General features: G+C 44.5%; 4 protein-coding genes across 17 annotated transcripts in view; 2 read left to right on the top strand and 2 right to left on the bottom strand.

Moving 5' to 3' along the window:
* The window catches only part of CPO (carboxypeptidase O), a 19,665-nt gene extending 814 nt beyond the window's left edge, over positions 1-18,851 (bottom strand). The window contains exons 1-10 of the mRNA XM_005306090.4: positions 18,721-18,851; positions 12,658-12,733; positions 12,106-12,230; positions 9,039-9,141; positions 7,734-7,835; positions 6,744-6,848; positions 5,960-6,070; positions 3,204-3,294; positions 2,371-2,573; positions 941-1,025 (exon numbers count right to left, since the gene is read on the bottom strand). Coding sequence (XP_005306147.3) covers positions 941-1,025; positions 2,371-2,573; positions 3,204-3,294; positions 5,960-6,070; positions 6,744-6,848; positions 7,734-7,835; positions 9,039-9,141; positions 12,106-12,230; positions 12,658-12,733; positions 18,721-18,800 — 1,081 coding nt within the window. The 5' untranslated portion in view covers positions 18,801-18,851. The remainder of the gene's footprint in view (positions 1-940; positions 1,026-2,370; positions 2,574-3,203; positions 3,295-5,959; positions 6,071-6,743; positions 6,849-7,733; positions 7,836-9,038; positions 9,142-12,105; positions 12,231-12,657; positions 12,734-18,720) is intronic.
* A 23,579-nt stretch (positions 18,852-42,430) lies between these two features.
* Positions 42,431-65,321, bottom strand: FASTKD2 (FAST kinase domains 2). 7 transcript variants are annotated; one of them, XM_065562110.1, is made up of 12 exons: positions 65,192-65,321; positions 62,371-63,180; positions 61,217-61,320; positions 59,090-59,198; positions 57,691-57,814; positions 55,027-55,166; positions 53,952-54,124; positions 53,311-53,474; positions 50,570-50,791; positions 46,914-47,001; positions 43,650-43,764; positions 42,431-43,196 (listed from the first exon to the last, which is right to left on the bottom strand). In XM_065562110.1, exons 2-12 carry the CDS (start codon positions 63,070-63,072, stop codon positions 43,077-43,079), a joined length of 2,061 nt encoding a protein of 686 aa, XP_065418182.1. In that variant the 5' UTR covers positions 63,073-63,180; positions 65,192-65,321; the 3' UTR covers positions 42,431-43,076. The 7 variants fall into 7 exon arrangements, with proteins under 7 accessions (XP_065418182.1, XP_008170739.2, XP_065418185.1 ...); XM_008172517.4 differs by having other exon boundaries at positions 65,176-65,293; XM_065562113.1 differs by having other exon boundaries at positions 65,237-65,271.
* On the top strand, positions 65,274-88,361 carry MDH1B (malate dehydrogenase 1B). Of its 4 annotated transcripts, none has more exons than XM_005306066.4 (13): positions 65,274-65,428; positions 69,686-69,798; positions 71,481-71,615; positions 73,492-73,634; positions 74,765-75,267; positions 76,122-76,263; positions 79,095-79,258; positions 79,936-80,075; positions 80,663-80,711; positions 81,275-81,343; positions 83,208-83,288; positions 86,488-86,562; positions 87,174-88,361. In XM_005306066.4, the coding sequence occupies exons 1-13, from the start codon at positions 65,407-65,409 to the stop codon at positions 87,248-87,250; spliced, it is 1,713 nt and encodes a 570-aa protein (XP_005306123.2). In that variant the 5' UTR covers positions 65,274-65,406; the 3' UTR covers positions 87,251-88,361. The 4 variants fall into 4 exon arrangements, with proteins under 4 accessions (XP_005306123.2, XP_005306124.2, XP_065418193.1 ...); XM_065562121.1 differs by lacking the exon at positions 65,274-65,428 and adding an exon at positions 65,826-65,881; XM_005306067.4 differs by lacking the exon at positions 71,481-71,615.
* Positions 88,362-90,640: 2,279 nt separating this feature from the next.
* On the top strand, positions 90,641-141,499 carry DYTN (dystrotelin). 5 transcript variants are annotated; one of them, XM_065562118.1, is made up of 16 exons: positions 90,641-90,940; positions 92,828-92,930; positions 93,664-93,721; positions 97,150-97,224; positions 102,370-102,571; positions 105,101-105,186; positions 105,557-105,645; positions 108,063-108,134; positions 108,480-108,643; positions 111,144-111,255; positions 112,650-112,795; positions 115,309-115,477; positions 119,094-119,164; positions 129,678-129,837; positions 131,260-131,764; positions 139,927-141,499. In XM_065562118.1, exons 3-16 carry the CDS (start codon positions 93,703-93,705, stop codon positions 140,031-140,033), a joined length of 1,977 nt encoding a protein of 658 aa, XP_065418190.1. In that variant the 5' UTR covers positions 90,641-90,940; positions 92,828-92,930; positions 93,664-93,702; the 3' UTR covers positions 140,034-141,499. The 5 variants fall into 5 exon arrangements, with proteins under 5 accessions (XP_065418190.1, XP_065418188.1, XP_065418189.1 ...); XM_065562116.1 differs by having other exon boundaries at positions 90,677-90,923; positions 112,647-112,795; XM_065562117.1 differs by lacking the exons at positions 90,641-90,940; positions 92,828-92,930 and having other exon boundaries at positions 93,568-93,721; positions 112,647-112,795.
* The last annotated feature ends 1,952 nt before the right edge of the window (positions 141,500-143,451 follow it).

The raw sequence follows: 143,451 nt of genomic DNA, 5'->3' as shown, positions 1-143,451 counted from the left end.
TGTGGCCAGACCTCATTGTTCCTCTGCCTTGTGGAGCTCTCTCTCCTGCCGCTTTCCATGTAACAACAAACACTGGCCCAAGAGCACACTAATTTCTAAACATGCCAGCGTTGCACAAGCAAAACATCTTGTGTGTACACTCAAGACAGTGCAAAGCATGCACTAAAGCACATGCAACGCAAGCTCTAATTAATGCAGGCATTGTGCCTGTGTAATTTACAAACACAAGTGTGTGTGTGTGTGTGTGTGTGTGTGTGTGTGTGTGTGTTCGTGTTCGCTAGAGCCAGTCAATTTACTCATTGTGAATATTATCTGTACACCACCCCACCAATGTGACTCAACCCTTCTTTGGAGGGAATACCTCTCTGGGTCAAGGGTAACTTGAGTCTCCATGATCTCTATTGAAACTGTCAATCACAGTGCCAGCCATCATCATCTAGTGCTCGCCGTGGTATGGACACCTGTCCACTGGGAACTAGATTGAGACCAACTTATATCACACAGAACCTCAAACCACCACCAGATGATAATGGCTGATCGTTACTATAGACCTGATCTGGATTTGAACTGCTGACTGATAGGTATGGTGAAATCACTTCAGTGAAGTCAACAGGAGTTTTGCCATTGATTCCAAAGGCACCAGGATTTCACCATATATCACATACCAATCCCCTTGTGTGCCCTGTGATACTCTCATGATGAGTTCTATATAAGAATTAGCATCCAATTGAGCCTCCATAGCTGTCAGCTGTTTAATGTATGACAAGGCTCCACAAAGTATCCCACATACAAATGGCTACAACTTAGATACTCATCTAAACCAGCTCCTCCATTATTACTCAAAGTGGAAACGCAATGAAACAGCAATATCGAGGAACAAGGCACATGGACTACCTTGCTCGCCCCATGAAAACAGAGAAATCTCAAAACACAAACTTACACAAAACCAAAGAAGTTGGTCCCACTGTAAAATTGGTCCCATGCTTTTCCTTCAGTGCGACTGCTGCTTTCTCTGCAGCTTCCACCTGTACGTTTGAAAGGGAAAGAAAGTCTTAACTGGTTCTGGTAACCACATGAACTATTCGGAGTTTCAGGCTTGATTCTGTAGCTCACTGGGGTCAGGTTTGGGCATCAATTATTAGTTCAATATCAGAGCTGGTGGAAAATGTGTCCAGCTAAAAAACACTCCTTTTTTATTGCAATGGTAGGAACCTGTACTACTGGAGAAAGAGGATCTCAGTAATATACTTCCACTGTCAACAGAGGTCTGAGTGGTTGTGGCATGGATAGAGAGATCACTATCTACCACTCTATGGTACATATAGGGCCCCCATTCCCACTGTATTTGACCTCCGCACAGTCTAATGTATTTATCCTCACCACACCCTGGGATGGTAGGGCAGTGCTATTATCCCCATGCTAGAAGGGAAACTGAGGCACGGAGCAGCTAGGTGACTTGCCCAAGGTCACTGAGAAAGCCTGTGGCAGAAGAGGGACTTGAACCCGGCTCTCCCAAGTCCAAGGTTAGTGCCATAAATGCTGGACTGTTTTATAAACATGGATTTTAACTGAGTATATAGGGCCTGATGTTAAAACACTGAGGGTATGTCTGCACTGCAATTAAAAACCCATGGTTGGCCCGTGCCAGCTGGCTCGGGCTAAAGGGCTGTTTGATGGCAGTGTAGATGTTCTGGCTCAGGCTGCAGCCTGAGCTCTGGGATCCTCCCACCTTGCAAAGTCCTAGAACCCAGGCTCCAGACTGAGCCTGAACCTCTATCACGAGGCACTAGGCATTTGTGGGCACAGGCGTGGCAATCATGCAGACAAATGCATTTGCACATAAAACGGCAGGCACATTTTTTGCACGTGGCACTGGATTTTGATGTTTTGAAAAACAGTCACATCCTGGCGACCCTCAGTAATCAGATCCTAATAATCAATTGCTAATTAGTTATGATGAAGGATCAGGATTAGGTCAGCCAAAAAAGACTTGCAGTCACCACACCGCAATGTATAAGACTGTGAGCTGAGAAGAGAACGCAAACCTAAATTAATAAATTGAAGATTTCAATGTTTCGCAAACTTCCCATCCCCCTGGAAGCTGCAGGTGTTCATTAAAGAACAGTTATTACTGATTTTTTTCCTCTTGATACCTCATCTGTCCCTTCAGACAAATGCCAAGTCAATACCAATAAATACTCTAATTTCTATGGTAAATAAAACAGTACCAAAGAGAGGCAAAGGGGGACTGAGTACAATATTACATAGACATGAGATCAATCTTAAGCACAAAGATGACGATCAAGATGTACAGAGTTCATGCAAGCGTAATCCTTCACACTGACATCGAGCGTGGTTCTGTTGCCTTACCAAATCCTGGTGGTTACTTGCCAAATCGGTTTTGTAACCGTAGGGAGTGAGAATGTACTGTCCATAAGAGTGAATAGTCAAGAAGCACAAAACATCACTTTTCCTTTTTTCTATAAATCTGGCCACAGCTTTAGTCTCAGGTTCTGATTCTGGCCCTGTTCCACAGAAAACGAGGCTGGTGCAGTTATGAGACACACCAATACCTGTACAGGGATTAAAAAACAAAGCTAAGCAGAGATGTTCACAAAACCCAATTTTGAGAGCATGGTGGCATTTCCATTATAGTCTTAAAATGGGGGACTAGATGGCTCAGAGGGGTCTGGTAACGTTGTGACTGAGTGCACCCGGTATTCACACCCTACACACTAGTGTAATAATCTTTGTACAAAATATGCCTTGTGAGGCCTCATTTGAAAAAAAAAAATCACGTCAGTAATATCCTGGTGAAACGTGTGTAGCAACATAAAGTTATGAAATCCCCTCGTATGATGTTAAAGGCACATGTTCAAACTCACCACAAGCACAAACATTAGCAGTTAGATAACGGACTACTATTCCTATCAGCAACTAATGTTTGTACCTTCATAGAATTGGAGGCATAGTTATTTAAGGAAGCAAAATTATTTTTGTGCTTGAAAAAACAAATGCCAGGCTGAAAATCAGGATCTTAATATTTTTGCAAATGAGATTTCTATTTATAAGCATTTCTTGAAGAAATCCCTTGCAACCTTTGGAATACAAGATAGACACAGCTCAGATGATGGTCTGTTGCTCTTGCTTCTCATGCCTCGCTATCTATTCATGTCTCAAAATCTGAAATACGTGGAACTTACTGCCCCAGGAGCCATTGAAGTTACGGTTAAGATCTGTTCCAAAGCAGGTGCCATTTATATGTGCAGAGCGGGATTTTCTCCACAGACGTTCCTGAGCAGAAATGGTTTCAGTTATGTAATAATACAGTGTACTGGGAGATTAGAGATTAAAGTACTATAGCTATAGCACAGGGGGTCCACGAGCCCTTTCAAGGGGGCCACAGGCCCTGCAGCTGAAACCCAGAGCCCGAGCTCTAGTGCCCTCTGCGGGGCTGAAGCCGGGTGGCGTGGGGCTGAAGCCCCAATCCCCAGCATCCCCCCGGCGTTCCCCGCAGGCCTGAAGCCGGGAGGTGCAGGGCTGAATCCTGGAGCCACAAACCCTGGTGCTCCCTGTGGGGCAGAAGCCCTGAGCCCATGGGCAGAGTTGAGGACATGGAGGGCATTCCCCAGCCCAAACTGCAGTGCAAGAGCATGGCAATCCCAGAGGCAGCTCCACACCTCCCCCCATCTCCTCTCCCTGCCCCCTGGCCAGGTCAGAGGCGGGAAGCCGGACAGTGCAGGGCAGCTGGTGGTCTGGCTGGTACCATGGAGCAGGCAGCAGCAGCGTTCCCTCCTCTCCTGCTGGTGCCCTGGGTTGAAGCTGCTCCTCAGCTCCCAGCCCCGTTTGCTGCCGCAGGGGCAGCTGATAAGAGCTGCCCGGATGGGGAGACCTGGCTCCGTGGTTGGCAGACCCCTCTGGGAACAGGGACCGCAGGGGAGCCCTCCCAGCACACAGCCCCTAATACCCCTCCCTACACCCTGATCTACCCCCCTGCCCACACACAGACCCAGCTACCCCCTCCCCGCACCCTGAGAATCCCCTCCCTGTACACAGCCCCTATCTACCCTCTCCCTGCACCCTAAGCTGTTTTCAAACATTTTGAGCTAAGCCCCCCACCTTTGACTTATAATTTTTGGTTGTGCACCCCCCACCCCCAACCCAGACAAGCTGGGTGGCCTGCTGAGGTGAGTTGGGGAGGGGGGAGGTGGCACTCCCTCCCTGGACCCCACCATGCAGAGGTGGCTCGAGCCCTGCTGGCCCCTGCCCCCCCCCAAAATAGTAGTCAAACTATTACAAGGCCCTTCCCCATTGGGCCCTGGAATTTTTATATCATGTTGAGGGGGGCCTCAGAGAGAAAAAGGTTGAGAACCCATGCGATAGCAGGTACACCTTTAGTTCACATCCCTGCATGCCTAGTAACACTTGGATTCAATGCCACTACTGTGTGTGGTACATTTCTAGATGTCGATCATGCCAGGTCATAGGACTTCTTCCCTGGCACTCCCCTACATTAGTGCAGGGGTCCAGCTTAAAAGACAGCCCCAGATTTAGGGGGTACCTCAGTGTCCAAGAATGATTATAATGGAATCCAGGTTGTGGCTCAGATTCAGTAAACTCAGCTGATTTTGTTGTTGTTGTCAGCCAATCTCCTCATTACACTTCAGTTCGGAGCCTCCCACCCCCATGTAGTGCCCTTGCCCAGTTTAGCAGCTGAGTTCAAACTCACACTGTGCACTGCCTGTGTGCACTTCTCCACTGACTAACCAGGCAAGGGAGTACAAGAATTGGAGCTCTCCAAATCCTGATGTTGCCCGATCTGGTGACGTTTGATTTGGAAGGCACGAGGCTTAATGCAGACTCAACTCAACGGGGAGACATACGGGTACCACATAGAGGCAGATGGGTCTACAGGGCCTCATTAGGGTCAGAACAGTATCTCCATGCTGATATAATGGGGAGATGGGAAAATGGGAAATGGCTGTGACTCAGATGCCAGTGATGGGGCTGTCCATTTCTCCGGCTGGTGTTACTGAAGCATGAATTGGGATACAAGGAAGAGAGGGGTGAAGATTGCAACATATTGTGTTCTTTTCCCCATGCAGTTAAGCTCAAGACCAAGGAAAAAACACTGTAGAAGAACTGAACATTTCTGGTGGAGGACAGGACACCTACCCTGCATACAGAGGTTAACCTTAGTTTTCTGAAAAAAATGCCTTCCCCATCTTCCCTTGTGTCTGAAAACCCACCCTAACCCAGAAGAGAAGATCCTGGTCTCTTGGTCAGCATCCCCTGGCAACTGTGCATATCAGTGCATATCTTCAGCCTGAAAGAGAATATTGACTGCAACTTCCAGGGAGTCACTGGGGCTGATCAGCAACAAACACCTTTACACTGCAAAGGTGCTTGATGCTGAAGTCTGCTCAAGAAGCTGGATAGGAGTTCTAGTCAACACCCTCCTGGGCAGCCAAGAAGCAGACAAATGTTGCATGAGGCCACACTGAGCTCTCAGGACATTTTTGTCGGGGGAAAATTGTGGGTGACAAGTAAAACCCATCATGTACGGCATGGCAGTAGATTCTCTTGAAAACTTTGAAATGTTAATTTAAGATCTGCTGAGGCCCCAGTAAAGATTACTTGGAAAAAATGCAGGATTAGAAGGAGCTTCCAGACGCAAAGTAGCATTAAAGATAGTGGTACACTGTGACACTGTCCAAGGTACTCCTGCAGAGAAGTGAAGGATTCTTAAAAGAACAACTGCAGTCCAGACTGCTGAAAACTAGCAGGCATCGTTTTGGTGCTAGAAAGATGCGGATTTTTTCCTCAGAAAAACTACCTTCCCTTCCTAGCAAAGGAAGCTGAAAAATTCACATTTGGATACCATTTTTGTACCAGAAATGAATATAAATACAGTGTACATCTATCTTTATAATCCAGTTACGGGATTTTCATAACTTACTGTTGTCCAGGAATAGATATAACCATCGATATTGAGAACTGGCAGAATATATATGTCCAAGTTCTGCAGGAAGCTTTTTATCTTTGGGTCAGTTTTGTAATTCTGTAAAATCTGAGAAGAAAAAGTGCAAAAGACTAGCACCAGATCATCTGGTACAAACCAATCACTGGACATGAATTCATTTAGAATTAGCTTAGAATGGTTGGTCATCCTAGAATACTTCCTTGGGAAGAGACTCTACCTGCCCACCAAATGTATCGAGGTATCTACCGCACCTTCAAAGGCATTTCAAAAAAGTGATAATATATCAGGTTACATTTATACTGCAGTCTACATTGGTACTATCTTGCATTGTTGTGAGGTGCATAGATACCACAGGGAGAAGCACAGTAGGAGAGACTGATCCTATACATATGGAACACCACTGTACAAAATCTTCTAGCTCTTTACTCTTGGGATCAGAAATGGAAAATGGTTTCAGATTTCATGGTGGCTTTCTGATGCATGATTCAAAGCACACTGACCTCATGGGCAGGCTTCTCACTGACTTCAATGGGCTTTGTATCAGGCCCAAGCTGAGGATGCCATGTGCCAAATACTTTCATTTGTTACTTCCCAAGCCCTGGTTTGAACTTGGGTCTCCAGATGTGATTGTGTAATGCACTAATTCAAAGTATAATCTGTCTCTAAAGAGATTACTTGTAAGAAATTGTTAAACTGAGGAAGAGAACTGAGGAACCCAAACTATCTGCAAATTTTATACTGAAATGGGAAAAGGACTCACTTCTTTCACAAACCACTGGCAAAAGGCAGGAGAGATCCATTCCCTGGCATGAATCCCACAGTCCATCCAAATAATCTTCTTGGCCTTATTTGATGGTTGACTTATCTGGGGAGTGTAAAAGTGATCAGTAGGAAAACTGTTATATTAAAATAAAAGAGCCTAGCATATTCTAGTATGTGAAGTATGATCCTTGATATATGCTTAGCCATGTGAGATGCTTACTATTACAGACTTCATTATGACCAGCTTTCCTTCCTAATAACCCAATCTCTGCATCATCCCAGGCCAAGAATCTTAAAGTGTGTGTTGAACAAAGAGTACCAATAAAGCAGTTTCTAATTCTTATATGGTTGCCTTCACTTATATTAATCATTCCCTGGGCTGATCTAATTTTGAGGTTCTTTTCTTTGGAAGGGGAAAAGCAGAAAGAAAGATAAACCAATTTTTCTCAGCAAAGGAGACGGATCTTATAAGGATTGTCATGAAATAATCAAGACAGAAAGGTCCCAGATTATAGAGAATAGTGAAAAACAAAAACCCTCCACCACACACAACTATAGCAAACATAGTTACACAGGTTGACTATGGTATATTATGAGGGCTGTCAATTAATTGCAATTAACTCAAGTGATTAACTCAAAACAAATAAACTTGATTAAAAAAATTAATCATGATTAATCGCAGTTTTAATCATGCTGCTAAACAATAATAGAATGCCAAATGAGATTTATTAAATATTATATTTCAAAACAGGATTTTAGCAAAATCTGGTGTCTTCACACTATAACAGTGGTATCAAAGACTGATGGCAATTGTCAGTACAAAAGATAGCAAACGTCTGTAGTGTTTTGTCTAGGAGCTAAAACCTCTCCTGTTATTTCAGCATACCTGTATAAGAATCTTTTTAGAGAAGGTTTGAACCTTGACATTTTTCCTCATCATTTTATGGAGATGCTTTTTATTTATCTTAACAACACTTTCCCCACTCACCTTCAGATAATACATTGGCCGGTTCTCATATGTCATTCCTAGATAATGCTGTGTCACCAGTTCACTGTTGCTCTCCTTTATCTGGTACATCCAGTGATAAATCTGAAATAGTCATGGGAAATTGTTGCTCTAAACAGGGAGTTCCCTTCTTCCCTCCCCCCATCCACCCCCACTTCCAAATAGCAAATGTTTTATGTTTCTTAGATACACCGTATATGCCTCTGAGCATATTTCAGGCTGTGATATTACTTAGCACTGTTCAAGACCAAATAATGGGGGATGACATTTCACTTACATCAAATTAAATACAAAGTAATACATTGCAGAGGTGGGCATCAAAAAGCACTGCCTAGGACTCCTTCAGGAGCCAATTCAATGCTCCAACCCCATCAGGAGCCTTTCTGTTGACTTCCCTAGGATTTGGATGATGAAGTCAAATCCTAAGACTATCATTGGGGTGATCCATCAGTCAGATGATTATTAGTTTTTCCACATTTCAGGTCAGTAGCAGTTCCCAAAGCAAAACTATACAAATGCTTACAGTAAACACATCATATGCCTAGAAGAGGAATTACCACAAAGCTCTCTCTTTGTGTGTGTCGTCTAAATCGACTGTGAAATATATAAATGAGAACAAAAGTCCAGCTGTCTTGGCTCTCCACTCTCACCACATTTAAGTCTCTTCTAAAGGCTCACTTCTTCCATAGAAGGGAACCCAACCAAAAGTGAAAAAAAAAATTAAAGTTATTCCTTCCTCTGGCCTTCCCAGGGCGTCCGATGTTCTCCATTTCTATTTGTTATGTTATAAGCTTACTGGGATGGTCATCGTTTCATGTCTTGGTCAGTGCTGAGCACAATGTCAATGCTTACATAAATAACTGTGAAGAGGCATAACAACTGGATATTCAAATACTCAAAATATGGACTAAAAACAGCAAACAATGGGTTGAAGCCTATAGATGCTACCTGTGAGGGAATAGATCATGTTCAACAAGGATAAAAAGAGTCCACAGAAGGACTATAGCTAAATGTATGAATTCTTCACACAAAGCATTTACGTTATGGAGATTAAGAAACAAAGGGTGAAATTCTGCCTCGACTGAAGTCAAGGACAAAACTCCCATTAAATTCAACAGGCTAGGATTTCATGCAGACTTGAAGAAAGCCGGACCTTGCAATGAGCTCCAAGCAGGCAGATGGCTAAGTCACACTGACTTCTGTGGAGCTCTCTGCAAACACAGGAGCATTCGCATAGAACTCATTGCAGGAGTAACACCTAAATGATAGACTTGGTTTCCTTCTTACCTCTTCCATTGGATGATATACAGTGTAGGAATAGCCCTCTGGAATCCTCCAGTGACTTGGCATGCTACTATCCAGCTGTTCTTGTACATCACGTATTATGACCCTGAAGAAAAAACGAGAGAAAGATTAAAGTTCCCTGAACAACAACTGAAGAATGATTTTTAGCAACATCCTTAAATCAAAAACATGGCCTTTACTCCATGGTCGACCTCAAACCTCTTGCTCACCAGGCCACTAGATGCGGCAATAATAATAATTGTAATAAAACAGGCCAATGTGTTCTGAATATTGAGATTTTTAAAATTTTAATTAAAAATTCACGTTTTGACCCCTCCCCCATCCTCAGCCCTGCCCCCCACCCTCAAAATAGCCCCGAAAATGTTCAGGTTTTTTCCTCACTAGCTATAAGCACTGGTTAAAATTTGTCAATGATCAAAAAAATCAAGTTAAAGGTTTGTCATTTTGGAAAAAGAAAAAAACAACAGTAAAAATTTTCAAAAAACTTCACACTTTAAAAAAAAAAATGGGGAAGATCTCCCAATGGTGCTTTATTTGTAGGTTTGCAAAAATTGTCTTTGTCCTGGAAAACAGATGCTCCAGCAGGATAGCCGCAAATTAATTCTGAATCTGCTTCATCATGGGCCTGCTTTAGTGATTGCTGAAGTCAATGAAAGACTCCCCCTGGCTCCATTGGGCATTGGATCAGGCCCTGTGCTTTTAGTAGAATTCTTTGAAAGACAACCCAGCCACTGTTTAAATCTGTGCTTGAAGTAAATGCTCAGAATAAGACAACTGCAAAAGCAGTGCAAGTTCACGTGTTAATGTCATGCATTGAGAGCACTAGTAGGCTACTCTGCTGTCTCAAGCACAGACCAGCATTTCTGAAAGGCTGCCCTTTGAACTTCTGAGAGTGCTCTCAGCTGAGTTTCAATTTGAGCTTTCTCACCTCTGTGTCTCAAGGTGAAATGTAAGCAGTGCAAACCCACATGAACTGACACAAAAAAAAAAAAAAAAAAAAAAAGAGAGCTCGTCACAGCCCCTGTGAACTGAAATCTCTGAGTTTAATGCAGCTTGAATATTTGATGACCGTAATAGAATATCCCATTTATGTCTCCAGTTGTCATATTGCCTTCCTTGTATGCGACCCACCTTCTTAGAGGGGCTTCTCCTCCAAATCTGTATACAGAAATTAACTATCATTCTGTTTTTCACCTCTAAAGGACAGAGAATCAAATTTTCAGTCCACCCTTCCACTCAGCCTCCTTTTTGTGCACCCCTCAGAATAGAGGCACAAATCATTATGAGTGCAAACATAGAGTCCAGTTTTAGAAAATCTGGGCCACGATATTATTTCAATTAGACTGCAAACACCTATCCCAGATGCTAGATAGTTTATATACTGGCATCCCTCTCCCATATTTCTCCACCTTTTGTTGCTAGGGCATCAACATTAATTACTTACTAAAGAGAATTCATTAGGGAAGATATCAGATATCAGCTTTAACGGTGAATTGTCTTGCTTGTCATAGCTTCAGAATGGACCTTAATCCTCTTTCAAGGTATCTTTTATTAGTGAATGTCACTACAGCTGGGCTGTATTCAATATGTCTAGTAGTCATTTACCATCCTAGCACTGGATGGCTGCTGAGTTGTAATTTTCATATGAAACATTATAGCTGGTGGGTTGGGTTTTTAAATTTTGTATGTGATGTGTGACAATTTGGGGACTATATCTTTGTCCAATTATGAATACCATTTGGTTTTATGAACACTAGTTGTACAGGTAACAGTCATTGTGCCTAGGGGTATGTCTACACTGCAATTAGACAACTGCGCCTGTGCCAGCAGACTTGGGCTCATGGGGCTTGGGCTGTGAGGCTCAGTGGTTTGAGCATTGGCCTGCTAAACCCAGGGTTGTGAGTTCAATCCTTGAGGCCATTTAGGGATCTGGGGCAAAAATCTGTCTGGGGATTGGTCCTGCTTTGAGCAGGGGGTTGGACTAGATGACCTCCTGAGGTCCCTTCCAACCCTGAGATTCTATTATTCAGGGCTTGGGGCTGAAGCCCAGGCTCTAGGACCATGGGAGGTGGGAGGGCTGCAGCTGGTACAGGCCACCTATGGGTTTTTAATTGCAGTGTAGATATACTTCAAATCATCCATTTGGTGGCAGGAACCTGGCACGTAGTGAGAAGCCATGTCTGGAAAGGTCTGACCAGGCAGTGAAGGCAACATCAGCACTGAATGGCTCTCACTTACTGGAACAATGGAGTTTTTCCCAGAAGGACCTTTGCTTTTGAATGGATCAGCTCTTCAGAGAAATCTGTTTGGGGAGAAGGGAGGGATCTGCACTGAGGGAGCTGCAGTTTCTTCCACTGACCACCTGGCCCAGAGCCAAAGGGAGCCAGTCCATCACAAACAGCAAAAGACATAGCTGGAGAAGTGGAGGCAGGAGGGACATTGTCTCCCTTCAAGGACAATAACCAACCCCAAGAACTGTCAGGAGTGGAGAGGTCCCCTGATGGGGGAAGATTGCATTCAGGGGTTTATGGTTTTGCATAGATCTGTAACTCTCCTGTGCTGTCTAAGAGTAAAGTGTGTGCATTTAAGAAGTTCCCTTGCAAAGCCCATGTTCCTCACGTTACCTACCACACTGTCGCCGGGGAGTTAAACTAGAAATTAGAGTGCCCATAGAAGTGAAGCTCTGGAGGAGTGCGCACAGGCCATTGGGGAGGCTTAGGAGGTCAGATCACTGGATTCAGGGCCTAGGTCAGCTGGACCACAGACTCCCTCATCCCAAGGAAAGGAGGGCAGACAGGGAATTTGCAACCCAGGAGTGTGCAAACGCAGAGGAAGAGACAGTATCTGGACTCTGCCTAGACCTAGCTGGCTTGGACACACATAGGATCCAAAGGCTGGATCCAAAGGCTGGATCCAATTAACACAGTCTGGTGACCCTGGGGTGGATTGGGGGAAATTAGCCATGTCCATGATAGGGAGGATGGTCCTTGAAGCCAATGGAGTCATTTAGTACGCAAGAGGATCCCTATCAGGCACTTAGTGGACATACTCATAAGATATCAAATGCTGATTTAAGCTGTCTTTCAGCTCCTGTAAACTGGAGGCTGGAACCCTGACATGCAGGTCTTCTCCAGCCTGGATGTCTTCAGGCAGCAGTGGCTTCCACAAATCCAGCTGGAGAGAAAGAATGGGAACACAAATAAAATTTCTGTTTCCATTGCTAAAAAAATCTAATTAAGATATGTTAGCTATGGATGAATAAGAGGAAGCAATCATTCCTAATGCTCTCCACCCATGCCTCCCCAATCATCAACTCTCTAACCAGTTGCTCCCAGAGCATACGTCTGGGATACAGCCTGTGATTTTCTGGACATGGGACATCAAGTATGGCCAGTTGTTTCACAGGCCACAGGATGGGAAATCTCAATTTCCTATGATCACGTAAGGGCAAGGCTCAATCCAGCCCTTTATTAGTAAAGATCTTAGGTATAAGCTTCTTCAGGCTTGCTTTTCCCTTAATTTCTATCCAAAGTTAAATATACGTGTTCCATAGAACTAACTTTGCATCAGCTTTCTTGTAAACATTGTTAGCGTCACTCACCAGCAAGGTGTCACAAAGCTGCTGAAGTTGCTTTACGTGCTCAGATGTTTGTGGCAAGACTCGCAAAACCTGGTCCCTGGAAATTAAGAGTAAAAAAAAAATCAGCCGAGCATCTGTTGAAAATTTCCACCTTTCCCCTAGGTCTAAAGAGTTGTTTTGTTATGCAGAAGGAAGTTAGCTCATCTAACTGAGTCCTATTTAATTGAGAACATGACTGACTGATGAATTAATGGAATACTTTAGATCAGTGGTTCCCAAACTTGTTCCGCCGCTTGTGCAGGGAAAGCCCCTGGCGGGCCGGGCTGGTTTGTTTACCTGCCGCGTCCACAGTTTCGGCCGATCGCGGCGCCTAGTGGCTGCGGTTTGCTGCTCCAGGCCAAGGGGGGCTGCGGGAAGCGGCGGCCAGTATGTCCCTCGGTCCGTGCCGCTTCCAGCAGCTCCCATTGGCCTGGAGCAGAGAACTGCGGCCACTGGGCGCTGCGATCGGCCGAACCTGTGTATGCGGCACAAACCGGCCCGGCCCGCCATGGGCTTTCCCTGCACAAGCGGCGGAACAAGTTTGGGAACCACTGCTTTAAATATATGTTGGATCAAGTTCTGTAAATTCTCTGGGTATCTCGGTAGGGCCCTACATTACCTTTACTTATTTGCCAGTGCCCTGATATTTCAAACACTTAAGCACATGAGCAATTTTATTTCATCGTATCAGCCTCTTTGAAGCCAATGACATTGCTCACATGATTAAACCCTTAAGTATGTGCAGGACTGGGGCCTAATAAAGTTGGTAATAATATACAGTGAGCTATTTCATCAACTTTGAGCTTTTTCTGTTCATGAATCATCCACAAATAGACTTATTGTTTTGCATATTTATTCATTATTCAAAATTGCTTGACGAAAATTTTATGCAAACCTTTTTTTAGCCAATAAGATTTTACAAACTACTTGCTATATGTTTGACTATTCATTATTTGTGGCCTATGACAGGTCACCTAAATTACATGGTAGTGCTCCTGCTCCCTGATTGGTAGACTGAAACTTATAAACAGGAATATCTAATTTAAAAAAAATCACAGTGATTTCAAGATGGCTGGATGAAAACTTCCTGTCTGGAGATGTATTTGCCGAGTATTCCTGAGACTTTCACCTTCTGTAAATGTTTATCTGAAAAAAAATATTGAAGGTTTACAGAGAACAAATAAAAAAGGCTACAAACACAGTTGAAGCAAATGTGTGGTTTCTATTAAAACAAATCTTCCTAAATACTTTTTTCTGGAGTATTAACGCAGCTCAGCCTTGTAGTCCTGTAGCATGCAGATGTGGAATTTCAAATTGCATAAGAGTTTTTAAAAGCAATAAATGAAAGGTTGTGACGCGAGAATGTGCCATCATCACTGGGAGTGGATTTTCCGATTACATTGCATTAGATATCCAAAGGTGAGTTAGTATCTTTAGAAGAGAGTTGTTGCCACTGTTATGAAATCAGAGCGGTACCAGAAATATTTCTATTTCTTAGCAACCACTGGCTTACAATCGTCTCCCCTGATTTCAATGGGCTTTGGATTAAGTTCTTATAGTACATGTATGGTCAGGAAAGAATTTAAATGCAAAGATTCTACTATAATGGAAACTTATCACAAGAGTTTTGTGTAGCAAATCATTTATGATCACCAATATAATGTACGCTCATTGCATGAGCAATAATTGCTAATTGGGCATTTGCACTCCCATCGCAAATGTACAATATCAGCTCAATATACATGCAAATAGAATTAGCTAACTCTGTCATTAGCCATTGGAAAAAATATAGGAAACGTTTAAAAATCCCTGATCTTTTAAAAATATGATGCTTGCTAATTAGCTGAAACACAAAACAGGTCCGTTTTCTCTGACAATTGGAATTAGCTGTTTATTACCCATACCAGGGAAAAGTGTCATGCTGTTGCACTTTTGTCCATTAGGCAAAATGATAACACTTGCATTGCTAACTATTTGATATAACCACAGTAAATGTCGATGCAACAGAGCCTCGTAGATATAGGATAAATGCCTCCCAGTCTGAAAATGAATCTCTCAGCTGCAGTTGGGAGTTTATTTTGCATAAATGCCTGGGCTTGCTTTGCTCTTTGTCTATCAGAAAAGAAACAATATCCTGTAATGCTTTTCTGTCCCCATTGACATTATGTCTTAATTACACCAAATGAAAGAAATGCCAGACAATCAGATTGCTGCCAGATGGCCGGCTCTTATTTACTGATAAAACCTTTTACAATGGCCAACGTGGAGGCAGATAATTTTTAACAGTATGCTAATATTACAAAGATTGTGCCCATTTATGATTATGGACTAGGTTTCTCAATTATAGAAGTGCAAAGTCGATCCACCCAGCCAATCAAGAACAGTTTTTCAATAATAAAAACACAATGAAGCATCCTCATTATGCTAAACTAATAGTGTCAGTGTAAGCTGTGTTCTGACTGGCTGGTCAGAATTTCTACTTTTTATATATAGTATGTGGCAAATTAAGATAAAGTAACATATCCTTGCTGGTCTTTTCCAGAGTCCTTTCAAATAATGTCCCTTTATTTAAGTAGCATCCTGCTCCCAACTCAAAACACAGGTTGGCTGGGCTAGGTTTAAAAACTCTATTCAAAGACTGGGGCCAGACCCAAACCCAGTTTAGCTGGGAGCTCAGTCCCAGTCAGCTATTAGACCCCACGGTGCTAGGTCCATTGCCAAAGAGCCAAGCACACTGAATGCTATGGGAGGTTTTCCATTGAATTCAATAGGCCCAAGGCTTGGAGATATATAGATACAAGTCTGTTGCATCTTAGGCGCATTTAACATGCGCGATTTCAGCTTTACGCGGTTGGCAAAAACAAAAAACAAAAAAAAAGAGAATAACAATTTAAATACTGTTTCTGTAGTGCGGGCGATTCCGCCCGCCATTACACTCAATGTAATTTTGACTATACGCGATTTTCGATTTAGGCGCTGACTGTGGAACGTAACCCCAGCGTAAAATGAGACAGACCTGTAATCTCTAAAAGAGGAAGAAGGATCTGTGCCTACTGTGCTGGAGGTTTTATACAGCTAATGGGGGAGGCAGGAACCTATTTAAATAAGTTGCCCCTTGGTTCCACCCCCTGAGCAGATTCCAGTCTTCTGACAGTGCCAGTTGGGGAATCCCTGGGCTATACTTCCTGTGGTAAGTTCCAACATTGGGCTCAGTCTCAAATTGAATCAGTGTAACTCTAGTTATGGAATAAGACACTGATATTTTGCTTTCATCACATCATGTCCCTACCCCAAACCCATAGCAAATCCCAACCTGCTGTAAATCAATCTGTTGTTATCTGCATAGGGCCAGATTTTCAAAGGTCTTTAGGTGCCTAAAGCTGCAGATAGGATTTCAATGGTAGTTAGGTGCCTAGCCTACTTAGGCACTTTTGAAATCCCACTAGGGCACATAAATACCTTTAAAAATCTGACCCTTAGTGCCTAAAGTGTGCTGGGTTCTTGCCAGAACAATAGAAGATTCAGCTGCGGACCCAAAAGAAACTAGATTTTCAACCTGAAAATGATGAGAACAGCAAATAAAAAGGGGGTTGGCAAGGGGATTTAGGAGTGAGAATGCATTAGTCCTGCAACTGCACTCCCCGGTTGGGGAGGACATGTCTCCCTCATTCCCCCTACGCAGGAAGAAGGAATATGTTATAAATGGATAATGAGGGCAAAGAGAAGAGAATTGTGCAGTTGCTTAGGTTTGTTATGAATGGGTCTCTGATTTTTTGGTAAATTGAGATTAGATTCTATGTTGATTTATACCATCTGAAAACCCCTTTTAGTTTCTGTGTGTTTGTAAAGGATGTAAAAAAGTACAGCATTTGCCATCTAGCAGTTAGAAGCAAATGCATCTGAGGCAGCATTAATTTATGCAATTTCACCTCCCCACTGTGCTACCTTCTCTCCTCCCTAGGGGAAATTCCATCAGGGGACTTGCTAGCACTCTGTGTTTGTATTGTGCCTAGCACAATGGCTCAACTCTTGGTTGGACCTTAAGCATCACTGTAATAAACATAGTTAATAATAAATAATAAGTTCCATGGATTACCAGGAACTTTCTGTCCCTTGCAGGAGCAAATTCCACATAGGATACAATCTGGCCCTCTGCAGGAAATTTTCCTTCTTATTTTAAGCCCAGTTCTTCTAGCTATACCTGCATGTGTGTTTTCAATAATTTTACCCGATCTATGAGATGACATACAGCTTTGAAATGCTATTCTGTTAGTGTCCACCTCTATAGGCCCTTGCAATTATTTCTCTCTGCTCACAAAAGGTTCAGGTGAGGTTCTAAAATCTCCAACCCTTCCTCTTAAGGGAATAGGATGACCAGACATCCCGATTTTATCAGGACTGTCCCGATATTTCCTTGTTTGTCCCGTGTCCCGACCAATGTTAGGTCGGGACACTGGACAAACAAGCAAATACTCCAGAGCCCGGAAGTGCTCGCGCCCTCCCCGCCCCCTCTTTCCCCCATTGGCTCCCTCCTCGAATCCCCGCCTCTTCCCCAGGCTCACCATTCCTCCTCCCTCCAGCGCTTGTGCAGGGAGGCCCGGGAGATGCAGGGGAAGCATGGGGCCAGGGTGAGTGAGAGTCTGGCCTGGCCCCGAGTGCAGGCAGGACTCAGTTGGGTGGTAGGGAGAGGAGAGGAGGGGGGCGGCCCGCGGGGCCAGGCGACGGCTGTTCTCCCCCCCGGGCAGCGGGACTCGGGAGCAGCCGCTGCTGCAGCTCCCACTACCACGGGGGGAGAAAGCGGCCGATGGCCAAGCTCAGCAGCTGTGGCTCTGGTGCCCCCGAACCCGGGCCTGTTGTGGGGACCCAGCAGCGTGCACGCTGCACTCAGCCCCTGGCCAGTCATGTCTGAGCTGCTGCCCAGCTGGTGCAATCCCGCAGCGGCCCCGGGGCGGAGGCATCGGCAGCCCAGCCCCGTTCATTCCCCTGCAGGACCCGAGCAGGACGGGGGGGGGAGGGGCTGGGGCCTGCTGCCCCCACTCCGGGGCCGCTGCGGGATAGCACCAGCTGGGCAGCAGCCCAGACGCGACTGGGATTGTTACAGGTGAATTTTCTCAGAATGTTACAAACTTTCATGGAATTCACAGGCAAAGTTTTTCGCGGTTTCTGTGGACTTTGCCATGCCATTTTTGTAAAGACAATAAATAGCGTGTATTAAAAATGTCTGCCTTCTTCTAGGAAATATTGCTGTGAAGGGAATCATGCCAGTTTTAGTGTGGGGGGGGAGAAAAGAATGAGGAGAAAATATCAAGTTCATACTTTTTCAAAAATAATTGTCAATAGTACAACAACTTCTTGATTTAATTCCCTTAATACTCTAGGTTCAGATCATTAGTATTTGCAGATTTTTCCAAATTTTTCATTCCCTGAACTTTATCTGTTATTTTTACAGGGATTTCTTTGCTCCCTGATCGTCCAGTCCTCTTCTTTTCACTTCTCTTGATACAGATTTTTAATAGGCGTTTGGTGTCTCAAAAGCTTTGGAGACATCATTTTTGCATATCTCTACCCCCTACCCCTCATTGATTAATGGATTTACTCTTGTTTTATCATTCCTCTCCCCACTCCCGATATATTTGTAGAAGGCATTTTAGTCCCATAAAGCCCGATCTTGGTGCTGCACCAACTGGATTTTAGCCAATGGGAGCTGAGCACGCTGAGTACCCAAAAGGAGGCACTGTGAACCTTTCACGATTGAGTCCGTAACTATTTGATTAGAATTAACTCGTTACCCTTTTTCTTGCTCTAAATTTTCTCTACACGCCTTAACCATATCTGAGTATTTGGATTTGGTGACCCTCATTTTCCATTTCCAGTACAGGACTGTAACCGCCTGTGTTTCAGCAGTCTGTAACAGACACGCCCAATTTACAGTTCCTTGCTCCTTTCATTACACTGTCTCAGAGGTAGTGTAAGCTGTTGTGCCTTCATTATGGTGTTTTAGGGTACAGCCCTAAACTGCAGCTCCCTGCCAGGATTTATACTCACCCATTATATTGCAACCTCAGGCCAGTCCTCCCTGGGATCAGGACTCCCAAGAGGCAGAAGACCCCAAGAGATAACTTCATGCTTCTGAAAAGCAGCAGACTCAGTAGCACGGGGCCATAGAGCAGACAGTTATCTAGACTCCAGTATCAACTGTGGATCAAACTGACTCACGCACAGAAGATGAACCTATTTATAAATGATTTCAGCAGAAATTTACTACAGTTACATAATTAACTCAATATCACGTCGTCATTTTCTATGATGAAATGTGTAAATTCCCATATAGAGATGGTACATCTTTGGAGATTGGAAAAAGTTGGAATTATCTGCTCAACCCTTCTTTCCCCTGACGTCCACTCATCTGTTAGAAACAAAGATATTGGCCTCAACTGAAATTTACCAGCCTACTAACCCTTCTAGTCCTGAACTTTGTTGCCTCAGATTAAATGGAGGTCCAGATGTGAACTAAACTTTTGCAAAATCAACACCACCCAGAGTTTTGCCCTTCTTTGCACTACTAAGTAAATTATGCTTTCTCCTACATTCCCCCCCCCCCCCTTCACCCAAAAACTGGCATGATTTCCTCCAAAGCAGAATTGCATAGGCAGGAACAGACATTTTTATGCACATCATTTTTGTCATTACAAACATCACGTGGCAAAATCTACAGAAACTGAAGAAAATTTTGCCTAATGAACTCCATGAAAGTTTGCAATATTATATAAAAAATAACTTGGAACAATTGAAGGAGGGTTATCTTGTATTTGGTTATGAGAGAAATGCTTGTGGGGGGAGGGAGAATGAGGGAACTCCAGAGAACATGAGCTTTACTGTTCTGATTCCAATGCTCAGCCCATCAACCCACAAAATCTGTACTGGTGGTGGCGTACCTCCTAGCTGAGTGCTGAAGTTGTAACCATCAGAAGAGTAGATTCCAGAATAGGTCGCGCCTTCTGTTATAGCTCTCCAGAGGAAGCAGACTGAATACCGCATATTGCAGTAGTATCACTTATTTCATATTCCAGCTCTCTGCTAATATAACCTACTATGCAGGTCTTTTCTCCACAGCTGTGTACTGGGCTGGTGCTGTCAGGGGTTTCTCCACAATAACTCCCAAGATCTTTTCCTCATGGTATCAGACCTGCGAAGCCTCAAATCTGCAACTCTGGGCCATGTGACGGGGGTCCAAATTAGGGACAAGACAAAGAGGTTCAGAGGGAAAAGGCTGAACTGAGGCAAGCTTGTTTTTCTCCTGCTTAAATAAAAAACAAAACAAAATGCTAAAGATGTAAACTATGAGATTTTCTGAAAGTAAATTTCAGCCTAAAGCTGAGGTGTCTACCTTTAAAATGGGATATGTGTATTCTTTGGTGACATTATTTCTGTAATGTCAACAACTTACCAAGCTAGATGCTGTCATTTTGCCTAACAGGGTAGTAGAGTAGTAGTATTAGGGTACGCAGTGTAGTGGTAGCCATGTCGATCCCAGAAGAAGAGCTCTGTGTGGCTTGAAACTTGTCTTTCTTACCCCAGAAGTTGGTCCAATAAAAGGGTAGTAGAGTGACAGTCCCTCTCTATCTTTTTGATTCAGATTCCATTGAAGTCAATGGAAAAAGCTGTTGAATTCAATGGGCACCTGTACCAGTAATAATAAACAGCCCTTTACAATGGATATAAAACATGGACTTTGGTTTGGGCTTTGGCACAAAACTTATTGATAAAAGAGGAGACTTTGTGTTCACTGTACTTTATTTGCTAACAGAGTCTGGTAAAGCTGCATCTCAGTTCTGCAAGGTACTTATGTGTGTGCCTAAATAAGACTATGAATAGCACCAATGAAGTTGGAATAAAGATCTTTTGCAAAATGATTCTTCTACAGATGGAAAAATAATCACAGGATGAACAAGTAACTTCACTATGTCTGTTGCCCCTCGGGCATAAACAAAACTCTTGCCTGATGAAGTCAGTTCTTTAGTCTGGTTCTCAGTGGCAGTTGCTTATCTTTCTAGCACAGCTGGAAGGCAGCTTAAACCACTTATTCCCATCTTGAGTACTAGGTACAATAAGACATGGGATGCTCTGGTTTTAGAAAGAGTCATGAATAAGAACATGCAGTATGAAATGCTAGCGTCTCCTTTTGTCCAGTATAATACTTTGGACTTCTTAAGCACTTTACTTCTTCAGATCACAAAGCAATTTTTCAAAATGAATTTAGCTTCACAACACCTCTTTGAGACGGATATTGCTGCCACTGCTTTAAAGATGAGGAAAACGATCGAGAGAGAGAGAGAGAGAGAGCGCGATAGCTAGTAGCTTGCCCAAGGTCATAGAAGTATTCTGCAGCAAAGCTAGGAATAAAACCCAAATCTCCTGACTCCCTGTCACGTACTTCCTTAAACACAAGAACCACCTGCTCTTCAGTTGTGGATACAATATATGCCAACTCCAGCCAGCTGGCAGCTAAGCCTGTTAGTTTTCCCATACTGATATCATCTCATGATAAGCTTTTGGCCCAGAGTCAAAGTGATTTTCAGGGTTTGAATGATTCAACCTGCTTGTTATTGTTTCAACCTGGTACTATTCATATGCTCAGCTATTTTCCACTGGGATCTGCATACAGTCTGTTGAGAAACAGCTCAAAAGTTACAGATTAATTAAACAGAATAAGACAGAGAGAGGGCTTGATCCTGCAAGCCTTCTGTGCCCAGATTCTGCTACACTGCATGGGAGTTCTGGGCACTGGGGACTTTAGGTAAAACATTCTCTACACATCCCCCTCCTCAAACACTCGTTCGTCATGTCAGAAGTTTCCCCGGTTCCACAGCTTAATCTAACACTGAACTGAAAATCAAACAAGAACTACGTGGAATTCGGTGTGTTTGACATTTTTCTCTTTCTTTCTTGTCATCATCTAGACTGACTGAATCCTTCTCCAGTAAATGCCCCTGCATTGCTGCTGTATGGCACTCATGATGTGCATCTGGCATGGAATCCTCACTCACAGGGATCAATACAGCAGACTGCTGATGAGTGTGGCTTAAATCCTACTCTCATTGCAGCAAGAAACTAGACTGGGTCTCTCACCTCTACTTCCTCAAACAGATGGTAGGAGCATCTAAGTACTTTATTTAAATTAGACAATTTTTAAAGAAACTTTTAAAAAGACTGTTTTACTGCATTAAAAGCCCATTTTACTAGTGTTTTTTTAAATAATTAACTCTAAGTAAGCCAAGTATTATATTATTACCACAAGCTAAAGTAAGAGACAACAAATAAGCCATTACTACTGTTTAATGGCTGGGAAACAGCTTACTGCATTGCATTTTAGGATATCCAGCTACATTTATTTTTATGGGTTTTATTACAAGCGGTAAAATAGTTTATTAACCATTTAACTATAGCACAAATGATTAGATGCACATTTATGCTTGAATAGAAAATAGGGACAAAATCAGAAAGGCTAAGGCACAAAATGAGTTACACCTAGTGAGGAACATAAAAAGCAAGAAGAAGAGGTTTTATAAATATATTAGGAATAAGAGAAAGATGAAGGAAAGCGTACGTTCATTACTTTGCAGAGAAGGAGAGCTAATAACTGATGCCATCAAGAAGTCTGAGGTGTTTTATGCCTATTTTGCTTCAGTATTCAATAAAAAGGTTAATTATGGCCCAATGCTTAACACAATTAGTATTAACAACAAGGGGAAAGGAATACAAGCCACAATAGGGAAAAAACAGGTTAAAGAATATTTAGATAAGTTAGATCAGTGGTTTTCAAACTTGTTAGGCTGCGTACCCCTTTCCAAATAACGTAGTCTATGGCAGGGGTTCTCAGGACAAAGTTTTTGGTTGCCTCGGAGCGCGGCCGCCAACTCTGGCTAGAGGCCGTGCTCTCCCTTTTCCCTAAAATACGTAATTAGCTTTAGGAAAATCAAATAAATATGCACCTAGACACATCCAAATCATTGTAATTTATTTATTGCTAGCTAGTAAGTCTGTTGTGAAAAGTGATATTAAACATACAAGTATCACTTTTCAAAGCAGAGTTACTCAGCTCTGGCAAGCCTGGGGACAAATTAAGCCATGCGGGGAGGGCCAGCGAAGATGGTGTGTGGGGCTGGGGGAGGCAGCGAGAGTTGAAGCCCTGCGGCCGGAGCCCAAAGTCCTGCAGCCGGAGGATGGGGCCCGAGGATGGAGCCCGAAGCCATGTGGCCAGACCCTGGGGCCTGCCGCCACACAGCCAGCACCCAGGGCTGGAACCCGAAGCCAGAGCCTGCTGCCCTGCCACACCCGAGCTGAAGCCCAAAGCCTGAGCGCCACTGCCCAGGGAAGGTGGGGAACTCACTGGCTGCCTGCTTCTCCAGTGTTGTGCCCCAGCTGACTCTAGAGGGGGGCAGGGCCCAACCCCTGCTGGCGGGCCTAGCAACAAACACTAAGGAGGCGGGGGGGAGGGATAGCTCAGTGGTTTGAGCATTGGCCTGCTAAACCCAGGGTTGTGAGTTCAATCCTTGAGGGGGCCACTTGGGAATCTGGGGCAAAATCAGTACTTGGTCCTGCTAGTGAAGGCAGGGGGCTGGACTCGATGACCTTTCAAGGTCCCTTCCAGTTCTAGGAGATGGGATATCCAGGAGAGAGGGAGAGGGGAGCACTACTTTGCCCTCCTCACCCCTCCCAATCACAGCCCAGGAGACTGTGGCCGCAAGAAAAGCCCCCCCATTGGCTGCATTTGAGAAACACTGGTCTATGGCATACCTCCCTCTGAGATAGGTATCCCATAACATACCTATGAAAAGAGAAAAAAAGGTCTGCAAGGGATAACATGATGCAACACAGTGAACAAGCCCTGGAGTGTGTTGTCCCTGATACAATTATTACTATTATAATGAACAATTTTATTATATATACTCATAGTGTTAACCTCACACAGCAAAAAGGAAACATACACCAATGTAGCTGCAGTTTTAACTGAAAGGAGATTAAATGTCGATTAGATTGCCAAATCTTACTAAATAAAATGCATTGTCTGCCATTACAGGGCTTTTCTCGCACACCCCCTGACAAGAACTCACATACCCCTAGGGGTACACGTACCCCAGTTTGAAAACCACTGAGTTAGATGTATTTAAGATGATGGCCTGACGAAATTCACACTGAGGTAATTTATGAAACTAGCTGAAGCAATCTCGGAACCGTTCGCAATTATCTTTGAGAACACATGGAGGACGCGTGACATTCCAGGGGACTGCAGAAGGGCAAACGTAGTAGCCATCTTTAAAAGGGGGAACAAAGAGGGACCAGGGATTTACAGACCAGCCAGCCTATCTTTGATACCTGGAAAGATACTGGGGCAAATTATTGAACAATCAATTTGTAAACTTCTAGAGGATAATAGGGTAATAAGTAATAGCCAACATGGGTTAGTCAAGAACAAATCATGTCAAACAACCTAAGTTCCTTCTTTGACAGAATTACTGGCCTACTGGATGGGGGGAAGCTATAGATACAATATATCTTGATTTTAGGCTTTTAACACAATCCCACATGACATTCTCATAAGTGAATTAGGGAAATGTAATCCAGATTCAATTACTATAAGGTGGGTGCACAACTGGTTGAAAGACCGTAGTCAAAAAGTACTTATCAATGATTTGCTGTCAAATTGGGAGGACATATCTAATGGGATTCCCCAGGAGTCAGTCCAGGGTCTGGTACTATTCAGTATTTTCACTACTGAATTGGATAATGGAGTGGAGTGCATGCTTATAAAATTTGTGGGTGACACTAAACTGGGAGTAGTTGCAAGCACTTTGGAGGACAGCAGGTTAGACTTCAAAATAACCTTGACAAATTAGAGATTTGTCTGAAATCAGTAAGATGAAATTTAATATAGGCAAGTGTAAAGTACTATACTTAGGAACAGGGCTTTGGAGCAGAGCCCGGAGCTGGAGTGTGGAGCAGCTCCGGAGCAGTGGAGCTGCAGGTTTTTGCCTGGAGCTGGAGCGGAGCCAGAACACAGTTCCAAAGCCCTGCTTAGGAAGGAAAAAACAAATGCACAAATACAAAATGGGGAACAACTGGGTAGGCAGTAGTACTGGTGCAAAGGATCTGGGAATTATAGTGGATCACAAATTAAATATGAGTCAATGACAAGGTCCCTCACCAAAGGCTCTTAAGCAAAGTAAGCAGTCATGGGCTAAAAGGGAAGGTTGTCTCATGGATCAGTAACTGGTTAAAAGACTGGATACAAAGGGTAGGAATAAATGGTCAGTTTTCAGAATGGAGAGAGGTAAATAATGGTGTCCCCCAGGGGTCTGTTCTGGGACCAGTGCTGTTAAACATATTCATAAATGATCTGGAAAAGGGGTAAACAGTGAAGTGGCAACATTTGCAGATGATACAAAATCACTCAAGATAGTTAAGTCCAAAGCAGACTGCAAAGAGTTACAAAGGGATCTCACAAAATGGGGTGACTGAGCAACAAAAGGGCAGAGGAAATTCAATGTTGATATATGCAAAGTAATGCACACTGGAAAACATAATCCAACTACACATACAATTAGTTGTTCTCTCTCAAGAAAGAGATCTTGTCATCATTGTGGATAGTTCTCTGAAAACAGCTGCTCAATGTGCAGTGGCTGTCAAAAAAAGCTAACAGAATATTTGGAACCATTAGGAAAGTGATAGATAGATAAGAAGACAGAAAATATCGTAATGCCACTATATAAATCCATGATACATCCACACCTTGACTACTGCATGCAGTTCTGGTTGCCCCATCTCAAAAAAAGATATATTTGAAATGGAAAAGGGACACAGAAGGGCAATAAAAATGGTTAAGGATATGGAACAGGAGAGATTAAAAAGACTGGGACTTTTCAGCTTGGAAAAGAGATGACTAAGAAGGGCGATGATAGAGGTCCATAAAATCATGACTGGTATGGAGAAAGACACAACACAAGAACTAGGGGTCACCAAATGAAATTAATAGGCAGCAGGTTTATAACAACAAAAGGAAGTATTTTTTCACACAACACACAGTCAACCTGTGGAACAACTTGGCAACGGATGTTGTGAAGGCCAAAACTATAACAGGGTTCAAAAAAGAACTAGATAAGTTCATGGAGGATAGGTCCATCAATGGCTATTAGTCAGGACGGGCAGGGATGGTGTCCCTAGCCTGTTTGCCAGAAGTTGGGAATGGGCGACAGGGGATGGGTCACTTGATGATTTCCTGTTCTGTTCATTCTCTCTGGGGCATCTGTCATTGGCCACTGTCAGAAGACAGGATACTGGGCTAGATGGACCATTGGTCTCACCCAGTATGGCAGTTCTTATGTTCTTAACTGAGGCATTTAGGGATTAGCTGAATAAGGGCCCATTTCTGCATCAAGTTAATGGGAGATTTCAGTGAGTTTTGGAATCAGGCCCTTAAAGCTTTAACCAGGCGTGTTTTAAATATTTGTAGGTATGTCTTTATGGGTTTAAGTGCATTAGAAACAGCAAATTTTTTTAGCCTCTGATTTTGTAAACCTTCATTGCTGTTAATAGCTAGAGAAACAGTGCTGAGAGCGTTGGCTGGATTGAAAAGATTTAGCAACAGTATCTTAGTTAGTCTGGTTTTACCTCTGTTCAGGCCTGTTGATTTTGCTTGTGGTTGGGGATGGATAATTAGAGCCATTTCCTAGTAATTAGCCAACACCTTGCCCCCACCACACAGGCAGGCACTGCTGTGATTGGCATGGCAGTGGGGGAGTGTATTACTAGTATGTATGTTTTATAAAGCAGTCACCTCTTGGGATCCCAGCCAGGATCCCAGCTACAAACACGTAGTAAGAGACAGCCCTTGCCTGAAGAGCTTACAATCCAAATAGAGAAGAAAGACAAAGGCTGGGAGAAAAGAAGTTCTAGTATCCCCACTCTACAGATGGTAACTGGGGCACGGTTGGGAGTTAGATGCATAAATGGCTTTAAAAATCTGGCCCTAACTGACTTGCCCAAGGTCACACACAGCCTGTGGCCAAGCTAGGAATTGACCCTAGCTCCCCAGTCTAGTGCCTTAAGACAAGGCCATCCCTCTTCTCTGTTTCCTGCTCGTAGGGAGGCTGTTGTCAATAGTGTTAGATGTGAATGAACTTTTAGTTTTTTAAGTATTGAGGTTTTAGACTTCGCTCCCTGAGTCTCTCACCAACAGAAGTTGGTCCAGTAAAAGATATTACTTCACCCACCTTGTATCTCTGATTTTTTAAGAGAAAGTTTTGCAATTTTTTTGTACTTTTATATTTAACCTGCCACTTTTCCTCCCTCCAACTGAAGCTGAGGTGATCGCTCTTTACCCTGAAGCTTCAGGGATTGCAGTGGGAAGATCCAATGACCAGCTTGCCTAGAGGTAGGTCATGGCCTTATGGTTTCTGCTGGACTAGTCATCCCAGAGGGGGCCTGGCTATGGCCTCAGTCACCTCCTTGTGCTCCAGCTGCTCCCCCAGAGGTTCTGTCACTACAGTGGAGCAAGGTGGGGCCCTGGCCCACCTACTCCACCAGATCCCAACCCATTGCCAGAGAGTGGTTCATGAAGTGTCTAGCCCAGTTATTGAGCTATCCCAAATTATGTTTTCCTCTAGATCACTTCCTGCCAGTCCAAGTGCCTCAGTTCGGGACATGGTTACTGGCTTAGCAGACTGTCCTCTGTTTTTTAGCGCCTTGTTCAGTCAATCTCTTTTAGTGCTTTCAACTCCCAAAGAGCGGGTCAGGGAAATCCCAGTCACTGCTGCTAGAGCAGCCCTCACAAAGCTGCTGCAACTTCAGGCACAGCTCTTGGCATGAGCCACGCTCCCTGGTGCCGCATGCAGCTCTTTTCCTGGGCTACCAGTGTCCTTTTAAACTGTTTCTCCACTGGGAATGTGCCCTGTTCCTGTTGACGAACAGGGCCTTCCTAGCCCACTATTGTTCTACTCCCAGCACTGGTTGTGTGGAGCCTGTAGACCCCATCACAGGGACCAAGCTTTGGGAATCATACGACAACCATTTTGGGATATCCATTGTGGTATAATGTAGCCACACAATGGAAAGACTGTACCTATGTTGGAAAGGGAGTCTGTTTGCCAACAGCACTGAGGCATCTGCCATTTTGTACTGTATTTTGGGTACAGAACATTACAGAGCAAATCCCCAAGTGCTCTCTCTTTTTTGGTTACTTTATACAACATCCAGCACCTATATTATCCATGTGACATTGCAGCTGAATGAGACTAAACACAGTCTAACTACGGGTATGTCTACACAGCTCCTGTGCTGGGAGGGAGCTCTCCCAGCACTATAATAAAACCAACTCCGTGAGGGGAATAGCTACCAGTGCTGGGAGCGCGGCTGATTTACCCCAGTTTCCTTGAGATCAGAATCAGGCCCAATAGCCGTCACTGTTGCAGAAAGAGAAAATGGTGTTTGGGTAAGAATCCAAAAGTTTTCTTCTTTGAAGACTTAGGACCAGAGTCTGAGCTGGTATAAACTGGTGTAAATTAAAATCAGTGGAGCTACATCAGCCGAGCATCTGGTCCCTAGTTTAACATGCGGCATAATTCAGATGAAGCTATATACAAGGTGATCCGTGCAACAAATCAAACAAAAAATACAGAAATCTTAACAAGCCCACTTTGCAGCATAGATTGAGGAGACTAAGATGCAGCATATGATTGTAAATGGTAAATTGAACAAATTTATTGAATACTATCTCTTTTTCCGAAGGCATCAGTAGAATCCAATACCTTAAACAGTGACAAATGAAAGAAAATTCTCCTAGTTATTGGCATTTGCATCTCACAACACAAGGCCAGAGCAGATCTGGCACTTGATGGATGCTATGGTAATCATGCTACTGTAGTATTGTATGGGGGTGTTCTCATAAACAGGGAGCAAAGTAGAATGACAGCCTATGTGCTACCTGGAAAAAGGAGGACTTTATTTAAATGCCTGTTGCAGACATGCTGGAACCAATTCGCCACTGCCTTGCCCAGTGGGTGCTTTTTTTTTTACACCTATGCAAAGGAGGTGCAGAAGGGCAGCCTTTTACACCCACCTTGACGAGTTGAGGTTGGAGATGTAAAAAGGATCAGAGAGCTAAGGATTAAATTGTTGTTCCTGAAAATGACAGATCTTAAATACCTAGCTCAAATATCAACTATCATTGCAGCACTCAAAAGGAGGACAACATAGCTGTCCTGGGCTTTTATAGCTGCTAGCAAAAAATGGAAACACAAGGTATGTTTACACTGCACATTCCTTAAGGCAGCATGTAGATGACATACACTGCGTTCTCTCCTAGCATGGGTATAATCAGCAGAGGCACTCAGGTGAGTAAAGATATGCCTGAATCCTGTGGTTATGTACCCTATGTGACTCTTTACACACTCAAGCGGTGCCACCTCTGTCTACACTGCTATTTTTATCAGTGTAGGGCCCAACCGCCTCCCTGCTGCCAGAGCCTTTCCCCTCCGCAGGGAAGCTCCCAGCAGTGGATAAAGGCTCCAACAGCTCCTTGCTGGCCAAGCCTTCCCCTGCCACAGGGAGCTGCCTGAGCTTTTCCCGGCTGCTGTCTCTCTGATACATGTAGCTACACAGCACAGCACACACAGTGGTGTTCCACAATGGACACAGCCTGCTTTTCACTGCGGCATGTAGCCACGCACACCCTACACCCTGCTGACAGTGGTGTGCAGTCTAGACATAGCCACAGAGTTATACTCTGAGCAAAATTACTACTTTAAGTGTTTGAATTTGGAGGGAATGCTAAAATGGTTTCTTAATGAGTTTGTTATTGATTCACAACCCGTGTTGCTCCACTGGATTTTCTATCCACAGCAAGAGGTGCCTGACGGCTGCTGCTTAACATATACCTTCCCACCCTCTGCTCAGCCTACCAGATTCCTTCAGGTTTTCCCCACAAATTGCATCTTGGGGAATTTTGTCTTTGCACTTTAAATCCACTTAGGGCCTTAAAGTAGATTAAACTGATATAAAGCCTTGGATTAGTATAAAGTACAAAAAATATAATTTGAGGGGTTGGGAGACAATTCCCCCCCCCACACACACACTTTATAAACATGGAATGCTCTAAACAAGGGCCATGCTGATTACTGGCAAAAGAAGAATGTTCAACCCTCACATGTTCAACATCAGTATTTTACTGTCTCCAGACGTAACTTAATCATTCATCACATGAAATGTGCAGAATTTTGCCTCCGCTGTTGTCGATACTTACAAAGGTGAACTGTCAGGTTGGAGGGAGGTCACCAGTGGAGTTCCTCAAGGTTCGGTTTTGGGTCCGATTTTATTTAATCTATTTACTACTGACCTCGGAACCAATTGTTGGAGTGGGCTGATAAAGTTTGCGGATGACACAAAGTTGGGAGGTATTGCCAATTCGGAGGAGGATCGGGATAGTCTGCAGGGAGACTTGAATGACCTTGTAAATTGGAATAACAGAAATAGGATGAAATTTAATAGTGAAAAGTGTAAGGTGATGCATTTAGGGATGACTAACAGGAATTTTAGTTACAAGCTGGGGACGCATCGGTTGGAAGTAACGGAGGAGGAGAAAGACCTCGGAGTCCTGGTAGACCGCAGGATGACTATGAGTCGGCAATGTGACGTAGCGGTGAAAAAAGCCAATGCGGTCTTGGGATGCATTAGGCGAGGTATATCTAGTAGGGATAAGGAGGTGCTGCTTCCGTTGTACAAGGCACTGGTGAGACCTCATTTGGAGTACTGTGTGCAGTTCTGGTCTCCCATGTTTAAAAAAGATGAACTCAAACTGGAACGGGTACAGAGAAGGGCCACTAGGATGATCAGAGGAATGGAAAACCTGTCGTATGAAAGGAGACTCGAGGAGCTCGGTTTGTTTACCCTAACCAAAAGAAGGCTGAGGGGGGATATGATTGCTCTCTTTAAATATATCAGAGGGATAAGTACCAGGGAGGGAGAGGAATTATTTCAGCTCAGTACTAATGTGGATACAAGAATGAATGGATATAAACTGGCCGTGGGGAAGTTGAGGCTTGAAATTAGACGAAGGTTTCTAACCGTCAGAGGGGTGAAATATCGGAACAGCCTTCCGAGGGAAACGGTGGGGGCAAAGGACCTGTCTGGCTTTAAGATTAAGCTAGATAAGTTTATGGAGGGAATGGTTTAATGGGATAACATGATTTTAGTCAAATGAACAGTGTGCCATCGCTGGTAAATAGTATCAATGGCCAATGAGGGTCTGGCTGGAGAATCTTGCCTACGTGCTCGGGGTTCTACTGATCGCCATATTTGGAGTCGGGAAGGAATTTTCCTCCAGGGTAGATTGGCAGAGGCCCTGGAGGTTTTTCGCCTTCCTCTGCAGCATGGGTCGCTAGCTGGAGGATTCTCTGCTACTTGAAGTCTCTAAACCACAGGATTTGGGGACTTCAACAGCAGAGTCAAGGGAAAGGGGTTGGGACGGCTTTGTGGCCTGCATCATGCGGGAGGTCAGACTAGATGATCATAATGGTCCCTTCTGACCTTAAAGTCTATGAGTCTATAAAACATCTGTAAATTCTTCTCAAATGCAGCTCTTCCATTGCCAAAAAACAGGAAGTAAACTTGATATCTTATGCAAGCAAGGTTATTTGCCCTGCAATTTGCTTGGAGAGATGAGAACAGCTTAGCATTAATAAATAATAATATAAAATAATACCAATTACAGTAGCCTGGGAACAGAAAAACTAGGGAAGAGTCAGGTCAGTCTTTGTAGCACTCTTGGCTACTACAGTGCCCTTCTCGTTTGCAATTGCCAAGTCCTAATTCTCTGGACTCCAGCACATGCAGGATACTCGCGTACAGGCCCTTTACATAGAACCATAACCACATCACTCCCCCAGAAACACGTTTTTGTACCTTCATTCTAGGATCCACTTATTTATCCTAATTTTTATTTTTAGCCCTTCCAAGCTACCTCACTCTGTCTGCTCATCTGGCACTGGCCCCATTCCTGTCCCTTCACACCAGCCATCTGTTGCAAGAGCCTTCTCCTCTGCAGCACCTGTCATCTCACTTCCCGTCGCTTGCTTCACTGACTTTCTGCCCACTTTTAGACCTCACCTGGCTTGCATAGTGCCAGTTATTACTTTGTCTGTGCTTTCAATCACTGAACTTTATTATATTATTTAAGTCAAAAGCTTTTTAGCATACAGTTTATAGCAAAGATTACACACAAACGAACCTGATCCTGCCACCCTTTTCCATGAGAGTTTTTGTTTCTCATGTGAAAAGGGCAGTTAAATTCAATGGGACTAGCGTCTAATACTTTGCCTGCAATGGGAAATAGCCTGGAATAGCTATTCTGCAATAGCTCTCCATGTGAATGCTTAACCCACAATGAGCACTGGTTTACACTGGGAAGTTACATCAGCATAGCTAGGCCTCTCAGGGGTGTGCCTTTTTCACACCCCTGAGACGTAGCTATGCCAACCTAACCCCTGGTGTAGACAGTGTTAGGCCGATGCAAGAATTCTTCCATTAGGGCCGGCTCTGGCTTTTTTGCCGCCCTAGGGAAAAAAGCCCCCCGCCGCCCCCGCGCAGCAGGGGAGGACGCCGAGCCCAGCCGCGGGCCCGCAATCCCCGACCAGCCGGAGCGCCGGGGGGAGGGCAGCGAGCTCGCCGCGGCCGCTGCTCTCCCTGGCGTCCAGATCCCCGGGAGGAGGGCGGAGAGCCCGCTGCGGCTCCCCGCTCTCCCTGGGGGCCAGAGCGCTGGGAGCAGGGCTGAGAGCCCGGCCGGGGCTCTCCGCTCTCCCTGGTGGCCAGAGCGCCAGGGGGAGGGCAGAGAGCCCCCGGCGGCCAGAGCGCTGGGGGGAGGGCGGCGAGCTCGCCGCGGCCGCTGCTCTCCCCGCAGGCCAGAGCGCCGGGGGGGGGAGGGTGGAGAGCCCCCGGCGGCCAGAGCGCCGCGGGAAGGGCGGCGAGCCCGGCCGGGGCTCTCCGCTCTCCCCGGCGGCCAGAGTGCCGGGGGGAGGGCGGAGAGCCCCTGGCGGCCAGAGCGCTGGGGGGAGGGCGGCGAGCCCGGCCGGGGCCCCGCTCTCCCCGACTGGCCGGAGCGCTTGGTGGGCTGGTGCCTGGAGCCGACCCTGTCTTCCGTCAATGGAAGTGGAATAACTACAGCACTGCGAGAACCCCTTCCATCATTGTAGTGAGTGTCTACACTGAAACACTGCAGCTGTAGCATTTTAAGTGTAGACATAGGCACTTTTAGGGTACGTGGGTTTAGCTTACTCCACTTACATGAAACCACAGAAAGGCATTCTTAATTTGAAATACCTATTGCACTTTAAATTCGCTCCCTAGCTTATTTTGCAATAGCTTCCCCATGTAGACAAACCCCTAGTTAATACTTCACAAATTCATAATGGGGGAACAGAATGTTACATATGTCCTCTATTCAGATTTCCTTGTGGCCCAGGGAATAAAACATGCTGCCCCCTTGCATGGATCTGGCCAAATCTATGCCAGCTCTAAGAAGCAGTCTGCTCTCTTTGAAAAGAAAGTTACAGCTTCATCTCAATTGGGACATATCCAGAACTGCTATAAAAGTGCTATGAAAAGGGTACTATTTTTCACTTCACAGCCTGCATGACATTCACTTTGTGCAAAATCTCCGCTTTCATTTCAGAAAGAAGTTTCTAGCTATCACTAGAAAGAAAACCTTCCAAATGTGAACCGAGGGTAAACAGACACAAGGCTGCCTTCCTGAGGCTGCAGCCAGCCTGAAACAATGGCTCAGAGAGGTGTGAACTCCTCTGTCCCCTATTAATCTCACTGGAGTGAGAACTAAAACAACCCTTTAGGGTCAACATTAACGTTCATCATTGCTGATCACTTTAATGGATGGAATGGATGAGAGAAAGCCCCAGGTGCTGAGAAATTGGGAATTGCTGTGAGGAAAGAAATGCAGAGGGAAGAAAGAAGGAGAGAATGAAAAAGAAGAGGGAGAGAAATGAAGGTGAAAAGGAAAAGTGGGTGGTGGTCCCATGAGGGGGCCACATGATTTCCCACTGAGTGATACCAAATGTGAAAACAAAGTACTTAATAAAGAATAGTAATTAATAAGTTGAGATACTGTCAAATTCTATATTTGATCTTTGTAAAAAATGTCCATTGACATTGGTGGGAGCATGTTATCCTAAATATATACTCTGGCCCATGAATCATGCCTAAAAATGGAATTTGGCCTTCGCTGAGTGACACCTGAAAAATCTTGTGGCATTTTAGATGCCATGGCATGGTCGCAACTGTACTATGAATGATATTCACACTTAAGTTAGAGGGAAATGCTAGGAGGCAAATACAATGGATGCCATTTAATAGGAATCCTGATACACCTCTACCCCGATATAATGCGAATTCTGATATAATGCGGTAAAGCAGTGGGGGGCGGGGCTGCGCATTCTGGTGGATCAAAGCAAGTTCGATATAACGCAGTTTCACCTATAATGCAGTAAGATTTTTTGGCTCCTCAGGACAGCGTTATATCGAGGTAGAGGTGTATTATCAACCTCCAGTGGGTAGCAACATTTTCTAATCCTGCCCCACTGACTTTAATGGTAATAAGATTTGGATATTGGCAACAGGCATGTTGCTGCTGACTTTTTGATGTGCCTCCCCTGTCTGCAGCCCTGCAAGCCTGCCTGTGGCTGGGAGGGGAGGCTGCAGGCAGGGCAGCAGCAGGGAGGTTTGCGGGGTTTCAGCCAGGAGAGGAAGAACTGGGACATGCCAAGCCCAGGCTCCTCTACTGTACAGCCCTGCAACCCCCACCGCCCACATGGAAAGCCCCAGCATCTGGGCTGCATCCCTCCTGCTACCCTGCACGTAGCTGCCCCTCCCAGACGCAGGCAGGTTTGCAGGCAGGGAGAGGTACCACACATGTCCCAGTGCTTCATTCCCTGGCTGCACCCCTATGGACTTACTTTCTGCTTATTGGCAATCTTTGGATAATAGCAACTTTTTGCTGGGAACTGAGAGGTTGCTAACAAGCGGAATCCACGGTAGGAGGGAAAGAATAGGGTAAAAGACTCAGAAAATCTGAAGACCGAAGTCCTCAATGGGAACAAATATCTTTCTTGACTATTCTATAGCTGAATATTTATAGCACTGTATCGATAAGATGCAGGAATAATACAAACAGCTAGTGATACAGCAGAAGCAAGGTACTATCACAAAGTACGTTGCATATGGCCTGAAATATGCCTTCTATTCGGGGCTATTACATTATAACTAGCATAATGAGATGTGTCATTGGTTCCACCCACTACTGTTTTTTTTCCAGTGGTCACTCATTCAGTGCAGTGGTCATGAGTACTCTACATCTCTAAAGTAGTGTTGATAGCAAAGAAAATCGCTTGCATGCCATCTTGGCTACAAGAAAAAGAAAGGTTCATTCAGATAATCAGTATTTCTTGGTGCATCTGATCCAGAAAGAGGGAAATCCCAGCAATGAGCAAATCTCTTTGGTCTGAAAATCCAGTTTTAAATCTCACAAGTTCAGGCTTTCTGGCAAAACTTCCATGCTTTAAGGTTTCTGCCAGTCTGAAAAACAGCAAGGACAGGCTCTTCTTGTGGTACGTTACCAGTCATAACTCTGTACATATCTTTATTAGCAAGTTCCCTCCAGAAACATACATCATATTCAGCTGACCTACTCTGTGAAGGGTAGGGCAGCAAATTAAAATAATGCCTCATTTCTTCTTTTCACCTTAATCCTTTTACCACATCATTGCAAAGCTTCAGCCGCATCCTCAGCCAAACCCAGAGACAAAGAAGTGTGCAGTTCACAGCTCACTATGAGGCGAAGCAAGAGCACCGCCATTTGGTTAAATAAGGTTACTGTCAAAGGCTCTGCCATATATTTACTAGTTCTGGTTGAACAATATAGTTATCACAGGACTGATAACACAGAAATGGGTAACAGATTTGTAAGACCACGTTTCAATGCTGTTACTAAGTAAATGTTCAAAATGCTCCTATTCAAAATTGCACTTCACTAAAACAAAAAATACATTTTAATTTTTCTGTCAAGTTTTCATTGACTGACTCTTGAAGGCAAGTACCAATGAATATTTCCAAGAACAGGATGGAAAAGCTATGTCTGTCTCTTCCACTCCTTCAACTTACAGCATTCTATGAACTTCACATTTACATCAGTAGGCAATAACACCATTATTTTGGTTTATCCTTTACTATGTAGTGGGCCAGTGGACATTGTGTTGCATCACAGAATCATAGGACTGGAAGGGACCTCGAGAGGTCATCCAGTCCAGTCCCCTGCACTCATGGCAGGACTATATACTATCTAGACCACCTCAGACAGGTGTTTGTCTAACCTGCTCTTAAAAATCTCCAGTGATGGAGATTCCACAACATCCCTAAGCAATTTATTCTTGTGCTTAATCAACCTGACAATTAGGAAGTTTTTTATAATGTCCAACTGTGACAGGGCAGAGCGGCCCCGCACTGGCGCAGCAGGGGTTAATGCTTCCTTCCTGGCAGAGAAAGCCCCGCCCCGGAAGCCCGGCTGGGCATGCTCCAACTGGAGGCTAGGTATAAAAGCCTGCAAAGCTGCTCAGTTGGGGCTGACCACCGGAGGAGAAGGACGCACACAGCCAGCTCCTGAGGAGGAACAGCCCATGTTCCAGGCTCCAGGAGCCAGCCTAGCTGGCCCAAACCCTGCATCTCAGATGGAGAACCCGCCAGAGGGGAACGGGCTGGAACCCACGTCTCCAGAGAAGACGACATTGGGGGTAGGAAGTGACCCAGGGGAACTTTAGGGACGAGCCGCGTTAGAGCAACACTGACGTTTGGTGTGCGGTGGCCGGATCCCCGCCAAGCGAACGGCAAGGGGAACCCCGCCATTAGGAGAGCCCTGGGTCAGGACCCGGTTGGAGAGGGAGGGCCCGGGTCCCCCTACGCCTCTGGCTATTGGGCCATGCTATCCCGCTACTGAGGGGAGTTATATATGGACTCTGGCCGTTGGGCCACACTACCCTGCTACTGAGGGAGAGACGACGGATAGGACACCACCAGGAAGGGGCGCTCCACTGGACAGAGCTAATTCCCCGAGACAACCAGTAGGAGACGCCAGGTGGTGAGTCCCAACCTCATTACACTGGTGGAGAAAGTGGGCAATGATCAGGGCCTGAAGTAAGGACCCAGAGACCCACGATGGAACTGGAAAAACTTCTGAAATGGCTCCTGGAGAACCAACAGCAGCAGACGGTGCAACAGCAGCAAGCCCAGCTGCTCCAACAGCTGGCAGCCCCACAACAGCTGCAAGCAGTGCAGGAACAGCAGCAACAGCTGATCCGGGAGCTGAATGCCCAACAAACCGCCAACCAGGAACGACTGTTTCAGCAGATGGCTACACTGCTAGGGCATGCACCGGGCCCGCCCGTAGGCACAGCCAGCGGCAGTGCATGTGATGGTCTCGGAGGATTGCCAGTATGCCTAACAAAGATGGGGCCGGGGGATGATCCCGAGGCCTTTCTGGTAATGTTTGAGCGGGTGGCAACCGCCGTCCAGTGGCCCAGTGCGCATTGGGCCACTATTCTAGCTCCTTACCTGACAGGCCAGGCACAGGCCGCATATCGCAACCTCAACCCACAGGAGGCGCTGGATTATTCCAAGGTCAAGGTGGCCATTTTGGATCAAACTGGGATTAGCCCCGAGACTTACCGCCAGCGGCTCCGATGAGAGACACACGCACCAGGGGATAGGCCTCGAGTTCTGGCACAGCGCATTCGCGACCTCTGCTGGAGATGGCTCAAGCCAGAATACCAGACGAGTGTCCAAGTAGCCGAGTCGGTGGCTTTGGAGCAGTTCCAGCAGATTCTCCCTACTGGACGGAGGGAATGGGTGCAACGGCACCGCCCGAAGACCCTCGCAGAAGCAACCTCCCTGATGGAGGATTACCTGGCTGCCGAGGGAGAACTGAAGACTGCCTCCAAAGGAGGGACACAGGGTGAACTGAACTGGGACCCCGCAAGGGGGACGTGGGGAAACCCTATGTCCGCCCCCAGCCCTCAGCAACCACACCCGACCCGTATTGCGAGGGGGCCTCCAGGGGGGAATCTCATGCAAAGCCTAGGCGATTCGCCGGGGAGGTAGTGTGCCCCGCAGAGTGTCACCCAGAATGCCCCACCCGAAGGAAGAGGGAGAGGTGTTATGAGTGTGGATAGATAAGGCATTTCCGGAGGGATATGGACTGTAATTAAGGGCAGGTTTGGACCACGGGGCAGCGGGCCCGGAGGTGGGGACCGGGCAAGATTCTTGCACCAGTGAAAGTGGATGGGACACCCACCATGGCATTGGTAGACTCCAGATGTAGCGAGACCATCATCCGGGCAGGGCTGGTAGAACCCACAGGGCCCATGGGGGCCCCCCATACACCTGCAGTGTATCCATGGTGATGTAAAACCCTACCCCACCGTCTGGGTACAGCTCGAGACAGCACGACAGGGAGGGCGGTGCCTAGTGGGGGTGGCCCGAAAATTAGCTTACCCGGTGGTACTGGGATGCGACTGGCCAGGCTTTGCCACACTCCTACAAGAGTGGAGTGTCCTACTGGCAAAGACAAGAGGTAGCCGAGCCAAAACACCAGGACTCTTAGGCCAGACCCCACCGGACAACCCCCTAGAGGGCCCTTCGGGGAATCGTGGGGTAGACGAAGAGGGCCAACCCCACACTGAAACCCGGACAAAGGAGGGCCAGAGATGGCTGGAGATAAACCCCGATTTTCTAGAAGAGCAAAGGGGGGGAGCAGGCGACGGGCGCCCCTGGGGAAGAGGACCCACTCGGACGCCCGCAGCAAGGACCCCGCTTCAAGATCCATAATGACCTACTCTATTGGGTGGTCCAGGAACCCCAAAGGCAGGAAGAACTACGCCAGCTGTTGGTCCCACGGCGGTTCTGGTGGGACCTGCTCCACTTGGCCCACTCCGTACCCTGGGCGGGACATCTGGGGAGGGAAAAGACCCTACAATGGGTGGCCCAGAGGTTCTTCTGGCCGGGCATCCATCAGGAAGTACGGGACTACTGCGCCTCATGCCCCGAGTGCCAGAAGGCCAGCCCGAAAGGGGTCCCGAAAGTGCCCCTCGTGCCTCTGCCGGTGGTCGGAACACCGTTTGAGTGGATTGGCCTGGACTTGGTGGGGCCCTTGGACAGGAGCAGCTCTGGACATAAATATATCCTGGTGGTGGTTGACTATGCCACAAGATACCCAGAGGCCGTGCCCCTCCGGGCCGCCACGGTGCCCATCATCTCCAATGAGCTCCTGCATATCTTTGCCCGGGTCAGGCTGCCCCGAGAGATGTTGACGGACCAGGGGACCAACGTAACCTCTAGGCTGATGGCGGAATTGTGCTGGCTGTTAAACATTCGTGCACTGAAGACCTCAGTTGATCACCCACAGACGGATGGGTTAGTCGAGGGGTTCAATGGAACCCTGAAATCCATATTGAGGAAGTTTGTGGAAGATGAGCCCCGACACTGGGATAAGCTACTGCCTGCGCTCCTCTTTGCCATAAGAGAGGTACCACAGGCGTCAACAGGCTTCTCCCCATTTGAACTCCTCTATGGACGGAGACCCTGGAGGATCTTAGACCTCTTGAAAGAAACATGGGAAGAACAAGAGACCCAGGTCCGAGGATCCATCCAATACATCCTCCATCTCCGAGAACGGCTCCGCGAGTTAGGCACCTTGGCATGTGAGAAGCTGGAGAGGGCCCAACGCAATCAAGAAGCTCAATACAATAAAGGGGCCAGGATGAGAAGCTTTGAGCCGGGGGACCGAGTCCTCCTGTTACCTTCCTCCGACTCCAAGCTACTAGCGAAGTGGCAAGGCCCCTTTGAGGTAACTAAGCGAATAGGGCCCGTTGACTATGAGGTCCGGATGTCGGGGCGGAGGAGAGACACGAAGGTATACCATGTGAACCTCCTCAAGGCCTGGAGAGACCGGGAGGGCATGATGATCGCTCCGAACCCGAGTTGGGGCCTTTGATGGGGGAACCAGAGGAACCAGGGATGGCAGCAATAAGCCCAGAGCTCAACCTGATACAGCAGGAGCAGTTACACCAGTTGGTAGCCACCTTCCCTGCAGTCCTATTGACACAGCCAGGAAAGACCACGTTGACCAGCCACCACATCGCCACCCTCCCTGGCAACAAGGTGAGGGAGAACCACCGGCACCTTCCTAGGAAGCTGTGGGAAATGGTGAAAAAAGAGCTTGAGATGATGTTGGCACTGGGAGTCGTAGAAGAATCAAGAAGCGAATGGCAGAGCCCCATACTCCTTGTCCCCAAACCAGATGGGACAGTCTGATTCTGCATAGACTTTCACAAGATAAACGCGATCTCCCGTTTTGATGCCTACCCCATGGCATGGGTGGACGAGTTGCTGGAACAATTGGGGAAGGCTGAATTCATTTCTACCCTGGACCTGACCAAGGGATATTGGCAGATCCCTCTGACACCCACCTCTAAAGAAAGGACAGCTTTTCCCACACCCTTTGGCCTCTTCCAATTTACGATGATGCCTTTCGGGTTACACGGGGCCACAGCCACCTTCCAGCGACTTATGAATCAGGTGCTGAGTCCCCACGGGTTGTACGCCGCAGCATACATAGACGACATCGTCGTCTACAGTTGTAGTTGGGAGGAACATCTCCAACACCTCACTGACGTGCCCTGGGTAAGGCCGGTCTCACTACAAATCCGGCCAAATGCCACTTGGGCCAACAGGAAGTAACATACCTAGGCTACATAGTGGGTCGGGGAAGACTCCGCCCGTTGGTGGACAAAGTCGAGGCCTTGAAGAGCTACCCCACGCCTACAATGAAAAGACAAGTTTGGCAGTTCCTAGGGCTAGCCGGATACTACCGATGGTTTGTGCCCAACTTTGCCACACTCGCGGCCCCCCTCACAGACCTGATGAGAAGCTCCCAGCCCAAGAAGGTCCAGTGGTCAACAGCCTGTGAAGAAGCTTTTGGTGCCCTGCGCAACCACTTAACCCGGGAGCCGGTACTGAGACAGCCAGATTTCGCGAAGCCCTTTATTCTCCAGACCGACGCCTCTGAGGTAGGGCTGGGAGCCATGTTGTCCCATGAGGAGGAGGGATAAGAGCACCCCATCTTATATTTAAGTCATAAGCTGTTTCCCCGAGAGACCCAGTATTCCACTGTAGAGCGAGAGGCCCTGGCAGTTAAATGGGCGATTGATGCACTGAGGTATTACCTGTTAGGGAACACTTTCTCCCTGGTGACGGATCACGCACCCTTCAGATGGATCAATAGTATGAAGGAAACGAATGCACGGATCATGCGGTGGTACCTGTCCCTCCAACCCTACTCCTTCCAAGTGTCACACCGGCCGGGGAAGGCCCATGGGAATGCGGACTTCTTTTCCCGCCTCGGGGAAGGGGAAGAAGGGCCTCAGGAACCGCCGGCCCCAGCCATGGTTTTAAAGGGGGGGATATGTGACAGGGCAGAGTGGCCCTGCACTGGCGCAGCAGGGGTTAATGCTTCCTTCCTGGCAGAGAAAGCCCCGCCCCAGAAGCCCTGCTGGGCATGCTCCAACTGGAGACTAGGTATAAAAGCCTGCAAAGGTGCTCAGTTGGGGCTGACCACCGGAGGAGAAGGACGCACACAGCCAGCTCCCGAGGAGGAGCAGCCCACATTCCAGGCTCCAGAAGCCAGCCCGAACCCTGCATCTCAGATGGAGAACCCGCCAGAGGGGAATGGACCGGAACCCACGTCTCCAGAGGAGACCGCAACATTGAGAGTAGGAAGTGACCCAGGGGAACTTTAGGGACGAGCCACGTTAGAGCAACACTGATGTTCGGCGTGCGGCGGCCGGATCTCTGCCAAACCAACATCAAGGGGAACCCTGCCATTAGGAGAGCCCTGGGTCGGGACCTGATGGAGAGGGAGGGCCTGGGCCCTCCTATGCCTCTGGCTATTGGGCCATGCTACCCCGCTACTGAGGGGAGTTATATGGACTCTGGCCGTTGGGCCGCACTACCCCGCTACTGAGGGAGAGACGGACGGGACATCACCAGGAGGGGGAGCTCCACTGGACAGAGCAAATTCCCCGAGACAACCAGTAGGAGGTGCCCGGTGGTGTGTCCCAACCCCGTTACACCAACCTAAACCTCCCTGGCTGCAATTTAAGCCTATTGCTTCTTGTTCTATCCTCAGAGGTTAAGAAAAACAATTTTTCTTCTTCCTCCTTGCAACAACCTTTTACACACTTAAACTGTTATGTCCCCTCCCAGTCTTCTCTTTTCCAGACTAAACAAACCCAATTTTTTCAATCTTCCCTCATAGATCGTGTTTTCTAGACCTTTAAATCATTTCTGTTGTTCTTTTCTGGACTCTCCAATTTGTCCACATCCTTCCTAAAATGTGGCGCCCAGAACTGGACACAATACTCCAGTTGAGGCCTAATCAAAGCAGAGTAGAGTGTATTGCTTACGACACTCCTGCTAATACATCCCAGGAGGATATTTGCTTTTTTTGCAACAGCTTGTGGTCCACTATGACCCCCAGATCCCTTTCCACAGTACTCCTTCCTAGGCAGTCATTTCATCATGTGATGAATCAAACCAAGTATTGTACAATAGCAGTAAGTAGTCTTGGAAGAGCTAATACTGAATCACGAGCTGACATTTACAAGACAATTTATATGAGGGACAGAATCTTACATCTATGAGTCTCAGAGCGCTTTATAACAGAGGGAAAGGCTTGAGACTGAAGAAGCATGGAGAATAAAGAATCATTTGCTTTCCCAGACTTCTGGGAACAAGACGAGAAAATTATTTTTTGAGTTACAAACTTGTCCAGAGATTTGGGAGTTTCGATTTTCCACTCCAGTCAATATCTAATGATTTACTGCTTTTCTGGCTAGAGTTCTTACTGAAAGCTAATGACGGACTGACTCATGTTGTTCCACTCTCACTACAGTGAAAGCAGTCATAGTCCCAACTGCTCTGAAAGATTGTTACACTTCCCCAGTTCAAGAACACATGAGAAGTTTAGCCCATTGGAGTAGCCTATATGTAATTTAAAAAAAAAAAAATTGAGATTTTCAATTTTTTTTTTTTAAATGCAGTCAATTATTGTTTAAGGAGCCTTGGCAATAGAAGCAGTTATTTGCTAAAGAACTCCTTTGGTAGATATAGTTGAATTTACAAACTTTCTACAGGGTACAATGTCTTGAGGCATTTTTCAGGAATATATGAAACCGCTTCCCTCTTCTTGTGAATGTCTGTGATGGGGAAAAAAGCAGATCTGAAGTTCCCAGTCCATTTTAAATAGTATCCTGCAAATTCACATCAGAAACAGGAAAAGCATCTGCTGAATAGATTTCTCCCTTCAAACACTCAATTGCTTCTTCTTTCTTCAGATTTTTAAACTCCTGGTAGTGGACCTTAGTGGAGAGGAGAGGAAAGGAAAGGAAAAGGTGCATTAGTTCTGCTGCTAAATCACAAACTCACATTGTCTTGTGAACCAAGGCACTTAGTAAAGGGAAACCGATGCATTCCAGAAAGTGATCGGTTCAGATCAGCAATTCCACGTGAAAACAGGTCAATGAGTCAATATCTGATCAAATTCATGCAAGGTTCTGAGGAACTGAATTCAGTAACTCAGTTTTAGCTTTTGGAGAATTATGGTGTAGTTCATGACAAAGAAACGATCAAACTCCACCTGGACATAGTTTACCATAGTGGAGTCCCTTTGCCCAACACCATAGAATACCATCACTGATCAAGGAGTTTTTCCAGCAGTGTCAATTTAGGTTAAGCTCACCACTCCCAGTACTCTGTTCTTCACCTATCATACATGTCACCATATTGATGAGAACTGCATTTAGACTTCTTACCAGTATCACATGATAGCCGAGTTTTTTCAGATGTCTCATCTTCATTGCCAGCTTGCCTTGGGGGTGTCTTGTGCCAAAACAGAAAGCAGACGGAGAAGCACAGAGAACAGCCACTCTAAAGCCAAAAACAGTAATAATTTCTGAGGGAGCTGGCAAACAGCATTATGTTGGTGCATTTTAAGTATTCTTCACAGTTAACTGTTCAGAAAATGCCTTTAATATTAAGGAATAGCACTGCTGTGTTTGTTTATTGCTAATATTTTTGTACATTTCTAATTTAATCATTCTTTTGCTTCTCCGGACTTAAGCAACTTAAATCCCTCTCTCCTGCAATGTGTTTTATCTAGGTGCCGAGGGCTGCCCATGCAGTTCTTACGGCAAAGATTGAACTCTCAGGTCTCAAATCATTCTGCAACTTCTGGAGAAGTTCAGAATGGTGCATTATGTGAAATAGAAGCATCCAAAATATGGGATTGCATCAGGGATGCAATCCCATGCTCTGGGTGTCCTGAAACTTCTGACTGCCGGATGCTGGACGACAGGGTTGGATCACTCAATAATTGCCCTGTTCTGTTCATTCCCTATGAAGCATCTGGCATTGGCTACTGGTGGAAGACAGGATACTGGGATAGATGGACCATTGGTCTGACCCAGTATGGCAATTCCTATGTTCTTACACATGTAACATTTATTTCCTTCTTTCTTCCATTATCTGCTGTACAAATCCCTAACCTGCTTGGAAGGTTCAGAAAAGTTCAATGATTTGGTAGCCTGACAAGCAGTATTGGCACAGAGTAACCAGTTCCCTTTTTCCCCCCCAATAGACAGACAGAAATTAATCTGTGCAAGACCATGCATCACTTAGATCCCACCTAAGCCCTCAAAATACGACTTAAGTGGTGTCAACAAGGGATATGTTATTGTTAGAGATCCAAAATCTGCAGTATCATTGTGGTCTCAAAGTCATGATTTAGGTTTCCTAGTTTGTAAGACGGTTCAAAAATTGGGTCAATGGATTTATACATACTTCATTTACTTAAAAAAAAACCCCAACATTCCTTAGCATAGAGTTGAATTGCTCTCTCCATTCTAACACGGAATAGAGATCTAGTTTTTCACGCAATGCATAATTAGACTGGAACTCATTGCCACAGGATCCTGTTGAGGTTAACTTTAGTAAGTGTCACAGAGGGATTCAACATTTATATAGATAACAAGAATATTCACAGCTGTAGTTAATGCAAAAAATTTTTTGGAAGAGAATCAAAATCTCATGTTTCAGGATTTATGCTAAACTCTAATTATTAGGGGAGGAGGCCCTGTTTTGGTGTTGATATATTGGAGAGGGTTCAGAGACACGGGAATGATTAAAGGATTGGAAAACACATCTTATAGCAACAGATTCAAAGACTTCAATCTGCTCAGTTTAACAGAGAGGGTTAAGGGGTGACTTTATCCCAGGCTATAAGTACCTACATATGGGGAACAGAAATTTGATAAAGGGGGAGGGAGGGAGGGAGCTCTTCAATCTAGTGGACAAAGGTATAACACGATCCAATGGCTGGAAGTTGAAGCTAGACAAATTCAGACTGGAAATAATGTGTAATGTTTTAACAGTGAGGGTAATTAACCGTTGGAACAATTCATCAAGAGTCATGGTGGATTCTCCATCACTGGCAATTTTTAAACCAAGACTGGCTGTTTTTCTAAGAGAGATGCTCTAGTTCAAACAGGAGTTAATTCAGGGAAGTTCTGACATCCTGCCTAACACAGGTCATAGACTAGATGATCAAAGTGATCCGCCCCTTCTGGCCTTATAACCTAGGAGACCTTTATGAGGGCAGATTATCCCACATCTACCCACTGTGGAGTTTCTTGCATCTGCCACTGAAGCATCCAGGGCTGGTCCCTGTTGGAGGCAAGATACTGGACTAGGCCCTGTGTGACGTTGTGCAGTCTATATGGTTTTATAAAAACTTGATAATAAGTGAATATAATGTAACTGGAATTTGCTTCATGCAAAAGGTCTCTTGTAAGGTATCATTACAACGTTTATAATCTACTGAATGTGATCATCCTATTTGTATAAATATACCACTCTTGTATCTAAAACTAGAAATATAAATATAACTCTCAGGGACTATTGTAATTATGCAAAGTGTGAGCCATTAATGGTGGTTTGGAATCTTGATGCCTCCCATTAACCAGGACCATTGTCTGTAGATGGTGTAGATGGCTGTGTTTTACCTGTGAGTCTTCCTATGTGTGTGTGTGCTGGCAAGTCGGCAATGAAGTCTTGCAGTGACATGTGATCATGTTACCTGAACTGGAATCCATCTTTAACCTGGCGCTTTTCCAGTGAGGGGGAGTGGAAACCCAGAGGGACAAAGGGTTCACGCCTTATGCAGAAGATATATAAAGGGGTGGAACAGAACAAAGGGAAAAGAAGAGCCATCATGAAGAATCTCCTAGCTACCATCTGAGCTGGAAGAAGAGCTGTACCAGGGGAAAGAATTGTGCCTAGCCCTGGAAGCTGTCCAGTCTGAGAAAAAGTTTACTGAAGCATCTCTGAGTGTGAGATTATCTGTATTCAGTTTGATTAGACATAGATTTGCCATTTTATTTTATTTTGCTTGGTGACTTACTTTGTTCTGTCTGTTACTACTTGGAATCACTTAAATCCTACTTTCTGTATTTAATAACATCACTTTTTACTTATTAATTAACTCAGAGTATGTATGAATACCTGGGGGAACAAACAACTGTGCAGCATCTCTCTCTATCAGTGTTATAGAAGGCGAACAATTTATGAGTTTACCCTGTATAAGCTTTATACAGGGTAAAACGGATTTATTTGGGTTTAGACCCCACTGGGAGTTGGGCATCTGAGTGCTAAAGACAAGCACACTTCTGTGAGCTGTTTTCAGGTAAACCTGCAGCTTTGGGGCAAGTAATTCAGACCCTGGGTCTGTGCTGGAGCAGACGGGAGTGTCCGGCTCAGCAAGACAGGGTGCTGGAGTCCTGAGCTGGCAGGGAAAACAGGAGCAGAGGTAGTCTTGGTACATTAGGTGGCAGCTCCCAAGGGGGTTTCTGTGATCCAACCCGTCACACTGGTCTGATCCAGAATGACAATTCTTATGCTCCTGTGAGAGCACAGAGAATGTGAATTACTGGCTCTGCAGATCAATGAGCCAAAGAAGCAACAGGAAGAGCCTCACATAGAATATAGCCTGGTAAAGAAAACTTGTAACCAAATAAAGGTACCTTTGAACATCTGGAGCATCGGCAGGATCATCTACTTCAGTTACTGGAAGCACTTTTTTTCTGTCTGCATCCATTTTGATTTCAAAATCTGAAAGCAAAACAGTCAAATATTAAATGGCACAAGAGGCTTTGACCATGTAAAGAGGCTTTGATCATTCCAATATATTTCATGGAATCAATGGAAAAGAAACAGCTATAACTATTGCATTTGTGGGACAGTTTGCACAATATATTGCAGTTCCTTCGAGAGCAACAAATATATTCAGCTGGCACTTTGACACAGTCAGAAAAGGTGCTCGTTATCGCAAATCATAGATACAGTATGCCTAGGTGTATCAATTCAGGATTTAAAGAAAAAAAAAATTCTGACCAGGTTGCTATGAAACCTCAGACAGATCCATACATATTCCCTTGTCCTTTTATCACTGGGTTTGATAAATTTAGGAATAAAAATACCAGAAGTATAATAAGTGAATCAGGTAATGAAAAAAGCAACAAAGAGTCCTGTGGCACCTTATAGACACATGCGTCTGATGAAGTGGGTATTCACCCACAAAAGCTTATGCTCCAATACATCTGTTAGTCTATAAGGTGCCACAGGACTCATTGTTGTTTTTTACAGATCCAGACTAACACGGCTACCCCTCTGATACTTGACACAGGTAATGCAAGTAGCTTGCAAATGATATCATCATAGAAGTATAAAACCTGCATACAAAAGAAACCATACACCATGGAACTTTACTAAATTTATAAATGGTCTCTCAATGAAGGTCATATCCTGTTTAAATCAAAGAAAAAGGAAAACTGTTCCACAAAAAAAGGCCAATTTTAACAAATTAAGGGGACTGGTAAGGGAAGTGGATTGGGCAAACGTATTAATGGATTTAAAGGCAGAAGAAGCCTGGGATTACTTTAAGTTAAAGATGCATGAGCTGTCGGAGGCCTGTATTCCAAAAAAGGGAAAAAGATTACTAAGCAAGAGATTTAGACCGAGCTGGATGAGCGACCGACTCAAAGGGGCGATTAGGAAAAAACAGAAAGCGTATAAAGAGTGGAAGAGGGGAGGGATCAGTAAGGAAATGTACCTAAGTGAAGTCAGAGAATGTAGAGATAGAGTGAGAAAGGCCAAAGGCCGTGTAGAGTTGGACCTAGCGAGGGGAATTAAAAGCAATAGTAAGAGGTTTTATAGCCACATAAATAGGAAGAAAGCAAAGAAAGAAGAAGTGGGACCGCTGAAGTCTATTGCCGGAGAGGAGATTAAAGACAATCTAGGCATGGCGCAATATCTTAATGAATATTTTGCATCGGTGTTTAATGAGGCCAATGAAGGTATTAGGGATACTAGCACCACTACAGAGGGGCATTCAGGATGGGGGATTACCGTATCCGAGGTAGAAACAAAACTTGAACGCCTTAATGGGGCTAAGTCGGGAGGACCGGACGATCTACATCCGAGAATATTGAAGGAATTGGCGCGGGAAATAGCAGGCCCGTTAGCGATAATATTTAATGAATCTGTAAACTCGGGGGTGGTCCCGTTAGACTGGAGAATAGCTAATGTGGTTCCTATTTTCAAGAAAGGGAAAAAAAGTGATCCGGGTAACTACAGGCCTGTTAGTTTAACATCTGTAGTGTGCAAGGTATTAGAGAAAATTCTGAAAGAGAAACTAGTTGAGGACCTGGAGGGTAGTGGCAATTGCGATAAATTACAACATGGTTTTACGAAGGGCAGATCGTGCCAAACGAATCTGATCTCCTTCTTTGAGAAAGTAACGGATTTATTAGATAAGGGAAATGCGGTGGACCTAATATACCTGGATTTCAGTAAAGCGTTTGATACTGTACCCCATGAGGAATTATTAGTTAAACTGAAAAACATGGGGATCGATATGAAAATCCAGAGGTGGATAAGGAATTGGTTAATGGGGAGAATGCAGCGGGTTGTATTAAAGGGTGAACTGTCAGGTTGGAGGGAGGTTACTAGTGGAGTGCCTCAAGGTTCGGTTTTGGGACCCATTTTATTTAATCTATTTATAACTGACCTCGGAACCGATTGCAGGAGTGGGCTGATAAAATTTGCGGATGATACGAAGGTGGGAGGCGTTGTAAATTCGGAGGAGGATAGGGATATCCTGCAGGGAGACTTGAATGAGCTTGTGAATTGGAGTATCAGAAATAAGATGAAATTTAATAGTGAAAAGTGTAAGGTGATGCATTTGGGGATGACTAATAACAATTTTAGTTACAAGATGGGGACGCATTGGTTAGAAGTAACGGAAGAGGAGAAGGACCTAGGGGTTCTTGTAGACCGCAGGATGACTATGAGTCGACAATGTGACGTGGCGGTGAAAAAAGCCAATGCTGTCTTGGGATGCATTAGGCGAGGTATATCTAGTAGGGATAAGGAGGTCCTGCTTCCATTGTACAAGGCGCTGGTGAGACCTCATTTGGAGTACTGTGTGCAGTTCTGGTCTCCCATGTTTAAAAAAGATGAACTCAAACTGGAACGGGTGCAGAGAAGGGCCACTAGGATGATCAGAGGAATGGAAAAGCTGTCGTACGAAAGGAGACTAGAGGAGCTTGGGTTGTTTAGTCTGACAAAGCGAAGGCTGAGAGGGGATATGATTGCTATCTTTAAATATATTAGAGGGATTGATACAAGGGAGGGAGAAGAATTATTCCAGCTTAGTACTAACGTGGATACCAGAACGAATGGATACAAACTGGCCGTGGGGAAGTTCAGACTTGAAATTAGACGAAGGTTTCTGACCGTCAGAGGGGTGAAATATTGGAACGGCCTACCGAGGGAAACGGTGGGGGCGACGGACCTGTCTGGTTTTAAGATAAAGTTAGATAAGTTTATGGAGGGAATGGTTTAATGGTAAAACATAGTAGTCAAGGAAAGCCAAGCAATGGTGGGTAAATAGTATAATGGCTAACGGGGTCGGGCTGGAGACTCTTGCCTATATGCTCGGGGTCTTACTGATCGCCACATTTGGGGTAGGGAAGGAATTTTCCTCCAGGGCAGATTGGCTGAGCCTCTGGAGGTTTTTCGCCTTCCTCCGCAGCATGGGGCAGGGATCTCTAGCAGGAGGGTCTCTGCTGATTGAAGTCACTAAAAACAGGATTGGGGACTTCAACAGCAGAGTCCAGGGAAGGGGTAGGGACGGTTTTATGGCCTGCAGCATGCAGGGGGTCAGACCAGATGATCATAATGGTCCCTTCTGACCTTAAAGTCTATGAGTCTATGAGCTAAAACAATCACCTTGAAGTTTCATATTTTGCCATCTTGTATTGTTTCTTTAATCCAAGATTTAAAAAGTATGTTAGCATTAAAAGGTCAGTGTTGTTTAATATAGTTATGGCCTATTGGGTTTATGTAGGATTAGTTGCATCAAAAGCCAGATTTTAACCACGAAAAGCCCAATGCAATTTTACAAACCAGAGCAGTAACAATATTTTAGTCAACTATCCAACTATTCTAACGTGAATGTCATAGAAAATACAACCATAAAGGCATAGTTGCCAAATAGACCTTATCACCAGAAATTTATATTTTAAACCCCTTATATTATAGGTAATAGTTGCCAGTCCATTTCTCTACCACTATAAATCAATATTCAAAGACACATGACAATGAACTGGTCCCATACCAATGTTGTAATCATGTGGCAGTTGGATGTTTTGCTGAAACATACGCTCATCTCCCAGAAGTTTCAGCAGAGCCATCTGAACCTCAGGGAGATCAGAAACCAAAGGTGAGGAGGGTTTCTTTATAAAGACAGTTGCTGGTTTGGTGAATGAAGGACTATCAAGTTCCAGACAAACGTTCACACTGTGCACCATCATTTCATTCTGCTCCTTGTTGAGGCCATCTGAAAAAAGGATAGAAATGTAGCATTATAGTGGACTCATTATATTTATATTGTATCGTTTTATCTCATGAAATCCACAATTTCACTGGCTACTATTTGCAGTATGAAGAGATTTCAGCTTTGCTGAGCAGTAGATTAACTCCAGATTAGGCATAATAAAACTAATTGTTTCTTGAAAAGATGCCATCAAGACGTCGTTAAAACCTTCTTGTTCTATACAGCTATCTAAGCAATTTACAAGACACACATTACTGTAGAATCAATCTCCTGGTGAGGGAGAGCAATGCTATTATTCCCATTGTACAGATGGAGAACTGAGGCACAAAGAGGCTAAGACTTATCCAAGGTCACCAAGAAAGTTTGTGACAGAGCAGGGAGTTGAACCCCAGGGCTCCCAGGGTCTAGGTTACCACCCTAACCACTGGACCATCCACTCTTGAAAGTCTGAAATCTATTCATTTACTCACTTTTCCCCCCTCTATTGTGCACAGCTACACACGTTACCCTGTTACAGCAGGGATACTAATAAGTGTAAAACAGTTATGCACACATGGAGGCTGTTCTTAAAAAAAAAACTTTAATGGATATTGATAAAACACAAGAAGTCAAGTCACATTTTGGATGTCACTTTGAGAGCATGCTTTAACAGTACCAAACTATAGAGCTGAGCAAAATTCTTCAGCTGAATGGCAAATTCTCTGATAAAATGCAGGTTTTGGGGTGAGTGAAACTATTTGCAAGTTTGGATAAAATTCAGCAAATAGTTTCGGGGAAAAAAATTGTGGAAATGTTTTTTCAAAACAACTGCAAACATTTCATTTTATCTGAATGGATTTTTTTCATTTCAGTGGGAAAAGCCAATAAATAAATAAATAAATAAAATATATCAATTTCAGTTCAAAATAAACTGATTTTTTCCCCCTTTGATTCAGCCAGTGAATGGAAGAGTCAATTATTCACTTAGTGGTACTGAACTATTCAGGTTCCAAGTAGACAGACTGTTTTGTTGAAGTGTAGGGACTAACAGAACGTCCCAGAGTATACAGAATCTGCAAGCAACAAATACACTTACACCCTGACTCAGTGCCAAACTAAGCAATTAGCTGTAGAGAATTATAACACGAAGCTGAACGACTACCTTGAACCATTTCAGTTAGGGTCCTTCATCCTAAAGCAAAACAGTCAAGCAACTTCTAACCACGAGTTGTATTTTGAGCTAAACTTTGATTTAGCTGAAAAACATGCATCACTTTGGTTATTTTTTTTTTAAATGTTCTTGGAAAAATCTTGAATGCGTGTCCCAGAAGAATCCACAATTTGTTCACATCTGACTTTCTACAACAAATCTTACACTTACTATCTTTCAGTTACCTAGAAAACACTTTCCTCATTACTGAAGTGTCTTATCTGAAAATGGTACCTCCAACAGCACAATACACCCCAACACCATGATGAGGGCATTGGTTCAGTGCTGAGTCTGAGGACAGAGTCTCCTGAATCACTCACAAGTAACAACAACTTGCAGAACTCAGTTTTTTATTTCATATCCAATATTAACCCATCTGCCCCACTTAGCTTGTGAGCTTCAATGCAACCACACCCTAAAGCAGGGGTCTCAAACATGCGGCCCACGGGGTTATTTTCTGTGGCCTGCGAGCTCCTCGCAGCCCCCCGGCCCTCCCCCAGCGTTTACCTAGAGCGGCTCCGGCCAGACACACACCGGGGGCAGAACGGGGAACCGCAGCCAATGGGAGCTGCTAGGGGCAGTGCCTGAAGCAACAGCAAACACACCCACCCCTGTGCCCCTCGTTCCCCAGGTTCTGGCCACTTCCCGGAGCGGCGCGGGGGCAGGGCAGGCAGGGAGCCTGCCCTGCCCCTGGTGCGCGTCAGGCCGGAGCCCGCCCCCCGAACCCCTCCTGCAGCCAAACCCCCTGCCCTGAGCCCCCTGCCGCGCCCTGCACCCCGAGCCCCCTGCCGCGCCCTGCACCCCTCCTGCACCCCAACCCCCTGCCGCACCCTGCACCCCGACCCCCTGCCCTGAGCCCCCTACTGCCCCCTGCCGCACCCCTCACCCCAACTCCCTCTGCCCTGAGCCCCCGTCACACCCTGCACCCAAACCTCCTGCCCTGAGCCCCCTGCTGCACCCTGCCGCATCCCTCACCCCAACTCCCTCTGCCCTGAGCCCCCGCCACACCCCACACCCCTCCTGCACCCCCAGAGTTGGGGTGGGGATTTTGAGGAAGGGGTTGGAATGGGGGCGGGGAAGAGGTGGGAAGAGGTGGGGCAGGGGCGGGGCCTCATGGAAGGGGTGGAGTGGGGGCGGGGCCGAGTGCAGCGGGGGGGAGGTGTCAGGAAATGCAGCCCTCAGGCCAATGTACTAATCCACATGTGGCCCTCGTGGTCATTTGAGATTGAGACCCCTGCCCTAAGGAGTGATTGTGTTGAAGCTACTACTACTCTTCTCTACACATTACTGTGAATTCAATGGCATAACACACATGAATACATTAATGCCTGACCTGATTTTAGTAACTCGTTGAGGTTGTCCTCTTGCAGGAGCTGACTAAGTGCAGGCTGGGGCAAATAGTCTAAAACGCAAAATGAATACACTGCCTTCAGCAGACCCACATTAGAAATCCTGGTGAGGTAGTTATTCAAGGCACCGTTGAGAGACTCCAGGAACCTTCAAAAGAAAAAAAAGAAAAAAAAGACATCTTTACATACCAATTTATAAATAAACTCAGACTTTCCTAAAAATCTCTATAAAATATAAATCCATACTTTTGAAATAAAACCCCAGACATTCCAATTTACTTGGATAACCAGAACCCAAGTCCAGCATCTAAGCTTCCCGCTAGCTACAACCTGTTCACCACTTTTATCAGTCTACCACTTAAGTGATGGGCACCCATTCTCTATTACATCTTGTGCATTCTCTATTACATTGCTTTACTGTTTGGAAAAAATGTATATCTGCCTTTTTTTTATAATAGTGAAAGGTATAGCAAGTTTACCTCACAGATTAGTAAAACAGGACCAAGTGAGAATTATTTCACAACTGGAATCCAAGATCAGTAGCAGGTACTCTTTCGGGTGCCTGTTCAGACACCCACATAACAACTATGTAATTTAACACAAGGCCTTCTAAGCCAGAACTTACTCCTGATTTTGGCATTTGGGAACATGGTTGAGAAGTGAATACACCCGGAGAACACCTAGAATATACTTCAGGTTCAGGGATTCAGGATGACTTGTCACCTTCTCAGCCAAAATATCCATCAGCTCAACAGGTCGAAAGCGAAGTCCCCCGAAGGCAGACAAAAGAAGGACAAGCTAAAACGCGCAAAAAAAAAAAAAAAAAAAAGTATATGAAGAAAAACCATTTTTAAGGCTAAAACCAACAAATTAAACCTAGAGTAAGAGCCTCAATATGGAAATTTACTTAATTGTCTGGTGTTATAGCATCAGAGAGGTTTTTAAAAATGAAAATAAACTTTTGAAAATTGTAATATTTTGTTAGGAGCATGACTAACTGTATTATTTATTACCATACTGCAATAAATAGGAGAACAATGGACTGTTGAACTCTCAAACACTTATTAAAATATTTAAACTAATATTGTCTCGTTGTTTCCCTCTGATCCACCCTCTGTATGTCTGTATCCCTCTGTTGTTTCTTGTCTTACACTTAGATTGCAAGCTCTTTGGGGCAGGGACTGCCTTTTGGTTCTGTGTTTGTCTAGCACTGAGCAGAAGGGTTCAGGTCCATGATGAGGGCTTGTCGGTGCTACACTAACACAAATAAAACAACGACAGCCAATGTACCAGTTTTCCTGAAGATTTCCCCTCAACCAATCTGTATAAATAGACAGTGTTGTTTCAAAGATATACATCAAGAAAAAGAAGTTTGAAACTGACATTTTCCAGCCATGGACCAATTTCTACCAAGTTATTCCTATTAAACGTTCATGAAAAGAAACCAGAGAAAAACTGCATTGTTTTTTATGCCCTTAGAAAATTCAAACATTATGTAGTTGCTCTACATGTAGAGCAAAACTGGAATTTATGCCCAATTTTAAGCCCATTTCAGAATGCAAACTGAAGTACTGAGTCATAACTAGCAACTCTATAAATTGTGTTTGTGTGCGCCTGGGCACAGCTGAGTACTGGCAGTTCTAGTGGTGTCACCTGGGCACAGCTGAGTACTGGCAGTTCTAGCGGTGTCACTACCTCACCTGATTAGTGTCCCACATGTAGATGTGGGAAGTCACGTAGTTTGCTATTGCTGAACACAGAGCCACATTGCGGTACCGGAGGATGCTGCATGATTTCAGAACATGGATTAGCTGCCAAAATGAAAAACCATGGATACTCTCTGTAACAGAGGAACAAAAAAAATAACAGTGACTGTGAGCTGCGCATTGTGGGATACGACTGGGACCAGCAGCCAGCGGCGTGTGCTGTGAAAAATCAGATGGGGAGCCATGGAAGAGACTGGGACTGGCTGGGCAAAGGAGACCGGGATGAAAAGTTTGGGGATACAGACTGGGACTTTGACTAGGAGCATAGAGGGGGGATGTTGGGACTAATTGGGCAAGGAGACTGGAACTAGGATGAGAATGCTGAGGAGTGGAGACAGACTGGTTTGGTGAGGAAAACAAGACTGGGACAAGGAGTTGAGGGTGGGGGAAGAGACATGGCTGGGACAGGGCAGAAGGGACGACGCTTGAGAGGAGAGGAATGAGCAGAAAAGTCTGTGCCCACCAGAGCCTGGAATGGAACCCAAACATCCTGAATCTTACCATTCCTTTGCCTATGGGTTTCACAGCTATTTGCAGACAGCAATGTGTCTCATCCCTCTCTAGTGCTGGTCCGTATTGAGGATCACCAACTATTATTGCTATAAGTTACTCCCTTATATGTAGAGGCAGAGGTGTATGAGCTGGATCTAAAGCAGTGGTTTTCAATCTTTTTTCATTTGTGGACCTATAAAAAAAATTTTGAATGGAGATTTCCCTTTGGAAATCTTAGACAGTCTGTGTACCCCCTGTGCGCAGACCACAGGTTGAAAATCACTTGTCTAAACATTCCATTCTTGCTGATGACCTTTATGTGGGCATCAGTATGATATCACAGGATGGAATTTGGTTTTTTTAAGTTTGCTTTTAAAACCCTAGGAAATTATACGTACGGATACACATGCACACACAAACCCCAAAACAATTTGTATTAAAAGAAAAATAGCAAGGCTGCAAAGTCGAACACTCAAAAGTTAGGAAATGCAAGAATTAAGGCTTCCTGTGTAACCTTAATTCAGTTCCCCTAGTGCATATGCATTATGATACAGTCTGTAATTTCATGATCTCATTCTATTTTTTCTACAAGACCTGTGCCTCGTTCAGTGCACAGGATGGACGTGATCAGGGGATCATCAGGGTTGCATAATGAAGGAGGTTGTTGTCTAGCCCCTGCTTCATTTGTTGTAATAGTTGGAAGGCGTATATTGAATGAGACAGATGACTGCAGAAATAGGAAGGATGGCCTCATGGTTAAGGCTACTTGAATGTCATCCTGGATTCTATCCTTGACAAGCTTTGTCTTCTATCCTTCAATCCTATGTAATGCTGGGAAAATCACTTAACCCAATGTGTTCCTCATTCTCTGGGTACCCAGGTTGAGACCCTGGAATCTGATTTGCAGAACTGCTGAGCACTCACAGCTGCAAGTTAAATCAAGAGGAGCTGTGCTTCAAACATATAAGTGCCAAATAACGCTAAGTGCTCTGAAAAAATCAGGTCCAATGCATTTCAGATTGGGAACTCAAAATTAGTGGACACTTCTGACTTTAATATCTGTGTGCTTCAGTCCAGCATATTTAAAATGCAGATACCACTACCTCACTCTTCGGTGTTATGAAAATAAATCCACATTTGTGAAGCACTCAGATATTATAGTGATAAATGCCACAGAAAAGCAAATTAGGAAATTAATAATTCTGTCTTCAGAGCAGGATTTGACTCACGTGTAGTAAATAAGACCTATGTCTGTACGCTAAACAATGAGGATGCAACAAAGTATTCAATAGCTTCATACTATGAATACCATCCATCCTGTACATTAATGAAGCAGGGATCCCGTGGGAGAAAACAGTTTGTTGCCATATAATTAAAGATTATATCATAAGGTATATGCACAAGGAGACCAAATTAAGGCTGCACATGCAACCTGAACTTTGACATTTCCTACCTTTTGAGGGCTTGACTTCGCAACATTAATGTTCTTTTACCATAGGTTTGGATGCAAGAGTATATATTAATACATATTGATCAATTATGTCTACAATACTTATTGCAAAGGTCTGAGTAAAGGTCAGAGAATTAACCTTCATTTTAAGTTCCTTTGGGCTCGACTGAGCCATCATTTATTAAGCCGAACTCAATAACGAAATCCACTTAATCATGTCCCCTTTTGCTTACTCCCTAAACACAGAGTTGTCAATTCATACTATGAGATGCAAATTTCCAGTTCAGAAACAGTTTTAAAAGCACATCTGAAACCACTAATTTTACTTGCTGGCCTTTAGTTAGCATTTTCTCTATTTATAGAATTTGGGGAAAAGAAAACAGAATTTTAACTTCAGAGCTATGAAGAGTGCCATTATAATCCACAGAGATGACATTTCATGGTATTAACGAGGGCAGAGACCATAAGAACTACTTTCTTTGATCATCCATCAGTCCTCCAAATTTTTTGTACTGTATTTTGTCTGATGGATCTGTATTGTTAGACTACAAAACAATCATGTTTTCTGGGTTTAAAAGGAAATTGGAATAAGACATTTTCATTAGGAAGAGTCAGAGTAAAGGAGAGGGTAAGTTTAAAAATTCACTTTAACTCACCAATGATTTTGTTAGTCGAGGCATCCAGGAGTAGGATGGAGCAGTGATTCATCGCAGCCAGAGCACTAAACATGTTTTGAGCATTCAGAGGAGTCAAGTGGTCCAGCTCTCTCAAAACTCTATCCTAAAATGAATTCAATTTGATTAGACTCTTCATTCTTGGCATTGGCAGTCCAAATTATCTCTGCCGAAGAATTAAGTGAGTTGGGAAGATCAAAACTACTCCAATCCAGTAACCTCACCAGATTCGCACTGAAGAAAGGGTTGGAAGGAGCTTAAAATAATTCCTTCCAATCGCTTTTCTTATAGAAACAACTACAGCTATTCTAATGTTTAGTGTGAGCTGTCCTTAAAAAGTTCTCAGGTGCTCCCGTTTCTTCCTTGAATAAAATCAATACAAGAGGAACTTAATACTTATTCCTGGTTACTATGTATATAGTTTTCCTACCAGTACTTGAAAGAATGGTGGATTGCTACTTAGCATGGATGGCATATTTACCAATACTGCAGAGTCAGGATGATATCTAGTCTTTGCCATGTGCAAGAACTCTAAGTTATTCTAAATCCTTAGTAAATGACTCACTATTTTCTATTGCCCTTTGTGATACACCTTTGGCAGATGTACACTAAATTAAACAAGATTTAAAAAACTGGTGAAGCTAAAGTTAGTGGGCCCACTTCTGATATCACTTAAGCCACAGTAAATCAGGAGTGACTGTTTGCATGGTTAGGGTTATACTGACGCAACCAGCAGCAAAAATTAGGCCCACTAATTTCAGTTTCACCAGCTCTTAAAATAGTTTCACCCAGTACATTCTCAAAGACATATAAAGGGCAATGAAAAAATGTATCAGTAATAGAAAAAAATGTCAAAACAATGTTTAAAAATACTACATCAACCCCAGCTCCTTTCACTGGATTCAGAAAACATTTTAAGAATTCCATTCTATTGGAACTAGGGCAGATGTAGTTACTTGCCTCTCAATAGCATGATTCATTACATACAAAGCCCTGTTACAATGAAGCTCACAGATAGCATCTTATTTTTATGCGACCAATTTCTTACATAAACATCTCCACACTTTCTATCCCTATGCATGGTTTGACTTTCCCACCCTCTACTTATTTAAGTCCCTCCTGCAGACATCTCTCTGTTGGGCAGGCTACAGCAAACTTAATTGACATGTATAGTCATTGTTTCCCCTTTCTCAAACCACTGTTTCCTTGCTTACCTGTCCCTGGAGGATGAGCAACTTGGGGAAGTTACCATTCATTTTCAATGTCTGGAAACTGCCTAGCGTACAACAGGTGCTACCATAAACAACTAATAAATAGCAACACAGGAGCAATAGCTATGCAGGAATAATAGTAGGACCCACCAATGATTTTAATCTTTTACCTCAATTTTCCTTTTGAGAGAGAGTGGGGCATCTTTCCCAAAGCATTTCATCATGCTTTGCAACATAAAAATGTTACTGATCTTTGGAATTCGCTGCTCCACCAGTAACCTGATAAGGGAAAAAATGGAATTGGTTTAAGGAGGCTTGGCCTACACACACACACACAAGTTGCACCAGTAAAGCTCTGCTTATTTTTGGCAGGAGCAGGCACACATCTGTCTTCCATGGATGAATCCTGAGTTAAACTGGTGTAGTTCCTCACTCCTCTTACACACACACACACACACACACACACACACACTTTTTCTTTAAAAAAAAAAAAAACTGGCGCAGCTCTACACTGACGTAGTTAAATTGACTTAATAGCAACGTGGCCATCTCCTGACACTGAAGTAACTACACTGGCATGAGATATCAGTAGGAGGACTTCTCACTACGTGCCATGTTCTGTCCGGCAACCTTTCTAAACTCCACTGCCCAAGCAGTGCAGAGGACCCTGGAATGCCCACCCATACCGCACCACGCTTACACTGATGCAGAATGCTGCTGTGTGGACACAGTGCTGCAACAGTGCAACATACACCAATGCAAGCGCAACAGAGTGAACACATGGCAGGGAAATAGTTTAGTATCAGTTTAACTAAACTGACGTAACTTATCCCAGTGCAATTTCTCTGTGGAGACAAGCCCCCAGTGACCCATGAAATTCAGGAGAGCCTCATACAGGTCACAGCAAAGTGGAGCAGATGGAAAGGAGAACAAGTGATACTATGGTCTGTAGGAGAAGAACAGGATCTTGATATAGCAGAAGGCAAAGCATCACACAGAGAAGGACTCTGATCTGGTGTATCTGTGGTTGCCATTTTGGCTCAGTAGGAAACAAAATGACTAAAGAGCCCCAAAACCCCCAACGCTTTCAACCAGTATTTTTTTTAATCAAATATCAGAGCACTAGTTTTGGAAATTCCAGTGTCTGTATGGCAGTGGAAGGCTCTGAAACTGATCCACTGAGATTGACATTTCCCTGTGAACAGGTAGGAGTTTGATTAATCAAGATGGAGCCAAAGTCTTCTAAGTGAAAAATAGAGAGGGATAACCTACTTTCCTCCAGAACTGTGCACCTGAACTTCTAACAGAATATGCTGTTATTTAACCAACATGCCCATCCTTTTGTAGCTGGAGCTGAAATTGAATTGATACATACAATACAAATCCACCAATATGTTCTGTTAGAAGCTCAGGAACACTAGATCTCTGAAGGGGTGAGCAGATGGGGCTTTGTAGACTAACAATCTGAGTACAAAACCACCACCCATAAACAAGTTATTCTGAAACAAGAATAGATGTAATGCTTCTCCCACCCCTACATTTGAATACAGGCAGAATACAAGGTAAAATGGTATTCCAACTCAATGGCTTTTCCTATTGAAATCAAGAAGAAGAATACCTAGCTGAAACATAGGGCTTTTCACTAATAGATCTCAAAGCACTATACAAAGGAGGGCAGTTTTATCCTCACTTTACAAATGGGGACACTAAAATACAGAGAGGTGGAATGACTTGCCCAAGGTCACCGAGCAGGCCTGTGGCAGAGACCAGGTCTCCTGTGCCATGGTCCAGTGTTCTAACCTATCTCCACCCTTTCTGCTGAGAATGCCAACAATGATGCCAAAGAGAGCTATTTGTTTCAGCTACTATCTGATGGTAATGACTTGGGCCCCAATCCTGCAATGAGCTTCTCAGGGTGGACTCTGCACAGAGCTGTCACACAGAGTTCAATGTAGAATTACAGCCATGGTCACTACAGAGTGTCCCTGATTGTCTAAGACCGTGTAAAGTTACTTAAAGGTTCAAGTGTCTTCCTGCTTTGGACATTTCTACCATATTTTACATATGAGAACACTGCAGGGATTACTAAAATGTTCTAATACAATATATCATTAAATAATCCTCAAGAAAACGCTAAAAATGTAAGCCAGAAAATATCGAAGTGTATTTTTGGCAGAAGAGTAAAGATGCTCACTCTCCTTTCATGCCATATTTATTTTCCTCCAACAGAAATAAATGGTCACATGACAAGACTTGTAAGTAAGGAAACCATAAAAAAAAAATGTAATTGTTCTCACTGTAATCCAGCTTGAAGAGCATCCACATTTCTGCTTTTTCCCATTGTTGCCAAGGTGGCTGCCAGAACAGTGACACATCGGTCATCAAATTCATTGAGGCGCTCCTATTAAAGATATTTTCACAATGTTAGAATGTTAGAAAATTCTTAAGACTAAGTGGTGGAATGGTCAATTTTTACCAGCTATCTTAGCGCCCCCCTATCTCCCCTGCCCACACAAAGAAAAAGGTCAAGTCACTGGGGCTGATTCTACTTTGACCTACACACTGGTATAATTCTACTGACTTCTGTGGAGTTAACTCCCAATTTCCCCTGAGAAAATGAGAAATCAGGCCTAAAAGAAAAATCGCATGTAATAAGTCAGTGCCCTCTTTCCCTCTGAAAGTTGCATACTGCTTTATTAAAACACATACAACTCTACAAAGTAGGATGGGTTGGCTAGGTGCAGAGTTAGGGGGAGGTGGAGGTAAGGATGAGGACAGACTGGTCTAAGGGAACAGAAAGGGAAGAAACAGGGAGAAAGTTTCACACAGTGGGTGGGTGGAGTAGTTGGTGGGGGGCTCTGAAGAAAGTCAAGAAAGAATCTCCCAGGGCAGCAGCAGGTCCAGAAATGGAGAAACCCTCACCTAGCACAGCATGAAAGTCATATGATGCTCAGAGGACGTCCCTAGTTGCATCAGCAGCTAGGGAAGGTCCTGTAAAAATCCCCAAGACAAGGGGAGCATAATACAGCTAATAGTGGGTAGACCAAAGAAAGCTCCCAGAAGCAGCAGGTGAAGGAACAGGGAGTCAAGGAGGACACTGGCCTGTGCCCTCAAATCAAAATATCAAAAATACCTTTCCTCACGACTGCTCACTCTCAAACCTGCTTCATATCATGTGAGGAGAAAGGAGAGGGGGAAGGGAGGGTGGAGGAGAAAAGAGTTTTTCTAAGCCTCAAACAGATCTAGAGTTTTGGCACAGCCTGAAGCGCAAGTATTCTTTCAGCCCTCTCTCTTTATATGGTGTGTGTGTGTAGAGGAATGAAAATAAAGCATGGGCAGAACTCAAACCACAGGCATTCCATGTGGAGACCCTCCAAGGCTATAGCCTCTACAACCTGTAAGAACTGGCGCTGGAATTTTATTCCAATCTTTAAAAGATTCCAATACTTACCTGACAGACCCTCAGCAAAGTCTGAACCAGTTGAGTGTTCTGGGGTACCTCTAGCTTCACCACAGCATGTAGACTGTATACCAAGTCATCACAACACATGCTCCTAGAATTTTTCATCAGACACTGACATAGCTGCATAAATGCAGGATGCTCGACCATCAGTTGTTTCTCATAACGCTTCTGGTCTTCGGACAGCTTTTTGGTAAGCATCCACACAGCATTAAAACAAGAACTACAATGCTTCTCAGAAATAGCATACTTTGAAACTAGGTCTAATACATCACAGGGAGATGTGCATTTTTGAAGGTCATCAAAGAACTGCTGTGACTGACTCCTTTTGCTCTTCACTACCAGATTCTCTTCAACAACACTTCTATCTTCTTCTAGAGGGTCCACGGCACTAGATGAACTTTGCACATGTTCATCTAATAGAGTCTTTGTAGCATTCTGTTCTTGTACAGTGGCATCTCCTTTACTATAAACAGGCACCCCCTGAGACAACAATCGGAGAGATGGTTCAAGCCGCCGAGGAGGAACATTTAACAGGAATCTTCTCAGGTTCACACTTTGTATGGCACTCTTACGTCTACTGATCCCTAATGTGTATGTCCTCATTGTAGTTCTAAAGTTGGGACCCAGTTTAGAACCACATACATGCAAATGTCTGATTGTCCTTATCAAATAACCCACTTTATTGTTCATTTTTGCTACTGTTATAAACAGCTTTCAAATGCCAGCTCACAAGACAGGGCCTTAATCAGATTCAAGGCCACAGAAACAGGTCTTTGGACACCAGGTAAAATGCATTATCTGTGAAATCAATTGAAAATTATAAAATCATTTACAAGCTTTTGGTTTAAAGGTTAAAATACCACATCTACCAACACATCTTTTACAGAGGGAACCTGAAACAGACAGCTCTGGAAATAGTTCATTTTCATTTGTAATCAGTCATTAATTAATGAGCATCTTCTGCTTCTGATTCCACAATTACACAGGGTCTCATGGTCACAAAACTGTTGCAATTCCACAGTAAAATTGAAGAGGGACAGGATTTGAAGAGAAACTGGGAAGACTTAAACCCTGATCTTGCATCTACACTGGTAAATTGATTTAAATGGGTCTCCACACACACTGGCACAGAGGTCTGTCCTCATGGGTGCACTTACAGGACCGAGTCCAAAGTCTGTACCTTCACTTTCCTGATTTCCTTTTCCCCAAGCCTCCCGGAGCCATGTGCCACTCCTGATTTACCAGAAGTGATAAAATTCTGACACTTACAACAAATTCAGCAGGTAGACAACATAGAGATAGGAGCCTCTAGAAATGTCTGAGACAGATAGAAGACCTATATTATGAGACTAAACAGGACCAAGTAAAAGATAACACCATACATTTAACTATTAAGGGCTTCCTGCACCTTTCTTTGCACAACCCAAGGGCTTCTATCAAAGGTTGCATCCATTTTTGTGGTGCAGACAGAAGTCATGGATCCAGTTAACTCATGGGGAGTCTTGGGTGTTCAAGAAATGTATGATCAGGGCCTGATGTCATAACTTGCATAATAACTACAAATGTTATGAAGAGAAATTAAAGCTCATAATTTATGGAACAATCTGATGTACTAGGACCAGACAGGACTCCGTTTCTCTCATGAACAGCACGCCACAAGTAGAAGACACATTTCAGTACAGGCAGTAGAAATCTTCAGGGATTTTACTTTCAGACCTGCAGAATTTCTGAAGGGAAATGGACATTTTTTTATTTTTCAATCCACTTAAGTCTATTATGTTTTAATGAGATATAACTGAAGGTATAATTGTAAGCAGAATTCTGTGTATTTTAGGGCAGAAAGGAGTCCATGTTGTAGCCCTTTGTTGTGGAAGACTAACAGTTCTGCGGCAACTTCAAGCAAGATATAAATTAAAGATGTATTATCATTAAATATGAAGACTAAGAGCAATTAGAATTGTTTCTTTTTTATTAAGTTTTGATTTTACACTACTGACAAATTTTTAATTATCAACATGCTAAAAATTGTGCAGAAACTACAGTTGCATATTAGAAGTTGTATGGAGAAAACCTGGAAGTTTTAGCAGACAGATAGCAGTTGAGCATTTAAGTAGCTGGGGTGGCACTTCTCTCTTTTCCATTTGCAGATGCATGCAGAGGGGACTTTTAAGATTTAGGGGGAGGCTCCAACCCCAACTTTCATAACTCAGCAACCAGGTGCCCCATTAACTGCATGTTTCTGTTAACACAAGCAGCTGCAAAAGAGTTAGCAACGGTTCTCTTTAAGCAGTTATCTTTAGGTTTCAACCGTTGACCACAGGGCAGATCACACACATCTCAGAGGTGCAGTTTCAGGCTGCCTGCAGACTCAGGCAGACACCACTGTTTCGGCTATGTGCCATTTACAAAGCTAAACGTACGCCTTCGTGGTCACAAGGCTTATAACCTTCTTTAAAAGAAACCTCAGGGTCCGGAGCACCATGGAAGCCGGGGTGGATCCTGCACCTCAGCTGCACGATACACGGGCCCTGATCGTCACATACCAGCAGAGACACCTGTGAACGCCCCGTGGCTTCATGGCCTGAGCCCATGGAAGCCCCCCACGGGGACACCCCACCCCACCCCACCACACCCACACACCAGCGGGGACCGGGGCAGACCCCCCCCGTCACCCGCACTGTGGGGACTCACAAGCCCCCTGACCCCCGCCGCGGCTGGAGGCAGCCGGTTAGTCCCGGGCCCTCTCGCTATTCCAGGGAAGCAGCCAGGCTGATTCCCCAAGGGCGACCTCACCAGACAGTGAACCGACCCGGCTACGCCTCATGCGAGCGGCCTACAGGAGCCGCCATGATACCTTCCTGACGTGCCCTCTATACATCTCGCGAGAGTACGGGGCGGACCAGGGGACAACTTCTCGCGCTCTCCCTCGCGCGGCGAGGTTGACGAGAGGCAGCGTCGCCACGTTGCTAAGCAACATCCAGGCGCCGCTGCCCAAGGGGCTCGTGCCCCGCCGCCAGTCACCTCATGGCAAAGTTCGTGCTGGCTGGTGAGAGACCCGCCCGCTCCCCCAGAGACTCCCCCGCGGGGCCGGGGACTCGAGGAGTGGGACCGGCGGCGGCGGAGCGGCGGGTGCTGAGCTAGTTATGAGCTAGTTAGCGGGGAGAGGGATACGGCCACGTTGGGAGGGGCAGTTAGGGGAAGGGGGGCAGTTAGAGGGGCCAGGGAGGGCTATGGGGGCAGTTAGAGGGGACAGGAAGGGGGCAGGGATATGAGGGGCAGAGAGGGATATAGGCTGTTGGAGGGGCATGGGGGAAGTTAGAGGGCTATGTATAGGGTTACCATATTTTGTGCCTCCAAATGGAGGACACTCCCCGGGGGGCCGGCCCCGGCCCCGCCCCCAGCCCCGCCCACGCCCCCGCCCCAACTCCGCCCCCTCCCCAAGTCTCCGCCCCCTCCCCTGCTTCCCGCGAACATTTAATTCGCGGGAAGCCTGAAGCAGGTAAGGGGGGGGGGGGGGGAGGAGGCGCGGCCCAGGCTGGTCCCCCCACGGCTCCAGCCTGGGTCGGCTCGGGCCCTGGGGTGCCGGCCCCGACCGACTACCCCCCGGCTCCCAGCCCCGCGGGCCCGGCGCACCCCCCAGCTCCCCGACCCCGGCTTCCGGACCCCGGCGCACTCCCCGGCTTCCGGACCCCGGCGCACTCCCCGGCTCCCCGACCCCGGCTCCCAGCCCGGCTCCCCGACCCCGGCTCCCCGACCCCGGCGCACCCCCCGGCTCCCCGACCCGGGCTCCCGGCCCGGCGCACCCCCCGGCTCCCAGCCCCGCGGGCCCGGCGCACACCCCGACCCCGACCCCGGCTCCCCGACCCCGGCGCACCCGCCGGCTCCCCGACCCCGGCGCACCCCCCGGCTCCCCGACCCCGGCTCCCAGCCCGGCTCCCCGACCCCGGCTCCCCGACCCCGGCGCACGCCCCGGCTCCCCGACCCCGGCGCACGCCCCGGCTCCCGGCCCCGGCTCCCCGACCCCGGCGCACGCCCCAGCTCCCAGCCCGGCTCCCCGACCCCGGCTCCCAGCCCAGCTCCCCGACCCCGGCGCACTCCCCGGCTCCCCGACCCCGGCGCACGCCCCGGCTCCCCGACCCCGGCTCCCCGACCCCGGCGCACGCCCCGGCTCCCCGGCCCCGGCTCCCCGACCCCGGCGCACGCCCCGGCTCCCCGACCCCGGCTCCCAGCCCGGCTCCCCGACCCCGGCTCCCCGACCCCGGCGCACGCCCCGGCTCCCCGGCCCCGGCTCCCCGGCCCCGGCGCACGCCCCGGCTCCCCGACCCCGGCTCCCAGCCCGGCTCCCCGACCCCGGCGCACCCCCCGGCTCCCCGACCCCGGCGCACTCCCCGGCTCCCGGCCCCGGCTCCCCGATCCCGGCCCCCTCCCCGGCTCCCCGACCCCGGCGCACTCCCCGGCTCCCCGACCCCGGCTCCCCGACCCCGGCGCACCCCCCGGCTCCCCGACCCGGGCTCCCGGCCCGGCGCACCCCCCGGCTCCCAGCCCCGCGGGCCCGGCGCACACCCCGACCCGGCTCCCGGCTCCGCGGGCCCGGCCCGGCTCCCCGACCCGGCTCCGCGGGCCCGGACCGGCCCCGCGCCCCCCGGCTCCCGGCCCCGCGCCCAGCCCGGCCCCCTGCACCATGCCCCCGGCCCCGGACAAAGAGGCCCCGGCCGAGCCTCCCGATTTTCCCGGACATGCCCGGCTTTTGGGGATTTCCCCCCGGACGGGGATTTGAGCCCCCAAAAGCCGGACATGTCCGGGAAAATCCGGACGTATGGTAACCCTAGCTATGGGGGCAGTTAGAGGGGCCAGGGAGGGCTATGGGGGCAGTTGGAGGAAGGGGGCAGGGATATGGGGGGCAGAGAGGTATAGGCAGTTGGAGGAGACAGGGAGAGGTATGGGGGCAGTTAGGGCAGGGAGAGGATTTGGGGGCAGCTCCATGCTCACTCAATTCATATCCTTCGGGGCCCATATAGGCTTGTTTCACATTCTGTAGTGTTTTACCCAGCCTGGTGGTAGGGATGAGGCCTCACCTGCTCTCCCTGGGAGCCTTATACATCTCAGTGCCAGGAAGATTTCCCTTACACTCAGACTAAATGTTGCTCTTCAGCACACTCATTATTGCAGGCCTTAGCATCCAAGAGTGGTCCATGATTGCAGCATAGAGGGTTTATCAAACTGCCCTGTTCAGTTGCACATGCATTTTGTATTTGCTGTTACATAATGTTGCAAATACATCTGATTTGCTGTCTACTATCAGACCTTGTCTTCATTCCATATTATTGGGTTTGGTTTCTTTCTTCCATGGTATCCTAGTATTTTTGATTATTTTATTCCAGATATATTACTTCTTTTTTCAAATGAAATTTCATTTTGTTACGTTATGGCTGTTTTTTTTTTAAATTACTCTGTGTCCAGTGGTAGCAATAGTGTGAGGAGTATAAATCATACAACTCTCAACTTGGTCTCATTTGGAAATGAAATATTTTTTTCTGTTGTGGCTCATTAATGAAGATGTTAAGATAACAACAACAGTAAATATTACATCCTTATCATTACACTTGCATTATGGCTGGTTAGCCAGTGTTCAGGACCAATGGCACAGTTCCTAGCTAAACCAATTTGAACATAGTTGGAGAGTAAGATTTCACAAGAAACTTTATCAAATGATTACCTCTAACTCTTTTCCCCTCATTCATGAAGGTAATTGACTTCAATGGGATATGAATGTAAGCAGGCACTTAAATGCAATCCTGAATTGGGATGCTTTCCTGAACTGATTTTCAAGCATGTATATCATCTAGAAAGACTGATGTGTTCACTTTTTTCAAGTCTTACCTGTTCTTTATAAGTACAGTAGAATATTGCTAGTCTGCAGACTTATAATTCTTACAAGTAATGGTATTGTCTTCCCATCTCAGCAAAAATTTAATAGCACAGAGAGCGCTGTAGTGATGTCACATATTACTACATCTTCATTACATTTACAAAATATGCTACAGAATATTTAGAGTGTGTCTACACTGTAATTAAACAGCCATGGCTGACCCATGTCAGCTGACTCAGGCTATGGGGCCAAAAAATTGCAGTGTAGATGTTTGGGTTTGGTCTGGAGCCTGGGCTCTGGGACCCTCCTTCCTCGTGGGATCCCAGAGCCCAGGCTCCATCCCAAGCCCGGATGTCTACACTGCAGTTTTACAGCTCCACAGCCCAAGCCGTGCAAGTTCAAGTCAGCTGACACAGACTAGTCACGGGTGTTTAATTGCAGTATAGACATATCCTTAGCAGTATATCATGGAGTATAGTCATACATAATCAAAAATGGCACTTGACATATAAATGAACAGCATGCGCTTTAATTCTGTATCCTTGCATTTTAAAAAATTGCCTTGTCACTTAGGTCCCTATCCTGTAAAGTTTCCCATGTGGGTAGTCCCCTATTGACTTCACTGGGGCTCCATGCAGATGCAGTGAGATCTGGCTGTGTAGTGCACCTTGAAGGATTGTAGCCTAACTTATAAGATTCAGTTATCCTGGTTAGGGTCTCCCGGTCATTAGCATGAGTTAGTCAGGTTCTGCTTTTTAAAGAGACTCTCTTACTTCTGGATTTTCAAAGCTTTTATTTTCTTGTTAAAGACAGATTTTTTAAAAAGAAAAAAAGAAAAGAATTACAGTATCTTAGCTATTTCTGAATCATCGTTAATTTCATCTCCCTCTTCATTTATTAATGGACCTTCTTCCTACTGCTACTATCACCCCCGCTATATCCTCCTTAACCCCTTTAAAGTTAAGCATGTGAATAAATACTTTTGTTGAATTGGAGTTTAGATGTCTTAGGTCCCTAAAATTTTCTTCCCTGGTTTTTAATATCCTTATACTCAGGGCCGGCTCCAGGCACCAGCTTGGCAAGCAGGTGCTTGGGGTGGCCACTCCGGAGAGGGGCGGCAGGTCCAGCTATTCGTCGGCAATTCGGTGGACGGTCCCTCACTCCTGCTCGGAGCGAAGGACCTTCTGCCGAATTGCCATCGCGATCGCGGCTTTTTTTTTTTTTTTGGGCTACTTGGGGTGGCCAAAACCCTGGAGCCAGCCCTGCTTATACTACTACTGTTCCTGAGCCCACAGAAAACTGGTCCTGTAAAGTCCCCTCTCTTATTCCTTCTTTTGAATCAGAATGACTTGTTTTCCAAAATGTGTATCTTATGAGGCTTTCATCAATCAGATTAATAAATTCTTAGAGTTATGCTAATTCCCTTATTTTCAGGTAAGGCAGACTGTCCACATTTTGCTAAGGCAGAACTTCTGGTCGACTATCTTCAGATTAATTTGCCTAATTTCAAGATACACAAGATTACTCAGCATCCTGACAAGTGGGAGGTAAGGGTATTTAATTCAATTCATTAATAGATGCCTATGTGCTTCAGGTTGAGCATGGAATGTGCCTCTGATCTGTACTGTGCTTCCTTTGTTGCGCATATTAGCACCACTTTCTGACTCTGAAAACTACATGAGTTTCAGACACCACATTACTATTGTAGATAGTCTGGGACATTTGCAAATCATAATACAAAATATGATGGCAGAATGATTACCAGACTAAGATTATATTTTGATATTAAAATCTTAAAGAAATTACTATTTCTTTCAGTGTACAAGTGCCTGCTTAGCCTATTATATCCTGATCCTCTAATATGTGCGTATTTCAAATATATATTCCTTCTCAGTCATTATTTGCCAATAAATCTGTGGAGAAGGAATTCTAGACTCCAACAGCTTTATGTTACAAAACCTGAAAATATTGAAACTAAAAGCCCCATTCTCATTTACTCTAAGTTCCCTTTACAGCACTTTGGTGGTGTCACATAGATCACCTTACTCTGACAGTACTATCTCATTGTTTCCTTGTGCTTACTGCTCTGTCTGTTAGTATCCATCTGTTGTCTCTTGACTTAGACTGTGAGCTTTTTGGGGTATGTTTGTACAGTGCCTCACACAATGGGGTCCTGGTCCATACTTCTAAGTGCTATAATAATACAAAGAATACATTATAGTAATAGCAGCATGCTATAAAAGATCGTTAGTGTAAATGAGAATCTGTCACTAAGTGTGTGACTGTGCAATGGATAGTATCCGAAATGTCCAGCTGAAGATAATTTCCTTTTTATTGTGGCGATAATATACTAGATCATATCTAGAGTAAGTCAGACTAATTAAGAATCAGTATCATCAAACTATTAGATGACTTATGAAATTGATTTCTGCGAATGCTTCTAATAACCAATTAAACTAAATCGGTAGAGTGCAGCATAGTAAGTACTGTAGTAGCTGTAGTTGTATGGATGACAGTAGTTACAAAATAGCATTTGATAAAATGCTATACATTATAGAAGCTACAGTGAACAACTAGACAACTCTTTCAGCCCATCTGTAAACCAGCTTGCATCATCTATTTCAAAGCAGTTGAAATAATATTTATTAATAAAAAGGGCTACCAAAAAGACAATGGAAAAAGACAGTTGCCTCCTTCAAGTTCTTCCTTATTGAAATGGTGTTTCTTGCATGTGTTACAGAAAAATTAAATCTCTTAGATGTAATTTCCTTTATTATCTAACTGCTGGTAGCTATTTAGGGCAATGGTAATATCTTACCTGCAGCAGAGAGATTAGGGGAAGTTACTAGAAAAAAATCCCAGAACTAACTCATGAGGCAGTCAAAGCTGTAAGAGAGGTTTTACCAATAGTATCACCTCTTAGAATTTGCTGAGTTCACTGCTAAACCAACTGAGCAATACTTTTCACAATCATATGATTAAGGAGACAAGTATGATATTTTGTTCTCATGCTAATTAATTCCGTGCACAATACATCACAGCCATCTGCTTGGTCAGGTTCCTCTGTTTTTCAAATATTCACATTTGGGAGACCTGTGAAGTATCCCACAGCTGTGCATTTAGATAAGAATTACTATTTTACATTGGAAAATACCAGCAGTAATATTTAAATATTGCCTTTTTGCATGTGAAAAAATTATTAAAATTGTTTTGGGTGTGTTGCCTATAGCAGTGGCTTCATGATATCTGTGAAAAGAATGGATGGAAACACAAACGCTCACCAATTGTTTGGAGGGAATTATTGGACCGTGGAGGGAAGGGCCTGCTTCTGGGAGGATTTAACGATTTTATGGAGCATGCCCAGGTAACAAGACTCACAGTACAATAACTCCTCACTTAACATCCTCTTGCTTAACGTTGTTTCGAAGTTACGTCACTGCTCCATTAGGGAACATGCTCGTTTAAAGTTGTGCAATGCTCCCTTATAACATCGTTTGGCTGACTTTACAAGGGAGCATTGCACAAGTTCCTCTTCTCCGCCTCCGCCCCTTCGCTCCCTCCCTCCCAGTGCTTCCCCTGCCGCCAAACAGCTGTTTGGCGGCGCTTAGGACTTTCTGGGAGGGAGGGAGCGAGCGAGCAGGGAAGCTGCCCCCTCCCCCGCCCCGGCAGGCAGGGCCACCCGGAATGCAGGGGCTTTAGGGGCTACAGGGCCCTGGGCTAAGGGGTCCCGGGGCCCTGGCCTGCAGCTCTAAAGCCCCTTTCAGAATGAGGCCCTGCGAGCACGGGCCAGAGGACTCAGGAGGAGCAGGGGCAGCCGCACAGCCAGCGGCCGAAGAGAAGCGGCGCTTTCCCCTTCAAAGCTCCGCTTCTCTCTGGCCAGCTTTGAAGGGGAAAGCGCCGCTTCTCTCCGGCCGCTGGCTGCGCAGCTGCCCCTGCTTGTCTTGAGTCCTGCCGGGGGGGTGGGGGAGCAGCTCCCAGAATCGCGGCTCCCAGAATCGCGGCTCCCAGAATCGCGGCCATGGGGGCGGTGCTGCGCTGCGCAGAGCCACCTGCACACCCCCTGCACCAAACAAGAGTCGCCCCAGGTAAGTGCTCTGCACCTCCTGCCTGCCTGAGCCTCCTCCTGCACCCCCACCCTGAGCGCCCTCCCACACTCTAACTCCCTCCCAGATCCCTCACCGAACCCTGAGCGCCCTCCTGCACCCTAACTCCCTCCCAGACCCTACACCCCCACCCCGAGAGCCCTCCCACACAGGGCGGGCTCCAGCATTTCTGCCGCCCCAAGGAAAAAAAAAAAAAAAGCCGCGATCACAATCGGCGGCAACAATTGGAAAAAAAAAAAAAAAGCCGCGATCAGCGGCAGCAGTTCAGCGGCAGGTCCTTCGCTCCTATAGGGAATGAGGGACCTGCCACCCCCGAATTGCTACAGGTGCCGCCCCTCTCCTTTGGCCACCCCAAGCACCTGCTTGTTAAGCTGGTGCCTGGAGCTGGCCCTGCTCCCACACCCTAACTTCCTCCCAGACCCTGTACTCCCAGCCTTGAGCCCCAGGAGGAGAATGGAGAAAAAAAGAATGAAAAACGGGGCGGGGGGAGGAGATAAGAGAGAATGCTCCCTCCATGGGGGGCCCCAAAAATGAAGCTGAGCACAAGGTCCCACTAACTCTAAATCCGCCACTGGTGGGAGGGGGAGGAGCGGGGACACGGCGTGCTCTGGGGAGGAGGTGGAGCGGGGGTGGGAAGAAGCAGGCCTGGAGTGGAGTGGGGACAGGAAGAGGCAGGCCTGGAGCATCCCCCCAGCAAAGTCAGCACTTGTTCTTCTGGGGGGAAGCTGCTGCTGTGCAAAGTGCTTCCTAGCGTTCTTGCCTGCCTCATTGTCTGCAGCGGGCTGTGCCTGTGTGGGGTAAGCCAGGGGCACCTCCCCACCACAGTACAGTACTGTACGGTATATAATGCCTTTTGTCTGCCCCCAAAAAATTTCCTTGGAACCTAACCCCCCGCATTTACATTAAATCTTATGGGAAAATTGGATTCATTTAACATGGTTTCACGTAAAGTTGCATTTTTCAGGAACATTACTGCAACGTTAAGTGAGGAGTTACTGTACTGCTAATCAACATTTTGCAGTCTATTATCATTCCTTCCTCCTTTTTGAAATGTTACATAAAGTAATGTTATGTGGTAAAACTTAGTTGTTTTGGGGCCACACTCTTGATTACTGAATGTCCTTTCTTCATTGTGAGCATTACTATGGCATCACCTCGGACATGCTGAGTGAGCAGATGCTGAGAATTGCTGAGGAGAATTTGCAGACCCACATAGAAATTGAGAAAGAGGAGGAATATATTAAAAGTCTTATCGACCCCTTGCAGGTCTGGATCAGCAGGTGAGAAAGCAAAAGCACAGTTATATTCATTCAGCTTTAGAATAATGTATTTCTTCTCATACAGTCTTCCTTCAGCTGATTAAATGAATGTGGGGCTTGCACATATACATTTTGATATTGTTTATATTAACTGAGGTACATACACTTTACAAGTAATTTATCTTTTTTGTAAATTCTTTCTTTAAAATCCTAAACCTTAAAACACATTACTACACCAACTTTTGATGTCCCTTTTAATTAAATATTAATGTTAATTAAAAAGCTCTTTTTGTAAAACATTGTCCATAGCTGTAGCAATTTGTTTTAAAAAATACTATAAATAAAGCACTAAATTGTTCAAGTACTTGCTGATTCGTTTACTTGGAATAGGTCGTATATATTTAGTCATTTTTACTGCACTCATCACTATTGTTTATGGGCATTCAATAGATATTCCAGAAGGTATTTATGTTTTGTTTGCAGCTTCTAACTCCCCCCCCCCCCATCCAATCCTTCTTGTGCCCTCTTTTCCCCCCAAAAAACCTGATAAGGTGATATGAACTTAAAGGGACACTGTTGGGCAAAATTTAGCCCCCAAATGACCTTGGAAAAAGAACATTTTTACAATAGCAGAACCCAACAGAAATATTTTGAAGAAATGTTTTATTTTAAAGCATAGAGGAAATTTTTACATGATTAAATATTCCCATATAGTGTTGATAATCCAAACATTGCAGCATTATGCTAATACATGAACAGTAAAAATGAAGTTGACTAGAAACAAAAGAAAAACGGATTGGTTTATTTATATTGTCCACCATAATGGAAATGCAAAAAGGAAACAAGCAGCATACAAGAGTAAATTAGACTTAAAAAATTCTTGTACTTTTATTTATTAATTTGTTGGATTTTTTAAATATGATTTTTAACCTGACAGTATACCTTTAAGTGGAGGGAAGCCTGATCTGTATTAATTTTTAACATTTTGATATGAAAGCAAGACTGAAATGATCTAAGGTAATAGATCATTTGAATATTAATCAACTACAAGACTATGTTCTTTGTCATCCATTTTTATAATACATTTTGTAGTACAAACGGCAGCATTTACTGATTAACAAAGATTTTCCGTATCTAAATTTTCTCATCAGTGCATCAGCTCCTGCCTGCTATAACCTGATTCCATTATTGGCCAATGGAGAAGTGTTTGGGATGGCAACAGAGGTTAGCATTCATCTGCTCGACAGTAGCCATTACAAGGAAATTCTGCATGGTATTGTAATGGAGGCTCAAGACTTAGCATTCCCCCTCCTTCGCAGTGTCTCAATGCACACTGAATTAGACGATGCCTTTGTTCAGGCTGATATTGTAATTTTGCTTGATGATATCCTCTTACAACACGAGATCCCATCACTTGAAGACTGCATCAGACAGGTGACTGAGCAATGTAAGGTGTATGGTCCCCTGATTGAGAAGAATGCCAACAGCAGGGTCAAAGTTATTGTGTCAGGAAAAACTTTTGTGAACCTTAGGGCATTAATGATTATGACATTTGCCCCATCCATTGACGGCCAGAATGTTATCGCTTTGGCAATGTTCTTGGAAAACGCAGCTAAAGCTATGCTGGCCAGGAAACTGAATACGAGTTCAGCAGGTGAGTAATTTGTATTTGTACTCTTCAATATCAGTCACAATCTGGGAACTTCAGTGGTCAGAATTATGCATTTTCAAATCAGGATGCAGTTGGAGTATATGTAAAAACAGAAGTACACCCATTACATCTGCAAATGTGGGATTCTACATAAGAGAAGTGCAGACATTTATAAGCATAATGGGTGCACACTCATTTTTGCAGGTGCAATCACCGCCTTTCTTTGAAGTTAATATGTTAAATATTCTATTATTTGGGGAATTCACCAGGTATTTGCTATTTTGGTATTCACCAAAGCAGTTTGATTTTTTATTTAATTATCTTTTACAGGTCACCATTAAGAATTGGTGTCTAAGGCTTTAAAAGTAATATTACCATGTTTGCAATTTGTTTTGATTTGTTTTCCGGTAACTTAAATTGGCACTACGATATGCACTAATGCAGTGGTTCTCAAACTTTTGTACTGGTGACCCCTTTCACACAGCAAGCCTCTGAGTGCGACGACCCCCCTCCCCTTATAAATTAAAAAAAAAAGTTTATATATTTAACACCATTATAAATGCTGGAGGTAAAGCAGGGTTGGGGTGGAGGTTGACAGCTTGCGACCCCTCATGTAATAACCTCACGACCTCCTGAGGGGTCCCGACCCCCAGTTTGAGAACCCCTGCACTAATGTATACAATAGCATCAGATAGGTTAAAGTTCCTTCTTCTATTTTTGTCTGGGTTTCATACATTAACTTCTTTTTTATTATTGTAGCAATTTTGAGGTAAAATGACTCCTGCTACAAGGCAGTAGGCATTTAAAACACAATATCTTTCTGTTCGCTCATCTTTATATATTCTTCTTTGTTACAGGAGTCAAAGATGTGATTGTTTGGGGTAATATCAGTGGCAATAGCTACATTGATCTGTCTAAAGCAAAAGTTTACAGATATGACAGTGCTATCTGGGGTCCACCTAACTTTTCACGCCGTTTGCTGGACATGATTTATGATGGGTACAGTATACATTTATTTTTTGTTTTGATCTTTTAAATGTTACCCTTTTTAAATCCTTATCAACCTGAGGCCGCTCACAAATACATGGAGATTATTATTATTATTAAAGATGATACTTTCTAGCATAATACTACAGGGGCACAAATCAACTTGAAATAGAAACATTTCCCAAAAATGAGTTAAAGTAGTTTCATGAACAACATTTATTTCTCTGTTCCCTGCCAATTTTTGTGATTAAAAAGTAGGAAAATTGATTGTATAATTTTTTTTCTCTCCCATGTTACCATGTAAAGGACTAGAGAAACAAGAAAAACTCACTATGGGCCAGATTTTCAAAGGTATTTAGGCACCTAAAGAAGCAGATAAGCCCCTAGTGGGATTTTCAAAAGTGTCTAAGTGAGCTAGGCACTTAGGCCCAGATCCACCTAAGTCCATTTTTAGGAACCACAGCATCCTGCTCAGCTGCTGCCCAACCCGGTAAACACGTAAACTCACTCAGTATGGGGGTTTTTGCAGTTAACATTCTGAAAGCGCCTAGGTTTCTGCCTCTGGGGAGGTACACTGCTGCCTCACTCTAGGCATCCAGGGGTGGACCTCCCACTTAAGCCCCAATACGATCCACAAACTGGGAGAAGATAGGCACTCCTCCACCTAACTGGCACATGGGACCTCATTCAGTAGGTATGCTCAGAGGCTGCCTAACTCCACACAAAACAGCTGGGGTAGAGAGAGACAAACTTCCCTTATAACCTTTAACCCAGTGGCTGGGGTATTTACCTGGGATGTGAGGAGAAGGGAATTGAACATGGATCTGCCATCTCTTAGGTAAGTGCTCGCACCACTGGGCTACAGGAGATTCTGATAGGGGGTACTCTCAATCTCTCCTGTTGAAATTGTTCCACTTTAATTAAAAAATTGACTATTAAATGGGCCAAAGAGTGAGACTGACTCCATAGCCCAGTGGTCAGGACACTCACCTGGGAAATGGCAAATTTCTGTTCAAACCCCTTCTCAGCAGGCAGAAGAGGGACTTGAACTGGTGGTCTTCCACATCCCAGGTGAGTGGTCTAACCACTGGGCTAAAGGTTATAAGAGAGAGCTTACTCCACTAGCTACTTTGTATGGAGTTAGTCAGCCTCTAAACACACCTATCATATCAGGCCCTGCACTTGAATTAGGCAAAGGAGCACCTATCTTTCCTTGGTTCATGGATCACTGGAAGAAATAAGCAGCTATCTCCATCTCCCACTGGTTAGGTTAGGCAGCTCCCTACCTACCATACTAGGTTTGTGGAGCTCATGCTTATTGGGGTAGCCTCCAAGACCTCTTGCACTCGGTTCCCCCATGAACTCAGATACCAGTCTTATCACTCAGGTTTTTTTTTTTTTTTTTTGGCATAGAGCAAAGCTACACTGAGTTGATCAGACAAATGTAGTGGGTGGGTACCGGGTATACCATGCATCCAAAGTTACACAGAACCCCCCCCTTTTTCATTATATACACATTTACACATCACATTAATTTACTATACATAGCATCATGTTTTGGTATTGGCTTTATTACTTTGTAGGAATCAATCACTGTACAGCATGCTCGGTCCACGTGCTATTAGTGTTTGACTTACTCTTTACCTCACCTTACATTCCAGGCTTATTTTATACATTGTTGTCTTGTCCATTGTAAATGATTCCCTGGATGTTCCCCCTTATCTCAGTTAATACAGACATTGTTTCTAGCCTGCTAATCCATTTACCTCCATAATTCTGTCTCCCAAGAAATGAGGCCTCGCCTCAGTCTAGTTACTCATGTCAAGTGAGGCCTACGATGCTAAGGTGCCTGTCTCCCCTCATGCATTGTACAAGGAGCCTTGGCACCTAACCCAGGCTTTGTGGATCACAGTGCTGTTCCTGTGATTTTCTAGGTGCCTAAAAGTTAGAGGGTGTGATGTCGGTGTCGCAACATCTAAGTCCCTTTGTGGATCCAGGCCCTAATCTCTATTGACAAACCAGCTAAGGCACCTGTCTACATCTTTATGTGCCTAAATACCTTTCGAAACCTGGCTTTATTAACTTGATAGCACTAGTCAAACAATCTGTGTTCTGAGGGGACCCTGCAGCCACAAGGGAGCAGCAGAGAGGTTATGACCAAGGTTTTGCAAATTCAGCACATTCCTCTGGTTACCTCCACCAAAAAGGCCTCATGGAGTCCCCACTACAGTTTAGAATGCTGAAAAAAAGCATTTGAATAAATGACCTGCACCTGCAACACTCTTCACCTCTGACAACCAGGCCACTTCTACCTCTGTGCTTTTATCTGTAGCTGTAGATGACTAGCTTTAAGCACTCAAGATTGAATTAGTCCAGCAGCTCTCAAACTGTGGTTTGGGACCCCAGAGTGGGTCATGTTAATGGGGTCGCCAGAGCTAGTTTAGAGTTGCTGGGGCTTGGGGCTGAAGCCAGGGGCCAAAGCTGAAGCCCAAGGGATTCAGCCCTGGGTGGCGGGGCTCAGGTTATAGGCCCCCTGGCTGGGGCTGAAGCCCTTGGGCTTGGGCTTTTATCCCTACCCTGCCTAGGCAATGGGGCTTGGGCTTTGGCTTTGGCTCCCCACCCAGGGCAGTGGGAATCAGGCGGACTCAGGCTTCGGTTCCCCTTCCTGGGGTCGTGTAGTAATTTTTGTTGTCAGAAGGGGGTCATGGTGCAATGAAGTTTGAGAACTGTATTAGTCCATACTGACATCTCCCACTGTCTTTAGTTCTTATTTAATCTAGAAGAACTACCTGATCTTGAGTCTTCCATAGTTATATTAAAAATCTCTCCTTTCTTGATGACAGCAACTGGGTGCGTTCAGAATTTTCATTTATACTGAGTTCCCTGAGTTCCCGGGAGCATCACTGCTTAGGCATGTCACCTGCTCATGTAATAGCTACTGTGCTGAGATACTGGTATCAAGACTCTCCTCCCGGGGAGATTGTCTCAATGGGAATACTCAGCGAAGGTAAATTTCAATTTGTAGTTCACACATACTGTGAAGATTTCTCTTTACTCTATAGCTTCCTTCAGTAAGTGTAATAGTAATTTTTTAATTCAGATCTTTAACAATTTCAATTAAATCATGATTCTTTGAGGATAACTTATTTTCTTAACACAAGAGCTTCCAAATCTAAGAAATTATTCTACCAAGATCCTAGAATGCTGTATGTACTTTTTACATGCATCTCAAAAAATTACTCAGGTGTTTTTTTGGTTTCATTTTCCTGGCCCTCTATTTTAACCCACTAATTCAATTGATTTTATGTAGTCACTGCTTTGTAGAAAGGATTTTTAAATTCCTTATTGATTCTTTGGGCTACATTTTGAAAGAATGTCCTTTAACTGTGATTATGAGTCCAAATACATTTAGAAATATTTTCGTAAGTGCCATTTAAAGCACAGATGGAAATAAGGAATTTTGCATATCTAGTGTTAAGGTACACAGTGATTTTGTGGATTCCTAATTAAAACTTGCAGTCATGATAAATCAGGGAGTTCAGTGTTCTTTGTATTGTAAGATGAGAAAGGCAATAATCTGTCTATTTTAGGGTTTTACATTGCTACTCACCACTACAGTATTTGAGCACATCACTGTGTGTTTTAATCAGAAAGAAACATGTTTGGGGGGAATTTTTTCTTTAGGTCAATTTTGTATCCCTGAAGGGATTATCTTTTCCATGCCTGTGAGGTTCCAGGATGGTAGCTGGGAGGTCATTACAGAAACAGAAATTAATGAAGAAACCCAAGAAGCTCTGAAGCGTTTAGCCCATGATCTGATACAGGTGATGTCACTCTCCATCTAGTATTATTTCCATTCGACCATCTATGGGTATGTCACAGGGTACTCTACTCACCGCTTGGAAGCGCCTCCTCCTGGTTGTTCTGGGGATTAGCACTGCCAGGCCAATGCCCCTTCCTGTGGTTGCACTCTATTATTCTCACTCTGCAGCCACTCTCTCGCTCCAGGAGCTGCAGCTTCCTCTTTGTGACTCAGTCCTCTGGTCAGGTCACTGAGTGGTTCACCTTCTGGACTATCAACATCTTTCCATACCAACAGTCTCAGGCAGTTCCCCAGTGGGTTTTTTTCAAATACTGGGTTTTTTCAAAGCCTAGAATTTCTCATAAAACACAAAATAAGCTAACAGCAATTTCTTTTCAGTGTGTCATTCACAATAAGTTGCAAATTGTTATTAATATTGAATACAAGAGGACTGATCTCAAACACTTCACTTTCGCATCATTCATTTTTTTCTCTTTAGTCATGTTAATAGTATGTAGGGAGTATCTTCATCGGAACATTTTGAATTCATCCTAGAAATTGTAACTGTTGTAAATAGTATATGATAATAAAGCTCTCTTTCTCATGTAGGAAAAACAAGTTGCACTAGGGGAAATACCAGAAATGCGTCCATATAAAGGTAAAACCCTTAGTAGTAAATATTGGTTTAAAGCTGTGTCGTATAACAGAGGACATAAAATAAGATTTTGAGGGGGATTTAAAGTAGTGGGTGTGATGACTGGGTTGTATGATTTTTTTTCCGATGGATTAAAATTCTGCCTTCTGGATTTCTGAAGTTATTTTAAGTGCTGGTATTAAGGGTCCTGATCCTACTGTACTGTTGTAATCTCATAGCCTTTAGAGAGTGCAAGACTGGATGGGTGGCAGTCATGTTGTGGTTTGTTGATCTTCTAGCATTCAGAGATTATGAATATCATCACTTGAGTTGGGATGTAGGATTTATATCTTGTCATTGTTTAATATTGAACATTAAGCCTCTTTCCGTATTGAAATGACTAATTGGAAAATACTTTTGCCATATGTCTTGGTTAATGTTTTTGAAGCTACTCTGGTATATCATGGGCTCTTTTGGCCTCTTTGTTAACCACCTGCCATTTAAAAAAAAAAGGGGGAAAACCTCAGATGCAAAAAGAGCTGTTGTAAATGTGAATTTGAATCTTTTCATGTGGATGTTTTTTACAGAACCTGCATTCAATGGCTTCAATCTGCTAGCACTTCTGGAAGAGGAAAACGTTCGAACACCCCCAGAGGGTAGGCTAAAAAACATGATGATAGCCCCAATTATTTCAGGGAAGTTAAATCCAATATTTCACTGTTACATCTTGTCACTTCCTCAGGAGGTCCCAATTACAAGAAAGAAGAGATCTTTTATACCAGCACTAAATTATTGATCCACTTGGCTTCACTTAAAGTAAAATTCCCAGGTTACCATGGCAAAGTTCAAGTGCATAACCACATAAACCGAACCCTATCAATACTTACAGAAAATCCAGCATCTCTTCTAAGAACATAAGAACGGCCGTACTGGGTCAGACCAAAGGTCCATCTAGCCCAGTATCCTGTCTACCGACAGTGGCCAATGCCAGGTGCCCCAGAGGGAGTGAACCTAACTGTTAAGGATCAAGTTCTCTCTCTCCTTCCGTCCATCTCCACCCTCTGACAAACAGAGGCTAGGGACACCATTCCTTACCCATCCTGTCTAATAGCCATTAATGGACTTAATCTCCATGAATTTATCCAGTTCTCTTTTAAACCCTGTTATAGTCCTAGCCTTCACAACCTCCTCAGGCAAGGAGTTCCACAAGTTGACTGTGTGCTGTGTGAAGAAGAACTTCCTTTTATTTGTTTTAAACCTGCTGTCCATTAATTTCATCATCTCTACTTTGGGAGTTTGAGAGATAAGCAGGATTAGTTTGGCGGGACCTGCAAACCACATCACAATGCCATGACAAACTCTTGAGCCTTCCCCAATCTATTTTTCCAATCCACAATACAAGGCCAAGTCCTAATCCACCTCTTCCGTTGCTTCATTTCCCACCAGTTTTGCTACTTGGATTCTCTGCCCTGTCACTTCAGGATGATTACATTAGGGAAAAAAGAAAGAGCATCCATTAAATTGAAAATTTCCTAATCTGAAAGCTATGTGTTCTTGCGGTTTATTCTGTTTTCCCATTTTTTGCTCTCCTTCCTTCCATCTCCAAGTTTTATTTTCTTAGCTACATTCCATGTTCTCTTTTTTCATCTTTTTAAACTACAGTTCTCTCTCAATTTTAGTTTTTACTCTTTCCATGTCTCTCTCCCTCTTCCTTTGTGTCATTTCCCTTTCTCACTATCCCTCTTTCCCTGGATTCTTCTCATTTCCACTGAGTTTCTCCTGTCTTATTTCTCAGTCCCCCAAATCTCTTTCCTCTTGTTCTCATAATGCCCCAGTTATCTCCTTTCCCTTACGCAGGTGCTGCTATTTCCCCTGGTCCTAAATTGCTTTCCTTCTCTCAGATCCCCTAAAATTCCTTCTCTTTCAGGTCATAGCAACTCTCTTTTCCCTGAAAACTTTTCTTCTTTCCCATCGACTCTATAGATGCACATACTGGGAAACAGGAAGAGGAATGGGAGTGGGATCTCTGCAGCTCCACACCTCCAGAGAGCACCTGAGTATTTTGGTCTCTCATCATAGTCCACAGCCCCAGTGATGAATTCTTGATATATGAAGGGCTCAGTGATCCGCACAGGCCACATCCTGGTGCTCTCAGAGAGAGACTTCAAGTGAGAACAGGACTCTTCCTACCTGGCTGCCACCTGGTGCCCTGTCCTGCTCGTTTGCAAAACTGCCTCATCCTTTGTGGCAAAAAAGAGCACACTGGCAGCTCAGCAGAAGAGCAACTCAGCTACAGGCAGTCAGCTAGCCAGTAGTAACCTAAATACTCAATTGGTGGAGAACCCTGCAAGTCAAGTTTCCCTAAGGCTTTGGAGGTCTTAGGATCAAATCTTCATAGCATCATATTATTCAGATAATAGCAAAACGTATCAAAATACCTTTCCTGTCATCCTGCATATTTAAATATGAGGAGATGTGTGTTTTAAAATACAGAGCATTCTATTATTTTGTTTGTTACAGACCTGGACACCTTATCCAATGGCTTACTTCAGCCAGAGACCCAGGAAGGAGAAGGAGAAAAAGTCCAAACAACCACTGATGGTAAACTATATGTTCCAGAATATTATAGTTTCTACAAAATTTTCCTCATTGATAACATCTGAAGGCTGGAGCTCTTTATGCAGAAGCAGGTTGAAAAACAAAAACAATGCAAATGTGACATTCCCAGACAAGAGGGCATAGCTTCTGTGAAATCCTGGACCCACTGAAGTCAATGAGGCCAGGATTTCACCTTGTATGTTTAATGGTTTGTAGCCATGTAGGCCAACAAACTATTAAAAATCTTCCTCTGTTGTCCAAAATATTCACATTCAGGTTATACTGAACAATGGTATTCACAGGTAAAAGGAAGTGTTTCACAGCCCCAAGCTCCTGCCTCCTCAGGGGGTCAAATATAATAAATGACAACTCCTTTGTAAGAATATATATAAACAAGAGGAATAGTTAAGGTTGAGCTTTCTTTGTCCTTTCTCTGTGAAAGATTTATGTACCCAATTTTAGGTTTTTTGGTCAAATACATACTTACAGACACAATCACAGATAGCTAAATAGATATGATAATCCTTTCCTGAAAGCATTCAGGAAAATATGTATAAAATCAATTTCCAATACCTGTAAGTCCCCCTGAGAAATTGGCCCTTAGGATGGTCATTCCAATCCAACTGCAAATTGTTAACTAAAGTTGTCTTATTGCTTTGTAATTTACCACTCGTGATCATATCCAAAAGCTCAACTTGACATAACAGATATAAAGGTGAAACATAAGACAACACTATCATAACTGATCACATTTTCAAAAATCTCCACATCCTCTTGAAACCCTCCCGGCTAAGCAGAATATCATCAGTATCTTCCTTATATTAAATACCGCTAAAGAGAAGTAGCTTGTTCCACCAACCAAGAAATATATGTAAATGAAAACAAATGTTGCCTCTATTGCTGTATCCTAATAGGATCTGAACCAAAGTCCAATGGGAGTCTTTTCCTTGATTTCAATTTTGGGCCTTTAATGAAGAGAGAGAGGCTTATTGAGCAAAAAACACATATACTGTTTAATATTGATGAGGCCAAGGGGACTGCTCACTGAAATGCTGTAAGACCCTTTTAATACCCTCTTCTCCTCCTCAGTACTATTAGACACAAACCAGGCAAATCAGAGAACAGGGGAAGAGCATGGAAAATGCAAATTATCTCACTCATGAATGTAAAACATTTCATCCTCTAATTCTGTTTACTGTAAAAGCTGAAGCTTCTTCCAGTGACTTATTTCAGCCAGAGACTCCAGAAGGAGAAAAACTCCCACCAAGGATATGCCAAGAGGCTTAATTAAAAATGATCCTTTATTTGTTCATGGTCAAAAGAATGTCACAATATACTCTGTCACATTTCCTTATTGCTTGCACTTGTGCCAGATACCTTTTCTTTCAGTTCCTCTGTCTCTCCACATACTGCTTCCCTTATGTACATCATAGTGCATAGACTGTGAACTTGGTTCTCCAATTAATGAAGGCATGTTTTTAACCCACAGATAGCTAGAACCATTACAACTTTGGAGTTCCTTATAAGCAGAATTATAAACCTTATATCTAAAAGTGTGGTCTAGTTGCTAAAAAATTAGATTGAGAGTTCTACTCCTGTGCTTTTACACTGACTCAGTCTATGGTTTTTGACAAATCACTGAGGCCAGCATGTTCAAAAGTTGTCACTGATTTGGGGTGCCCACTTTTAGACACTGGGGCCTAATTTCCAGATTTTTTGAACACCCATCACTCCCATTGGCTCAGCACTTCTAAAAATCAGACCCAAGAAGTCTCAAATTGGGCATCCAAAAACCAAGGCCCCAAAATCACTGACTGCTTTTGGAGAAATGGGCCTTTCCTTCACACTATCATCAGTTTTTTCATGTATAAAATGATACTTGGCCACGTTTGTAAAGCATTGTGACTACACAAGTATTAAGTATTATTATTTATTATTCACATGGAGCCTATTGGCAAGCCAGCCTGTTTCTAAACATTGTTCAGTATTTAGTCTAGACATCTAGCTATCTAAAAATGGCTGTCTTCACAGGAAGTTCTAAGTGCGATTGATATCCATTTATACATTTTAGGACCAAATGTCACAAATCACATGTGTTTGGGTAACACATTGCCTGACAAAAGTCAAATCATGATCCTCTATTTTATTCAAAGACTGTCAGTTTTTCTGAAGGCTTTTCCGTATCTAAGCACCTCATATGCATTACTGATTGAATGGTCAAGGCAAGGTCACGCAGGAAGTCTGTACCAGAAATGGGATCAGAATCCCTATCTTCTGAGTCCCTGCCCAGTGCATTAGCCACAGTTAGCCTTCCTCGCCTCATTCAGTTCTAATCTGTTCCATATCTCATAATGAGGGGGGATTTGATAGCTGCTTTCAGCTACCTGAAAGGGGGTTCCAAAGAGGATGGATCTAGACTGTTCTCAGTGTTACCAGATGACAGAACAAGGAGTAATGGTCTCAAGTTGCAGTGTGAGAGGTTTAGGTTGGATATTAGGAAAAAAATTTTCACTAGGAGGGTGGTGAAGCACTGGAATGGGTTCCCTAGGGAGGTGGTGGAATCTCCTTCCTTGAGGTTTTTAAGGTCAGGCTTGACAAAGTCCTGGCTGGGATGATTTAGTTGGGAACTGGTCCTGCTTTGAGCAGGGGGTTGGACTAGATGACCTCCTGAGGTCCCTTCCAACCCTGAGATTCTATGATTCATCTTCCCCTAAGCCTCAACCCTGGTTTACACTACAAACTTATGTCAGTATAACTACATCGTGCAGGGGTGTGGATCTTCCACACCGCTGAGTGACATAATTATACTGACCTAATCCCTGGAGTTGACAGCACTATGTCAACAGAAGATCTTCTCCTGACAACACAGCTACCACCTCTTGGGGAGGTGACGTACCTACATCAATGGGAGAAGCTTTCCCATTGGCATAAGCAACGTCTTAACTAAGCACTACAGTGGTACAGCTGCACTGGTGCAGCACTGTAGGTGTAGACAAGCCCTCAGTTGCATGTGTACTGGTTAGTGTTGCTGAAGGTGTTGGAGTACTGTCCTAGGTGCCTTCTGATACCAAATTTCATTCTCAAAAAAGGAAAGAGACTAATACATTCTAAGAAAATGGCGAGCAAAGAACTAGTAATTGAAATCCAGGCATGACTGTCGTAAAAGTAGAGCATTTTGGTCCTTTCATTTTGTTTATTACAGAACCTGAAGCTCCACCCGATGAGTTACTTCAGTCAGAGATGCTGGAAGAAGAAAAAGTCCAAGAGCCCATAGATGGTAGGCCAAGATGCTTAAATATAATTTTTTTTTATTGTTCATAATGTTCAAATTGTAACTCCAACACCTTTTGACAAACCTGGATACAAATCCTCAACTTTTCACAGGGTCCAGAAACAAAACAATGGAAAACTTTTGTAAGTAAACAGGATAGCAAAATACCAGGTCTAAATAGTTTATTCAATCACTGCCCCAGTTGGTTTAATTTAAAACAGAATATAAAGATTTATCCATTCAGCTAACGGCAAATGTAGCATAAACAAGCAAAGCAGGTATTAATAGCTTCTCAGTTGGGATTGTTGGTAGCTGAGCACTTTTGAAAGTCTGGCCACATCATTTAGGTGCCTATCTTGGAGATGAGCTCTTTCGAAAACCTGGCCAATGAATTTTACTTGCCCCCTAAGGGAATGTCTACGCAGCAGTTGGGAGATGTGATTCACAGCTCAGGTAGACATACATGTACTGGCTACTTTAAGATGGCAATTTCCACAGAGAGCGTGATCTGGCTCCTACAGACCATCAGAAAACCAAGAACAAATAGGGAGAAACTCTAAAAAAAAAAAAGAGAATTTGTCTTGTTAACCTAAAATATTTTAAATCTGTTTTTACAGATCCTGAAACTTCATCTGAGGGCTTAAATCAATCAGAGACCAGTCTGAGCAATGCAGAAAACAATGAAAACCCTTAAATAATTTCTGATCAAGTAAACTACAGCAAGGGATATGCTATAGTGCTTGGAACATATTACTTCTGTGATCTGACAGAAACAGATTCATGGCTTTGAACCTTCACCGATTTTCTTTTGTAGTAGTTATTTAAGAACCTATAGGAACTGGCACATTTAAAAAAAAAAAAACCCCACACACCTCATGTTAATTGATTCTACAGGATTGCAAATTTAAACACAAATTCAATAAATAAAAATGTTAACATTATTTTATCAATAAGTCATTCACATTGCACGTGTTGTATATTAAAGTAAATATTTAAACAGCCTAAGCAAAAATCTTAGGCCAACATTTTCAAAAATGAGAGCATAACTTTAAGCATCCCTTTTTTAAAATCCTGGCTTTCTTTTATTTGTTTTCTGATACCTGTATGTTTGAATTAGTAATATTAATATTGTATTAAAATAAGAAATTAAAACGATGCCAGTGTAGCATAAATATTACATATTTAAAGTGTAGTTTTACTCTGAGAAGTGACAGTAAAAATGGCATCTCTTTGCTCAGCAAATAGAACTCTATATGCACAACAGTAACGTATTTGCTCACTTCAGTGACAAAAACATTCTTAGCTTTACAGAGCCAACAGAACTAAGATGGAATAGAATCTGCATCTTATTCAATCTTGCACAGCTTCCGCAGATTGTTTACCGAGTTCCAATCATTTACACCTGTGCAAACCCACTGAAGAAAATGTTGCACAGATAAAGCTGAGTCCCAGTTTGCCTTACAGAAGCTTTATCAAAGATGCTGATGCAGGATTGAAAACGTGCGAATTGCTCCTCAGACTCCAGAATGAGGTGGTAGTTAGGAAACAAATCTTTTACTTATGTACTGAGCACATTTGACACAAAAATTAGTAATACAACGAACATGGAAGCCATGATATCAACTTTGCAAAGTCACTTTTCAGACTAGAACTTCACATCGAACAGAAAAGAAAGAATCAGAGAATGAAAAAAAAACCTGAGGCCTTTCAAAATATTGAGGCTCTTAAGCAAGAATTGCCTTGTTTGTTTTTTTAATTTGTGCTGGAGAAGTCAAGATACAATAAAGAAAAGCGCCTTCGCTGGACACTGTAGAGTTGCACTGTTGTGCTTTTTTTTTTGCAGCTTTGTAGGTTTTAAACTCACCCTCTCCTTAGGTGCACCCAGCTAAAAGGGCCTTTAGTGCATCTGTCCAGATGTAGCAATAACTTGGCTTCAGTACCTGGGGAGCATTAGTGGAGGCCAGTTAGCACTGCTGGCAGCACTATTGGTCCTAAGGGAGTCACGTCTGGGCAGGGTCATGAAATCAATAGGAATACTCGTGTGAGTAAGGGTTGCAGGATCTGGCGTTTGATAAATGAATAACATCAAAGGGATATAATGGAAACTTTTATGCAATTTATAGGAAACTCAGACTGGTTTTGCATATCCAAAGAATCATTTGAAAGGTCCACAAAACCTTAATCTCTACAAAGTTTGCTCAACCCAAGGTAATACACAAAATACATTTTCAAGGGTCATTGTCACCTACTAGAGAGGAGGTACTAAGGGAAAAATTCCATCCATATTTATTACATAAGATAAATGTAGTGGTGCCAGGACCACTCCCTTTACAAAGGGAACAGATTTGAACGAAACATTACTGAGAGGTGTTCTCTGCTGCTTATGGACCAACGCACAGCTCCCATTACCGTCAACGAAAGTTTTGCCAGGGTAAGTACCTCAGGATTTGGCCTTAATTTCTTGACACAGCCATTGAAAGCATTTTCTTTCTGAATGTAAATTCTGTGTAGCACACTCTAATCAGCACAGCAAAAGTACATTTTGCTCTCAGGATTGGCTCTAGAAAATATAAGCAGTAATAAAATGGGAGGCGTAAGAGACAGTCAACTCTGTGTGATCAGCCAAGCTGTGGTTCTTGACATCCCCGATTCAGTTACAGGACAACAGTGTTATGGTCAGGGAAAGAATTCTCTTTAATCACAAAAGAGATTTCTTTGCTTCTTAGTGCTTCGTCTTAAAATGAAGAAAAAATATCAACTTTTCTTTCATTTTTTCCTCCATTCATTATTTCATTCATTCCATTAGTTTTAAAAGGCATTACTCTTATGCTGAAAGGTAAGCAGGTGCTTAAGTCCTTGCCCAAATCAGGGTGTTGGATAGCTGCAGTAAACCTTTTCATATGCACTCAGTGGAAGCTGGTTGTTCACTTATATTGGGAACTCCTTTCTTTTGTTAGTCTACATCTTTTAATAGACAGTCTTAAAAACAAATTAAATGCCATTGTGCATTCTTAATTTCCTTTTGCTGCAAAGCTTGGAAACAGGATAAACATTTTTGCTGTTATCTGCAACAAATAAATAGTGTTTGAATAAACTAATTTCTGTTCCAATGGAGGCTCCATTTGACAGGGGAGGAAACTAAGTGGAGTTCTTTGGTTCTCTGCCAGCTGAGACTGACCAAATGGGGAGAGGGAGTCTTGTGGGTCAAAGGAAAGTGAGCTTATGAGAAGAGTGCTCAGGTGGCCCAAAGAAAGGTGGGAAATTGGGTGTTGGGTAGGATTTAGACATGGGAGTTGAGTGTTTTACGGAAGGAACAGCACAAATGGGAATAGTGTCATGGAGGCAGCAAGTGAGGGACCCCTAAGTTTCTTATGGGGGCAAGTGTCTCACTGGCAGAGTTCATACTGGAATCAAGAGTCTGCTGGATGTCTTAGGGAAATCATGTAGGAGTCAGATGATTCATGGGGCAAGGGTGCGTCATTGGGGGCACAGGTTTAAGGGAATACATGTAGCTCTACTGAAAACCAGTTTGTCACATTTTCTTCAAACTTTGTAATTATGTTCTTCTTGGCCTTCAGAGTATTTCTACTAATTTTTAAACCAGACCAATTTTCTAAGCCTAAATTAGAGGGTAGTTAAAATCTGACATTGTAACAGCCTCATTGTAAGATATTTGTTCATATATGCTCAGATTTAGTATCTTTTAAGCCATAAATAATTTCCAATGCATACTTTACGCAGGGAATGTGTAGAGCATGTGAGTTCTGATATACTGCCTGTCAGAATAACTGGAAAAGCTTAATTTTAAAACTTCTTTAAATAAATGAATTTATCTTGCCAATTTTAGCACATGCATTGCACATACTGTACCATTTGGTTGTACTGTAAAACATGTAAGCTTTCTGGTTACACTAACACTGCTTTACCTAGGGGGTTACATTACCAGTTTGACTTATTACTGTCCCTGTTTGAATTGTCAGACTAGTTGATTGTCACAGGACACTGCTTCCTGCCTGAGAGAGAATGACTTCCTCCAGTGTCCATAGTAACGTCATGTTTCTCAGCAACCCGGAGAGGCTTGTTTGTGTTCCCCCCTTCTAGAACTATTACGTCGCAGTATAAGAAAAATGGCCCTTTGAAACAACGAACAAGGAAGTTCTGTATTTAACCATTCAGAATATTTATTAATTACTCTTCTGTGTTTTGACTGCTGAGACAATGTACGATGTCTTGAGCTGAGCCTTTCCTGTGTATTACCGTGAACAGCATTAATTTAAAAGCAAAATAGTTGTGTCTTGAAATCATCTTTTAACTACTGTAAAACTACTGAACTGCTTCCACAATACCTTGCGACTTCCAGGCCTTTGGTAGGTAATAGAGAAAGGTAAGAACCATTACTGTATTTGAGAAGAGATTGTATTTACAATTACAGCATGAAAATAATTCCCTTCTCCCCCCCAAAAAATATATAAGAAAATGTTTTATATTGCTATGGCTTCTTCAGGGTATTTAAGTACAGAGCACCCTGAATATCTCACCTGACTCAGTTTTGCCTGACTAAAGACTGCAGGATTGGGGCGATTGATCTACTGTAGATATCTTTGCCTTCTAGAATCTTAGTTAGCCTATTTTTAAAAAAAAAATGATGCAAGACCCGATTCTGCAAACACTCTTACAAATGAGTAACTTTAATGCATGTGACTATTCCTGCTAGCTTCAATGGAACTACTTATGTGAGTAATGTTACTTATACCTTGCACTTCTATTGTTACTTGTGTTTGCAGGATTAGTCCCTCAGGTTGTAGGAGTTCTGTCCTGCATATTCATGATTTATCTTATACTACTATTACTACGTTCGGTTAAGGCCTATTTAATTATTAAATAAAGCATTTAGACTTATTGTTACTGACCTGCTATACTGTGCATTAAGTATAGTACATCAGATCCTACTGAAATTGCTAAGAGGTGTCAATGCAACAATTAGTTGCTACCTGGATAAATATTACTTTTACCTGTTTATCTTGCTTACTTTATGTATAGAACAGATATTAACCTTGGGCCAAATCCTGTTCACCTCACGAGTAGTCCCCATTAAAGGCAATCACGATTTAGTTACCTCCCTCTTTAACACACCAAAGTTTATACATTCATAATGTGTGTGGGTGTAATAATGCCTTTAAAACGCTTTGAGCCAAATGCATTGCTGATGCACGTGAATGCAACTCCTTTGATATCGGAGGGCTCAATCCTGCAAGATGCTGAGCACTCTAGCCCAACTCAGCAAAACACATGAGCACGTGTTTCACTTTAAGCACCTATATAGTCCCATTTACTTCAACAGTACTACATCTATACTTAACTTTTAGGGTTAAGTGTTTTGGTGCATAAATGTTTTGGTGGATCAGGCTAAAATGTGCAACATTTTGCAGGATCAAGCCTTAACAGATTTGCACTCACTGCATAACTTCATTGAAGTCAGTGGAACTGTTACCATTTTTGTTAACACCGAGTTTGCCCCATGTACTTTATACACAATGTCACCTCTTGCTTTATTTTGTATATCTTTGTCGGGAAAACAAGGAAAGAGATATTTCATGTAGCGGGCTGCGTCTATATAAGTCTACGTCTTATAAGAAAAGTGAGGCAGCCTTTAGGTAACTACACCTTTAATAATGTATTCCCTGATGCACTAGCATGGAACCCCGCTGTTCTGGGGTCCCACTGATTTCCCTGGGACTGCACTAGTACATCAGTATACACCTCTGCCCCAATCCTGGGAGGACTTTAGTAAGCAAAGTTATACACCTGCTTAAATACTTTGAGAATTGGGGCTATCAGAGCTAATGGAGAATCAGGCCGATAAACTGTAATAAGGAAGAAAGTCATGGAATAAGGAGAATTTTTAAAAAGTGATATTCCTTTCAAAGCAAGAGTTTTGAAAGAGTCTATAAATGAAGAAACAAAAGTAACTGTAGGTTCCTCTATTTAAAATATTAATATGGGAGTAAGATTGGGACCCAGAGTCACAGCTTTCACACAATAAAATGGTAATCAATACATCTATAATAGACATCATTTTTCAGACTCACTAATAACTATAGGTCATTGAATTTCTATGCTGTGGAATTGGCATATATACTATCATGTTTATTTGATAAGTAGTGGTCAATGGCTATGAGTGGAAAAATACAATATGATGCAAGTTTGGGTAAGTTCAGCTTTAATGTCATATTTACTATTAATGTTTCAGACCATTTCCAACTCTGTCTAGGTTACTCATTTCGTGTTCAATTGAACATGAAGATTTTTCACTGAGCCATACATAATGCTTTTGGAACCTCATAACTGTTCCATTGTGCCCTGTGTTGCTAAAGGTGAGTGCATAACTAGAAGATAAACTTCACAGGAATTTTGACAGCAGCTAATAACATAATTTAATTTATTGTATTTCTGACATGTAAGTTGAGAGCAGGGCTTGAAGTCTCCACTAATCTCAATGGAGAATACTTTCTCCAAAAACTTCTATTTTCCAGAGCAGGGGTGGGTTACAGAGGTTAGGTGTATGTATGTTTTCCATTCTACCTTTCCATATTCACCTCTGAAAAGAAATAATAGCACCTTAGTTGAAGAATCTTAGTCCACTTGGAACGATGTAAAAAGTTGAATTATTAAAGCAAGTGCACTTACTAAGTGGCTAGCAGACTTCAAAACATGCTTTCTTCTCTGGTATTATTTAATCTTGAGTGGGTGGTAATGTTGTACATGCACATTGGATCACTGAATAGCAAAGGATCCCCTATACCTGCATTTAAATTCCCATTGGTCCGGATTCTTCTCTCACACCAATTTACAATTACTCCTGTTTCACACTGATTGGGAGAGGGAAGTCAGGCCCATTGTCCTCCATTTAATGGAAGTTATGCACATGGAACTGCACCATGAGGGAGTCCATTTTAAAATAAAAACTTGTTTTATGTAATTTTTATTTAATTTCATCTTGTAAATATACCCAGTAAATGATGCAGATTAAATGATGTCCAGTTTAAAGAGCTTGTACATATCCTGGCTGGGAGCTGGGATTTAATACCATGGTTTATTTGGTTACAGGAAGTCCAGTGGCATCTGCCTATTATAAGCCTCTCTGTTATGGACCCAGACCAGCAAGGCAAGTACTGTTGTCAAGTGCTTCCCACATTTCACAAGAGACTTCCCAGTGTCCAAACTAATGAACTTAACTGGAGTTGTTCCATCTTCAGAATCTTTTTGTTATAATGCAGGAGACAAGATTGAATGTTATGGCAGATCAGCCTGTTGCTTTACATCATACAGCCTGGAAAAAGGATTTCCTGGTTGTGTTGTTCTTACAGTATTCCCTGTATTATATATAAAATAGTATCTGTTCTCCTATCTCATCTGCCATTCAAGTCAGTAAGATGCAAAACTGCTGGATAATTAGATGTGAGGTGTAAGGAAACAAGGAGGACAAAAATATGTAACAAACCAATGTAATCATAGGACTGGAACGGATCTCGAGAGGTCATCTAGTCCAGTCCCTGCACTCATGGCAGGACTAAGTATTATCTATTCCATTCCTGACAGGTGTTTGTCTAACCTGCTCTTAAAAATCTCCAGTGATGGAGATTCCACAACCTCCCTAGGCAATTTAGTCCAGTGCTTAACCACCCTGACAGTCAGGAAGTTTTTCTCAGTGTCCAGCCTAAACTGCCCTTGCTGCAATTTAAGCCCATTGTTTCTTGTCCTATTCTCAGAGTTTAAGAAGAACAACGTTTCTCCCTTCCCTTTGTAACAAACATATATACTTGAAAACTGTTATGTCCCCTCTCATTAATGCAAGTTAATCAGCAAACTATTATAAAAGCAAGAGTTTTACATCAAGGACCATCAATTACTTGGCCTATGCCATTTTCGTGAGTTTTAAAATTGAGGGCTAGCAGCAGCATCTTGGCCAACCTAGTCTAATTGAAGTTCAGGAGGTCCTCAGCCCAGCTTCTGCTGTCTGGTGTAGCCCCAAACTGAATACAATGTATTAATAAACCCTTTTGTTCAGTAATAACTTATTTACTGCCAGGTAACATGGAGAGAAAGTCTACTGTAATATTGGTGCTCTGCGTGCTATTTTTCCTCTTGTTGGTTTTGATTCTCAGGCTCTAAAACCCTCCCAACTATAAATTAATGACTCCCGAGTTGTGTTTTTTTAAAAACCTAGTGGTCTTGGGTACAATTCACCCTGTGCAGAGAGTCAGCACAAGGTCTAGCACCACATAAGGACCATTTAAGCCCCGGACCTTCACAAGGCCTATGCCCCAGTTAAGTCCCATGAAAGAAGTCCATATAGGGCAAATGTGGGATTCAGTGGTGCATAGGCCTCCTGCTGGTTCTCTGCACAGGTGAATTTCACCCCAATTTGAAATTAGATATTTAATTTATGTCTTGTAAAATGTCTTCTCATCAATAGTAACTCTGATTGATTCATAAATTCATAGATTCATAGATTATAGGACTGGAAGGGACCTCGAGAGGTCATCGAGTCCAGTCCCCTGTCCGCACGGCAGGACCATGGGCTAATATCTTCTTTACTTGGACACCTTGCAGATTAGTTTTGGAAATGTTAGTTGATTGGTACAGACAAACCTACAAATATGAGCAATCAGTAACCTAATGTTTGTTAAGGATTGACATAAAAGTAAAAAATATGGTGAAATGTTTCCAAAGCAGACGGCTACCAGTGCCCACTGCAAGTGAGCCTGAGAATGTCAGATGATAGCATGAAATTCCCTCATCTCAGGATGCTTCTTGTTCTCCTTCTGTAAATCAGACTTGGGACCTGATCCAAAGCCTATTAAAATCAGTGGGAATCTTTTAGTTGGCTTTAATGTGCTTTGAATCAGGCCCTTGAAGAAAAAAAAAAATCACTAGTACTACAAGCCAGCAAAACCAAACTCTTTTTCCATATTGCATTACTTGATGTGGTGCATTATGCTGCATAACTTCTCCAAACAGCAGGCAGCAACATAACCTGACAAAACAAGACTGGACAGATGGCATAGCAGAAACAGGTTTACTTCTATACCATAGGAAGCAACTGAGAACCAGCAGAGTCCATAATGTGCTGACTATTAGCATTAGACTGGCATTTATGTGAGGAACCATAAATTGGTCCATTTCCACAGGAAACAAGTGGAGAGTTTTGTGACCTATTTCTACTCAGTTATGCATGTTTGCAGTTTATCTACACCCTTCATCATCTGTAAGTATTTGCTTCCTATTTGAACTGCAGGGATATATCTGGCTTACCAGGAGAAAGGAACAAGCTAATAAGTCCTTTGATAGCTTCTAAAGATACTGTATATAAGCATTTTTTTTTAAATACAGAGTTTACGTGTATGTCTGTAAAGCACCAGGAATATTTTTGGCACTGTATAAACAACAGCTCAAGTCATGAAGCCCCTTACTCAGTTCCTACTCAAATGCCCATTGACTTGAACGGAGTGAGTAGAAGTAGTAACGACACAGGATTTAACCCAAGAACTTCAGTGAGATTGCTGACAAATTGTTTGGTTCTAACAGAGCCACAGATGTAAGACCCAAGCATTGTTTTCACAGTATAAAGTACAACTGGTTGAGAAATTGTTTTTCCCTGCAAAAGACTACAAAAATGAAATTGTTTTGGTTTTCATCCATTTTCCTTCAAAGTTTTAGATTTTTGTTGAAGCCAAGTTGTTGGGTTTTTTTTTTTTAAAGTCTGCAAATTTTTCCATTTTGTTGTAAAGCTATTTTCTATCAAAAAAACTATTTCAGTGGACATTTTTGACCAGCTATAGTATAGCGTGAGCTCTGTCAGTCTGTAGTACCTCCCCAAAATGGCAGCCTCCTGTCTTGTGACTCCAGTGATGACAGGCTAGTCCCTCTAGCATTATTTATGGAGAGAGTCTAAAATAGTGATCAAACTAGTAGGCTAGTCTCTCTTTGAAAGATTCACATCAGGAGAGCACTGTTTTTCTGTACCATGTGTACGCTATACTGTAAAAACAACACTTGGGTCCTACAGTTCTGGAACAGAAACCTATTAACTCCTCTGGGCATTGGCTCTGTTTATGGTGCAGAGTGAGAATCAGCACTGGGCATACCTTTTGCCAAGTTAATAATGAAACAATATTTCTAAAACCAGTGCCCTTTCTTTATCAGTGCAGAGATGCTGTTTCTATAAGAGCCTGTTCAGTTATCCTCACACCTAGCAGGGCTATAGTGTTCCTTGCACTGGGCAAATTTTATGTTAAGACAAACATCTGTGGCCCTCTTAGAATCAAACAATTTTTCAGCTTTAATGCTTCCCCTTGACTATCTCACTGAAGTTCTTGGGATAAATCCTGTGTCCTTAGTCAGTTTTTACTCACTAATTGTAATTGAGTCCAAACTGGGATCAGGTGAGAGCTGGACAGTTTGAGAAACCCTGGTCTCAGAGGTCAGGTCTTTGAAAACTCCTTTCATGTTCTCTTAAGCGTTTCACCATCCCTTCCCTTCATACCATAGATTCTCTTGTGCTAGTTAATGTATATTTGTTTTCCTTTACAGAAGCTCTAAATGACATTCAGAATTCTGTCTATAGAACAGCCCTGAAACTACGCTCAGTGCAAACCTTGTGCCAGTGTAAGTAGCTCAAAGGAGTCCTGTGGGAGGAGAATCTGGAAGAGTGCAATCATAAATAATACTACTTGCTCTTCTCTAATGCTTTCCATCTGATGATCTCAAAGATTATCATCAACATTAATTAATTAATAAATAATACTTCATACGTGTATTAGCTTCCTTTGAGATTCTCAGTTGAAAGACACTAAATCTCGTTATTCCCATTTTACTGATTGAGAAATGGAAGCTCAAAGGGGTGAAATGTCTTGCCCAAAATGACAGCATAATCAATTCGTTAGGAGCAGAGCTCAGATTCTACCTTTTCTAACAACTAAATGATTTCCCAAAGCCTCACAACACAGATGTGACATGGATAAGTATCATTATCTCCATTTGTGTTATCAAATAAGTACATCTAGAACGGCTCAAAGTATTTTCAGCAGCAAAAAAAAATAAAAAATAAAAGTGGGGTTTCACTTGAAAAGATTTTCTGTAGAAAATTTTGATTTGATTAAACATTTTGTTTGAAAATTTTTCAAAAGGAATGAGAAGATTGAAAATTTCTTCTAAAATATCAGGAAAATACCCATTTTTCCCTCACTTTTTTCCTTCTCCACTGGAAAAGCTAAAAATAAGTATTTAATTTGTTTTCACTGTATAATAAAAAAGGTGCCACCCCACCCCCGTTGCTGCAGGCGGCCCTGCCCGCGCTCCACTGCCCCAGCTCCCTCTGCCTAAATACTAGCGGTGACCAGGACAGCCAAAGATCTGGCCGCCATGGTCGCTGTCGAAGAAAATGGCGCCCCCCCAAATCCTGGTGCCCTAGACAACCGCCTAGGTCGCCTAAATGGTTGCACCAGCCCTGGGTGTGGGAGAATCCCAGTGACCAGGCAAACAGTAACAGTATTCTTACAAAGAGATTGTACCCTGTAGGGTGGCAGACTCACCCCAGAAAGAGAAGCAGATGTTCTCCATTTGCCTTGGAGATCAGCTTTGCCCTGCCCACACTTACTATTGAGTAATTGGACACCACAATCAGCTTCAGCTATGGAACCCTGCAGACAACTATGTACAAGAAACTCACAGATTACCACAGTTACCTTCACAGATCCAGTAACTACCCAAAACTTATCTACAGCCAGGCACTCATCAGATACCACAGAATATGCTCTGAGGAGAAAGTCTGGGATACACACAACAACACAACACACTTAAAACCACTTTTGGCAAACAAAAACTCTCCACCAAAGTAGATTGCATCATGAAATGAGACATCCAAGTACCCCAAGGAAACCTAATTCAATACAGAAAAAAACACCCTCTGACCATCCACACCTAGTTGTCACCTACATCCCCACACTGGAACCCATACAGGGTATCATTACACAATTACAATCCATACTCAATGGGAACTACATCCTGAAAGAAATCTTTCCTGGACCCCCTCTTGTGTCCTTCAAATAACTCCCCCCAACCTCATCATCAGAAGCAAGCTTCCCACAGACCTGGGCACCCCAGACCCTGACAGAATAGATGCAAACCAGCAGACATATCTCCACTGCTACGATGACCAATACCATGCCCCTCCCCCCCCCCCCCCCGCCAAACACATCTTTCAAGATCCGCCGGTCCTCCACATGCCCATCACAACATATGGTATACCTCATCCTGTGCACCAATGTCCCAACCTCACTACACTCGTGTCAGGGTTCCCTCCCCACTCTGAACTCCAGGGTACAGATGTGGGGACCTGCATGAAAGACCCCCCAAGCTTATTTCTACCAGCTTAGGTTAAAAACTTCCCCAAGGCACGAATTATTCCATGTCCTTGGACGGTATGCTGCCACCACCAAGTGAGTTAGACCGACCTGGTCTCTCTCAGCTCCAACATTACAAACTACAATGTAAAATGTCAAAGTCAGACATTCAACCCCTATGCTAAACCAGATGGTAACATAACCCCAAATACACTGGCAAATACTATTTGTGAAAAGGGGGTAAGGGGCTGGTCACTCAGTAGCTACTTAGCACAGAGCGTCATAACCATCTCAGCTCTCTAATGGAAAGAGTGGTGAAGGTTGAGGGGCACAGTCAATGCTATTACAGAAAAAGCAGATATGTTATAATGGCAGTAGTAGATAGTTCACTGCATCCGTGAAATTCAAAAGAACTCTCCCTTTAATAGATCTTTGTAAACAGTTCTACTCACTGCCTTAGCATGCCACCATAGGAATCTTTGCCTCTAACAGCCCTGGTTGACCACCATTTTGGTCCACAACTTGCCCTCTAAGTCACATTTAGTCCAGATATCTTCTGGAGTAACAGAAGACCAGCTAGAAGTTCACACATCCCAACAAGAGATCCTTTCAACCCACTAGGGCTACTCCTAAATCCATCATCTGGGCTCAATCCTGAGCCCCACTCTGGACTCAATAGTCCTTGTGATGGAGTTTTTACATCCTTTCCCCAGCTCGTAGGGGAACCCCAATTTCTTCCCACTCCTCCACTGTGGTTTCCAGCCCAGTGGCCTTTTGTTGAGCAACTAGGTTCTTTCCTTTAGATCTGTTTCCCTGGGCCACTTCTTACCTCCACGTCCTAATAGCTTATGGATAATACAGCCTCTCCTCTGGCTCTAAGGGTACATCTACACTACAGCGGGGAGTCGATTTAAGATACGCAAATTCAGCTACGTGAATAGCGTAGCTGAATTCGACATATTGCAGCCGACTTACCCTGTTGTGAGGACGGCGGCAAAATCGACTTCTGCCGCTTTTTGTCGGCGGCGCTTACTACCACCTCCGCTGGTGGAGTTAGAGCGCCGATTCGGGGATCGATTGTCGCGTCCCAACGGGACGCGATAAATCGATCCCCGAGAGGTCGATTTCTACCCGCCGATTCAGGCGGGTAGTATAGACCAGACCTAAAGCTTCTCCCAAGGTACTCCTAGTTCTTTGTTCCTACCCTGGAACACCAACCCACAAGGCTGCCTCCCTAGACCTTTCTCCTTTTCCAGCTCCACCACAAGGACTAGTTCTGTCTCCAGGGCCCTGCTCAGTCTGTCTTCACCAGGCCCTTCCCAGAGAACAAGAACTCCCCTTTCTCCTGGACCTCCTCCTGTGTCTGTTCTCTCCCTTCTTCAGGTAGTCTCCCTGGCCCTTCCACAGCTGGGATCACTAAGTGTAATGGAGTCCAGATCACTATCAGCTTGGGGTTGTTAACTGCTAAGTCATAGGCTAGATTGGTCACCTTAGAGGGCTGGCCAGACAGACAGTAGAGCTTTTAAAAAAGTTTTGCAAGATAAGGAATCTTTGCATTATTACTACAATATATTACATTGCTAACATAGTGTAAAAGTTGCCAACGATTATGGAACTCCGTATATGTTCTTGTTAAATATCAAAATCTGATGTGTTGCTTAGGAATTGATTTATTGGAAATAGACATAAATCATCAAAAATGCATGGGTGATTTGCAAACAGTATTATTAATGCTATTATCATTAACAACCACAAAATAAATAAGACTATAAAGGATCTATTCAGCACTGCTTCTCCAGGCAAAATTCTCACTGAAGCCAGTGGGACTTTTGTCTTAGTAAGGTGTTACTGAGTAGAGTTCTGGGTTTCTTGCTCTCTAATTCTGAATGCAAGCTTAACACAGAGTGGAAGCATATGGAATTGGTTGTCTTTGTGTCACTTTCAGCAAGGTGAATGCCCCAGCATCCTCACCTGAAACAGTCTGTTCCTGAGAAGGTACAAAAATAGCAGTCATTACCTTTAAGGCAAAAGGCAGTATGGCAAGGAAGATTAGCCTGGTGTTATGGCACTAGAAATCTGGGTTCCGTTCCCAGTTCTCTCACAGACTCTCTGTGTGTTGGCAAGTCATGTTGGCTGGGAATTTCAAAATACTGAAGTCATTTGAAAGTCGATAGACCCTCTGTTCCTAAATCACTTAGGTGTTTTCAAAATCCCACCCTTAATCTCTCTGTGCCTTAGTTGCCTTTTCCTAAGAAGGGGTTTTAATACTTTTTTCCTCCCATCCCTTATCCATATAGAGTGTGAACTCTTAGCGGCAAGGACTGTCTCACCGTATGCATGTACTATATCTGGCACTATGGGGCCCTGATCTCAGCTCGAGCCCATTGCATCTACTGTAATAATAAATAATAATCAAAACCAAATTAAGGCTCGGATTTAGTAAAAAGTAAAATATCCCATAAATATCATTATAGGGGACAGACTAGACCATCACAGGGGTCCCTTTGGGCCTTGTAATCCATGAAAAAAATATTTTCCAATATGTCAGAGTTGTCACAAAATCATTGACAAAATATGACTTTCTAGATGATTTTCAGATCATATGTCCAGTTGGTTCAGTGGATGTTCCCATTTTGGAATCTATTCTCTGATCGATGTATGTGCAGGGCATGCTCATATTAACGGTCTCAGTTGTTGAGTGAACGCCAAGGATATACTCCTGCTGTTCACGTTGGTTTTGTTCATCTCTTCTCCCTTTCCAGTCACTTTCCATGCACTTTTTCCTCTACTTGGATACAGTTAGTTCTATGCTGTTTACTTTGGCTTATGGTCTTTTGGATGTGATCTTAAAAAGATCAGAGTTCTGTCTGCACTCTGTGGACATTAACTATCCCATGGCACTTTTTTATAATAGGGCAGTTACCCCGGTGTTCTTGGCCAAACCATTTCCCATGCTCTTTTATTCTAGCGGACATTGTATGGAAACCTACAGTGAAGGGCAAGGAAGCCTGAAGTCCCACTTAAGCCTTATTTTGAGGTTGTAAGTGGTGCATAGGCTTCGTGTTATCCCTCTGCCCAGGGGTTTTGCATCCCACATACAAAAGTTACATGTGCAGTTTGGATGATTAATTGCATCCTGCACTTTTCCTGTATCACCATTTAAAAACCAGGCCCATGAAACCTCAATTGATCTTTTCCTTCTTTGGACTCTCAGAATATTAGCTGAATATGAAAACCCAGCACAAGAGCCCTTGCAGGGTATTTCCCCATTCAGTTTTATACCAAGTATTGTAAGAGTCTTTGCTTTCCAGACAGGTCTTAGTTATGTATTTTCAATTAAGAAATGTTCTGCTTCCATTTACGATAAAGATATAGGGATTGATTCATTTCTCCCATTGTTTTCCCACAGTGGGTTTGACTGATGTCTCCCTGATTCAGCACATCCTGCCGAGCCACCAGTGTCAGAGGGAGAAGCAGAGCTCCCTGACAACACAGCAGCTATCACAGTTGCTGAAGGCGCTATTCCAGAATGCCAGATTAGATAAACCAGGCCAGGTAGAGCCACAAGCCCCTGAGCTCACCCAGAACCTGCTAACTGCCATGTATGACAGGTGAGAGCAAGTTCACCAGTGACTTCATCATCACTATAACAACACCCGTTTCCATCCCCTCCTGCTTTTACATGCCATTTCAGTAAGTGCCTCCCCTCCCCCGCTCAGAAGGCGTGTGTTATTTAAATTACACATAGTCAGAGGGGTTCATCTTCAGATCTGGATTAAGTTTAGGCTAAAGTTTGAGGTTCAGGTCAAAGCTCAAATGAGGGCTAAGGTTCAGGTTAGATAGCACCAAAATCTTGCAGACTTGTTCTCATGAGCTTTCAGGCCAACTTGGTGGAAATCTCTCGAACTATGCTGCTTTTGCAAAATTTATGCCGTTTTGAATCAACCCCCTTGATGGCAATCTCAGCCAAGGGGCTAGGGACTGAAAGCGCGGGGAAGGTGAATGACCTCTTCAACCTTAGAAGCAGTGCTTCCAGGTGAGGGTTGAGGCATGTTGGCAGAGCAGTGCAGGGAAGTTTGCATAATGGCATCCCATTCTACAGCTATTCAGTCTGATAGAGTAATTCAGTCTCCAGATCTGGTGAGCTTCACCCACCAATCCCAGTTATCAAATATAATGAGCACTAAGTTCACAAACAACAACAAAAATGGGAAATGTACAAGTGGGTTTTGTTGGTAAGAACAAGACTTGGAGAAACTTTGTTGTTGTGTGAACAACCTCACTCATGCTACAAAAGAACAGTAATTATGTACAAGGGTTGAATCTATGGTGGCTTCCCATGCCCTGAAAAAAATGTAGTACTAGGTTACACGGCATGAACTGTGAATGCTCTGTGTAGCTCTGACCTGAGAAACCAAGAGATGATGAATTGGAAAGGTGTATGAACCTGATTTGCTGTTGAACAATGCAGAGGATAAACCCCTTCACTGAACTGAAATGAAATGCCCAAACTAGGGTGACAAGCAGAGAGAGTGCGTGCTGACAGCAGCGGCTCATTAGGCAGTGAAAGGGTGGTGCTGACAGCTGGGTTTTTACTAACAAGGAAGCCACAAAGATGAACTAGTTTTAATCATGGTGGGAAATTTTTGCAAAATTTCACTAGTGAACACAAGGCTTATCAGACAGTTTTGCCAAAATTCACTTGAACCTACTCAGTCGTTCAGTTTCACCCTTTGCTAGCACCTGCGTTACTATCCATCATTCTCCAGTTTAAAAAGTTTGTCATCCATTCATAAGCAGAATCAATCAGGAACAAAAGAAAAAAGTTAAATTCATTGTTTAATTTATTCACAACGGATGGAACTTACCCCGCACAAAGAGCAAGAACAAAACCTATGTACCACTTAAGCCCTCCAAAGCAGAACTTAAGTGATTCATTGTACTTTTACTATCCCCCTTGACTTTCCCGTAATGAATAAGTTGATCTTCTGTTTGCAATTCCATGTGATGAACAGCTTACAGAAATCACTTGAAGGTTAAATATAAACTAGAGTATTTTGGAACAAAACGAGAAATATCAGGAGTATTTTCTATGCTTCATACTCTAAGTATGTACAATCCAAGGGAAATTGAATAGAAGAATCTCTATTACAGGACTGACTTGGTCCCTTTTTTCAAGCATTTTCTGACTTCCCAAGGCCGGGCATCATTGTCCTCTTGCTGGATATCTGATTTTGCCAGTGACTTTCACTGTAGGAAAAGCTTCACGTGTCATTTTGTTTTCTTCCAGTGATCGTTTTACTTCCATCTATAGTTTTTTCCACTATCTGAAGCGAAAACATTTTTTCCTAAAAGGTTCTGGTATGTCCCTCTTGTGTATCCATGTGTTAGTTTATTTGTACGCCCGCTGAGAACATCACAAAGGCTTTTCTGTGGACAGTCGGAGCTTGCTCTTCCCTGTTTTCAGGTTTAAAAAAAATATATTAACTGTCCACCTTGCAAACTGCAGTTGAGCTGAAAGTGAAGCTGGGTCCTTTCTGGCCTGCACTCCAACAGTTAGAGCTTAGGCCCTGATCCTGCCTATCCATAAGCCTATCAAACATCCCAATGAAGTCAGTGAGGATCTGCTCAGTCACTGGGATCTGCCCACACAGAGCCCACTACTGGGCTGGGGACCAAGTTAATTCTTTTGATGATACATAAAACATAGTTGAACCCAGCTTTCTCTCCCACAGCTGTACTGGCTCCACAGGAGTCAGAGATAGTAAAAACTTAGGGAGGGAGTTCAGTGACATGAAGCAGGTCTATTGAGTAAGAAAATGCCATTTTATAGGGTACCTTTCAGAACAGAATCACATTTTAACACAGGGTTTCAGATGGGACATAATCTTGTTACAGTTTGTGATATCACAGTGTAAAATCCAACGCTAAAATCGACTTAGATTGTAATCTTTTTGTTTTGTGTTTGTACAGAGCCTGGCACAGTGGCACATTTTTGATATAAATAATATGCTATATCAAAGCATGTACATAAGAATCCAGGTCCTTTTATATGAGGTTGTCTTCCAATATAACAATGGTTTTTGCACGAGTAGCTTTAGCTTTCACATTCCTAGCTTTATTTTTTAATCTTGTTCTAGGACTGGAACAGGTTTTATCAAAGCCAGATCGGCCGCAGCTGCCCTAATTGCTCTCTCAGGAGACAGTCTGCTTACTAAATACAAAGGTGGGAAAAACAGACCTGTACACACTACTTAAGGTACTATGTACTGAGTGTTGACCAAATCTCCAATCTATTTTATTTCTACATAAAAAGAAAACGGGGTCCAAGTGTGCACAAATGTAAGTACATGGGACCAAAATCTGTGGCTTTATTGTAGGGAAAAGGTTGATGAAGAGGAGTAATATCCAACCACCCTTTGTGTAAGCATCTCAGAACAAGTCAGACAATACGATGGTGGTAATTGCTTTCTTGGTAGTGGTGTATAGATGAGACATCCAAGTGTTGCCATGGCAGCTCTGGTTGGAAAGAAGTTGCATTGAGAATCTTCAGGCTCTGCCAGGATTGTAAAGCTGTCTTCTCTGGTCCTTTGCAGCTTTGTTTCAACTCTATGCTGACCCCAATGGGAGGGGGACCCTGATCACTCGGAGTGCCGTGAGGAGTCTGCTGACAGACTTACATCAGGTGATGTCACTGCTACTCCACACATGGAATGGCTAAGTGTAGTAAAGTGGTTGTAAAAGGGCTAACTAGGTTACCCCAAATATTATGGGATGGAGCCTTGCTCCACCCTTCCAGTACTTCCTCTTTTGTAAGGTGGGAGGCTTTCCTTCACTCTGTTGTGCTACAGGTGAATAAAGCAGCAAGTTCCCAGCCTGCAGCACTGTGAGTAGAGAGTTTGTTTTGTTGAACTGAGCAGTCCCTTTATAAAACTGAAGTCATTGGGGCTCCACGTAAGCACAGGGATCTGCCATGTAGACCAGTTGTTGGACCAGGGCTTCAGTGTCAAATCCTGTTGTCTTCACTCAGTCAAAATTCCCATTGATATCAGTGCCTCTGCAGCTTGATTTTTGGCTAACTTTATGGTAGCCAGATCCTGTAAGTAGTTCCAAGAGCATGGAATTGCACCTATGCAGAATCCTGTTGTTGTCAAAAGGGGCTCCAGCTGCTTGCTGGGTCCAGGCCATAGCTACTTAGATTGTAAGCTCCTTGGGGGAAGGGAGGAGGAGGTTTTGGGACAAATTGATAAACTAAACAGTAATAAGTCACCAGGACCAGATGGTATTCACCCAAGAGTTCTGAAGGAATGCAAATGTGAAATTGCAGAACTACTAACTGACTTCAGTACCGGGCAAACTGGTTGAAACTATAGTAAAGAACAAAATTGTCAGACACATAGATGAACATAATTTGTTGGGGAAGAGAGTTGTTGGGGATATAGTGTACTTAGATTTTCAGAAAGCCTTTGACAAGGTCCCTCACTAAAGGCTCTGAAGCAAAGTAAGCTGTCATGGGATAAGAGGGAAGGTCCTCTCGTGGATCAGTAACTGGTTAAAAGATAGGAAACAAAGGGTAGGAATAAATGGTCAGTTTTCAAAATGGAGAGAGGTAAATAGTGGTGTCCCCCATGGGTCTGTACTGGGCCCAGTCCTATTCAGTATATTCATAAATGATCTGGAAAAAGAGGTAAATAATGAGGTGGCAAAATTTGCAGATGATACAAAATTGCTGAAGATAGTTGAGTCCCAGGCTGACTGCGAAGAGCTACAAAAGAATCTCTCAAAACTGGGTGACCGGGCAACAAAATGGCAGATGAAATTCAATGTTGATAAATGCAAAGTAATGCACATTGGAAAACATAATCCCAACTATACATATAAAATGATGGGTTCTACATTGGCTGCTACCACTCAAGAAAGAGATCTGAGAACATCCACTCAATGTGCAGCAGCAGTCAAAAAAGCAAACATTGTTGGGAATCAGTAAGAAAGGGATAGATAATAAGGCAGAAAATATCATATTGCCTCTATATAAATCCATGGTACGCCCACATCTTGAATTCTGCATGCAGATGTGGTTGCCCCATCTCAAAAAAGATATAGTGGAATTGAAAAATGTTCAGAAAAGGGCAACAAAAATGATTAGGGGAATGGAACAGCTGCCATATGAGGAGAGATTAATAAGACTGGGACTTTTCACCTTGAAAAAGAGACGACTAATGGGGGACGGGGTATGATATAGGTCTATAAAATCATGACTGGTGTGGAGAAAGTAAATAAGGAAGTGTTATTTACTCCTTCTCATAACACAAGAACTAGGGGTCACCCAATGAAATTAATAGGCAGCAGGTTTAAAACAAACAAAAGGAAGTATTTTTTCCCTACACAATGCACAGTCAACCTATGGAACTCCTTGCCAGAGGATATTGTGAAGGCCAAGACTATAACAGGGTTCAAACATGAACTAGATAAGTTCATGGAGAATAGGTCCATCAATAGCTATTAGCCAGGATGGACAGGAATGGTGTCCTGTGCCAGTATGGCCATTCTTATGTTTAGGGGACCTTCTTTTTGTTGTGTTTGTCCAGGGCCTAGCATAATGGGGTCTTGGTCCATGACTGGGGCTCCTATGGGGCTATAATAATACAAATAATAAACAGCAGCAGCAGACAGGCATTACTCATTGGCATGGCTCTGAGAATGGCCTTCAAGAAGCTCTCAGCCAGGAGACGCTATGAGGTGTGGAGGTTAAGGTGGGAGTTTTCTCACTTCACTGTGTTTAGGAAAACATGGAATAAGTCTATGCTGGGGGGAAAAAAAGTCTGTCCCACTACTGGGTTCAGTGCTTTAGCCCGACAGCACAATCTGTTGATTCATATCTAATTACTGGGCCAGAGACATCATTCTGACACATAGTCAGGTTTGGAATTACACTGGTGTCATGTGTCTAAATTTAAACAGTCTTTTCCCCACCATAAGAAGTAAATGGCTTTTCCTTTGACACTTCACCATCTGTGCTGTCACTACATCGGTATAGCCTGGTGGTGATAGCTGTCTTATCATGGCGGTTCTGAACAGCAGCGGTCTGTCTTCCTGATGTAGATCCCAGCCATTGTGGGGGAAAGCTGTGCTCCTTCTTGTGTGGAAATTGCTATTCGAAGCTGCTTCCATGGGGTGAGTAGAATTCACATGACCTTGGGAAGAGACCATGAATGTTGCTGACTGATTGAAATTGCCAGTGTATCACATTACAGCAATTAAAGTTACCTCATTTTAAGGGACAAGCTTGCTTCCCAGTTCCACATGGTAAACATCTGACACCAATAAAGAAGAATACTCAGTAAGGTACTAGCATGGACTCATGTGGAGACCCTTTGAAGCCAGTGGTCTTCTACATGTGTGGAGGAGTCTGTGCTAGCATATCCTGATCTAGGATCAGGGCTTATATTATGAGGTGTGACAGAGGCAATAGTTCTATTTAAGTAAGTGATTGAACCTGAGATTGATATTCTTTTCCAGGTTCTGAACTCAGCAATCGGTGAAGAGAAATTCCTATCTTGGCTACAATCTGAACCTGGCCTTCTCCTGTGGCTTCCTACCTGTTATAGATTATCAGCCACTGAAATGGTTATGCATCACGTTAGATGTAGCATCTGTAAGAATTTCCCCATCACTGGGCTAAGGTACAGCATACTTACTATAAAGTATTATTTGTAGTGTGTACAGATCAGCACCCCATTGTGCTAGGCATTTTATATGGACGTAGAGAGAGAAAGTTGCAGCCTCAAAAAGCTTACAGTATAATTAGACAAGACAGATGGGGAAATAGAGGCACAGAGAGGGAAAGTGACGTGCCTGAGATCACCAGCAGGCCAGTGGCAGAGCTGGGTATAGAACTCAGGTTTCCTGAGCCTTGGGCCACTACCCTGGCCATTATGCAATGCTGCCTTGTAGCAAAACTTAACAACACCATCTACTTCCTGAGCAAATGCAAGAAACAAATCATCATCCCCAGAGGTCTCACCATCTGTAACCCTCAGAACACTGCATACAACAGTTACCTCACCCACGTGGTCTCTGTAATATCCTGGGACTGACCCGGCTACAACTACACTGCATACATTGTAGCCATGGTGTCTTTTTGTTATTAAATCTTGTTTTGCCTTCTCCAGTTGGTTAGCTACAATATCCGTTACATCAGCGGTTCTCAAACTGTGGGTCAGGACTGCTTACACTTGCTGGGGCTCTGGGCCCAAGCCAAAGCCTGAAGGATTCAGCCCTGGGTGGCAGGGCTCAGGTTTCAGTCCCTCCTCCTGGGGTCGTGTAGTAATTTTTGTTGTCAGAAGGGGGTTGCAGTGCCATGAAGTTTGAGAACCTCTGCTTTACATCCATGCAACTAAAAAAATACCTCAGAGTATTATAGGAATGCTACCAGGTAGCTAGGGCCCAAAATAAAAAGCAAATATCAAAAGCTTAATATTAATATAAATGTTTTCATGAAACTAGATCATGATCTGGTTTTGAATATCCTCCGGCAGTGTTTACCTAGATCTATTTTACAAAGCTCCTCTATTCTCAAGAGCTGTACAAGTATTCGAAGTCCAGTGAGGGCTACACAGGGAGCACTCCGTTCTCCATCCTCGTCTAGCTGTAATCAAGGCCGCTAGTTTTGAGTTCGGTATCTCACACCTGGTTTAATAATAGTGGAACAGGGCTCAGGGCACTGTCTTGTTAAACTGTGTGAATAACTGCTTTTTCAGTTCAGTGGCTGAACTAAATCATGGTGGGGAAAACTGTTTTGAGTTGACTCCATTCAAAACAATTTTCAGCAAACCAAAACAAAAAAATTAAACTTTTACACTTTGGGTTAAATGAAACATTTCCTTTAGGTTGTTTTTTTGGGGGGGGGGAGGGGGGGGGGAGAAGGGTTCACCTTTTTTAAAATAAAATTGCTGTAAAATTTGAAACAAAGGCTTTTTGAATTGAAAAATCATAACATTTCAAAAATCTTGAAATAAGTGTTTCAGATTCTGATTTTTTTAATGAAACAATTGGACCCTAATCTCAAAAAGTTTCAGTTGACTCAAGTCTGCATTTTTAATTGAAAAAAGTTTCAGCTGAAAAGCTTTACCCTGCTCTATTGCCTGGTCTCCAGCAAACCAGGAGTTAACTGCAGCTTATATTTCCCCACCTCTTGGACAGGTGCTGTGGGAAGGGTGAAGGGAGGATGTCTGAGAGAAGGCAGGACTAGGCGAGATGACAGTGATGAACCCAGGACAGGGAGTTTTACTATTACACTTTTGTGGCAATCTTAACTTGCATTATTGACTTTTAAGTTTTTTCAATGTCATAGGTCCCACTTTGCTCTGATGCCCCAGAATTCAGCATGCTGGGATGTTACAGCCCACAATGGACTGAATATAGTGATAAACTGAAGCATGTGAAATACGAGGATACAGCAACAGTACCAAAAATGGCATCATTGGCAACTATTGCTCCACTATACGAAATTCAGTGCATCAGTTATTAGCTATAAAAATAAAGCTGTTCTAAGTATTAGAACATTGTCAGCTGAACAATTACTCATTTTGATGATGAGCTCCTTGGCTGTCCCCTAGCTGGGGGAAATCATTACTACATTGATAGCGTCATCAGAAAAGCTAGGTTTTTTGATTAACCAATTTTTCAATGAAAAATGCCAAATTTGATGACCAGGGTTGATTTCAACGAAGTGTCCAACTCCAAAACGTTTTTGGAAAAGAAAACTGACATTTTAAAACCAGAAAGTTTCAGTTTTGAGTCAAAACAACTTTTTTGTTTCAAAGTTTCAGTAAATTTAGTCTAAAAGGTCAAAAAAACCCAACCGAAAATAAAAAAAGGTCACAAATAAAAAAAACCAAAACATTTCAAAATTATCAAAAATGAAATGTTTCACTTGACCCAAACCAAAATATTTTTTAAATTTTCAGTTTGTGAAAATTCAAGATTTTGACTATTCATCCTTATTTAGGACAGAAAGATTTTCAATATCTCAAATTTTCTTGGACCAGGAAAACTGTTGCCTGCCCACCTCTGTCTATATCATCAAACATTCATGGGTGCTGATTTCCAAGATCCCAATTCACTTGTATGAAGTTGCCAGTCCTTGGAGGTTAATCTTATCCTTTCTGTTTTCCCTGACAGGTATCGCTGTCTGAAGTGCCTGAATTTTGATCTTTGCCAAGTCTGCTTCTTCACTGAGCGTCAGAGCAGACCACACAAGAGGTCACATCCTGTGATGGAGTACTGTGTGAAGGTACCATCCCATTTTACTGACTCATCTGCTTGCTTGGCCTATTGGTGTGGATAGGTAGGCTCTTGGCTATGATGATTAGAAAGAGAGAGAGAGAGAGCGCGCGCGCGCACGTGTGTGTGTGTGAGATCACCTCCATAAAATATATCTGCACCAGTTGCCAAGCAATGTTAGGTGAGCAAAAGAAGAAAGTGGGTTTTAAGTTTAGAATTTTCACTCTGCTTTGAGATAAAGACACATTCTAGTCACATGGGACAGTGAGGAGTAAATCCTGCCCCCTCCTGTGTGTGTGGTATGTCAGGTCACCACCCCCAGACATCTGCCATCCCATTTTTGGATCTGTGGAAGGGGCCCTCCATGGCACCAGAGTTGTGTGTGCGCAGACTGGCTGGGGAGGTGGTAGGAAGGAAGGGAGCTTGGCATATGGCTGGAGGAGACATGCATCATTCCCCCTCCCTTCCACCCCACCCTATGTCCATTCAGGAGCTAATTCAGTGTAAAGCTGTGTGAAATCCTCTGTAAAACTTCTTCTAGTTGGTTTACCAAGCTTTGCGAGGAGGCCCCAGGGGCAGTGTGCTTGAAAGGAGAATTCCTTTTTTATCATGGCTTCACCTAGCAGTGTGGAGGCACAGACACCAAGGAGATCAACCCTCAGTTACAGGAGGTCCAGGGCCCCCTGGGGGGCCATGAGCAGGTTTCAGGTGGTCCGCCAAGCAGGGCCACTGTTAGACTCACTGGGGCTCAGGGCAGAAATCTGAAGCTCCACTGCATGGGGCTGAAGCCCGGGTCTCTGAGCCCTGCCACTTGGGGCTGAAGGCGCAGCCTGAGCAATTTAGCTTTGCAGGGGCCCCTGTGGCATGAGGCCCCAGGCAATTGCCCTGCTTGCTATCCCCTAATACAGGCCCAGGCTTTTCTATGCAGAAAACAAGTTGTTGCGGCACAGGTGGGCCATGGAGTTTTTATAGCATGTTGCGGGGGAGGGACTCAGAAAGAAAAAGGTTGAGAACCCCTGCTTTACATTGGCGTGGGGCGGATAGAAAGATAATGTTTATAATGTCAATGCTGTTTTTCTTTACCACAGTGACACATTGTGGTAGTTTATCATCAGTGTAAGAAATGAGTAGAAGGTACAGTGGTTACATTATTTTTTCCTGTTTCCTCTTTCACAATTCCCCATGTAGATGCACTAGGTGCATAATGAGCATCAACTAGGGAAGAGCAACTAAAGTTAGCCAGCATCCACAAAAGTCTGGAGTAACATTTGCTTTCTTGTGGGTGGAGGGGAGAAGATAGCATCACTCAGCTTTATCTGGGATTGTGTTGACTGATTGCTTGCTGCTTCAGAGCAGTGCTTGTTTTAAATCCACTCCTTTCGCGGTTGCATGTCATTCCAGCAGATGTCAGCAAAGGAGAATGCAAAGATCTTTTTTCGCACTGTCAGAAACAACCTGCTTCAAGAGCGCTGCAGAAGAAAGGAGGCTCGGAGAAGGCAGACACTGGAAATGATGGAGGGAGGGGACTTCCCAGAACATGAGCAAGCACCGTGAGTGTCAGTCCCAGTGTATTTATACCACTGGAGCGGTGAATTTGAAGGGACCAGATACTTCCAAGCTGCAGCACATTCATCACCTGCATCTAACAGTGCTAATATAAAAACAATTTTGAACATTATCTACTTGACTGTGCCCATACAGTAAATGACTTTGATTTGACAGATGAAATGTGGTCAGTGATCAGTTCATAAAACTGAAATTAAAATTACAAAATGGAAGGGTTGAAACTGTACAGTAAAATCAGTTTCTTTCCAGGCTTTTTTAAAAATATCAGTCATCTGAATAAGTATTTGCATGATATATTGATACTGTGCCCACAAAGGAGCCATTACAGTCTATGGGGTCGGTGAAATAACCTTTTTCATGCCGTGACTTCATATTATGGCAGAACGTTTTGCAGATTCCTGCTCCTCTCACCCTAGAGAATGTGAAGGTGGTCACAATGGCTCGCATGCAGAGAACTATCAACAAAGCATTTTGTCAAATCTAACACACTTCCATAAAAGAAATTGTAAAACACTCTATCAGGCTTTGGTCCTGTACAGTAACTGCAGAACTCAGCCTTGCTGACAAGCAGAAAGGAAGGTTGGTCTTGTGGTTATGGCCTTGGGTTGGGATTCAGAAGCTCTGGGTTTAGTTCCCAGCTCTGCTACTGATGTGACACCTTGGGCAAGTCATTTACTTTCTCTGAACCTCAGTTTCCCATCTGAAGGTGGGGACAACGATGCTTCCTTTGTCTATTTAGAATGTAAACGCTTTAGGACAGGTGCCATGTTTTTCTAGGTATTTGTACAGACCTAACACAATAGGGTCCTGATCTCAGGTGGATTCACTAGGTATTACCATAATACAAACAAGCAAGCAGTTTTGGATGAGTCAGTTATTCTATAACACATATGCTCCTTTAGGGGGTGTCATGAGTGTTGTAGTCCATCAACTCTTTAGTTTGCTTGGCAGCAGAGTAGGTGAACAATGAATTTGAAGGCATGTGACTTCTTACACCAACCTTCTACAGGGGTTTGAATATTATGGTGCTGGGGCCATACTAGTAACTATCTAAATAAAACAACAAAGATGGAATTAGAATTATGAGCCCCATTCACAAACAAGCACACATTTATTTTGTTTTCTCTTCTTAACGTCAGCTCTTTGTGCCATGTTTTGTCACTCCTAATCTCGGGCCCAGCTTCACAATACTTACTACCAGACAGTGCCTCCCACTGTGGATAACCTCACTGATGTCAATGGGACTGCTCTGTGCCCTTTAGACTCAGGTAACTGACTTAAATCTGTTACCTCCATTCCTGAATGATCCATGGCCCTTTATGTCATCCAGGTGTGAGAAAAGGCTCCTCTTAAGCACCTCAGAGTTCACGGCAATACTCTATGTCTGGGAGTTGTTTTGGCATCTTGTTATGCTTGTCCTTCATTTGATCCATTTTTGCACTTTGTCTATGGAGGACATGAATGAGACTGAAGAGGTCTCTTAACCAGGTGCTGGTCCTTGGCACAAGTTCTGAGTATTTGTCTTGCCTAATTGGTCTGTTCAGTTTGTAGACTTAAATATCTGCCAAACAGAGCTGAAGTAGAATTAAGTGATGGCATTCACCCTTTTGAACAGGGGTGAATTTCATCCTTCCCAACAGGAAAGAAATGGAAAATATATTTACTAAACGTTACAGTGCAAAAACACTGGGTGGCGTTATTGCTATTAGAAACCAATTTTAAATACATTCAGACTAATCAAGAACCACAGCTACAGTATGAATAGTTTGATGGAATATAATTTGATGGAATATAGTTTGATCACTGAGATGTTACTTGAGTGTTTGTGCCTTAGCATGGAATGTGATTGAATGCAAGTTGCCCATTAATTCTTTCATGACTGATATTTCCTTACTTTCAGTTAGCAACAAAAGCTCCCTTCTTTACATGAACTTTACCGTAATCTTTCTCTGAGTCCACAAGGTCATTTGATAACTTGATGGGTTTTTGCTTGCATCAGGATGTGCCGTCAGTGAGAGCAGAATTTGGAGTTGCTTTTCCAGGTGTCATTAAAAGGCTCATTTGGTACTTCAGCCTAGCACAGATTGGACCGCAGGAATTCTGGCTTTCTAAAACTTTCCTTAATTGAATTGCCTAGTTTAGTTGGCCCTCTACTGCCAGTGGCTAAGAAACAGGGGAAGTTGAAAAGAGAGAGCAGCTGTACTGTTGCTAAATGAAGGGGAACTAGAATTCTGTGCTAGGGACTTTATGGTCTCCATTCAATAAACAAAATGACATCCACTATATGTTGTCCATTTTTCCAGCCAAATATAATGCTAGCTAACAGTGGTCATAACTAACCCATAATTCTTACTCAGGCATGACAGTTATTACTCTGTTGAAAACAAAAGTTTTATTTATGATGATTCTAGATTCCAGGGAAAGGAACCTAAGAGTTCTCCTGTTGAGCTTCTCATTTCATCCTCTCTCTATTTTTGCTTTCTTTCCTGGTGTACAGGCCCTCTATAGAGCTCAGCACCTCCACACAGCCTGCCCATCATTACCTATCCTCCCCAGCATACAGACTGGCCCCAGCGTTATCCAAGCACTTAGCTGAAAAGGGGTCTCCAGTACAGCAGATTGAGAATGACAACAGGGCACCAGCACAAGACAAGACATCAGCACAGGTGAGCAAAACCAAGATATAGCCACACTGAACAAATCAGGGTGAATATTGAAGCGGTGCAGAGAGACCCTGACCAATTCTCGATCAGCTTTCAGACTGCCTATTAAATACTGATCCTAAGATGTTCCCTTGGTTAACTTCAACCCTGTTAATGTCTCATGTTGGAGGGATGGAAGAGGGCAGGAGAAAGTAGAGGGAAACAAATCAAGAACCTGGAAACTTTGTAGAGTCATCCCTTAAAGAACTTGGCCACATTTCAGTATTAGTGACTGCAGAAGAGTTGACTCACCATTGGCAGGTCCCCTTATGGCGGAGCTGGGGATAGCAGCTCTTTTTTGCTTAACACTGTCAACAGTTTCTCCAGCCCTGCAATGATTTGTCTTGTCTTGCAACTCAGCCCTCCGGCCCCATTACATTTTAGTCCCCCCTCCCCTCTTTGAGTCAGAGAGTCTAACAAATAACGGTCCCAATGTCCTTACAAAAGGTCTTCACACTCCTTCTCTCAGGGCTTCCAATCATCCTTATTCCCCTCTCAGGGGGCTTCATGCCACCTTTCCAGTGGCTGGTAAGGAAACCCAGGTCCTCCCACCCCACTAGGTTCCAGAGCAGGTATCATGTAACAAGCAGCAGTAGTCTGCTCTGTGAGACTCCTTGCTGCTACATCTCTGGACCTCTTCCTACTAACTACAACCATTATGTTAGGGCTTCTGCAGTGATCTACTCTCCAGGCCATATTCAGCTCCTCCAACCTCTCCCTGCTTCTTGCGGACTCTGACTCAGGGTCTCCCACAGGATCCACTTGTTCTCTGTAGCCTCTTCAGCTGTATCCCCTCAAACTTCAGTCCAAATGCACCTTAGGCCCTAGCTTCTCTTTGCCTTTAGTTCAGATAAGCTTTCTAACTATCTCTCACTTGGGTCTTCTACCTGCCTTCCTATTGCTCGATGCTCCTTAGTCCTTCCTTTATAAAGGCCCAGCTCCTCCCAGCTGGGTATGATCATCAGTTATGCCTGACACCCAGAGGCTTAATTGGGCTCAGACTCCATTGACTCCTGGTTAACAAGTCTGGGATGTATACACCCAATCATAGTGACTAGGCCCAGATTCATAAAGGGAGTTACATGCCTAAAGCCCAGATTTAGGTACCTACATCCCAGCTTTTAGTCACCACTGCAATTCACAAGACCCCCACTGACCCTGGTAGGCACCTACACTTATTTAGCACTAAAATTTTCAAGAGTAAAATTTCCTTAGGTACCTAAGCTTCTGCCTCTGGGCATGTGCACTGCTGCACCACACTAGGGACCTGAACAGGGAAATATAGACATTACTCTGCTTAACTCACCTGCAGAGTCCTATCCACTCAGCATACTCAGAGCACACCTTCCAGATTGGGTCCCACAGGCAAGCTCACACAAAATGGCTGGGGTGAGAAGGAGGAGGATCTGCTCCCTCATAACTTGTAGCCTAGTGGTGATGTGGGAACTTCAGGTGTCCCAAGCTCCATGAACCTGGGCTCTAGCCTCCTGCACCTTTACAACAGGGATGTCCCAAGGCAGTGCTTCTTTCCAGCTTATAAAGGCCCTACATAACTTTTAGCTGAGTGGTTAGGGCCATCACCTGGGATGTGGGAGTCCAGGGTCCAGTCCCCCTGCTCCAATTACTTTTTATTTATACACAGTAGAACAGCTGAGATTGAGGGAGCCCCATGTCAGAATTTCCTATTGCCCAATGATTAGGGTGCTCACCTGGAAGGTAGCAGATTCCCAGTCAAGTCCCTTCTCTTCATCAGGTGGAGGGGGCAGTTGAACTAGGGGTCTCTGACATCCCGGCTGAGTACCCTGCTCTCCCCAGCAATTCACAAAAACAACTTTGGGCCCCTAACTCCAGAAAAGGGTTCACAGCTGAGAATCAGTAGCAGAGATAGGTGCTAGCACATATCCCCCTGGTCAGCATCTCCCATTGGCTAGCTTAGGCAGCTCCCCACTTAGTTGCTGGCTTTGTGAATCACAGTCTAGCTCCGGTCACTGCGTAGGGAGCCTAGCCCCCAACTCACGATCTGTGGATCACAGTGTTGTTCCTGTGATTTCTTATGCGCCTAAAAGTAAGGCATTGTAACACTGAGCACCACAGCTCCTATGTCCCTTTGTGAATCCAGACCTCACTGCCTGACTGTGGCAGCGCACTCAGTTATTTGCACTGCAGGGTTATTTGTTCTGTTGTTATTTTTTATTTGCATTACAGTAGCACATTAGAGGCCCGAGCTGAGCTTGTGATCAAAATATCGTCACTCCTCCCTTCTGAAAGCAATAGTTCAAGGGAAGACATCACAGGCCTGATTCTCAGTTAGGCTCGGGCCATTCTCTGCCATTGTGACAGCATAAAGGCAGCAGAAATGGTCCCCCTGAAGATATGCCCGGAGTAGTGATTCTCTCCAGCCAATGTAGAATTGGCATAAAGGCTCTAAACCAACCCTGCTCCCTGCCCCTGCCCAGCACCCATGTTAGGGGCATGCAGGGAGTGAGTGGAAGGTGTAGGTGAATGTACTACACAACAGTATTTCTTTATTTTCCAGGGGCCATGGGAAGCAGAGTGTAAGTTAGGCAGCCCCTGCATAGCCCTAAACTATGGGGAGCACAAAAGGTATCTCAAGGCCAATTTTGCCTCCCCCCGCTTCAGAATGGAGTAACTGAGAATCAGTCCCCCTATATCAGCTCATCCATTTTGGCATCACATCTGTGCTCTACCTCTAAAGACCTCTCTTCAGGAGCTGTACTTCTATGGAGAACATGAGACAGTGTCAGCCAGCATGTATCAGCTGTGAGCATCTGCAGCTGTTCAAGTCAAGAGCACTTCACCTCATTGCCAGGCATGCACTCATTTCAGAAGAGAGGTAGATAGGACTGCCACCTTTGGGTTATATATGGAGATATACCTATCTCATGGAACTGGAAAGGGACCCTGAAAGGTCATTGAGTCCAGCCCCCTGCCTTCACTAGTAGGACCAAGTACTGATTTTGCCCCAGATCCCTAAGTGGCCCCCTCAAAGATTGAACTCACAACCCTGGGTTTAGGAGGCCAATGCTCAAACCACTGAACTATCCCCCCCCAGTTCCTGCACTGTGTTCATTTTCCATCTGGTGAGGTAACCTGGGGTTTTGCATGCTGGCTGTTGACTTGTTTAGTTTCTCCATGGGCTGAGAATTCTTTCTGAGGAGCTTTATCCTCCTTTCGTGTTCTACACGGATATCATGCAGGTTTTTCAGTGTTGCTTTGAAAGACACAGATTGAAAGTCCCAGAGTCCTGTTTTGTCAGAAAGTAGATATAGGATGTACCAGAACTTGTACCAGACATGTTCTAAATTAAGATGCTTAGGAGTTCCTGAGGATCTGCTTCCAGGCACAGTGGGAAAGTATGACCCACAGAGAAATATCCAGAGTGTTAGAAATGTGCTAATACCTCAAGTTAATGGCAGTCAATTAACTCAAGGCAAAAACTATAATGTAGACATATCCTAAATGTGATATTACTGCTTATAGCAAGGTTTACACAGCAAATATGATTACAAGCAGCACACTAGTAAAATTCAAAACAGAATCGTCTCTCTTTCTTCCATAGGCAATAGCCTCTGTTAAGGCAGAATTATTAAAAGTTCATGAATCCATCAAAGCCCTTCACAGGGAGAAGAGGTAGGTAGGTGTGTTAACACCAAAGCTGGAGCCTAATGGAGATAAGTGTTTTCATATTAAAACCAGACAACTTGAATAAACATTACTACTTCTTTCCTTCTAGTCCCAACCCTTCATTTCCAACGCTAAACTGGACCAAAGCAAGAGAAAGGTTTTTATCCTTGTGCACAGTGTGTGTGTGTGTGTGTGTGTGTGTGTGTCCATCAGATTTTTTCTAGCTGTCAAATGCTGGGATACAGGTCTCATGTGCATTATTCAATGAGATAGCTTGCAAGTGTTAAGAGATTTTAATTCTGCCGTGTGGGCATCAATTTAATGATCCAAATTTTCTGCTGGTGTCAGTTGGCATGGTTCCAGTTAAGTCAAAGAAACTGTGCCAGTTTACACCAGGGAAGAATTTGGCCTTACACATGGGTCAGTAATATATACACAATATAGACCATTAAGTGCAGTGTATGTTAATTGTGGCCTCTTATTCTCTTTTCATGTTCTCAAGAGCCATGCCAGAGAACCTCACTAATATGTGTTGTCACTTATTAATTTCTCTTTAAATATTGTTACAATAATTAAGCTGTTTGTATTGGCTCCTTATGAACACGAGCAAGATAGTCCAGCTCCTATCGTCCCTGCAAAAGAACACACACACAAAAAATACAAATAGCAATTTTCCAAGTCCTTCTTTAGATTACTATAATATTATTTAATTTACTACTAATACAAGCAAAAATCTTCTGCCTTTTCCAGAACACAAGTTGGAAATAACCCCTAGAATGCAGATTTGAATCTGCACCCATGTTGTTCAGCAGAACAGTTTGAATATACCCATGGTAAGAAAAGCTTCACACCAGCATCAACCAACAGAAATGTCTTTAGAAAAATTAACAGTTTGATTGTAAATCGGATTCCTACTCCCGGTGTGGCATCAATATTGTGGGGGATTCACGGCCATATCAAAACCCAGTGCAAGTGATTATTAGCCAGTCTTCGGTTTACTAAAATACTGGTTAGAAAATGAACTCTGCTGTATAAAAATTAGACATTTTGGATGGGATTTTTAAAAGTGCTCATGGATGGCCTAACTGCTCCCCCTGAAGTCAATGGGAGTTTTATCATTTACTTTACTGGGAATAGAATTAGGTCAACACAGCACCCTTTTGAGTCTCACCCTGTCTATAAATACTAATATTCAATCTAGAAGTTGTGATGTCCTGTCCCTTTAAATGTTTGAGCACTCCCCCCACCCTGTGCAAAGCCTTACTTTGATGTTAGTTTCAGGTTTGCAGCCAGAACAATAACAATTTCCACAGCAGCTAACTCTGCTTCCATAAGCTCCTCTGTGTCTGAGTCTCCATCTCTGCTAGGTCCAACTAGAGCAGCAATAAAGTGCAATTTAAAAAAAAATGAGGATAAGTAACCCCTGGAATATATTTATTTAGGGACGTGGTAGATTCTCCATCACTTGAAGTCTTTAAATCAAGATTGGATGTCATTGGAAAATATATGCTTTAGCTCAAGCAGAAGTTATGGGCTTGATGCTGAAATTATTGGTTGGCGTTCTGTGGCCTGTGGTTCATTGTGGGAAAACGTTACTGCCTGCCCTGCACATTACAGGACGTTTGAACAGCCCACCAATGCAGCTTGCCAAGCAGTCATTTTGGGCTGTGCAATCCCAGCTACCGAAGCCAGTAACATGGAGAAGGCGCTGTTTGATGAACTTCTCTTGCTTGTGCTTTCACTCTTGTATCAAGAAACTGGCAAGGCACGGGTGGACATTTCAGTGGCATTTTCTGTCCCACCAAAGGTACCTGACAGATTTCCTGATGGATTGGCAGGAGGAGTACCCTGGCATTGCAGACTCGCATTGGCAGAGGCTGCTCAGTATAATTGGCAAAGCCACTGATGTCCCCTATGTAGACCATCGCTTCTGGTGCAGGACCACATTCAGACTGGTGGAACCACATCGTCATGCAGAACTGGGATGACCAGCAGTGGGTCTAGACCTCTCGCATGAAGAAATCCACATTTCTGGAGCTTTTTGAGTAGCTTGCCCCCACCCTCCACCGTAAAGAGACAACTAAGGTAACTCTTGCCGGCCCAGAAGCGGGTTGCTATAACCGTCTGGAAGCTGGATACCCCAAACTGCTACAGGTCCATTGCCAACCAGTTTGGGGTTGGAAAGTCAAGAGTTGGTAACATGGTGGCAGAGCTAACTGAGGCAGTCAGGCATGTGGTTTGCCCCAAGGTGGCAGGCATTAAAGATATTCTGGAGGTAACTGCTGACTTTGAGAGGATGGTTTCCTACCAGTGCTGGGGCCATGAATGAGACTCATGTGCCCATAGTTTGCCCTCCTCAAAGAGCACGAGTACATAAACTACAAAGGATACTACTCTACTGTTATGCAGACACTAATGGACCACAGAAGCAGATTTATGAACAAAATCATCATGGACTGTACTGGAAAAGAGCATGGTGCCAGTTTTTCCCCGCTCAGGAGTCTACATTCATGGACAGGCTGGGACATTATTCCCAGAAATGACATGACATAAACAGTGTTACTGTTATTCTGGGGGACTCCACATACCCCCTTTTGCCATGGCTTATGAAACCATACCATGAATTCAGAGGCCCTGGCAAAAGAAGGTTAAATTACACTCTCAGCAGGTGTAGAATGGTTGTTGAATGTACTTTTTGGCAGATTAAAATCATATTGGAGGCAGGGCCGGCTCCAGGCACCAGCTAAAGAAGCAGGTACTTGGGGTGGCCAATACCAAGGGGCGGCACTCCAGCCACTATTGGGTCAGCACGTCCGGGTCTTCGGCGGCGGGTCCCTCAGTCCCTCTCGGAGCGAAGGACCTGCCACCAAATTGCCGCCGAAGAGTGGAGCAGCGCGATCGCGCTGCCGCAGCTTTTTTTTTTTTTTTTTTTTGCTGCTTGGGGCTGCAGGAAACCTGGAGCCGGCCCTGATTGGAGGTGTCTACAGACCCATTTGGATGCCAGTGTCATCAATTACTGTGACTTGCTGCACTCTTCATAACTTTTGTGAAGCCATTTCCCCGAGAATGGACCTATGATAGTGAAGGGATGCTGGATTGGTACTCTCAGCCAGAAAGTGCAGCTACCCCTATGGGAGCTGGTTGCACCTGGGCACCAGAAGTGAGGGATGCTTTGTGCTCTCACATTATGGACTTGCAATGGCCCAATGGAAGAGGGGGAATAGTACCTGTAGGAATGTGCTTGTGGGGGAAAAGTGGCTCATTATTTTTGAGGGGAGCAGAGAGCAGTGCTTGGGAGGAGTATGGGGTTGATTGCCATGCACTGTAAGTCTGAATGACACGAAGAATAATGAATTGGAGGTGGCAGAATGGGTGCACAGATGGAATTTATTGAAATGTGAATGGCCATACCTAGCTAAATCGAGGAATACTATTTGCTTACTAATGTTTAATTGCTCCTGAATATGTTTTTAGCTTTATTAGCTCAAATCATGATTGCACGAAGTGATGCATTGATAGCAATAAACTTTCTTGAAAACATATGTTTTATTTGTAAACATGTCTTAAAATAGCAAAACACTCACATACTGTTGGGCAGACCAGCTGCCTTAACAAAACCATACACAAATGCACCAAAAAAAGGGGGGGGGCAGGAAATATTTAATACCTGACAGAATCCCCATGCCGCTACATGTCCTCTGGACCCATGTTCTCCTTTCCCTTTACACATTTTCCCTTCACTTGGCAGAGGGGTAGGCAGGTGGAGGTTTCCACTAGAGAAGAGTTGAAGAAGGAAGGCTGCATGGAGTTTAGTTGTCCTGCCCCACTGCTTTTGAGTCCTGAATGCATCGACCACCCTGATATGGGGTTGCCCAAGCTACTGCAGGACTGAGGTATGTTGCAGGGTTATCCTGCCATGGTGTGGGGGAGGCAGCAGGAGATGGTACTCTGGCAGCCATTATGGATGGGAGTCGCTGAAACAGTTCTCTGTTGAGCTCTGTCTCCCTCCCTAAGCCACCATTCCTGTTCCAGGAACTGCTTTCCAAGTGCCAGCCCCATCGCGGAAACCCTGTTCTCTACCTGGGTGGCATGCCCCAGCCTTTCCTCTTGCCTGTCAGTATGCTGTTGTTCCAGTCTTTCATCCCTCTTCTTTTGGTACCGGACCCGCTGGTCTGCCCTCTTAAGATCATCGACCATAACTTTGTCATGGAAACTCTTCCTTTTGGAACGGTCCGTGAAAGTACCTTGGGCCAGGAATCAAGTTCCTGAAGAACAGCAGGCAGTAGAGGTTGAGGGTCCTGAAATAGGACAAGAAAAAAGGATTATTGTCTAAAGTAGATTAGTATCACAGAATTAATTATGGTGGAATCTCAAGAACATAAAATGTAACATTTCAAAAGTAAACAAATATTGTGAAGGGGCTGCTTTAATCCTCATGCTGTCTCTGAACACAGCCTTGTTAGTCACTGTTACAGAAGTATGGAGACAAGGGTAAGTTAAAAATTATAATCTTTTTTCTGTTTCATAAAAATTTCATAACTAATTGTCATGCGGGTGAGGAGGAGAGATGTGTATAATGCCCTTGCTGCAAAAGGCTTTTTCTGTCATTTCAGGTCTTTCATATTTTGGAAGACGACATATGTGTTCTTCTGGTGCCCTATTGGCAGAGAGACATGTTATTCCAAGCTGCTGAAGAGAAACATGCACTGTGTGCAGCTGAAATATTCAAACATATAGTGACCAAACAGCATATTTGAAAGTTGGGTGGACTAGTCAGCTAAACGGGGGGTCTGGAAAATATGCCCTTCCCTGCAATGTGACTATCTATGTGGAGCTCCTGCTTCAGGAAAAAAGAACATACAGACTAACACGGCTGCTACTCTGAAACCTGACATTATGCTTCAGGAAAAACATGCAGCTATCAGCAGCCAGGATTGGGCCAGAATCCATGAAGGAATTAATCTTATGAGCTGACACAGCATCTTTGGCCTACCCTGTTACTGCCACATGCAAATATGCTAAAATCTGCAGCTTTTCTGCACCTGGCACAGTTCTGGGGAAAAAACTGACGCCCCATTCATACTTCGGAGAAATGAATTTGTGACCCGCAGACTGCATGGATTACCTCTAACAGAAATGGACTAGATTTGGAAATAGAAGACTTTTTCCCAAATACACACACACTCAGTTCGCTGTTTACAGGCAGCTGCATAGACCCAGGAGGAGTGATTACAGAGAGGCATATTTCTTATTGCTGAAAGGAAATCATGAATGACCCTAGCAAACATCTGTGACTTAACAGTTACAATAACCTTTACAGCTGTTTATTAATCTTTGAAATTTCAAGTTGCCATTTTGAACTAAACAGGTCGGGGAAGGGAAGGCGAACAACATGGTGCTGTGCTACAATCCACCATTATTGTCCACATGCTGATAGCTGGGACTTACTTTTACATTGCTTCTTAGAGCAGAAATCCCTCCCATTACTGGAATAATAAACTGTAAATTTGAATCATACACTTACCAGGCTCTGGGGCCACTTCAGACTCCACCGTGTTTGCAGCAGACTTGGCAGTGGGCTGTTCCTCGGGCAGGGCGATCAAACAGCTCTTCCAAGTAGGGACCAAGAACTCGCTGTTGATCCTGATCCACGGCTTGCTCTGGAACTGGTTTCATTAAGAGAGTCACTTCATGCTCCTCACTTGGAGCCTGCTGCTGACTGCCTTCAGTCCTCATGGTGGATTCAGGGGCTAACATAGAATCATAGAAGATTAGAGTTGGAAGAGACCTCAGGAGGTCATCTAGTCCAACCCCTTGCTCAAAGCAGGACCAATCCCCAACTAAATCATCCCAGCCAGGGCTTTGTCAAGCCTGACCTTAAAAACCTCTAAGACTGGAGATTCCACCACCTCCCTAGGTAACCTATTCCAGTGCTTCACCACCCTCCTAGTGAAATAGTTTTTCCTAATATCCAACCTAGACCTCCCCCACTGTGACTTGAGACCATTGCTCCTTGTTCTGTCATCTGCCACCACTGAGAACAGCCGAGCTCCATCCTCTTTGGAACCTTCAGGTAGTTGAAGGCTGCTATCAAATCCCCCTCACTCTTCTTTTCTGAAGACTAAATAAGCAGAGTTCCCTCAGCCTCTCCTCATAAGTCATGTGCCCCAGCCCCCTAATCATTTCTCTTGCCCTCTGCTGGACTGTCTCCAATTTGTCCACATCCTTTCTGTAGTGGGGGGCCCAAAACTGGATGCGATACTCCAGATGTGGCCTCACCAGATGTGTGCCAAATAGAGGGGAATAATCACTTCCCTCGATCTGCTGCCAATGCTCCTACGAATGCAGCCCAATATGCCGTTAGCCTTCTTGGCAACAAGGGCACACTGCTGACTCATATCCAGCTTCTCGTCCACTGTAATCCCCAGGTCCTTTTCTGCAGAACTGCTGCTTAGTCCATCCTAAGTGCAAGACTCTGCACTTATCATTGTTGAACCTCATCAGATTTCTTTTGGCCCAATCCTCCAATTTGTCTAGGTCACTCTGGAACCTATCCCTAACCTCCAGCATATCTACCTCTCCCCCCATCTTAGTGTCATCTGTGAACTTGCTAGGGTGCAATCCATTCCTTCATCCAGATCATTAATGAAGATGTTGAACAAAACCAGCCCCAGGACCAACCCCTGGGACACTCTGCTTGATACCGGCTACCAACTAGACATCGAGCCATTGATCGCTACCCATTGAGCCAGACGATCTAGCCAATTTTGTATCCACCTTATAGTCTATTCATCCAATCCATACTTTTTTAACTTGCTGGCAAGAATACTGTGGGAGACCGTATCAAAAGCTTTCCTAAAGTCAAGGTATATCACGTCCACCACTTTCCCCATATCCACAGAACCAGTTATCTCATCATAGAAGCAGAGGTGAGCTGGAGCCAGTTCCCACCGGTTCGTGGGAACCTGTTAAATTTAGAAGCCCTTTTAGATTTAACAAAAGCTCCAGCAGCTCCCTGCCCTTCCCCTGGCCCCAGCTCACCTCGCTCCGCCTCCTCCCCTGAATGCTCCCCCGGCTTCTCCTCCCCCTCCCCGGCTTCCTGCGAATCAGCTGTTCGCGTGGGAAGCCTGGGAAGGCTCAGAAGGAAGCAGCGGCTTCCCACAGGTGAGCTGGGGCGGGGGCGTGAGGAGGGCTCCAGGCGCCGCATGGCTCCGGCCCCGGCCGGCCTTCGCGGCCCCCGGGCCCGGCCCCTACCGGGTGGGCGGCACAGCTCCAGTCCGGCCCCGGCCGAGTGCCCCGGTCCCAGCCCTGGCCCAGCGGCTCCAGCCGAGTGGCTCCGGTCCCAGCCCCGGCCCCGACCGAGCGGCTCTGGCTCTGGCCGAGCGGCCCCAGCCCCCACCTCCAGGCAGCGCGGTAAGGGGGCAGGGAGGGGGTGTTGGATAGAGGGTGGGGGTGTTGGGGGGTGGATTAGGGTCGGGGCAGTCAGAGGGCAGGGAACAAGGGGATTGAATGGGGGCAAGGGGCCTGGGGGGCAGTCAGGAAGGAGCAGGGGTTGGATGGGGCAGTGGGGGGCAGTCAGGGGCAGGAGTTCCAGGGGCAGTCTGGGGATAGAGAGAAGGGGTGGTTGGATGGGGCAGGGGTCCTGGGGGGGGGCACAACCCCCTCGTGGGGTCAGGAGAAGGGAACCGGTTGTTAATATTTTTGGCAGCTCATCACTGCATAGAAGGCAATCAGGTTGGTCAGGCATGACTTGCCCTTGGTGAATCTATGTTGACTGTTCCTGATCACCTTCCTCTCCTCCATGTGCTTCAAAATGGATTCCTTGAGGACCTGCTCCATGATTTTTCTGGGGACTGAGGTGAGGCTGACCAGTCTGTAGTTCCCCGGATTCTCCTTCTTCCCTTTTTTAAAGGACAACATCATGACAGACCAGGTCATCATGAAGCACGGTTGGCTCCATGCTAGGCACAGTGCCCAGAACCCGGTCAAAGTCATCATAAAATGGGCATGTCGTTAGCAAGCTGCCTGAGGTGCGGTTCTTGTTCCTGGTCTTCCTGTATTCACTCTTTAGCCTCTTAATATGACCACTTGTCCAGAAAATCTGTAGAGCTGCTAGCTTTTTATCTATTTGTTGGTATGCATAATCGTTCCTGGTGTTTTACTTGCCTCGCATCAGAGATTCACCAAAATTTGGCTGTGCTCCTGTGGCCATGAAGCAGCTCACTTTGCAAAAGGCTTGATTGTTTCGCTCTCCATTGCAAACCCAGAGGCTCTCTGATAGTGTGCTTGCAGATCAGTGATCAGAAGAGAATGGGTTAATGCTGGCATGAGCTGCTGCCATTTGCCAAAGGGGGGGTTGGCTTCTGTTTTCAATAGAGTGGATTGGAGATTGTTGGGATAGAGAGAACTAAGGAAGTTGTCCCATGGAATTGTGGGATACTTCTGGCAGACTACTGGGACATGTATCGAGTGGACTGCATCTGCACTGCAAAGTAATAGGGGTGAAACCCTGGGTCCCAGCTCGACTTGTGCTTGGACCCTGCAGGGTCCTGGGACTGAGTCCTGGGTTAGAGCAATTGCAGTGTAGATGCAAAAGGTGTTAGGCTTGAGCCCAAGCTCAAGCACAGGCTTACACTGCAGTGCAGACATACCCATAGGGGCCAGTCCTGTGAGATGCTGAACATCTTCAACTCCCACTGAAGTTAATGGTAGCTGAGATGGTGCGTGTGAAGCCTGCTCCTTCAGAAATGTACTCTGTCCTGACTCAAGACTAGGGTTGCCAATCCTCCAGGATTGTCCTGGAGTCTCCAGGAATTAAAAATGAATCTTTAAAGATTATGTCATGTGATGAAACCTCCAAGAATACATCCAACCAAAGTTGGCAACCCAATCCTGTAAACAGGAAAATGAGTAACTTTGTTCACGGGAGTAGTCCCCTTCATTCCTAGTCAGTGGAAATACTTGCACAGGTTAAGTTTCTCAGGTGCATGTTTGCTGACAGAAATGGGCACAGAAATAGCTAAAGATTCTCAGAATCGCACAGGACAGGGCCATTAAATGCTGAAATATAAGGACTATTAAAAGGACTAGTAGAGCTGGTCAAGAATTTTCCAATGAAACATTTTTCATCAGGAAATGTTGATCTGTTCATTCTCTGATTCAAAATAACTTTTTGCTTAGACATTTTAATTTGTATTAAAATAAGTTTTTAAAAGAATTAAAAGGTAGGTATCAAAATGAGATGTTTCAATTGATCCGAACCAAAAAAATTTCATTGGTTCACAAAAAAAATTTGAGATTGACCTTTTGTCCCATCTCAGGGTGGGAAAAAATTTCAAAAATCTGAAAAACTCTTGCAGGACAGGAAAACCTTTTCTAAACCCAGATCTAAATACTACTGTTAACTTTGCATGTCCAGGCTTTTTACAAGCCTTCTGGCCAAGTCTTGCTCAGCGGATATGTATAATCTCATTGAAGGGGTCAGTAGGGCTACTCACATGAGGAAAGTGAGCAGATGAGTTCTGCCTTTATCCCTAGCGAAAGTGGGTTTTTCTGAGTGCGTACTGACTGATGTATTTCTTCTTTCAAAAATAGAGCTGGAAGAAACCGTTTAGTAAAAGACAGATTTATAACACCGTTACTTCTTGCTTAAATGAGCCAACACATTATCCAATAGAAAGTTAATAAACTAGAACTCTTGGATGTAATAGAAGAGTGGGGAGAACTATTTCAATTGAGCAATATACAGCAGCTGTCTTATTTCGCCAGTGCTAACCAGCTTTTATATCTCCCTTTCTGCCTCAGCAGTGGGCAAGACAGAGCTGTATTGCTATCCTGTGGGCAGCACGTCTCCGTAGGAGTCTGCCTCTAGATTAGAGAAATGGGTAGTATTATGTATTGTCTGCCCTGAGTAGATATTAGGTGCACCGTCTCTAGTATGTGTGTGGGAAGCACTTTTGATTGCAATAACCTCATCTTTCCAAGGACAGTGGCTTCTGTCGAAACTTTCTGTGCAATCAATGGAGGCCATACAGAAGGTCCTTAGCGAGAAGGATCATCATCAGGGAACAATGGGGCAGATTCATCCGTGTGCTGGGGCCAGGACAGACAGCTTGCACTTCCTCACTTTGAGAGCTGGCAGGAGCTGGCTTTACCCCAGGCACAGGGAAGGGCAGCCTTGTGGGCTGCCCTGTCTCTTGTCTCTGTTGTGACAGTCCCATGGGCCATTCCAGGAATGTTGAATCACCAGAGCTCAGGACCATCCTGGGCACACCTTCTCCATCCTGCCCATGCCCTGGGCTTCCTGCAATGCCCCTGTGCATAGGCTGCTGTGGAGGCACTTCAGCTCCTGGAGTACTGGCCCCCTGCACCCTGGTGGGAAGGTTCTTATACCTGTGCTATGGCCCCTTTGCACCAGCCCAGCTGCAATATTTGTTCTCTCTCGTGCTCTGCATTAAGGAGTGTGCATGGAAGGTAATTTAGTCCAGTAACTCCCCTGTCGCTCTCTGTTGCCTGGCAGGTACCTGAGAAAGCAGTTAAACAAATGGAAAGACAAAGCGCTGCTCCTCCACAACTCCCAGGAAGACAAAAGCTGCAGACTAGAAGCAAAGCTCCAAGCCCTGATAGCAAACCATGAGTGTGTGCAGGCGGAGCTGCAGCAAATGAGGCAGGAAATAAAGGTACAGAGAACAATGTGCCAAGAATCTTGACAACGATTTGGCTATTGGCATGCTCTGAGCACTGTGCACCAGCATTGTCTCATTGTTACTTTGTGCTTCCTCTGTTGTCTCTTGTATCTATCTATCGACATAGACAGACAGTAAGCGGGGACTCTGTTCTGTTTATACAGCACCTAGCACAATGGGGCTCTGATCCACAATGGGGCTCGTAGGCATTACCACACTACAAATAAATAAATAAGAATTATAATGAATAATAAATAATGTGTAAGAGTGAAAACACCCTTAGAGAAATTCCAACCATAAAAAAAAAGTCTCCAAAGAGAATTGCTCAATGCATCTTAATCAAGACTGGACACATCACTAGACAGTGCAGTCTAAAGAACAATCTTATCTTGTCAGGCGATAAAAATTAGAGATCTAGTCTGATAATTAAAGGAAAGTCTTTCCTTGCTGCGGATCAATATCTTATTTTGCCCTTTTCTTTTGAAATATTTTAATTCTGATTCATTTAAAGTAACCTTTGGTTTCTAAAGTTTAAATGATGTTTTCACTCTAAAATATTAGTCCATATGCTATGCAAATACATGGCATCTTACAACTGGATATACATGCAATTTGTTTGTATGAGTCATACGTACAAAGACACATATATATACACTGAAATATGCATGCACACATTGCATGGATGTGTGTGGGTATGTGTGTGTATATATATATATATATATATATACACACATAATTTTTTTTTCTCCTTAGTTAAATTATTTTAGAATAATTTTCCAGCAAATTAAATCTTGAGCTACTAGGACGTCTCCTTTTTACTGGCACAATAAGGTATAATATCTTGAGACTGAAATTACAATAAATTGAGACATTGAAAATTGTGGAATGAAACCTGTGTACAATATAATTAGACCCAATACACTTAAAATCAGGCAGGGGATAACTAGAAGAAGAAAAAGGCAGAGACAAGGTGTTTCTGGATAGACACCAAAGTTTTTATGGGCCTGATCCAAAGTCCACTGAAGTCAATGGAATAATTCCTATTGATTTGTTGTTATATTGCAGTAGTGTCGAAAATCCCCAGCCACGATCAGGACTCCATTGTGCTAAGTGCTATACAAGCGTATGAAGAGAAAGTCCCTGTCCTGAAAAGCTATAAACTAATTAGACAAGACTGACAAGGGAAGCATTACAATCCCCTTTTTACAGGTGGGGAAACTGAGTCATGGAGATTCACTGATTTGCCCAAGGTCATATATGGTTTCTGTGGCAGGGATGGGAGGGAACTGAAACCAGATCTCTCAAGTCTCATTTCAGTTCTTTAACCACAAAACCATCCTACCTCTTTAACAGGCTTCCATTGGCTTTGTATCAAGCTTTATAAGCAACAGGTTTCCTGTGTTGTGTTTATTTCAGGCAATGTTACAACCACCAAACTATCCTTCATTTGTATTGTGTCAAAATATGATGCCAAAAAGTGAAGACCCCTGGGAGGAAAGAAAGCTTCACAATGGATCAGATTCAGCTCTGGCAAAACCCATCCCCACTAGCTATACTGAGTGGAAATCCCTGGATCCCTCCTCAGCTGCAGAAAAAAGGCAGCTATTACAGACTCAGACTGATCCAGTTGCAATGAACCTGAGATCATCAGGTACCACTTTAGGGTCGATATTCCTGAAGAATGGCAACCCCCTAATGAGACAGCATGAAAAATCAAAAGAGAAGGGAATTCCTCAGACAGATCAGGAGGGGATATCACAACCTGAAAGGACCGGGAACCTTCCCCAGGGAATTATGACCACAGCTTCTAGTCCCACTGCTGCAGAAGTGCCATTTAATGAGAAGGAGGTGAATGAAGAGAAGGAACTGCAGCAGCTAGTGCTGAAGCTGGAGGATGCATTATCTCTCCAACTGCAACCAGGTAAGAGTTCTGAAGTCACAGATATTGGTCCCGAGTGTCTTCGGACCTACATCCGGTTTACTCCAGCATAGTTCTATAGACTTCATTGGAGCTACTCCGGACATATATACGTGAGTGGAGAATTAGACCTGATGGACCAAACTCTCTATTCTGGTGTAAATGGGTGAAGCATCACTGACTTAATAAAGTGTCACCCTTTGACACCAACAGAGAATTTAGTCCATTGAGTCTAGCATGAGGTGCCTTTATATTTACACTTTGGGTCGGTCAGGTGCTGCACTTATCTGCACCCTGAGCAACTCTAGGAATTGCCCAGAATATAAAAGTTGCAACGTGTGAGATGCTCATTAAATACTACTCAAGCCTGTACTCAGCAAATATTGTTCAGTCTTTCTGTGAAATTATATTTCACCTTTGGAAATGCTTTAAAGGTTCAGCAGGTTATGTTCCCAACAAGAGGGTGCTCATTTTCTTGCCTTCTCTATGAATTTGAGGTCTCATTTGAATTTCTTTCGCTGGTTTAAAATTACTCTAAAAAGGATGCCCACAGAGTTCACATCCATTCTTTAAACACAGGGGAGGTGTCCTTCATATCCCCTCTTCACAAAAGTCCTAGAGTATGTAATGATGACACCTGCTGTTTTTCATCAATTTGAATATAATTTGGTTAGACAGTATATTATTAACTAGATAACTTGTGTTACATACGTTTTTTTTATTTCTAGATGTGCAGTAACTAAACCTCACTGCATCCCTTGACATTAGCAGAAAGCTTTTACATGGAAATCTGAAATGCACGGGAGGCAATAGGTCTCAGGATATTTGTGTTAGATGTGCTTCCTGGCACTGTAGATTACTAAGGAGGGAGTGACATGGCATTCTGAGGAACCTGTGTTCTTTGAGTGATTGCTCATGTCAGTGCCAAGTAGGTGTGTGCATGCTGCGTGCACAATTGTCTAAAGGTTTTTCCCCTAGTGGTACCAGTCGAGTCGGCTGTGGACAGGGCCGGCTCCAGGCACCAGTGTAGGAAGCTGGTGCTTGGGGCGGCCAATTCAAAGGGGCGGCACTCCATTCGGTATCAGAGCGGCATGTCCGGGTCTTCGGCAGGAATTCAGCAGCGGATCCCGCATTCCCTCTCTTCCTCTTTGAGTTGCCGCCGAATTGCCGCCAAAGAGGAAGAGAGGGAGGACCCGCCACCGAATTGCCGCCGAAGAAGTGGTGCGATTGAGCTGCCGCCGAAGTGCCGCCGCTCATCTTTTTAATTAATTTATTTATTTATGGCCGCTTGGGGCGGCAGGAAAGCTGGAGCCAGACTTGGCTGTGGAGCCCCCTGGAGTGGCGCCCTATGGTGGTGAATATAGGTCCCTGCTGACCTGCTGCCTCTTCAGTTCCTTCTTACCACCAGTGACAGTCTTTGAAGCTACTTTGTTCTCTTGCCTTGGATAAGCTCTTCTCCTAGCGAATAGTTATTCTTGTATTGTATAGAGTTCTACGTAGTATAGGTGTTCTAGTATTTTAATTAAGTTAGTTTGTAGATAAGTTTCTGTTGGGAATTACCCCCCACTTTTTCCTACTAGGAGTTTTCCTACTCCCCTCCGGGGACCAGGGTATGCTTCGGTCTCCAGGCTTCAGAACTTGCGGGTCTTGCCAGAAGCCTATGCCCAGGGGAGACCCTCATGACTCCTGCATAAAGTGCTTGGGGGAAGCCCACCAGACCGACAAATGCAAGATCTGCAGGAGTTTCCACCCAAGGACTGAAGGAGAGAGACTTTGGACTTAAGCTTCTCCTTATGGAGTCAGCTCTCCATCCCCAGCTGGCTCAGACCACGTCAAGATCCAAGCCCAGCACTTTGGTGCTGAGTGCACCAGCCTCAGTAAGGGAGGATGTGGTGCTGGAGAAGGATTTGGGGCCCAGAGACCCGTGGCACTGCCACTCTTCGGCACCAAAGACAAGTTCGGCGATTTCTCGGCACTGATCTCACTCACCGGTGCTGCATAAGAAGCTGAGAAGAGCCAAAAGAACTCACCAAAAGTCCAAGCAGTGGAGCACGATGGTGCCCGTGGAGTGTCCCCCACATCAGGACACTCAGCTCCTGCTCAGGGACAGCTGGTACTGTTGACTCCGGCGGCCCAGGCAGAACCGTTGAGTCCGGTTCTGTTGGACTCTCCGGGATGGGAGAGCCAAATTGGGGAGTTGGACATGCCGTCCACTCCTGACACGTTTGAGGCTGCCAGGGACTTCATGGAGATGGCAATCCAGCACTCCCTGGCACCGGCAGAGCCAACAGCACTGGCACCAGCAGCTCCAGCACCAGCACCATGCAGGTGGGCTGGACTGTCCAAGGGCAAACCAGCCACGCTGCGGCACTGGTCGTCCTCACCTCAGCACTGATCACCGGCACCGGCCCACATGGCACCGCCATGGAGCCCGAGATCAGACTCGTTCTCGGAGTCAGAACCAGAATCATACGTCTCCAAATGCAGCAGGCACCAGTCTCTTCAGTCCAGGCATAACGAGATGCAACAACTTCCGATGATGCCCTGGCCACCACAGTGGCAGGCACCCAACTCAGTGGCCGTTCTGGTCCCCATGGGCGTATCATCAAGCCCAGGAGCCAAGCTCCAGGTCCCTTTTGGTCACCTCGGACAGACGGGGACCTCAGTCTGCCTCCATGGTAAGGGAACCTCCAAGGGGTTCGGAGCCCAGTGCCTGAGCCGGCACCGAACCTGGCACCGAGTTTGCATCTGGCAAAGTATCTGCCACTGTGCAGGAAGCACCTGCTTGGGAGGACTTCTATGAGTTGGAAGGTCAGGAGGAGCCCATGCCTATGAGGGCTTCTTCATCTTCCTCCCCGGATGAGGCAGTAGCAGGCTTGTCTGCCTCATTACCGGCTTTGGATGATAGAGCCCATCAGGAGCTGCTCAGAAGAGTAGCCCAAAATCTTGGCCTGCAAGCAGAGGAGGTGTCAGCAGAAATGGACCCTATGGTGGACATTCTGACACCACAAGGTGCTTCCAGGGTGGCCTTGCAATTGGTCAAGTCCATCCACAATACTACCAAGACCTTCTGGCACACTCCTGCTTCCATTCCTCCAATGGCTAAAGGGGTGAAGAGGAAGTACTTTGTACCCTCTAAAGCAGGGGTCCCCAACGCAGTGCCCGCGGGTGCCATGGCGCGAGCCAGGGTATCCATGTGCACCCACCTACTGGCCACCAGAAAAGCAGCCGCCAAAAAGTGGCAATGTCAAGAAGCGCTACCGCCAAAATGCCGCCGGATTTCGGTGGCATTTCGGCGGCGACGCCTCTTGATGCTGCTGCTTCACGGCGGCATTTCGGCGGCTGCTTGTCTGGCGGCCACAGTCCTCGGCGACTAGTCATCCGGCGCCTGCCCCACGGAAAAGGTTGGGGACCACTGCTTTAAGAGGTACAAATACCTTTTCACCCACTCCGAGCTGGGCATGCTGGCAGTGGATGTGGCCAAGGCCAAGGAAAGGCAGGGTCACCAGCGCCCCACTCCAACGTCTAAAGAGGCAAAGAAGCTGGACCTCTTCAGCCATAAGGTCTATTCCACTAGGGGGCTCCAGCTTCGAATTGTCAATCAGCAGGCAGTTCTTAGCCGCTACAGTTTTAACTCTTGGAACTCCCTGTCCAAGTTTAAGGAGCTACTTACATCTGACTCCCACTCTGACTTTGGGGCTGCCCTGGAGGTAGGCAAGACCATTGCAAGGACTTCCTTGAAGGTTGCATTAGACTCAGTGGACTCAGCCACCTGTACAGTTCATGGTCCTCCCCGTCAGCCTCTCAGCAGCCCCTCGGGTGTTCACAAAGTGCATGGCGATTGTGGCGGCCTTCCTGTGAAAGCGGCAGGTGCAAGTGTTCCCATATCTGGACGACTGGCTGATCAAGGGTCAATCTTGGGCCCAAGTGGAGGACCATGTGAGCCTGGTGCACATGACATTCCTCAGTCTCGGTCTCATTCTAAATGTAGAAAAAAAAGTCAACTATAACCCCTATGCAGAGGATAGAGTTCATCGGGCCCTCCTGGACTCCACCCAGGCCAGGACTTTTCTCCTAGAAGCTCATTTCCTCACCATAAGCGCCGTCATAGAGGATCTCAAGAGATTCCCCACTACAATGGCGCAAACTTGTCTGAAGTTGCTTCGGCATATGGCTGCCTGCATGTGTATGTGGTACACCAGGCCAGGTTGCAGCTACACCTGCTTCAGACGTGGTTAGCCCAAGTTTACAGGCCAAACAGAGATCACATAGACAGACTGGTCACTCTTACTCCTCAGGTTCTCAAATCCCTCCGATGGTGGCTCAACCCACAAGCAATATGTGTGGGAGTGCCCTTCTCCATACTTCAGCCGTCGCTGTCTCTAGTCACAGATGCGGCGGCGATGAAATGGGGGGTGCACCTGTGCGAACTCAAGGCCTCTTGATCCCAGGTGGAACTTTTGCTGCACATCAACGTCAGGGAGCTGTGGGTGGTTCGTCTCGCTTGCCAGACATTTCAAACCCATCTACAGGGAAGATGTGTATCAGTACTGACAGACAATACCACAGCAATGTTTTATATAAACAGACAGGGTGGTGCTCGCTCCTCTCCCTGTGCTAGGAAGCCCTCAAGCTGTGGGACTTCTGCATCGCCCACTTGATACAATTGGAGGCCTTGTACCTTCCCTGTTCGCAGAATGAACCGGCCGATCGCCTCAGCAGGTCGTTTTACAGCCACAACTGATCCCTGCACCCAGATGCCACCATCAACATCTTCCAAAAGTGGGGATCTCCCCAGATAGACTTGTTTGCAACACGATGCAACAGGAAGTGTCAACAGTTCTTCTCCTTCCTGAACCACAGTCCAGGCTTGCTCGCGGATGCCCTCTTCCTGTCCTGAAAAGGGTGCCTGCTGTATACATTCCCACCCTTCCCACTCACCCACAAGGTCCTCCTCAATGTCCAGTGAGAGAAAACGTTGTTGAGTTTAATAGCACCAGCGTGGCCATGTCAGCACTGGTTCACCACGTTGCTGGACCGGTCAGTGAATACACCCATTACTTTGCCCTTGGTTCTGGACTTGATCACACAGGACCATGGCCACTTCCAGCACCCTAACCCAGAATCTCTCCATCTCATAGCATGGAAACTCCATGGCTGAATCCTCTAGAACTTACCTTCTCAGACTCGGTTAGGGAGGTTCTCCTCGGCAGCAGAAAGCCTTCCACTCGTGCCACTTATCTGGCAAAGTGGAAGAGATTTTCCATTTGGTCCCTCCAGAAAGGTACCCCTCCGTTGCAGTCCTCGATTCCCTTTATCCTGGGCTATTTGCTTCACCTGAAGCAACCGGGGCTGGCAGTTTCATCAGTAAAGGTGCACCTGGTGGTAATTTCGGCTTTCCATCCTGGCTCAACAGGACGCTCAGTGTTTGCTAACCCTGTGGTTGGCTATTTCCTCAAGGGGCCAGACAAACTGTACTCCCAAGTAAAACAACCAATCCCTCCATGGGAGCTTAACCTGGTGCTCTCAAGGCTCCTGGGCCCCCCCTTTGAGCCCCTAGCAAAGAGTTCACTGTTCCACCTGTCTTGGAAAATGGCGTTCCTAGTGGCTATAACATCAGCCAGAAGGGGGTCTGAGCTCAAGGCTTTGACGTTGGAGCCCCCTTATACTGTGTTTGATAAGGACAAGGTACAATTGTGACCGCACCCAGGATTTCTCCTGAAGGTAGATTCGCAATTTCACACAAATCAGGACATCTTTCTGCCAGTGTTCTATCCTAAGCCACGTGCCAATGACAGGGAATGCATGCTCCATTCCCTGCATGTCAGATGGGCATTAGCCTTTTACATCAAGTGAACAAAGCCGTTTAGGAAGTTGATGCAGTTCTTCATCGCTATTGCAGAAAGAATGAAAGATCTCCCGATTTCGTCTCAGAGAATCTGTTCTGGATCACGGCCTGCATCAGAATATGCTGTTATCTAGCAAAGATTCCGGCCCCAGCGTTGACAACGCACTCCACAAGAGTGCAGGCTTCATCTGCAGCAGTCCTGGCACAGGTCCCCATTCATGACATCTGCCGGGCGGGTACGTGGTCATCTATTCACACCTTTATGTCACACTACGCCATCACTCAGCAGGCGAGAGACAATGCCGCGTTTGGTAGAGCCGTGCTACAGTCGGCAGCTCAGTGAACTCCGACCCCTCCTCCCGGGGACTGCTTGGGAGTCACCTACTTGGAATTGACATGAGCAATCACTTGAAGAAGAAAAAAAAATGGTTACTGACCTTTCGTACCTGTTGTTCTTCGAGATGTGTTGTTCATGTCCATTCCGAGACCCACCCACCTCCCATCTGTCAGAGTATCCGGCAAGAAGGAACTGAAGAGGCAGCGGGTCGGCAGGACCTATTTTCACCGCCATAAGGGCACCATTCCGGGGGGCTCCACAGCCAACAGGGTACTACTAGGGGAAAAACCTTCCAACAATCATGCATGCGCACGCACACACCTACTTGGAATGGACATGAGCAACACATCTTGAAGAACAACAGTTATGAAAGGCAGATAACCGGTTTTTGTCTCTCACTGACAGGAAGTGGCTAGATTCATAGGTCACCTCTGTTATGCTGGATGGATTTTCAAGGAGGTAGGGGAGTTGAATATGAGAAAAGATAAAATAACGCTGTAAAAATGAGCTGGGAAGATTTAAAAAATAATTTAAAACTGCTTAAAATCTGAAATTAATAACATTCTATTAAGCCTTATCATGCAAGGCCCAAGGCACTCTGTGTCCATTACATCTGGCCCTATAAATATATATTACACACAAAAAAACATGTGAAAATAATATTACTGAGATTGCAAAAAGTTGGAAAATGCCAGAATTAAGGTTGCTTCTGAACCCTTAATTCAGCCCTTTTATGCATTTGCATTATAAGTCAGTCTTTAAACACATGATCATATACTATTTTTTCCACAGGACCCTTGCCTCCCACCCCCCAGCAACCAGTTCTAGCCTCCATTCTCCTCCCTGACTTCCAGTCCCACCTCTTTGCCTAGCCAGTCCCAATTCTGCCCCTCACCCCAGGTTCCAGGCACAGTTTCTTTTCCCCCTGCTCCACTTCCAGTTTCACCAGACACCTTGTCCCAATCTACTCTTCCCTCCTCCATAGTCCAGTTTTTGTTACCACTGTATTCAAATGAGACAGCTTTCTCCTCTGTGCTAGCTGACTGCCAGTAGGGGATCACTGAGCGCACAGGAGAGACAAGCTCATTGCTCTCAAGTTCTAGTGCCAGCTCCGCCCTGGACCAGAGCAGCCACTACAGGGAAAGTTTGACTTTGCCCTTGTAGCCTTATGGAGGAGGAACAAGTTCAGCCTGGGGAAGCTGTGCAGCGCAGAAAATGTCAGCCCAAAGGGTTAAAGTTTAGCAAAGTTATAAGCAACTGAAAACAGGGTCTTATAATGGGAACTCTTGGGCAACCTTAATAATAGTCAGTGCTACCAATGCTGCTGTTATATACAAGGTGCTTAGGAATGGACCCAAAGAGCAGTCTCTTACTGTAAGTAATCCATATAAGTCACAGAGCAAAGACTAACTCAACATGAGTAGAGATATGATCTGACACTCCGTTCATAGTTTATAAATACCATATTAAACATGTGGCAGTCAAGCATTGAACCCAGATCTTCTAATTTCCACTGCAGTGCTGTCACCACAACACTAGCCTTCCTCTCTCAGCATGCAATCACTCTAGAATTACTCCAGATTTGCATTCATGTGAGCTCAACATTTAACCCCTCACTGCTTGAGTCATTTAAAACTGGAGAAGACATAGTACTGTAGAGGAAGTCACTCTCAGCAGTCAATATGGAACAAACTTGCATTGGTGGTCTTTTCTGTCTCCAATTTCTATGACTGTGTAATTGTTTGACCCCACAGCCAGCCTCCCAATCACATAAAATCCTCTTGTAATCAATGGTCTTATTACAGCATAACTTTGTTCAGCTCTCAGGATGCCTCACTTTCATTGATAAGAATGTAATAAGGAAAGCCAGCGGATAAAACTTTTGTTTCTATAAAATTACCTTGAATTGGAGTCTTTTAAAGAGTCGTACAGGGATTTTACTGCATTTAGGTGCTGTGAAATAATCTCTTTTCTTTCCAGCTCAGCAGTCTGCTATAAAGCAGGAGTTGGTCTCCACAGCTGAGCATGTTTGCAGGTCCTTCTCTGACCTCATCAACCATGTGACTTTGCCTGCTTGGAAGAAATAGGATGCCAGTATTAGCCTTACTACTTCATCCCACTGTTGCCCAGGTAATTACAGCCATGTGTCATCTCTAAAGTTGGTCAGATATTGAACTGTAATAATCTAACATAATTGAGTTTTGACTCTGGGGTCTTTACCAGAGTCTTCTGTGGTGTTAGAGAAGGAATTCTCCCTTATATTAGTACCATATATTCCTAGCCTATTCCTAACTAAATATAGGGCCAGATCTTGACCAATGCATATCAATATAGTTCTGTTGACTTCAGTGAGGCTATGCTAACATACACCGCTAATGATCTGGCCCATACTATCCTCTCATTACTATAGTACCTGATAATTGCTTGTGTTTCAGGAAACAAGAGGATTTTTTTCCCCACACGCACACATGGAGATGGCTTTAGCTAACCAATCTCATTGATAAGTTGTCTGACATTGTATCATAGTTCAAGAAGCAATGAATAGAAGGAGTAAATCTTTAGTTGTCTTCTCCAAGTTGTCCATTGTCTCCAACATCTGACAGTCATTTTACTAAATTAGCAACTAAATTGGTGAGAAGGAAGAGCTGTGAACAGTTAGAGGCATTTTATTGCTTTAGAAGCCCCATATATATGGAATTATTAAAGAGCTTAATATTACTTGAAGGACTTACAACATCAGAAAAGAAATTTTTGTTTTTCTTTTGTTGATAGCACAGGGTATTCACAGAGTCAGCTGAAAACAAATTATGAAAACATTTCCAACACAGCACTGAAAATATTTAAGGATGGTGTTTCTATCTGGAAGGTTTGCATGCTGTTGAGAGATATTGGAATTCTGATAAGGGTTTAGATGGTTATTTAGGTTGTTGCTAGCTGACCACCAGATCCTGTGCCCATTGAAGCCAACGGCAAAGCTTCTGTTGACTCAGCAGTGCGAGCTTTCAGCCTTGGATGCTTTGGGGGATAATCTGGGATTTGGAGGGGAGTAAGATAGTGGACAAAAAGTGAATATATTATTCCTCAATGATTCATCTATAAGATGTGCCACATTCCACTTTCTCTCCTTCTGGTACGTAGGTGAGAGATCTGGAAGGAAAGGGCTGAGCTCACACTTAGAAGAAAAGCCACTTGCACTATATGCTGTTCTTTAATGTCCTGGCCGTGGGCCTGATTCTCCATGGTTACATCTGTTTTACACCAATATAACTCCCCGATTTCAATGGAGTTCTATTGACATAAATTGAGGTAACAGAAGAGAGTCACGCCCATGACAGTGTTGCTCTGGAATAGCAATGCTGAAGATTGAGACAATGGTGAGTAGGCTAGGCAGTCGTTTGGACTATTAATTGTGGTGGGTTTTTTTGATATTTTTGTGGGTAACTGTGACCAAAAGCATCCCTGTGTTCACACTCTACACACTGTTGTAATCTTTGTATGAAATATGCCTTGTGAGATTTCATTTGAAAATAATAAATAACTTGCTGGTCAATAATATGGTGAAATGTATGACAGTATTATATGTGACGTTACAAATTCACTCTATGTGATATTAACACATGTTCACAACCAGACAGCTCTGTCTAGGCAAAAGTTGTTAAACAGGCATATCCTAAATAAAGGCATGTATGTTTACCCCTCAATGTACATATAAATAGTAAATAGGGTCCTCGAGATAGCAGGAGGAAGAGATGACTAGAAACAGAACGAGTTGGATTTCATCAAAGACAAAGGGAGAAAAAAAGGGCATGGAGCCTCCTTCATCACCAGACTCCATGTTGCCTTCTTTACTGCTTGAATAAACTTTACTTTGAAGCAGGGGTGGGCAAACTGCGGCCCGTGGGCCACATCCAACCCAGCAGCCGATTTAATCTGGCCCTTGAGCTCCTGCTGGGGAGCAGGGTATGGGGCTTGCCCTGCTCCCATACTCCAGACGGGGAGCGGGGTCGGGAGCCGCTCCACACACATGTGCTGCGGCTCCCGGAAGCAGCAGCATGTCCCCACTCTGGCTCCTATGTTTAGGGGCAGCCAGGGGGCTCCGCGCACTGCCCCCGCCCCAAGTGCCGCCCCAGCAGCTCCCACTGGCCGGGAACTGCAGCCAATGGGGCAGCGCGCAGAGCTACCTGGCCATGTCTCCACGTAGGAGCTGGAGGGGGGACATATCACTGCTTCCCTGAACCCCTCCCGTGCCCCAACTCTCTGCCCAGCCCTGATCTCCCTCCTGCCCTCCAAACCCCTTGAACCCAGCCCGAAGCACCCTCCTGCACCCCAAAGCCCAGATCCCTGACCCCACCCCAGAGCCCGCACCCCCAGCCAGAGCCCTAATCCCCCCCCCCCCGTGCTCCAACCCCCTGTCCCAGCCCTGATCCCCCTCCCACCCTCCGAACTGCTCGGGCCCAGCCTGAAGTACCTTCCTATATCCCAAATCCCTCAGCTCCACCCCAGAGCCTACTCTTCCAGCTGCAGCCCTCACCCGCCCCCCCACACACCCCAACCTCCTGCCCCAGCCTGGAGCCCCCTCCCAAACCCTCAATTTCTCATTTCTGGCCCCATCCCAGAGCCTGCACCCCCAGCCAGAGCCCTGACCCTCTCCTGCACCCCAATCCCAATTTCGTGAGCATTCATGGCCCGCCATAAAATTTCCATACCCAGATGTGGCCCTCGGGCCAAAAAGTTTGCCCACCCTGCTTTGAAGGGTAACCCTCAGAAGAATCCACCAAAGAAAGGGTCAGAGAACCCCAAGTTCTGTCTCTTTCTTCTAAAAAGACTAAGGCACCAACACCTTTGGGCCTCTGGGAGAGATCCTGACCAAGGAAACTGTCAGCCTCCATCTTGCTGGAAGACTGTGGATAAGAAAGGCCATCTCGAGCAAAGCATTGAGCCAAAACTTGCTAGAATAAGTTTGACTTTTAGATGCATTTTTTCACTGATATTTACAGGTAACCATTTCTAACTTTCTCTCTTATACTTGCATTCACTTAAAATCCTATCTTCTTTGTTAATACTTAATAAACTTGTTTTATTTTTAATCTAAACTGATCCAGTACTTTATTTAAACTGAACTGTTTGGTAAGTCCAGTTGAAGTAAACGGTTGAATATCAACTCTTTACAGGAGCAATGAATCGTAATATCTGAACTTTCCAGGAAAGAGCTGGACAGTGCAGAACATGCATTTTGGGGGGAAATCTGGGACTGGGAGCATGTTGGGGTCACCCTGCAAGAAGTAACCGAGGCTGGTGGAAACCAGAATGGAGCTGTGGGATCAGGCTGGTGGGATCAGAGCTGCTGAACCAGGATTGCCTAGCACACACATGTTCAGGATGCAACCTGCATGCTGGTAGGCTGGCTGTGAGCAGTCCAGGTTGGGAGCTACAACAGAGATGCATTGTGAGGCACCCACGGTTACAGGGAAGGCAGTGACACAACCCCCTTGCTGGTCTGGGCTG

The sequence above is a fragment of the Chrysemys picta genome, chromosome 11 (assembly GCF_011386835.1).
Source record: "Chrysemys picta bellii isolate R12L10 chromosome 11, ASM1138683v2, whole genome shotgun sequence".
NCBI classification, from domain to species: Eukaryota; Metazoa; Chordata; order Testudines; family Emydidae; genus Chrysemys; species Chrysemys picta.
Note: the sequence above shows the minus strand (reverse complement) of the source record. Positions and strands in the feature narration are given on the sequence as shown.

Bases quoted from the DNA above. Each gene is read 5' to 3' on its own strand.
- DYTN (XM_065562116.1), top strand. The intron at 97,225-102,369 runs GTAAGTAGCTCA...GTTTTCCCACAG, and splicing joins AGTGCAAACCTTGTGCCAGT to TGGGTTTGACTGATGTCTCC. The intron at 131,765-139,926 runs GTAAGAGTTCTG...TTTTCTTTCCAG, and splicing joins ATCTCTCCAACTGCAACCAG to CTCAGCAGTCTGCTATAAAG.
- FASTKD2 (XM_065562110.1), bottom strand. From the start codon at position 63,072: ATGAACAATAAAGTGGGTTATTTGATAAGGACAATCAGACATTTGCAT. The intron at 50,792-53,310 runs GTCAGGCATTAA...TCCTTTTTTCAG, and splicing joins CAACGAGTTACTAAAATCAG to ATGGCCTCAACAAGGAGCAG. The intron at 47,002-50,569 runs GTATGGGACCAG...TTTTGCTTTCAG, and splicing joins GCCACATGATTACAACATTG to ATTTTGAAATCAAAATGGAT.
- MDH1B (XM_005306066.4), top strand. From the start codon at position 65,407: ATGGCAAAGTTCGTGCTGGCTG. The intron at 76,264-79,094 runs GTACAGTATACA...TCTTGATGACAG, and splicing joins CTGGACATGATTTATGATGG to CAACTGGGTGCGTTCAGAAT. The intron at 83,289-86,487 runs GTAAACTATATG...TGTTTATTACAG, and splicing joins AGTCCAAACAACCACTGATG to AACCTGAAGCTCCACCCGAT.